The sequence below is a fragment of the Canis lupus genome, chromosome 35 (genome assembly GCF_011100685.1).
Source record: "Canis lupus familiaris isolate Mischka breed German Shepherd chromosome 35, alternate assembly UU_Cfam_GSD_1.0, whole genome shotgun sequence".
In the NCBI taxonomy this organism is placed as follows: Eukaryota; Metazoa; Chordata; class Mammalia; order Carnivora; family Canidae; genus Canis; species Canis lupus.
The window spans coordinates 25,623,902-25,745,863 of record NC_049256.1 but is presented as its reverse complement, the minus strand read 5'-3'; the positions used below and the strand labels follow the sequence as shown (position 1 = coordinate 25,745,863).

The 121,962-nt window shown below is 44.2% G+C and overlaps 10 protein-coding genes, 2 long non-coding RNA genes and 9 other non-coding genes across 23 annotated transcripts; 11 read left to right on the top strand and 10 right to left on the bottom strand.

The window, feature by feature from the left end:
* Window positions 1-1,275: 1,275 nt before the first annotated feature.
* Window positions 1,276-13,371, bottom strand: LOC100855640 (butyrophilin subfamily 2 member A2). Of its 3 annotated transcripts, XM_038584382.1 has the most exons (7): window positions 12,863-13,367; window positions 11,763-12,110; window positions 6,549-6,830; window positions 5,013-5,213; window positions 4,586-4,606; window positions 4,464-4,490; window positions 1,276-2,938 (listed from the first exon to the last, which is right to left on the bottom strand). In XM_038584382.1, exons 1-7 carry the CDS (start codon window positions 12,945-12,947, stop codon window positions 2,319-2,321), a joined length of 1,584 nt encoding a protein of 527 aa, XP_038440310.1. In that variant the 5' UTR covers window positions 12,948-13,367; the 3' UTR covers window positions 1,276-2,318. The 3 variants fall into 3 exon arrangements, with proteins under 3 accessions (XP_038440310.1, XP_038440311.1, XP_038440312.1); XM_038584383.1 differs by lacking the exon at window positions 4,586-4,606 and having other exon boundaries at window positions 12,863-13,371; XM_038584384.1 differs by lacking the exon at window positions 6,549-6,830 and having other exon boundaries at window positions 12,863-13,366.
* Window positions 13,372-15,556: 2,185 nt separating this feature from the next.
* On the bottom strand, window positions 15,557-22,954 carry LOC119867714. Its single transcript, XR_005384439.1, has 4 exons — window positions 22,888-22,954; window positions 21,654-21,875; window positions 19,449-19,552; window positions 15,557-18,088 (listed from the first exon to the last, which is right to left on the bottom strand). It is a non-coding gene; the product is annotated as an uncharacterized LOC119867714 (long non-coding RNA).
* Window positions 22,955-39,913: 16,959 nt separating this feature from the next.
* Window positions 39,914-39,985, top strand: TRNAW-CCA. The gene has a single exon. It is a non-coding gene; the product is annotated as a tRNA-Trp (tRNA).
* Window positions 39,986-46,791: 6,806 nt separating this feature from the next.
* Window positions 46,792-46,864, bottom strand: TRNAR-UCG. The gene has a single exon. It is a non-coding gene; the product is annotated as a tRNA-Arg (tRNA).
* Window positions 46,865-53,005: 6,141 nt separating this feature from the next.
* TRNAM-CAU lies at window positions 53,006-53,077 on the top strand. Its single transcript has one exon. It is a non-coding gene; the product is annotated as a tRNA-Met (tRNA).
* A 396-nt stretch (window positions 53,078-53,473) lies between these two features.
* TRNAS-UGA lies at window positions 53,474-53,555 on the top strand. The gene has a single exon. It is a non-coding gene; the product is annotated as a tRNA-Ser (tRNA).
* A 1,050-nt stretch (window positions 53,556-54,605) lies between these two features.
* TRNAQ-UUG lies at window positions 54,606-54,677 on the top strand. The gene has a single exon. It is a non-coding gene; the product is annotated as a tRNA-Gln (tRNA).
* A 459-nt stretch (window positions 54,678-55,136) lies between these two features.
* TRNAQ-UUG lies at window positions 55,137-55,208 on the top strand. Its single transcript has one exon. It is a non-coding gene; the product is annotated as a tRNA-Gln (tRNA).
* Window positions 55,209-61,558: 6,350 nt separating this feature from the next.
* TRNAS-GCU lies at window positions 61,559-61,640 on the top strand. Its single transcript has one exon. It is a non-coding gene; the product is annotated as a tRNA-Ser (tRNA).
* Window positions 61,571-62,758, top strand: LOC119867713. The gene is made up of 2 exons (XR_005384438.1): window positions 61,571-61,775; window positions 62,419-62,758. It is a non-coding gene; the product is annotated as an uncharacterized LOC119867713 (long non-coding RNA).
* A 3,204-nt stretch (window positions 62,759-65,962) lies between these two features.
* On the bottom strand, window positions 65,963-66,035 carry TRNAR-UCG. Its single transcript has one exon. It is a non-coding gene; the product is annotated as a tRNA-Arg (tRNA).
* Window positions 66,036-69,341: 3,306 nt separating this feature from the next.
* Window positions 69,342-69,413, bottom strand: TRNAM-CAU. The gene has a single exon. It is a non-coding gene; the product is annotated as a tRNA-Met (tRNA).
* A 560-nt stretch (window positions 69,414-69,973) lies between these two features.
* Window positions 69,974-70,504, top strand: H4C8 (H4 clustered histone 8). The gene is given in 1 exon segment (NM_001374580.1): window positions 69,974-70,504. A coding segment is annotated over 1 exon segment (312 nt). The 5' UTR covers window positions 69,974-70,173; the 3' UTR covers window positions 70,486-70,504.
* Window positions 70,505-72,461: 1,957 nt separating this feature from the next.
* On the bottom strand, window positions 72,462-75,855 carry H2BC10 (H2B clustered histone 10). The gene is made up of 2 exons (XM_038584488.1): window positions 75,673-75,855; window positions 72,462-75,472 (listed from the first exon to the last, which is right to left on the bottom strand). The coding sequence occupies exons 1-2, from the start codon at window positions 75,853-75,855 to the stop codon at window positions 75,011-75,013; spliced, it is 645 nt and encodes a 214-aa protein (XP_038440416.1). The 3' UTR covers window positions 72,462-75,010.
* A 1,360-nt stretch (window positions 75,856-77,215) lies between these two features.
* H3C8 (H3 clustered histone 8) lies at window positions 77,216-77,647 on the top strand. Its single transcript, NM_001374585.1, has one exon. It carries the CDS (start codon window positions 77,216-77,218, stop codon window positions 77,624-77,626), a length of 411 nt encoding a protein of 136 aa, NP_001361514.1. The 3' UTR covers window positions 77,627-77,647.
* Window positions 77,648-83,758: 6,111 nt separating this feature from the next.
* Window positions 83,759-84,211, bottom strand: LOC119877880 (histone H2B type 1-C/E/F/G/I). Its single transcript, XM_038584425.1, has one exon. It carries the CDS (start codon window positions 84,185-84,187, stop codon window positions 83,807-83,809), a length of 381 nt encoding a protein of 126 aa, XP_038440353.1. The 5' UTR covers window positions 84,188-84,211; the 3' UTR covers window positions 83,759-83,806.
* A 954-nt stretch (window positions 84,212-85,165) lies between these two features.
* LOC119877878 (histone H3.1) lies at window positions 85,166-88,310 on the top strand. Its single transcript, XM_038584409.1, has one exon. It carries the CDS (start codon window positions 85,189-85,191, stop codon window positions 85,597-85,599), a length of 411 nt encoding a protein of 136 aa, XP_038440337.1. The 5' UTR covers window positions 85,166-85,188; the 3' UTR covers window positions 85,600-88,310.
* A 12,593-nt stretch (window positions 88,311-100,903) lies between these two features.
* Window positions 100,904-108,142, bottom strand: H4C6 (H4 clustered histone 6). Its single transcript, XM_038583974.1, has 3 exons — window positions 108,071-108,142; window positions 104,037-104,257; window positions 100,904-103,553 (listed from the first exon to the last, which is right to left on the bottom strand). Exons 1-3 carry the CDS (start codon window positions 108,140-108,142, stop codon window positions 103,529-103,531), a joined length of 318 nt encoding a protein of 105 aa, XP_038439902.1. The 3' UTR covers window positions 100,904-103,528.
* Window positions 108,143-109,309: 1,167 nt separating this feature from the next.
* Window positions 109,310-113,525, top strand: H1-3 (H1.3 linker histone, cluster member). The gene has a single exon (XM_038584338.1). The coding sequence runs from the start codon at window positions 109,380-109,382 to the stop codon at window positions 110,034-110,036; it is 657 nt and encodes a 218-aa protein (XP_038440266.1). The 5' UTR covers window positions 109,310-109,379; the 3' UTR covers window positions 110,037-113,525.
* H2AC9 (H2A clustered histone 9) lies at window positions 110,326-110,718 on the bottom strand. Its single transcript, NM_001374525.1, is given in 1 exon segment — window positions 110,326-110,718. A coding segment is annotated over 1 exon segment (393 nt).
* A 4,963-nt stretch (window positions 113,526-118,488) lies between the features above and the next one.
* Window positions 118,489-118,989, bottom strand: LOC115945163 (Histone H3.1). Its single transcript, NM_001374527.1, has one exon. It carries the CDS (start codon window positions 118,954-118,956, stop codon window positions 118,546-118,548), a length of 411 nt encoding a protein of 136 aa, NP_001361456.1. The 5' UTR covers window positions 118,957-118,989; the 3' UTR covers window positions 118,489-118,545.
* Window positions 118,990-121,962: the final 2,973 nt, after the last annotated feature.

Sequence of the window (121,962 nt, the reverse complement as noted above, 5' to 3'; positions counted from 1 at the left end):
AGAGTCAAAACCTTTCTGAGAAGGTCAGGGTTGAGTTCGGCACAAGTGACAGCGTTTAAAAGAAATACAAACCTGCTCAAAGCTTTATTGTCCGGAATGCTGAAACACTGGAAAGCTGTAATTTGTTTAAAATCAGCATAGCCAGTTAGTGACGCAGGGAAGGGGAGGGACTCCATTGTTAGGGAGGCTCCATTTCCCTTCTCTCTGCAAGGCCCAATTTACTCATGTTCTGTATTTCCCCTGCACCTGAGTAAACCGAAGAAGCTCTGTTCCCACTCCGAGAGGGAGACATGAAAGTTCATCATTCTGAGTTTCCTCCTAGGCCCCCATACACCTGGTAACATGTAAGAGGAACCAGATCCTGAGCATGTTCCAGAACATTAGCTTCCAACAAACCTCGGTTTTCACTGGTGCCAACCCCCTACCTCCATGATTTATGGAATTACGCTTGACACCTTTGATTGAACCCTACCTTGCATTCCTTAAGGAACATATGCCCCTTTCCAGTATAAACCCCTAACTCCAAGTGAGGAGGAAACTCACTTCTCTGAGTCTCCAAGACACTCCCATCTGCTATACTCTATCACTAATCCTAGTCAATAAACTCCGCTCTTGCTTTTTCCTGGCTCACATTTGATTTCTATCCCACTCAAAGCCCAGGACCCTCTTGGTGGGTCCTGCAGAAACCCCGCTGGGTCTTTGGGCCTGCCCTACCCACTGCTTCTCTGACTCTACTTTTTTTTTTAAGATTTTATTTATTTGAGAGAGAGAGAGAGAGAGTGAGCACAAGCAGGGGAAGGGAGGAAGCAGACTCCCCACTGAGCATGGGGCCCCACATGGAGCTTGATCCCAGGACCCTGAGATCATGACCTGAGCTGAAGGTAGAAGCTTAACCAACTAAGCCACCTGGGAACCCCTAGCCTACTTTTTACAACTGGATTACTACTATTTAAGCCCTCACTTTAGATACCTGACTTGGTTCCAGGATCCTCTATCCTGGTTCTCAACATATGATTTGAAGATTTCTGGCAAGGTGGGGGGATCCCCTGTTATACTTTCAAGGAGTCTGTAAGGTTGATACTCACTAGTGTACAGTGAAGCATACTAGAGATGACATGGCCTGTGATACCTCAACACTAAGGACAGACGTACCTGTGAGGGTCTAGCCCATCTTTTAGTGAAAGCCAGATATTAGATTTGTGAAAACCTTAAAGAATGCTACATTTCTCAATAAAATCTATTTTACTTTAGAAACAAGTTATTTTTCATAACACATTTTTATATTAACTTATAATGGGTTTATTATTGCTATTTTAATATAAATTGCAAATACATTTTTTATATGTCTCAGTTTCCATCTTCAATGCCATAAATATTGGCAGATATAACCCAGCTGAGCAAAAGCTCTTTGAGGCCCCTCAATAATTTTTTTAATTTTTGTTTATTTTTAAGGTTTTATTTATTTAGTGAGAGAGTGGGGGAAGGGCAGAAGGAGAGGGAGAGAGGGAATCTCAAGCAGACTTCTCACTAAGCACAGAGACAAGGGGCTGGATCTCAGGGCCCTGAGATCATAACCTGGGTTGAAATCAAGTGTCGCACGTTCAACTGACTGCACCACTCAAGAGACCCTCTCCATAATTGTTAATGTTTAAAGGCAGCCTGAGGTCAGCTGCTTTTCCCACTGAACCTGAACCTGGGGACCTGCCAAGTTGGGGGTACTCACCTGCTCAGGTGGGACCATAAACCTTAGGCCATACTCAGGAACTGAGTATTGACTTCTAGGCTATTGAGGGGAGACCTGAGCCAGGCTGAGATGTGTCTTTATCCTCATCCTCCTTTAGCTTGGAGGCCAGGAGAGTTGTGCTGTGTGGTCTGGAGATGCCAAGGGAGGGGTGGGAACAGACCACCAGCTCCAGAGCTCCCTCAGCTACCACAGCAAGGCTCAGAGCACCCACACCCTAGGTCCCCATGCACCCCCTGGCTGGCTTCCTTTATGCCTGACCTCCACATGTGGCTTTCCTCCCCTGGCAGCCTGGTGTGTTCAGCTGCCTTCACCCTGAGTCACTCTGATCTGAAAACCTGTCACTTTCTCACACGTTCCTCTTGGGTGTGAGCCATGTGGTGGCCCTTCTTGGAACTGGCCCCTACCCCACGATACCAGCAAATGAGTTCCTAAAGCAGCAGCCTAATGAGGGGCTGGGCCTGAAAAGAGTGTGAAAGGAGCCTCCGGAGGAGGTTCTCTCAGGTGCCCAGAGGGAAGAAGGGCCCATTTCCTTCCAGGGGTGCTGTGCGTTGGTGGCAGGAGGGCCAGGGCTTCTCTACTTGGGTCTGAGGCCAGGGAACTGATGGTGGCTGCGATGGGGCCCCGTCCTGTGGAGGATCAGGCCGCCCTCAGGCACCGTGACCCCCCGGGCCCCAGTGAAGGCTGGACAGATGAGGAGCAGGCTATCATCAGACCCCAGCCTGAAGAAAGGCTTCAGGGGCCCAGAAAAGGGTGACCGGGGACATGTGTAGATATGTGATCTGTCCCTCATGTTGTAGAAGGAGATATCTCCAGCTTCATAGTCCAGAAAGATGCCCACTCGGCGAAGACGCTCTTTCACGGGGAGAATCTTCTCGGGGGAAGACAGGGCCCGGTACTGGTTTCCAAACATCTCCAGGGTCCAGAAGCCATTCTGAGGAACCAACAGGGCCTCCCCTTTCCGCTCAACGCTGTCTCTACAAACCCCCACGGCCCACACCATCACATTTTCCACCTCCACCTCCCAGTAATGCCTCCCCGAGGAGAAGCTGTCCAGGCCTAGGACACAAGGCCGGCAGTCAAATCTCTCCAGGTTGTCAGGGACACTCTGCCTGGAGGGGCCTCGTCTCACTCCTCTTCTGTCCTCTGTCAGGAAGAGCTCAGGATGAGCAGTGTCGGGGTCAAGCACCACATCAGCTGCAGAGGAAGTGTCAGCGTGAGGCCTGGGGTCTCAAGAGATGGGCTATCCCTGTGCTCCAGAGAGGTCCCAGGAATGTGGTGGGAGATCCCTGTGTGGCCGCCTTTTCCATGGAGGCCCCTAGGTCCCAATTCCGAGGCAGCTAGCTCACAGAATCCGGGAGGTGACACTTCTCCCTCCTGTGTGACAGGGGCCTGGCCCCAGGGAGAGGACAATCAGGGCTCTAAAAAAATATGGGAAGGGAACACCTGGTGGTTCAGTAGTTAAGCATCTGCCTTTGGCTTAGGTTGTGATCCTGGGGTCCCAGGTCGTCAGATTGGATTGAGCTCTGAATGTGGCTCCCCACAGGGAGCCTGCTTCTCCCTCTGCCTGTATCTCTGCTTCTCTGTGTCTTTCATGAATAGATAAAATCTTTAAAAAAAAATGCAGGAAGTTTAACGAATGGAAATTAATGGCTCCCAGTTTTGCTCCACATTCTTAGGTCAGCCCCCTTTTCTATTCAAGACATGGGCGGGGCAGGGACTCTCTTGAGTGAAGGAATTTTACAACCTGGCTTAAACCAGAAAAGAGGCCCATCCTGCCCCCTCTCCCAGTGAAGCAGTGAATGCCATTTTCTCTCTGCAGATTCCCAGGTAGTGAAAAGTCCTTTCGTTGATTCTCTGTACGGCACCAGTTTAACCAGGTAACAACAGATTTCAGTGACTCACAAGAGCACCCCACACAGGGGACAAAGGGAGGGTGATGTCTCCACAAGCCAACCTGCTTCTGCTTTAGCAACATGGGTCTGCAGCCTCTGTCTCTGACTTCTCTGGATGTGGGAAATGCTGCATATCCCTGACATTCTGCAGATTCCGCCCCTATAGGTATTTCTCAGCTGATCTACATTCTTACTGTGTTAACGTGATTTGTTGATATGTCTGACTCTGGCAGTTTTGAAATTCACCTACAAAGGAAAGGTGCAAGTACGATGGTATCTGGTAGAACCAGGATTCCTCAGTGCTTTTGAGCAGAAGGGGAGAAATCATAAGATGCAAAGCACTCTCTAGGATGGGGCCTTTGGATCCTATGCTCTCCACTGTGCTCAACCCTTGCTCCCATCAGAGGCCATACACAGAGCATCAGTGTTCCCATGGAGCAGGAAGGCATTCTGGTTCCCCAAGCAGCCACCCTTACAGGGGGCGTGAGGAAGCTTATTGCTTTTCCAACACATGGTTCTCCAACCCTGCGGAATCTATACCATCTTCCAAAGTAATCCAGGATTCAAAGAGTAACAACTAGTAAAATGTAACCTATGGGGTGGTCCATTATGTATGGTAAATGTCTGGTAAGCATAGATCAAATTATTCTAAACAAGAGGACAGTGGGAAGTAAGCCACAGCATCCTTCAGGAGCTGTGGGAATTCCCTAATGGCAGAGCGGACCAGGGTGAAGGGACCCCAGCCCCCTGTTTGTGACCTCTAATGTGCCCTGTTGGCTGGCCTGGGGGCAGGGCTTGAAGCCTGAGGGCATGTCCAGGGTGCTCACCAGCATGTAGCAGGGATCGTCTCCAGTCTGCAAGGGGAACAGAGATGTGAGCTGCAGGAGCCAGTGAGTAGCCCAGCAGAGTACAGAATAGCATGGGCTACCCCCGGGCATGGCACACTTACGCAATTCTTCTTGAAGTTGCTCTGAAAAAAGAAACAGAAGCCAACTAATGTCCTCGACAGAAGAAATAAGAGAATTGGGGTTTGCAGTAAACAATGGGCCCTTTGTGAGCACCCCTCTTCCCCTGCCTTTCCCTACGGAGCTGTCAAGATTCCAGAAACCATCTGTGAGCCAGTGGCAGTATTATCAGTACTTACTAGGTTTGCTTTTGTTAGATGCTCTGGGGCTGCACACAGGTGAGGGCCCAGTGTCTGCAGGAGGCAGCAGGCAAGCCAGTAGGGTCAGTCCCCAGATGCCACTGTCCCCAGTCCCTGGCTGTGGCCTCTATTCATTCCCAACTCTGCACCCCCACCCCCACCCCCACCCCCAGGCTTCCAGCTGTCAGAGCTGTGTCCCTGTGTGGCCGTAACCTGTCCTCCCATCTTTTACCTCGGATTTGACGTTCTTTCTCTTTTTCCACTTGTTCTTTCTCCGGTTCCTCACATGCAACTTCTTTCGCTTCATTTTCGACCTCTTTTCCCCTGTGGAGTTTCCTGACGAGACAGATGCTTCCAGCGGAGAAGAGGAGCAGAGAAGGCAAGACAGCAGCTAGGCTCACCATCCAGGGGAATGTGCTGGGAACAAAGGACTCTGAACAGGGAGCCAGAAAGGTCCCACTTAGAAGAAGGACAAGATGGACAAGATGCACATGGAAAGAGCTTCCTGGGGTCTCTACTCTGCCAGAAACCCCACAGAGGAGGTGCCTGGGGGGCTCAGTTGGTTAAGTGTCTGTCTTTGGTTCAAGTCATGATCCCATGGTCCCATTGAACTACCACAGCCGCCACCTGGCACAAGCTGCCATCCCTCCTTGCCTGAAATATTGCAGGCAATATCATCCCTACCCCTGCTTCTGTCCTCAGCTATCAGCCTAAGTGCCATCATGTTACTTCTCTGCTCCAAGCCTTGTAGTGTTTCCTATCACGCTCAGACTAACTCACTGCCTGTCCACCAGCCACACCTGCCTCTTGGGGTTCCTTGAAGCTGCCAGAGGAGCTACCTACCCATCCCTCCTCCAGGCTCTGAGCTCCAGGCTCTAAGCTCCATACTCCTGCCTCAGGCCCTTTCCATGTGCTGTTTCTGCTAATGGCGTTGCTTGGTTCAAATATCTGCACAGCTCATGCTTTACTTGCCCAAATGGCATCTTTTCAGTGAAGACTTCACTGACCATCCTATTTATAATGACAACTCCCTCATCCCCCAGCATGCCCTGTCCCCTCCCCCAATTAATTTCTTCTATAGTACTTATCACCATCTGATACAATCTGCAGTTTCATTATTTCACCTATTGCTCTCTGCCACTCTAGAATGTTAGCTCCATGACAGTAGGGATCTTTATGTATTTTGTTCATTGATTTATCTTTGGTCTTTAGAACAGTGCCTTGAACATAGGTAATACTTGTTATGTATTTGTTGAATGTATTCGTGCATGTCTGTAGTTAGAGAATCCCACCCACCGACCCCTACCTTAAGAAATTCCATGGGCGGGAAGGGAGAGACTCAGCAGGCAGCACCTCTGGGTGTAGCCACTTGCTCAGGCCACTCCACATTTATGATTGTCCTAAATATTTAAAAATTGCTGCAACGGGGCACCTGGCTGGCTCAGGAAGAAGAGTGTGTGACTCTTGATCTGGGGGTGTTATAAGTTCGAGCCCCACGCTGGGTGTAGAACTTAAATAAATAAATAAAATTAAAAAAAAATTCCTACAGGATAAGAACCGTGACAGAGAAAAGACAATCAGAGAAGACTTTGATTTTGCCCTTGAGAAAAGAGAAGGGGAGAGGTCTCGCCTCAGCTGCAGCTGCCAGCTATTCAGAGCTTAGGACCCTTCCACCCTACGCCTCTACCTACCCATCCCTCCTCCAGGCTCTAATATGTCTGAAGATCCTGCCTCCATGTGATGAGCCTCCAGAGGGCAGGGAACTAACCTGGGATGAAAATCACAGTTTCCCTCTCCTGGCCAAGCAGGGTGTTGTTGACAGAGCAGGATGCGTTCCTCACAGAGAAGTCCATGATGATCACAGCCATGCTGACCATGAAGAGGCCATTCGCATCCACAGTGTGAGCCTCCTCCAGGGCTGGCATGATCTCCCCATAAGGGTCCCTCCACGTGGCATGGGGCTCTGGGTACCACCCTATGGATGTGCACTCCAGCCGGATGCCTCCATCCTCGTGGCCCTTCATTTCAATGAGGGGCTTAGAGCCCAGGCCTGGGGACAGAGACCAGGGAACAGCTAAAAAGGCAATGGTGTCTTAGCCTGAGTGTCTTAGATCAGCTCTCAACAGGGAATGCTAAGGGGGAAGAGGAAGACAGCAAGTCACCAGTGGCCACCAAAGCTGGTTATGGGTATTCTACACATTCCCACAGTAGCCCTTCTGTGAGGCGGGGAGAGATAGAGGAGAGGAAGGAAGGAAAAAGACCCTGATCGGGGATAACATCAGGAGACCAGTGTGCCAATAAATCACAAGATCTCTGAGGACAGGATGACATGGCACTTCGCTTTGGGCTCTGACCCCATCACAGTGGCACACCTCCATCTGTCTCATACTAATTGTTTGTCGATTGCTTCATTCAGTCAGGGAATTTAGTTTTCTCCCTTCTGGGTGAGTGTGTCCACTCTGACCTGAAACAGGCCAGTTGAGGATTTCTCTTTCTGTCCTGGGAGGACTGCTCAGTCTTGGTGGTCTCCTGAGGCTCTGGAGTCACAGGAGAAGGATAGAAGCCTGTCAGGCCAGCAGAATCTTAGGAAACTTTCTGACCTCAAGAGATTGTCCCTTCTCTCCTGGCTCAGGGCTTCCCAGGACCACAGGTCATCAGGAGTGGCAGGTTTTTAGGAGAATGGACAGAACTAGAATGCTGAACCAACCCTTACCCCAATTCAGAGATGATTACCTCTCGGGGGGACCCTGTCAGCCAGGGGATTTCCTCTACAACATCTACCTATTAGAAAGATCTGGGTGCTCCTGGGATCCTCAAGCTAACAGTATCATCTCCTCGACGTCAGCAGAACATCACAAAAAATTCTGACTCTGAGCTCTTCCCAACTTATTGTCTTTAAAAGAATCTCTAAAAAGGGGCACTGGGGCGGCTTAGTTGGTTTAGCATCTGCCTTTGGCTTGAGTCATGACATAATCTCAGGCTTCTGGGATTAAGCCCCATGTCAGGCTCTCTGCTCACCAGAGTCTGGCTTTGCCTGTTTGTGCTCTCTGTCAATAAATAAGTAAGATCTTAAAAATAATAAAAGCAAAATGTTTAAAAAAATAAGAGTCTCTAATAAAAGAGAATACTGGTACAAGACCTGCAAGTGCACAGTCCTAAGAAACTTCTGCTCCTTTAGCCAGGGGTCTTGCAGTCACCAAAGTCTTAAATTAAATTAAATTAATTAAATTAAATTAAATTAAATTAAATTTTAGAACAGCTCAGCAAAATAAAATTCCTGTTTATTGTTGGACAATATTGTTTCATCCACACTTTTTTTTTAAGATTTTATTTATTGGGGCTCCTGTGTGGTACAGTCAGTAAAGTGACCGACTCTTGGTTTTGGCTCAGATCATGATCTCAGGGTGCTGAGATCGAACCCTTGTCTGCCTCTACTTCGGGCTCAGCTCTACACTTAGCATGGAATCTTCTTGTCTCTCTCCCTCTATACTCTATACTCTCTCTCCCTCTATACTCTCTCACTCTTTCTTGCTCTCTCTTGAATAAATACATAATCTTTTAAAAAATAAGGATTTTCTTTATTTATTTGAGAGAGACAGGCAGAGCAAGCACAAGTGGGAGGGAGGGTGAGAGGGTGAGGGAAAAGCTGACTTCCTGCTGAGCAGAGATCCCTGCGCTGCCCCCCACCCCATTAGATGCTCAATCCCAGGACCCTGAGATGACCTGAGCCGAAGGCAGATGCTTGACAGACTGACCATAGGCACCTCATATTCAAATATCTTTTTTTTTTTTCCAAATGTCTTTTAAGTAATTTCTTTGTTGGAGAAGAAATGGGTAGGAAATATCAGAAAGGGAGACAGAACATAAAGACTCCTAACTCTGGGAAACAAACTAGGGGTGGTGGAAGGGGAGGAGGGCGGGGAGGTGGGGGTGAATGGGTGACGGGCACTGAGTGGGACACTTGATGGGATGAGCACTGGCTGTTATTCTGTATGTTGGCAAATTGAACACCAATAAAAAAAGTAATTCCTTTGTTAAGGCAATTCAAAATATTAAAAGACAAAATTAAAGCAATCATGTAAGTCTCAGCTACCTGCTCCATCTTATTTTTGCCAAGAAGAAATAAACCAAAAATAAAAAAACCTGAAAGACTGGCACAGAAACTCTAAAGTGTGAGAAGATTTAAAAGAATTTGGCAAGCTGGAAATAAATTCTACATAATGAGGTTCCATGGGGTTCAGCCAGGGCAAGATTGAGACAGTAGACATAAGGACAAAATCAGCCAGCCAGTCAACCGACCAAACAAAAAACCGATAAACAATTCTACAACTCAGCTCAGAGTGGGGCAGGCCAGACCTGAGTCGTGCTCACAGGAAAGAATAGAGGTTTCCTGTTACATACAAATCATCCTACTCAGCTGTGCAGTGTTGCTGTGAAGAATCAGGCCACCAGGGTTGAGAAATCCTCCTGCCACAACATTTTCTATTCATCCCATAGAAGGTTGCACTTCTAAGTGACAAAGATGGGGTCTCCTGGGGAGGCCACACTGTCCCCTAAGCCTTCCTTCCATTGGTCTAATTGACTGAAATGCCATTGATTTATGTGTATCTTAAAGGCTCTTCCAGCCTTCAAATGTTCCTTTTAAAGTATAATACACTGGCCCTGAGAGAGAGGTCATGCCTTAAAACCATTATTAATAAACTCTGGGACATGCCACTTCTCCCCTACAGCCTTGCCAAACTCCTACTGATTACATTGTCACTAGTTCTCCTAGGGGGCCAGCAGGCTTGGCACTGGAACATGCTTTAATAAAATCATCTGGACGCGTCAGTCATTCTCATATGATTAGGATTTGGGGAAAGGGGAGAAAAAACAAAATTAATATCTATTGAGACAAGGGATGTCCATATGCCCTCCCCCATGTGGTTACTGACAGGGGCTCTTCTCACTCTCAATGTCAGAGGGTTCAAATGACGAAGTATATGGTCCACTATCTGGCCCCCAGACTCCTAGCACTGGGCCAGATGGGACTTCCCATTGGTTCCTCTGGGGGAGCCCCCAGAGAGGTACAAATCTCTCCCTGACTTTGCTCCAATTGTGGTCATTTGCCATCCTTTCAGTGAAGATATTCCCCTCACTACCCCTTGAACTCTCAACCCCTTCTCTGCTTTTTTCCACACTACTCACCACCATCTAAGATACAGTTTAATTCAGTAGTTTATTGATGGGCTCTCTGTACTCTCTAGAACTCAGGCTCCATGAAGTCAGGAACCTTCCTGTATTTTGTTCACTACTTTGTCTTCAGTTACTTGGAACAGTAACTTGAATATAGGGGCTTGTTAATAACGGATTTGTTCAATGAACTTATGAATGTCTGTCATGTGAGGGAGCCCAAAGATAAATTTCCCCACTCTGCCTTTTTTTGTTTTGCCCTTTTTAAATGTGTTTATTGAAAATTTAAAAAATATATATGTGGCTCACATTTGTGGCATATATTTTATTGCTAGTGAATTGTTTTGCTTTAGATGAACCACCATGCATCATTCTGATTGCCTCCAAAGTCTTGATGGTTTAAACTGACTCTGAAAGTTTGATATCAGCAATGTATTTGTTTTTCACTCATTCATTTTACAACTATTTATTAAGTATCTACTAGGTGTCAAGCAACTTGCTAGGTGCTAGAGATAAAGTGGTGAATAACTGCTATTGTTAGATCCTGATTGGTTCTGGTTATGATTAGGACAATAAAGCTTAAGAAAAAAAAAAAAAAGTCCAAAGGGGCACCTGGGTGGCTCAGTTGGTTGAGTGAGTATCTGTCCTGGGCTCAGGCCCTGATCCAGGGGTGCTGGGATGGAGCTCCACATTGGGCTCCCTGCTCACTGGGGAGTCTGCTTCTCTCTCTGCCTCTCCCCCACCCATCACTCATGTTCTGCTACTCTCTCAAATAAATAAAAACTTTAGGAAAAATTTTTTAAAAAGAAGAAATCGATTGAAAATCAATGAGAAACACTAGTCTTTGAACTTAATGAAAAACATATGGATCATATACTATTGGTAAGAGTGTATATTAGCATGAACATTTTGGAAAATAAATTTGTAGTATCTATTACAGAGGAAGAAGAGAAATACTTCTCATCATACAACACTTCTAGGAACATGCTTCAGTTGGGGATTTTGAGAGGGATTTTGTTATGAATTATACCCCCCCACCCGCATTCACATGTTGGAGTTCTAACCTCCAATACCTTTGGATGTGAAGAAGAGATCAGTAGGTACAGAGAAAGATACCAGGCTTGTGTCCACACAGAGGAAAGGCCATGTGAGGACACAGCCAGAAGGTGACCATCTGCAAGCCACGGAGAGAGGCCTCAGAAGCCAAACCTGTGGGCAGCCTATCATGGTCACATGGGTTATTGTTCATAGTTCCGGAATCTGTATATTAACTTTTTTAATAAGGATTTTATTTATTTATTCATGAGAGACACAGAAAGAGAGACAGAAACACAGGCAGAGGGAGAAGCAGGCTCCATGCAAGGAGCCCAATGTGGGACTTGATCCCAGGCCCTGAGCCAAAGGCAGACGCTCAACCGCTGAGCCACCCAGGTATCCCTATATTAATGTTTTATAAGTTTTTCTGGATGTGTATTATATATCACAATAAAAATATCCAATTAATTATAAAACGAGTTGCTGGGAAAAACCCTTAGAGATCTCTTAGTAGGCATAAGAATTATCTGTGGGAGTTAAACCTTCACTCTGGCTCAAGGCTACAGTGGAGTTCTGCATATGCTTCTCAGGAACTGACGCCCACACTGAAGCAAGGCAAACCCACTCATTTGGTCCTTGGGCCAGAAGAAGCTACCTTCCTGTTTAAAGGGGATGCTAGGCAAAAATCTGCTGGGCTGCAATGGTCCTGAGGTTGGGAGAGAAACTCTTCCTAAGGGTCACACTGAAAAAAACTGAGCAAAACGAAATGACGCACTTGCCACCATCAGGTGCATAACAGCCTCGTCATAGGATCTGCCTTCTTGGAAGTAACAGTGGTAGATGCCGTTGTCATGGGCTGTGACATTGTGTATGATGAGTGCCACGCTCCCCTTGTTGATATGTTCGCTCACAAAGGTGGTTCTTCCTTGATACTCCTCCATCTGCTCCTCTGTTCTCTCCCGCCCAGCCTTATACACGAGCACCGCCAGGGAGAACTGAGATCGGAACCAGCGCACCTCCATGTGCTCTGCATCCTTCTCGGGTGACAGGTGGCAGTGAAACTTGGTGTTTTCTCCCGCCATGGCCAGGACTGCATCTGTCGGCCCCACAACAGTAAACTGGGCTGTTCAACAAAGGAGCAGAACAAGGCATGGCCATCAGATATCAAAGGCAGGAAAGGCAGTGGTTATTCCAGGGGACAGATGTATTCTTTCTAGAGCCACAGGGGCTTCCTGAGCTGAGCCAGTCAGTGTGGTTGGTTGGCAGTGACAGATGCCTGGTGGGGGATCCACCGAGGTTGTGAATACTTATTAAGAAGCACACACTGAGCACTGTGCCAGCAGACCCTGTGCTTACAGAGATTTTTCCCCTATTCCCAATGTAACACAATGCCTGGAGTCTAGGATAAACTTGATCTGTCCATTGTGGTAGCCACTAAGTCCCCACTGGAACGTACTTTAAATGAAAAGTACACACACACACATTTTAAAATGTTAGAATAAAAAATGTGAAATATCTCACTGTTAATAATATCTTACATGAATTAAAAGTTTACATACCAATATTCTGGTTATTTGGGATTAAAAAACATGCATTATTAAAACTTATTTCATCTATTTCATCTGTCCCTTTTTACTATTTTAAATGTAGCTACCCAAGCACTTAAAATTGTACGGGCAGCTGGCCTTTGGGCCCTGCCTGTATTTCTATCCGATGGCGATGATGTACATTCGGTGCACACGAGGGGAGTGAAAGTTGCTTGAACCCCAACCGCAGTACTGATGCATTTTACCTCTCGGCAGACTGAAGTGTTGACCCCCCACCTCCCACTCCCGCCCGGGAAAGCCGACGGGAGCCAGAGGCAGGCGCCCTTACCTGAGAGCGGTGCAGAGCCGCCGAGCATCACGACGAGCAGAAGGGAGCCGGGCGCGGAGAAGCGCAGAGCAGCCGCCCGCTCCATCGGCGAACCCGGAGGGTCACCCGGGGGCGTCTGCGACCCGAGGCCGGGGCGAGGGGACGGTGCGGGGTGCAGACGCAGAGGGATCAGCCACCGAGCCTGGGCACCGCCTCTGATGGATAGCAGACCTTCCTGGGACCCGCCCCGCGATGCTCAGCGCCCCTCCTCTCCCGGCTCGGTAGTCTCCTGATGGACCCGTCAGACATCCCAAGGAATAAGCCAACCACGCGACCATCCGGGAGGCCGTTTTCCGCCCTCCCCGGCTCACTCCTCTGGCCAGAGTTGAGTTTCTTCAGGTGTCACTTGATACTTTTCCATCGCCTCCCCCCACCTTCCACCCCTCCCGGGGATCGCTCAGAGTGATGGCAGGGAAAGCCAGACCCCTCTCCCGGGGACTGCCTTCCCCCAAATCACCTCCCACCCACCGCCCCAGCCCTGCCCCCGAGGGGCGAGCGCGACCCTCCCTTTCCGACCATCTCGAAATAACTTCTGCGTTATTTCTCCTCTGACGCTCAAATGATTTTCCTGTCGTCCTTCTCCCTAATCTCATAGTCATAATCAGAGAACGATACATCCTGAAAGCGGAGGAAAAAAAACCTTTATTCGCCTCCCACGAGGCGCGGCGTGGGCAGCGGCGGGACCTGGCACAAGCTCCAACTCTATTCTGGCCGCAGGAGGCCCAAGAGGTCAATGAAGGGTCTAGAGCCCCGGATTGGCCGGCTGCGGGCCAACCAGCCAATGGTATCCCTAAAGGCATCTTCTCACCAGTCACCAGGCGGAATACACAACAGTGGAAACTCGTACAGCTGCGCGTAGCTTTTGAGATTATCTGGAGTTTTAAAATGTCCTTTTTCTTCTCTCCAGAAGGAAGGGCTAAGCACCAGGAAAGGCGTCAGTGCGTAGACACTGGGGGTGCGGAGGGGGTGAAGGAAACAGAGGCTTTCTTCCTTCCAAAGCCAGAGGACTGTTCCAGGTGCTGGACTTGTGGGGGCCTAGGCTAGTGAAGGAGAGAGAGAGAGAGAGAGAGGAGGGGTAGAGAGAGACACAGAGACAGAGAGGGAGAGAGAAAGAGACAGACAGAGAGAGAGGAGGGGGAGAGGGCGGGAGGGGGAAGAGGAGAGGAGAGAGAGAGATACACAGAGACAAAGAGAGAAAGAGAGAGAGAAGAGGGAAGAGAGGGAATGCAGGGAAGAGTAGGGAAATTGATGAAGAAGGAAGCCAGACAGCAGCTGCAGTACGTAACACCTTATCATTCATTCAAAAACGACTGAGTTTTTGAGATACCAAGGAGAGGATGTGAGATGTGAACATCCCTTTCCTGGAGGAGTTGGCATCTAGTGGAAGATGGCATCCAACAAAGACTTTCTAGTTGGGATTCATGGTCTGCCAGTAGAGGGTCTACACCCACACAGTATTCCCGTCCCATGCCCCACAGACCCCAATCAGGTCACTAGATAGCTTTCTTCTAGAACAATCTTCTCAAGGCACATTTCTTAATATTTCCCCAAGTGCTTAAATGCTTCCTGGAAAGGCCTCCAAATCCCTTCTGGTCCACTTCAGGCCTACACTGGCCTGGTACAGCAGAGCTCACAGTCCTGAGGCCCACACTCCTCACCCACGTGGCTCTCTATTTCTGCCTCTAGAGTCTCGTTCTCCCTGAACGATTCTACATGTTCCCCATTTGCCGTGTTCTCAGACTTTCTGGACCCCCAAGGCTCTGGCCATTACTCTGTTCTGTCCTGTGTTATTGCTGTGTAGGTGCCATTATTGTACAACTTCGCAGAGACTGGAGTTTGCACCCCTGGAAGCAGATATTCACACTCTGTGATTCCTCTCTTCCTTAGGGTCAGCTATTGCTCTACACCCAGCAGTTGTTGGACAACCGAGTGAGAAAGCTTAGTGGGAGGCCACTCTCCAACTCTGTATATCTGTACATCTGCTTTGGGCCAGTCTCCCTGCAGATCACCTACCTTTGCTTCTCTGGGTCACAGTGTGAAAAATGCTACCCCCACCCAAGCCTCCCATGCATACCTGCTATAAGTGTGACCCGTTATATAGCACTGAGTCATTCAGGCAAAACATGCAAGGCATATCCTCTGGCCTGGCCTGGGTCATGGTGTCCATACCAGATCTAGTCCATGTGCGTAGGGGGGTGGGCAATGGGGCCAAGTTAGGGGGACTCGTACTGGAAGACTGGAAGTCACCCCTGCTAACTGGATGGGGTGGCGGGGGGGCCAACAGATCTTACCAGAGGCAGAGCCTTGTTGGTGTCAGTGCTGTTGATGTGCAATCCCATGTCCCCTTGGTCCTAGCAGGTAGACAACTTCCTACAAGGTAACAAGTCTCCAGGTGCCTAACTTTATTCTTCTCCATCTCAGAGCTTTCTCTAACACTGATGATGAACAGTAGAAGCGCAGGGGAGTTGACACCCCTAGGGGCAACTTTTACCCAAAGGGGGATGGGAGGGGTGGGTAAGTAGCCCAGGCCACCCACCTCTGCCAGGAGGATTCTGAGAGTAGGGGTGGGATTGGGCCTGGTGGCCAGTACAATAACCAACCAGTTAACATACACCCTTTCTGCCACATTTCATTTAGTTGACTTTTTTCCCTTTATTTACTTCTGAACTGGGGTTTCCTGGGGTCACTTCCCAAGTAGACTACCTGAACCCAAGTCCTTGACTCAAAAGCCAACTTTTGGGGAACCTGGGCCAAGAGATGGAATTAGGTAGCAATCTTATTGCACATCATATCTACCAGGGTGAACAATCTTTTCTGGAGAACTGCACTCGGTCATATACACCTGTTTCTCTACTGAGAAACTTTTGTGTTATTTTCTTTTCCGTGAACTAATAATTCATGTCCTTGGCTCATGTTCTTCATAGGTTGTTTTCTATTTTAGGGAGATTGGCTCTTTCTCTAAGATAGGAGTTGTATATATATATATTTTTCCCATTTTATCATTTAGTCTTTGCCAAAGGGTCTGTTTGTACCAACTCACATTGCCTGTCATAGATTCTGGTTCCACAGTAAATATTTGTGGAGGAAACAGCTCTGTGTGGGAAAGAAATGTCTCTGGAGCAAGTAGGCTAGGGGGTGCTGCTCTGTGCCTTACAGTCACTGCAGAAACCCAAGTCAGCAGCAGAGAATCAGCACCCTCCTCCCAGTAGCCCAGCTCAGTGCACTGTCCTCGCATAGAGGCAGATACAGGCTGTCTTTTATTGGCCCAGGAGGGACTTTCTTATGACACAGGATCTATCTGCTCCAGAGTTCTTTTCAGGTTCTCAACTGCTGCGGCAGGGGCACAGATCTCCATTTGCAACCAAAGAGGCTGCCTTGCTTGGCTGGCAGGCTCTCTCATTGGAGGTGGCTTCCCCGGGCTTGGGGCTGGGGACACAAGTGGGGAACATGCCCTCCAGGCGGATCCTGCCATCTTCATAACGCTTCATTTCAATATGAAGTTCTATCAGAGCCCAGCGCTGCAGAAGGTCTATGAGCCTGCCATCTGGGGAGCCTCTTGCATTGGGGAGGTTCCCAGCAGGCATCAGTCAGCACACTCACATTGGATAATTCAAGAAGGGTCTCCCTAAGGAGCTGTTTACAAAAAGGTAGGATGGAGCTATACCCCAGGCCCAGGAATGCTGGAGCTGTTACCACCAGCCCTAACCCCAAATAGATAAGGAGAAGAGACTATTGTGAAGATCTAAAAGAACAGAGTCATGTAGAGAGTGCTCCTTTCAGAGGAGCTGTGACCTTTGAAGGGGAATGTGTAGCCAGCTACAGGAGCCCTGCAAGGGGAGAGCCCGGGAGAATAAGTTCCCAGACTTCTCTCTCCTCTCTCCCCCTTCCATCATTTGCTATGGCTGCCCATTGACCAAATCCAGCTAGAAGCTCAGGGAGCCCTGAGAAGGGGACATGTCTAACAGCTGGATATGGGCCTGGTCTCAGTGTTCTGTTGAACATAGCAATTTCACACAGCAGCATCAGACAAGAGCATTTTGTCTTACGATGGATTGAGATGAAAACAAGACCCTCAACAGCAGTGTATGAACGTGGAGGAAAACATGAGTGTGTCCACTCCACAGCTGGGACCAAATATCCCCCTCTGAGAGAGAGGCTTTGAGAGACTGCTGTGCTTTCTTCATCAGTTACTGCTGTAGCCTCCCTAGATCTAGTCTTCCTCCTACATAAGACCTATTAAGATACCTGTCTACAGAATTACACGTGCCCCACCTCCCCGGCAGCATCCAACCCAGAGCAAAGCCCCCCTTCCATAAGCCCTCCCTCAAATTCCCTACACAAGCCCAAATTCTATGCCAAGTCCTCTCTGACACCTCTCAGACACTCTGACTTCCTGAGATACCGCAGTCCCACTTGACGCACATTCCCCCTCGCTGCCACGGGGAATAAACACCACTTGCCCAGGTGCAGCTGTGTTCCTGGGGGCCTTTGGCTGGTTTTCTTATCCTTCCTATCCCTGCCCTTCAACTCCCCTGCTCAGACCCAGGAGGAAGTGCTTTACTGATATGTTTGCGATTGCGATGGCGTCCGAGGGAGTTCTCAAAGTCATCGCAGAAACAGTTGGAAGGAGATGGAGGCAGTTCCTAGTGAGCAGCCAGGAGTGCTCCAAGGTGGATTTGGAGCATGAACTCAGCATTTGCCCCCAGGTCCCTCGGAGAAATGAGCAGAAGCCCCGGAGACCACAGGCTGAGATGGCAGAGAATATAGTCAGAAGGAGGCAGGGGCATAGATGTCTCTCGGAACTGCCAGACTGGCTCTTTGTTATAATCCATCCTTCCATTCGTCCCCTTATTCACTCTTCCGTATGTATTTCAATCTTTATTCATTTTTTTGTTTCATGCCTTTTAAAGTAAGCGGCAGAGATATCAGTGCACTTTCCCCTGGATACTGGAGCACACCTGTCAAGTAGAATACAGTGGTGAAATGTTCAAGGCACCAATACAGTATTTGAAATATGTGTAGGAGTAACGTTCAGTTGTATGCTCTAAAATGATTAGTGTAGGGGTGCCTGGGTGGCTCAGGTGATTAAGTGTCTGCCTTCAGCTCATGATCCCGAGGTCCTGGGATTGAGCCCGGAGTCAGACTCCCAGTTCTTCCTGCTTATGTTCACGTGCTCTCTTTCTCTCTCTGTCAAATAAATAAATAAATAAATAAATAAATAAAATGTTTAAAAAATAATCAGTGGTTTATTTTTATCTGGGTATCCATAGCTCCTAAATTCTTGGCCATTCCTAACACTATTGACAGTCTGGCTCTGGGTACCTGACCACTCCAATAGGGCTCATGGAAGCAGGAGGTCTCTGGAACTGCCTTGCAGGACAGCCTGAGGCTGGACAAGCCCTGCTTGTGCTACATTCTGTTCATTCTCTGGCACCTGCTGGGAGAAGTGTTCCACAGGAAGGGACTGGATGTTCTTGAGGACCTACCTGTAGGATGGGGGAGCCCACAAGCCACTGGAAGAGGGATTGGCATAAAATCATAAGATTGCAAAAGACTGAAGACAGGCATGGGGTTGAGTCCAGAGACACAATAAAATAGAAGAATGGGCATTGCATTACGGAGGACTGAGGAAGTACAGGCTAGCTCAGAATGTAAACATCTGCCCTGCCTGTCAGCAGGATGGGATAGCAGAGGTGTTTGCTAAAGCCAACTACATGGTGACTGGGAAATATTATTTCTCCCAATATCATGCTGCAGTCACAAAGACACCAACAAGCCCCTTCTCTGAGTGCTTCGTGCTTTCTTACTCACTGGGAAACTTGGTCTGTAATATTAACAGTCTACCAAAAAGCTTCGTGCCTGAAATCATATCAATAAAAATGAAACACGGGCAGCCCGGGTGGCTCAGCGGTTTAGCGCCGCCTTCAGCCCAGGGCCTGATCCTGGAGACCCAGGATAGAGTCCCACATCAGGCTCACTGCGTGGAGCCTGCTTCTCCCTCTGCCTGTGTCTCTGCCTCTCTATCTCTCTCTGTGTCTTTCATGAGTAAATAAATAATAAAATCTTTAAAAATAAATAAATAAATAAGTAAAAATGAAACATTCCATCCTTGCCTGGAGGATCCACATTAGTTTGACAGGAGGTAGCAGCCTGATTTCCAAACTCCATGCTAAAGTTCAGGCAAGGGCTCCAGGAGGCATGTCCACCGCTCCCCCACCACCCCATGCTGCATCATATACACACCAGAGCCCCAGGCTTGTTGATAAGCTCAAGGTGTTCTTGGCCCTGGGGAACCTTGATGACAAGGTGAACGTCACCAAATTCCTCTGCTGTCATTTGCATTCGGGGTATTTAAGGATGGGCTCCAAGGCTGGAGAAAGTGAGGAAACTTTTGCAAACACTGCCTCCCTGAAGGACTGTTGCTGTTTCTATATATTCTAGGACACGGAAGGCATATACTTGCTTAGACTCTTGTGAGTGGCTGTAACAAGTATATTCCAACATGCCAGGGGCTCAATTCAACAGTAATTAATAATGTTGTGCTCACATAATTGTCAATGCAGTTGCTCCTAGTTGGCAAGTAGGTTTTATCGGTGTGACCCCTTTCATCTGTGAGTTCCCATCCCTGACAGCAGAGTCCTCCACCTGTGGCTAGAAAGAAGAAAGAGAAAGTGGTCATCTCCTAAAGGCTTTGGCTCAGAAGTGACACGCTTTATTGCTACCATGCTCTATTGCTGAGAATCAGTCCATCCCCCTCCCGCCCATGCAAGAGATGCTGGGAAATGTATTCCCCCACTGGACCGCTCATTACTAGTGATAATGCTACACTCTGGAAGGTGGACAGGTGGATGGGTTCCTTGGCCTCAGTGAGGAAAGCTGTTGTTATTCAAAGCACACCTAAGAAACAAGCCCCACTTTCTAGATTAACTACAATGGGGAACACAAATGAACCTTGCAGACAATCTCTTCTTTGTCTCTCTTTTTAAAAAGATTTTACTTATTTCTTCATGAGAGACACACAGAGAGAAAGGCAGACATAGGCAGAGGGAGAAGCAGGCTCCCTGCAGAAAGTCCAATGTGGACTCAACCCCGGGCCCCCAGGATCACTCCCTGAGTCAAAGACAGACGGAAAAAAAAAAAAAAAAAAGGCAAATGCTCAACCACTGAGCCACCCAGGTGCCCCCAGTCTCTTCTGCCTTGTTTTTGTGTTTGTCTGTTTGTTTGTGGGCTATTGTCAGCTAAGAGAGAGGTACTGTTCAGAAACATTGGTCTCCGCTCCAGGGATGGCAATTTCTAACTGACATCAAGAGTCAGAGAACTTGCACAGACTCATCCCTGCACTGAACGAAGCACATACCTTTAGACCCTATTTCTGTTTGTTTTAAAAATAGACTGTATGTGAGGCCAATTTGTGGAATCCGAGAAGTTTGACTTCAGGATATCCAGTCTCCTCGGTGTACTCAGTTTCAGATGCCCAGGGCCTGCTGACTTTTTAACCCTATGCTTATCTGTAAGATGAAGCCTCTAGTATTTCGCATTTCCATACTTGAGGGGAACTGGAGTCAGTGCCTGAAAGACAGTGGTAGATGCCCAAGCCACTGATTGAAAAAAAAGAGAAAGAAAAGAAAAGAAAAGAAAAGAAAAGAAAGAAAGAAAGAAAGAAAGAAAGAAAGAAAGAAAGAAAGAAAGAAAGAAAAGGAGAGAGAGAAGGGGAGATCATCATTACTTTCCTTAAAAACTCATTTGCTTTACTTTTTTTTTTAAGATTTTATTTATTTATCCATAAGAGACACAGAGAGAAGAGAGAGAGAGAGAGAGAGAGAGGCAGAGACATAGGCAGAGGGAGAAGCAGGTTCCCTGTAAGGAGCCCGATGTGGGACTCGATTCCAGATCCTGGATCCCAGGATCAGGCCCCGAGCTGAAGGCAGACATTCAATGGCTGAGCCACCCAGGTGTCCCTGCTCTACTTTTTTTATATTGCCTTTGAAATCTGTGATTTCTAATCATTGAATAAAAGGCTATGTCTCTTATTAAAAAGACTTCAGGAGGGGCACCTGGGTGGCTCAGTCAGTTAAGTGTCCAACCCTTGATTTCAGCTCGGGTCATGGCTCGGGTCATGACAGGGTCGTGGGATCAAGTCTCACATTGGGAATCCCTGCTCAGTGGGGAGTCTGCTTCTCACTCCCTCTTCATCTCCCCCATGCCCATTCCCTAGCTAGTGTGCTTACTCTCTCTCTCTAAAATAAATGAATCTTTAAAAAAAAATAAAAAAAAATAAATAGACTTCAGGAAATAGTGGGCAGGTTAGGAACAGATTTCCAGGTGCAAGGGAGTCTTCTCACCCCTGGGGTTATCCTTCATAACCAGATCCTGCCCTGGAGTTAAGCCTGTTTTCCCTGTGTGGGGAGGGCCAGGGCCCTGGGTCTTTGGGTTCCACCCCATCATCATGCTCAGCAAGATGATTAAGCTGCTCTGATTCACAAAATAGGAACCTCAGACATAGCCAAAATAGATCCCCAACGGATCAGTGGCAAGGATTTACCATTTTTTAAAAATTTACCATTCTTATATCTAAAAAAATAATAATGGTAATAACACCAACTCCACACTGGATGTATGCGTATTAGACTGTTTTCTATTGTAATCATGCCTCCAAACAAAAACCAAACATCTTAGGAGATTATATCAATATTTATTTTCTCCTTCATGGTGAGCAGGTGACTGCGGTAAAGCTGGTCCGGGGTGCACTTACTTGAGATTCACTGACTAGGTTGGACTCCACGCTGGAGGGAGAGTTCCAGTCAGCTGAGAAGTCTCTTTTGTTTGAGACCAGACCCACAAGGCATGTGCAACTCCCACTCCTGGCAGGTGGCAGAGGCTAAGGGGCCAAGTCAAACTATGAAAGCACATTTAGAGTCCTGGTCCATTTCACTGATATTCCACTGGCCAAGCCCCAAGTTAGGGAGGTGGGGCACTGCAAAGACACATGGTTGACAACAGGAGAATTAGGAGCAGTGATCCTATCCACCACAGGAGAGAGCCCTGACCACAGAAGTAGCATGTACCAAACACAGAACGGGCACATGGAATCCCAATCCCACCAAAAGAAACTCAGTTGAATTATTCTTCTCCTAGTGGCTGCCGTCTACACATCTGCTCAAGCCCAAACTGGAAAGTCATCCCTGCTTCTCTCCTCCCCTCACTACCAGCGTCTAACTCCCCAGCATCTAACCCACCAGCAAGTCCTATCAGCTCTGCTTCCAAAGAAAACCTATATTTACATTCTGGGACTCCATGGTTCCCACTATGGCCCAAGCCTGCACCATCATCTCTGGCATAGCCAGCTGCAACCGTCTCCTGAATAGTCTCTCTCCTCCACAGTTAACCCTGCCCCGTGGCTCTGCTCCTCACAGGGAGGAAGGTCACCGTGGCAGGCTCCCCCTGTACCTGCCAGTGGTCCTCCTGTCGGAGCAGGCAGAGAAGCTCTAACAGGATGCCTGGAGGCCAGCAAGGAGGAGGTGGTGGCCAGCTGCGGGGAAGGTCCAGGCCTGTCCTGGCAGCACTCCACCACCAGAGGAGCCGGATCACACCAGACTGGCCCCAGGTGGCAGAGCCACCACAGGAAATCCCTGAGCAGGTTAGGAAGAAAAAGCCAGAAACCCTGCTTCCAGCCTCAAGTAATAAATATTCTGCCCCCTAGTTAACAACTGTCAGTAATAGAAACCACAAACCCGGGGGCAGCAGCTTGCTCTCTCTCTCTCTCTCTGCCTGCTCCCACGTCTGGAGATTGTACTTTACTTTTTGCTTTAAAAAACTTTCCCACTTGTTCTCTGTGCTGCGCATCTGCCCTGGAGTTCCTTCTCATGACAAGAACAAGAACCTGTGGTGATTCCTTTAGGTCTGGCTGGGTCTAGGCACCAGGGCCCTGGGGTCTCCTCAGCTCGCCAGGCAACACTTGCAGCTTAAATCAGATCCAAATTCCTTACCATTTTTCAGAGCGTGCTTCCCCCACTGAAGTGTGGATCTCAATGCCCCTGGGGCGTGGCATCTTACTAAACTTTACCCGGGCTGGGTAAATCTTGAGACTTGGCAATTTTAATGAGCTTGGCGCTTTGTTCCCAGTGGAACACCCTCTGTGATCCTGCACCGCCCCCCCCCCACTTCCTCTACAGCCACATCCCTCCAAAGGCCTTCTGTCAATTCGTTCCCCTCGCCAAATCCCTCCTGCTCCAAGGACTCCCCCCTCTGCCTGCAGGCTCTCCTCTCAGCTCTGCACCTGGCTCACCCCTTCTCATCACTCCAGTCTCAGCTCAGATCAGCCATCACTTCCTCAAACAGGCTCCTCACCTCCTCATCTGGCTTGAGAGTTTCTTGCTTGAGAGTTTCTTGCTTGAGAGTAAGAATCAATAAGGTCTCCATAGGTTGCCAAATGTTCCCTGAGGGATGCAAATCATCCTCAATCCCCAGTTGAGAGCCCCTGCTCTGTCTTACCACGATTTTATTCCCTCCAGACATCTTGTTTATTTGTTTATTTTCTCTGTAGAGTGTGAGCTCTGCATGTGTCTCTATCACCTCTTTCCCTGGTGCTTTGAACAGATACCTGATTACAGGTGTCTTGTAAATATTTGTGGAATGGACCAAGGAATGAATGGATTTTTTCTTCCCCTCAAATAAATTCTCAAAGTTTTGTGCCATTGAATTATAAACAGTGTACTAGGAAGATTCTCATGCCATTTTTCAGCACATTTAAAACATTTTTATTAAGGAAAATTTCAAGCATACATAGAAACAGAGAAAAATTGTATAATGAATTCCTCAAGTGTCCATCCTCCGCTTCAGCAACTCCAATGTTTTGCTGGATAGAAAATAGTACATCCCTCTTCTCTTACTTTTCTCTCCACACACTATTCAATTTTATCTATAAGGTTAAATCTTTAATACTTAAGGACTCTTAAGGACTTTTTTTTTTTAAACATAACCACAATGCCTTTTTCATGCCTAAGAAAAGTTAAGACTACTGTAATTTCTTTGAGTCGTCTGAATCCAGTCATATGTAACTTTCTGCAAACGTCTCAAAAATATATTTTTACAGTTGGCTTCTTCAGATTGGGGTCCAAACAAGGTCAGATCATTGCCATTAAATGTGCATCACATCCAATGGTGTGTGGGACTGGGGATGAACTTGGCTTTACTCCTAACTACTGCCTTGCTCTTGCTCTTTTACAGGCACTCTGCTAATGTCTTCTAAATGCACTATTTCACGTAATCCTCAGATCACCACTTTTAAATAGTAAAAGGTGAGCTCATTCTACTCCAAAGAGACATCTGAGGCTCAGAGACAAGTAAGCTGCCCCAGGTCACTGACAGATGGAGACACTGCTTAGATATAAAGCCAAATGTCTTATCCCAGAGTTTCTACTTATAACTGGTGATGTGGGAATGTTGGGATTTGAAGCAAATGGTCCAGAAAGAATTCTTGAGACGTCTTCAGTGTAAAAATAAAAAGGTGGTTTTATTAAAGCATGGGGACAGGACCTGTGGGCAGGAAGAGGTGCCTTGGGATTGTGACAGTTGACTGATTACTTTCAAATTGGGAAGGGGTTAGAGACAGTGTAAGTCATTAAGGGGCTGGCTATTGTTAGGAAAAAGTCATTTATTACCCTTTAGTAAAAACTCAGCCATGAGACCCTTGAAATGTGGATCAATGAGTCATGCTTGGAGGATGATTGCCAACATATATCTTGGGGGCAGGGGTTAGCAATAAAGGAAATATAGAGGAATTTTTATATATTAAAGAAGACTTACAGGATCCTGGAGGTTGGGATAATGTTAAGCTATCATTGCCTTTGTCCCTCAGGAAAGTATTAGCACCAAGGCAGTTGAGTCCCTAGGGGAAGGTCACTCAGCTTATTTTAAGGACTTGTCATTGGGTTGTAAGTAGTAAGGAAATACAATTTTTTCTTTTGCCTTTGTTTCCCACATCAACTCTCATGCTGTTTTGAATCTACATAATAGAGAAAATAGTAGACAATCACTTAGGTTGTAGATATAATAACACAAATAGAGGAAAACATTTTGAAGGAAACATTTTGACTTTATGAAAGTAACGCAGAAATGCATTATGCCACCTGTTATTTGTTGATCATTATGTACATGATGTAAGTGTATTTCCACTATCCTATAAACTCTGTGCTTGGGCACCTGGGTGGTTCTATTGGTTAAGCATCTGCCCTCAGCTCAGGTCATGATCCCCGGGTCCTTGGATTGAGCACCAGGGCCCTCTGCTCAGCTGGGGTGGGTGGGTGGCTGCTTCTCCATCTCTCTCTGTCCCTCCCCCTGCTTGTGCACACACACACACTCTCTAATAAATAAACAAAATCTTAAAAATAAAAATAAATTCTATGTTTAATCTCCAAAAATGACCAGCAGAAGAATTCAAAAACCATATGTCCAGTGAATGTGTATCATTCAGTACAGGTCAGATTAATTTATGGGGGGCAGCCTGGGTAGCTCAGGGGTTTAGCGCCACCTTCAGCCCAGGGCCTGATCCTGGAGACCGGGGATTGAGTCCCACGTCGGGCTCCCTGCATGAAGCCTGCTTCTCCCTCTGCCTGTGTCTCTGCCTCTCTTTCTCTCTCTCTCTGTATCTCATAAATAAATAAATAAAAATCTTAAAAAAAAAAAAAAGATTAATTTATAGGTAAATTCTCACTGAATCCTAAAGTTTGATATTTGAAAAGAATGATAAAACTTGGCTGTGTTAGTTGCCCACACAGTGCAGAAAGCCTTTCAACTTCATCCTTCAGTGGCAGCCATCAGATCTCTGGTTAAACATTCCCCAAATGAGCAGCTCACTACCTTACAAAATGAACAGGGCTAATTGTGAGAAAGCTTTTCTCACACAGTACAAAATCTGCCTCCTCGTACCTTTTTTTTTTCCTTTAAAGATTCCATCAATTCTAAACTAAAAAAAAAAAAAAAAAGATTCCATCAATTTATTCATGACAGACACAGAAAAGTAGAGACACAGGCAGACAGAGAAGCAGGCTCTCGAAGGAGCTCAATGCAGGGCTCAATCCTGGACCCCCAGGATCATGCCCTGAGCCAAAGGCAGATACTCAACCACTGAGCCACCAAATGTTCCCTCCTCACACCTTTCTTTCACCTTTTAGTTATAGCTCTGTTCTGTGGAGCTAAACAAAATTAATCCGATCCCTCAAACAGTACAGCTCCCAATGTTGATTACAGTAATAAACTCTCTCATTTTCTCCTGTTACTCACATTTATGGAGCACTCGCTTAAGGCTTATACTAACTTACTTGTTCCTCCTCATCAGAATCTTATGAGTTCTGGGCTACTGTCCCAGGCTTGCAGATGGGGAGACAACTCAAAACCTCCCCAACCACTCCCTCCTCCTCTGCCCTTTATCTTTCCTTCATGCTTAATTTTTCTCCATAACTTATAGGTCACCTTCGGATATGCTATGATGTTTACTACTTGTTTATTTTTTCTCTCCCTGTCACTAGAATGCCAACTCCATGAGGGCAGATGTCTGTCCAGTTTGGAGTACTGCTCTGTCCTTTTGTCTCTGTGTCTGAGCTCTGACAGGATTGCACTCTTGGCCTGTTACTCAGAATAACTACAGGAAGGATTTAATGAAACTAAAATAGAGTAAAGCTCCAGCAGTCTTGACATCCCCAGCCCAAATGTTTCTCTTCATTTTGTTACGTACAACATATGTTCCGTTTTAATCCATAGTATTTCAGGTTGAAATAAAAGTAGGAATTATTATCCAGCCGGGTTGTTGTTAGGAGAAAATGAGACAGCATTGATAAACATTGTAAAACGTATCAACAAGAAAACCACGGGCCCCAAATGAACACATTTAGGCCAAGTCATCAAACCAGGGCTTTTTACCTCACCCAACTTCTCTGTCAATCTCCCAGAAATGCAGTCTTTACAGGTCAGTTAGGAGCTTTCTGGTCCGCACCAGGGAGGTGCTCTGCCACCTGGGCCCCCTCCCACCCCCCCCACCCCACTCCTAGAGAAAGGTGACTTTGCCAGAAAAGAGCTTTCCTTTTCTTTTGCTAATAACCTCTTTGCCCCACCCTCCTTCCTACACTGCCCTTCCGAGCTGGATGGGATGCTGCCCCGTTCACAAGTCTCTTAAAAGAACCAATTAGATCTTCAAATGTACTTAGTTGAATTTGTATTGTTCAACTGATGTGAAGTATCCTAACTACCATCCAGAAAGTTATGTTTTCCCTCCAATAACTTGCTTTCTCTCCTCCCCTTCTTCCACCTCTTGTTGCTTCTTCCGACGACCTCCCCGCTCTCTTTCCCCCCTGCCCCTTCCTCCTCGCCCGCCCTGCAAGGCCCTAGTCCCTCCCCTCCTCCCCTCCTCCCCGCTCCCTTCCCCTTCCATAACCCCACTAGTCCATCCACTCCGCCCTCCCCTCTCCACTCTGCCCTTCCTCCCCTCCCCTCCTCTCCCCTCTCATGCCCCGATATCCTCCCCCCCGTCAAACCATCCACTCAGGACCTCCGTCCTCCTCCCTCCCCCGCCTCCACAATCCTCGTCCCTCATCCCTCCCTCCTCCCTCCGTCCCTCCCCTTTCCTCCCCTCCCCCTCCCCCCGTCCCTTCCTCCCCTCCTCCGCCCCTCCCCTTCCCTCCTCCCAGCGCCTCTTCTCGGTTCGCGTCCCAGATGCTCGTCTTCAGCCTTCTCTGCCCCCTAGTGGCCGCCGCGTGGCCGCCCGCGCCCAGGGCCGGGGAACGAGCCACCTGCCCCCCCTGATGGAGGAGTGTCGGGTAAACGGACCAGCCGAGGGCTGCGCACAGTGGGATCCTAAGAGCTGAGAGATGTGGGGTTTTCCGGCAAGAACGCTGTGATAGAATCAGAAGATCCCGTGAATAGGTTTGAATGTTGTGGGCCGCAAACTCAGGATTTAATGTGGGGGCTCCCTGCCTCCCACAGTGGGGATGAAGAGATCTGACTTGTCGGGGGAGGTGAAGAGGCGCTGGCTCGGGACTGCCATCTGCGCGTCCTCCTGCACATCCCTGTGGCCCGGTTTCTCAGCGGGCAACGGCGAAAATTCGCTCTTCTCTTCTCTGGCATCCGGGCGAGGTGGGCCTCTGGGCCTGTCGGACACCTGCACATCTGGAGGAGCGGCTTTCTTTCCCTCCTCTGGTTCCAAGTCCTGTGGTTCCTATGTCTTTGTTCTAACACAACCTCACACTGGTTTGTTTTTTCACTGTGGGCCGCAGTAAGAAATTCATTTCATGTCGTGACTCACGGCCCACATTCTAATCCGTATGAACTGTATACCCTTGATGTGATGTGGGACAGGACCTGTGAGCAGACAGAGCTGCACTGTGCTTGTGATGAGTCACTGATCACATACCTTCTGGTTTGTGGGGGTGGGGTGGGGAGGGGTATGGGGGTGGGGGGTGTTTCTAGGGTGGCCTAAGCCTTTAAAGAATTTGGAAGTAAAACTTTTGGGACCTTGAGGAGGCTAGATTGCTGCTCAGTTCAAGTTTTTTCCTACTGATGTGGGAAACAAAGGCAGAAGGAAATGTAGATAAAATCGAACCTCCTTATAACCTGTCACCCATTGACAAATATTAGAAATAGAGTATAACATTCCTCCAGGATCCTGAGTCTTCTTTAACATATGAAAGTCCATTTGGAACTGCCCTATCTTTACTTCTCCCAACTCCAACATATTTAATCATTTGCTCCTCATAATCTGGGGACAGCAGCTCTTCCTGCCTACGGGTTCTGTCCTCGTACTTTAATAGAACCATTTTGCACCAAAGCCAAAGATGTCTCAAGAATTCTTTCTTGGCCACCAGCTCTGGTCTGCACCAAACCTCACCTATATTGCAAAAACAACATCACTACTGCCTATTAGAACATCAGTCTTGAGACTCTTCAGATGTCTAGCAGTGAGCCATGTGCTCAGGAGGCTATTGTAAATATGTCTTGGGGAGTGTTTACAGCCATCAGAGAAAGTGACAGTAATGAGAGCAAAGCTATGGTGGTAAAGCACTAAAGGAAGTCCACGAGGGTGCTGTCCAGGGTTACCATCTGCCAGCCTCAGGAATTCTACCTGGAGACTTCAAGCCGAGGCAAAGTCTGGCCTTGGTTTCTTTGTCTCCCATAACTCTTAAAATTCCACTCTGTTCATTTGCTTAAAAAAAATCTTGGTCACTTGATATGCTCAATATATTGATTTCACAACCTGGGAATAGCCCAGGACATGCAGGCTGAAAGCCTTGTTCTGTGATCATTATCTTAGGGCATAAACATTATGGCCCAGGTCCTGCAGGTTTCTGTTTTTCGAAGACAGAATTTTGAGACTCAAGAATTTTTCCTTCAAATTCTCATTTCTGATACAGATTTTTATTTATTTTTTTAAGATTTTATTTATTTATTCATGAGAGAGAGGGAGAGGCAGAGACACAGGCAGAGCTGGAGAAGCAGGCTCCATGCAGGGAGCCCAACATGGGACTCCATCTGGGGGCTCGATCTGGGGGCACGATCTAAGGGCTCGATCTAGGGGCTCCAGGATCAGGCCCTGAGCTGAAAGCAGTGCTAAACTGCTGAGCCATCCGGGCTGCCCGGATATGGGTTTTTAAACAAAATTTTGAAAGCTAAAAATGCACTTATTTTTCCTTAAGGCTTTTATTTATTCATGAGAGACACAGAGTCAGAGACATAGGCAGAGGTAGAACAGGCTCCCTGTGGGGACGCTGATGTGGAACTTGGTCCCAGGACCCCAGGATCATGACCTGAGCCAAAGGCAGACGCTGAATCACTGAGCCACCCAGGCATCCTTATTTTTCTTCATATCAATGTCATAAGAAGCTTTTCGTTCAGGGATGAGGCCAAGTGGAGAGTTTCCTGGTGCAAAAGGATATAAAACATGGGTTAGCATTTCTTAATATTGTCTTGCCTACCTCCCATTTACATCTATCAATCAATCGATACATCTACAAACCACACATCTATGAAAGTCATTATAGGCGTAAAGAAGGAACTGGGTTAGTCTTGTATTTCTTGCTAAGCGAAATAGATTTCCAAAATTCCATTTCAGTTGTCTCTTAGAAGGGCCTCTCTTGATTTAACTTGGCTGACACCATCTCCTCTGGAAAGTCACCTCTCTGAGCTCTATTATTTACTTTTGTAAGCCCACATGTGTGAAGAAAAAGATATTAATACCAAAGTTATTGAAGGGGCGTAGGTGTGGGAGAATAAGGTTGTGGTCCAGAAGACCTAAGCCCTTGTACTCTAGCTGCCAGTAACTGATTTTATACTCTGGGGTGTCAGATTGCTTTATTGGCCTAAATAATATTTTTCCTCATTTAACAAGAAGTTCTGAGTTAGGACATAGGGAGGGATCAATCCCTCCACAGCCAAGCCTCTCCTCCCTGCCCCTGCGGTCTTCAACACTAGAGAGGCAAGAAGACGAAAAACTGCATTTCTCAAGTTCTCATGCAGCTATGATTTGGGAGAGATTTAATTTTGGCAAAACAGGTGCACTCATGTGGGATTTAGAGGATAGAAATGAGGCAGGAGCTGCTATTTCTTGTTTCTAACGTTTCATTTTCCTGCGTCGTGTGAGCCTGAGTCCCCAGTGACACATCATTGATTTCCTGGGAACTGAGAGGCAGGCCAGAAGTACCTGTTTTGCTGGCACAGGCTTAGCAGGAGCCCCATGGTCCTGGAGCTGGCAGTGAGCAGGGCTTTCTGATGTTCACATTTCTTTGGCTGTGGCAATGGCACTGTAGTCCCAGTTCTAAAAGGGCCAGTAGCTCCCTTGGGGGCTCAGTTCTGCAGTATAGCATTGGGGAGTCAATTCTGATTTTCAGTGTAGACAAAACTTTGTAATAAATCCCTTCCTCTTTAGACAAGCTAAAGTACATTCTACTCTCTACAACTGAACCCTGACCAACTCATGGGACAATTTCTGGGTGTTTCACCAGGGACCAGATTCTTTCCAACTTTCTACTTTGCAGGCTTAGAAAGTTGGCTTAGCTCCCCCTCATGGTCACCAGATACCTGCAGTTGCCCTGAGATCACATCCAAGCATAGCAACGTCCAACAGAGAAATTGTTTTTATTTATTTATGATTAAAAACATTTTTTTAAGTCACCTTTACACCTAACATGGGGCTTGAGTTCACCACTCAGAGATCAAGAGTGGCACAATTGACCTAGGAAGCCAGCCAGACACCCTCAGAGGAATTCCTTTGTTTGTTTTGTTTTGTTACTTGAAGTATCCCTGAAGTCTAGAAAAGTGCCTGTCACTAGTAGATCAATAACTATTTTTAGAATTAACAAATGAATGAATGCATGAATGAATGAATGGGTCACTAGAACCACAAAAGGGCCTTTCTACTTTTCTGGGAAGAAGGATGTAGTAGCCTACCTTCCCTTTAAAAGAGAAATAATATTCTTCTAAAGCAAAACACCAGTTTGAATTTTTTTTTAATATTTTATTTATTTATTCATGAGAGACACACAGAGAGGCAGAGACACAGACAGAGGGAGAAGCAGACTCCATGCAGGGAGCCCGATGTGGGACTCGATTCTGAGTCTCCAGGATCATACCCTGAGCCGAAGGCGGAGCTAAACCACTGAGCCACGGGGGCTGCCCACCAGTTTGAATTTTTATATCCAAATACTTTTGTTTTGAATAAAGCAACTCAAACTCAATTAAGAAGGGAAGAGGGATCCCTGGGTGGCGCAGTGGTTTGGCGCCTGCCTTTGGCCCAGGGCGCGATCCTGGAGACCCGGGATCGAATCCCCTTCTCCTCTGCCTATGTCTCTGCCTCTCTCTCTTTCTCTCTCTGTGACTATCATAAATAAATAAAAAAAATTAAAAAAAAAAAAAAAAGAAGGGAAGAAAAAGGAATGTAGTATAGCATTATAAGGACATCGTAATAATATACTGGTGACTTGGGGACTCATGAACAGAGCTCCAACAAGACCCCCAGAGGGACTGGGAACCCATACAGAGGCAGGGGGTGGGCAGGCCTGGTGGCCTGGAAGTTAGAGGGAGCCCCTAGACACTTGTAGCTCTGGTAGGTTGCACATGTCCGTCTGCCTGCCCAAACCTGCGCTGCCCCAACAACATTCTGCAGATAGTTCCAATGCCAAGAGAGGAGCAATCACTTCTGTCCTCCCCAAAATGCCCTCCTCTAGCCCAGGGACCTGGCACTTTTTTTCTGTACGGTCAGTTTTGGGAGCCACGCAGTCTTCTGCTCTCACTGCTCCTGTGATGCAGCAGTAGATGAATGCGCATGGCCGTCCTGAAAAAACTTTATTTGAATTTCATATAATTTTGACATATCACAGAATATTATTCTTCCTTTCACTTACATTCAACTGTCTAAAAATATAAAATATAAAAAAGAAAATATATAAAAAAAGAAAAATATAAAAAAGAAAAAAGTTAAGGGCAGTACAAAACAGGATGGGCAATATATTGCCTGCCAATGATATTTGCTGACCTTTGCTTTAATCTAATGACTTAGGTGGTTGAGATCTTTTCTTAGGTCTGGTTTTCAAGTTTTGCAACACTATTGGGAAGTGAGTTGCTCAAATAAAGGGAAAGTTAGTGAAAGGACTGACCTTTAATCATAGCCCGACTCTTCGTTAAAGTGCTTTATTTTTAAACAAAGCATTGAAAATCCTACTAACGAACCAGCCAAAATATCACTCTTATATAAGTGAATCATTAGTCTCTCTCTACTTGGGATATGGTGTGAGTTTTATATGCTGTATGCTTACATCTTAAAAAGGAAAGCTTTTTAATTGAATGGAATATTTGTAATTTTTCCCTGTGACGTGTATGTTGTAATCCTTAGGCACTTCTATAAATACATCTAAAATGCAAACGTGTTACACTAGAATTTTTATAATTGGGACTGCATACTTGAAAGACTTGGTCCAAAGGGTACATTCTAATGAGAAGGCTCATTTACATATTGATTAAAACAGTTTTGGGGAGTAGATTTGAATACTGTGATCATAGCTGGAGGGATGTTAGATTCATCCCTTCCCTTCTCTTGCGCTTCTTGTGTTACAGGAACATCTCCCAGGCTCCCTTGCTCTCTGGTTTCTGCGTAGGTTTAGCCAATGAGAGAACTGAGGAAAGATTGGCCAGCCCGAGGAAGGCAGAAACCAAGAAATTTCTCCTCCTTATCTGCTTCCTGCAGCATTTCTGCCCTTGCTACTGCCAGATCCTATCCTCTGGCTTCCTGGCTGCTCTGCTCCTTTTCCTAGGCATCCTCTGTCCTCATCTTAGCTCCCCCCTGGGCTCTAACACCACCTCTCCCAACCGTCCCTCCATCTTTAGCAACAACACCAGCATCTTTCTGTTGCTGATTGGAGCTACTGTGCTCATCCTGGCAGCCTGTTCATTCACCCTCCCTCTGGCAATGTCTTTCAACGGCAGCTCAGGTCATCTGTTCCTTGTTGGCAGCAACCTCTTGTATGAAATCCTACACCCCCCCCCCCCCCAAAAAAAAAGAAGAAAAAGAAATTCTACTCCAGAGGACAGACTCCCTACAGACTCCTACATTTAAACTTTAATTTTCTCCCCTGTCAAATGAAGCCACTAGTGTGGTTAAAATCCATTGACCAGAGACCTCCAGAGTTAGGATTATCTAACTTGCTGTTGGGCATGGGACAGTGTTTGCCCTAGGGACCATGGGCCATCTAGCTCAGAGGGGATTGGGAGAAGCTTATGCTTCCAAGGCTAGAGGAAGGAAGTCTGACATGAGTCCTGGATTGGGTGTTGTCAGGTCGCAGGAAGTTCAGGGCTTGGGTGCCTTGGTAATTTTCACCAAGGAAAGTCCTTGATCAGAGGGCATGGTCACTCTGCTAAGCTGGGAAACAGGGGTGATTGCCGAGTATCTTTACCTCTTTCTTGTTTCAGACACAGTTAGGGAGTGATCATCTCCACCTTGTTCTATTGTGAGGAACAGAGTGGCCTCTTCTGATTACTGTCAATATTTGATGTTCTATCTTCCCAGGATTTAGCTCCTAGCTGCTAGGGCAATTCTTTCCCGACTTGTGGGGATTGACTATAATTCTATAACAGCATAGGAAAACTCAGAGAAATGTTGCTGGCCCACAGTGAGTGCTCAAGAAATATTAGCATCTTCTTATTGTCATTACTGAGAAATGCTGAGAAAATGTTCTGTGAGACCTTGGTGGTCTGGAACCAGCTTGTACATGAGGGATGTACAGTCCCTCCCTTCCCAATTCAACATTCAATGACTTCAGTGCTTTCAGATCTCCAGCGTCAATCAGCTGTGGCAGGAGAATTTACACCACGGAAGCTGCCAAACACTGCAGATCCAGGATAGAGTTTTTCCCTGGAGAGCCAACAATTAAATATTTACCAGCATACCACAGCCTGAGAAGGACCAAGAACCCAAGTAGCCCACTGAATAATGAAGGGGCACTTAAAAATATTTGCCTTTATTAGAGAGAGGAAATTGGAAAATGAGTTTAAAATAAGATCATCCCCAAAAGAAGTCCACATTAATATGAGATTTTTAGGATAGCATCGCATTTGCAGAAGAGTCCTATCCATTTATATATTTTTGCTCGCCTTGGATTTTTAAGGTGAGGAAGTGGCATGCAGGAGGAATCCTAAATTAGCTTATGAAATAATTAACATTTTTAAAAGATTTTATTTATTTATTAATGAGAGACAGAGAGAGGCAGAGACATAGGCAGAGGGAGAAGCAGGCTCCCTGTGGGGAACCCGATGTGGGACTCAATCCGGGACCCCAGGATCACTCCCCGAGCCAAAGGCAGCTGCCCAACCACTGAGCCACCCATGTGCCCCGAAATAATTATACATTATTAATGAGTTGATAATGTTGAAGAAATCTGTATTTTCTGCCATATACATAGCATGTGTGTGCAACTGATCCCTGTTAACCTTATCACTTGGTAGATTATGAAGATGCTGTAATTATGAGAGCTGGAGTTTGGGCATTGAAATCAATAAGATTACTAAGAAAGGAACAAGAAAACATTGTTCTGCTAGTGATATGTTTGGTTGCTGTTAACACAGAAACTCACAAATCTGTTTTTCAACTCCATAAATATTTATTTTTCTCTCAGGCAAGATCTAATGCAGCTTTCCTTTTTTTTTCTTCCTTTTTTAAAGATTTTTTTTTTTTTTTAATTTACTCATGAGAGACAGAGAAAAAGGCAGAGGGAGAAGTAGGCTCCATACAGGGAGCCCAACGTGGGACTCAAGGATCATGTCCTGGGCCAAAGATGGTGCTAAACCACTGAGCTACCCAGGGTGCCCTAGTGAAGGTTTTCTGATTGGTCTTTGCATGGCTGCCAAGGGACCATCGTGTGGCTCCGGAGTCTGGGGTCATGGAGTCCTCTGCTGGTCCTCGGCATTTGAGAGAAAAAAAGAGAGAAACTTTCATGGGAGGTTTTCCTGGGTCAAGCCTCAAGGTTGTAAACTGCTGTGTTACAATTCTTCCACTGTCCATTGTTTAGATCTTAGCCATGTGGCCATCCCTAGTTTGCAAGGGAGCCTAGCAAATGTCATTTAGATTGAATTTTTGTGTTCCCCTCAATTCCTAATGCTCAGTGTGATCGTATCTGGAGGTGAGGACTTTGGAGGTGAACAGTTTGAGACCTCATGAACGGAATTAATGTCTTTATAAGAGACCCTAGAGAGCTCCCTGGCCCCCTCTGCTATGTGAGGACACAGCCAGACCAAACCTGCCAGCGCCTCAGTCTTGGACTCACCAGCCTCCAGAAACTGTAAGAAATAAATGTTTATTGTTTAAACCCCCCAGTCCATAGCATCTTTGCTACAGGTGCCCAAGTGCAAAGGCCCTGAGGTGGGACCAGCCTGTGGTTTAAGGATCAGGTAACTCCTGGGGAGATGAACTGATTCTGCCAACAAAAGATACCTCTTCTAACTAATAGAAGAGGGAACACAATTGATGACTTGTTTAAACATTATCATTATCACCTTTACACGAGTATAAGGTAGCACACAAGTGACTACCAAGTCTGGAAAGAATTCTCACAAATTTAGACAATTAAAGGTAATTTATCCAGTAAAATGTATCCACTGGAAGTTCTATTTCCCTGAGAGACAAAGCATGCACCTTGTATCTTTTGTATACCTGGTGAGAGACTCCTGAGTTGATTTCAGTGGTATGTGTCTGCAGTCAAGGGCCAGACCTTGCATTGTAAAGTCAAGAAGTATGACGTCATAGCGAACATACTGTGTTTTTAAGGAGGGAGGGTGAAGAGGACACTGCTTCCCTCCTCAAAGCAACTTTCATGATTTTTCCCTTATGGAGGCCAATGTGGCTGGGACAGAGCACAGAGGAGAACGGGGGTAGGGTCGGCAGGGCACCAATCTTACCCACAACACACCCACCAGTGGTCATTTTTCTGCACCCAAAGGGGGACAGTGACAAGTCATGTTGCACCTCTGCGGCTGTCTTTACTAACCTCCAGTTTCTCCTTATGTCTGCCCCTGTGGCTTTCTCTTTTAATTACTTTTGTAGTTACTTTTTTGTTGTGGTGAAATAGATATAACCTAAGTTGCCATTTTAACAATTTTTTTTCATTTTAACAATTTTTAAGAGTCAATTGAGTGGTATGAGGTGCAGTGGCATTGTTGTGAAAGCATCACCACCATCCATCTCCAGAACTTTTTCATCACCTTAAACTGAAACTCTGTCCCCTTTAAACAAGAACTCCCCATACCCCCTCCTCCCAGAGCCTGGCAACCACCAATCTACCTTCTGTTTCTGAATTGGACTATTTTAGGCTCCCCCAGGTAAGTGGAATCCTATGATATGATATATCACAAGTACTTTCTGTCCGAGTCCCTGCTTTCAACCCTTTTGACTATATACCTACAAGTGAAATTGTTGGATCATATGGAAATTCTACACTTAATTTTTTGAGGAAACATCATACTGTTTTCCACAGTGGTTGCATCATTGTACATTCCTACCAGCAATGCATTAGAGTTCCAATTTGTCCATAATTTGCCAACACCTGTTATTTGTTTTTTCTTTTTTGGTGATAACCACCATAACAGTGTAAATCTTTTCATTAGGTTTTAGACACGCATAATTACATTTGACCTCTGTTTTCTACCCCAAACACAAATTTATGTCAGCACTGCAGGAGCAGTCTGAACCTTGGCCTACCTAGCAGAGTGGAAGAGGCTTGAGGGTGGCCCATTGTGGGAATCAAGAGAGAACCTGGCCAAGATGGAAGACCTCTTGGAGGAGGCGGTGGTAGACCAGGGTCTGTGTTCAGGTGAGCAGTCAGAAAGGGGTTCCACAAAAATTTCAGCAACGTATCTGTCAAAGAGGGTGTGAGGATCTCAGTAGTGAGATGTGGGACAGGATCAAAGACATTTGGAGACCAGAGGAGCTACTGATACGGTAGGAATCTGTCAGCAGGTGGGTGATAGTGGGCAGGGGATGGTCTGACTCAAACCTAAGGGCTTATTCCTGGAGTCCCTTTCTTTAGCTCTCCAGGACCAGAGCCAAGTTTCTGGAACAGGTACTAGGAAGGAACAGAAGATGGACACAAAGACAAAGCCAGCTATCAGAAACATGGTTCAAGATCAAGATAAACAGGGTGATTTGGTGCTAAGATGTGGGCTCTGAGGGATCCTGAAAACTCACTTGCTGGAGCTTCAGATTGGAATAGGGTAACTAGTAAAACCAAGTCTGCAAGGCCTGGGATCATGGGCTCTGGCTCTGGGAGAGAAAAGATTCCCCAGGCAGCAATGCCAGGCAAGGAGGGAGAGAGGTAACCTGGTGCTCTGGGAACTTGTGAGAATGAATGACCATTGAATTTTAAAGTATTATTCCAAACTGCTCTGATATTAGCAACAGTTGATTTTAAATGTGCTGTGAATTTTCATTAGACATCAACTGAAACAAATGAAGAAAAGAAAGTTCTATGAACTGAAGTGTTTCACTGAACTTTAATTTAAATTTCAGTTGCTGGTTTGAGGTGACGTTGGTCTGGGTGTCCCTCTGTAGCCCTGCTTTGTCAATGCCTGTCTGATTTTAGCTCTAACCTGGGATGATAGCCGTTTTTACTATTTTTTTTTAAATTTTAGTTATTAAGAAAAAAAACAATAGTTCTAACATTTGAGATAAGGCAGTTCATTTCATTCTGTTTGATAACAACAAACTCAAAATCTGTGGAGGAAACTAACGATTGACAAATGTAAATTTTGTCACAGTCTGCCAAACCAGGCTGGCATTATGTGCACATGCTTTTAAGAATTTCAGCAAACCTTAGGGGCATTTGGCTGGTTTGGTTGGTGGAGCGTTTGGCTCTTAGTTTTGGGTTGGTGAGTCTGAGCCCCATATTGGACGTAGAAATTACTCAAAAGAATTTCAGCAAGTTTTATAGTGACAGCAATTATACTAGCTTGTTTACCTACTTGTTTAATAACCTCTGCACCAAAATAATAATAATAATAATAATAATAATAATAATAATAATAACCTCTGCACCTACCATGGGGTTTAAACCCAACAACCCACAGATCATGAATCACATACTCTCTCTGCTGAGCCATACAGGTCACCCCACTTACTCACCTTTATTGAGAGCTTATTGTGTGCCAGGCAAACATTATTCTAAACATATATAAACTCATTATGAACACATTATATTAATGAGTATAATATAAACTCATTAGAACACATTATATTTATCAATGCCATGCTGGGAGGCAGGCACTCCTATCATTATCCTCATTTTATAGGAAGGTGAGGAAAGTATAGATTACAACTTTCTGCCAACAAGATCACACTGAATTCTCTGGCAGCAGCACACCTGGGATCCCATTCCTTTTTATAAGTGGCCTCAGATTCTACCAAGCTTTTGGTGGTTTACTTTCTGAAAGCTGGGTTCATCTCACCTCTCAGCGCTGCTGGTTCCGGCACATCTCTCACACAGGTCCCTAACCTCGTCCTACCCCGACAAAGTGACTACAAGGCACAGAACCTACTAAGGATAGTCCAGTACTAGCGAGGTCAAACACACACTCCTTCAATCCACTATCTACAGTCCTGTAGCAATTCCCAAGCCAAACCTGGGGCTCTGGACCGATTTTTTTCAAGATGAAGAAAGGGAAACTGATTTCCAGAGAAAGATGTGTCTGTTTTACAACAGTGGATCACTTTTCAGAATCTCCTTCTCTAGTAGGAATTCAAGGAGACTTTTCACCACTTGAACAGATGGTCTGCATGATTTCAGGTCTCCAGAAAAATTTCCCTGTGATTCAAAAGCCAGTCTTCAAGTCTCCAGGTCTCCAGGTCTCCAAATTGGCCAATTTTGGCCAAATTGGCCAAATTTCACCAGCCAAGCCACTGTGCCAGAATTATGTACCTGCTCACACAGAAAAAGATCCCTTGCTCTTTTCAGGGGCAGTTCGTAGTTGGGCGACCAGATCCTGGAGGACTCTAGCAGGCTGAAACCAACCGTGGGACCCCACATCTGAGCAGAGGCCCCGGGAGCCACAGGTCATTCCAGGCCGGTGTGACACAGCCTGCTTGCCTGACTCACTAGTTAGAATCTATGCTCGGGAAATAAATCCAAAACCTGGTTACCCTGACTGCGGGGAGAGAGGACATGCAATTTTTCTTTGCTGTCTCCCCTACCTCCACTTCTCTCCAGAGTGACTGCCCTTCACTATATTTTTAAAAAGACGAAAACAACAAAACTCCCCCAAACTTTTTTTTTAAATGTATATGGAGAAAACCAGGAATGAAATAGAATAGGAAGGACTGTAAATAGAAACTATTGGGTGGCAGAATCAGGGAGTGATCGGATGGACAGCATTTTGATGTAGAAGGTGGCAGCCAGACGATATGTCATATTCACCTTCATGGTCTTCACCACGTGCAGAAAATTAATTTCATGGATCATGTTGACAGGTAAAGAAATGAGGTAAGCCTGCAGAGACCTCGTGGCGCAATGGTAGTGCGTCTGACTCCAGATCAGAAGGTTGCGTGTTCAAATCACGTCGGGGTCAGTAGTTTTAGTGTTGGTGGAAGGTTCTGGTCTGGGAAGTGAAATGGAGGAGGAAGAGGAAGGTGCCTGTCACACTTTCTCCCGCTTTGGCCTCCCTCATGAAAATGCCTTTAAAAAGTAAGTAATAGGCAGGCATACACAGGAATGTGTGATGTCAGTATTCTGTTTTTGGCTTTTTTGGGGGGCCCATTTTTACTCTTTTATTGCAACTGTTCTGAATTCCACTTTTCTCCAACTTGGCCATTATTATTCCAAACACTCCTGGCTTCCTTTCCACGCTCACTCAGTGCTGGCAGACCCATCTCTTCATCCAGATGTCTCTCTTTAACCTTTGGGACCTTAGCGGATCCTCTCAGGCAACTAGTCTGCTTCTCCTAGTTGACCTTGTCTCCCCTGCTCCACATCTGGCTCAGCTTTTCCATTCTAGAGAGTTCACATAGCAAGCCCACCCTAGGCTCTCTGGGATTCTCCACCACATCAAATCAAAGAAGAGTTCCATTCCTTTCCAAACACAGAAAACCTGAGCACAGTTTTATTTGCCAAATTGAGACTACAGGGAATGAGCCACGACATCAGAGAAAGTTAGCTTACCAGGCTAGAAGTTCTGTGAACCCTCTAAAACTCTATGTCAAGAATATGTGCAGGAATATGTGTCTTACTCTCACCTGGGGCTCTAGACTTTCGTCCTCCATCAACAGATTATGAACGATCCCATTACAGCATAGAAGAAAGGGAAAGCACATTTACTTCATCTATTCTATCATTTTGTAAAACATAGAATAAGTTTAAGACATGACCTTTGGGATGTCAGCAGACATTGTGCTATAGATATAAGGTACACATTCACATAGCACACAGTAACAGATGTTACTGTTATTGAATGCCTGTTATTGAATACTGTTATTGAATATTGTTATTGTTATTGAATGCCTTTGTGCACTGTAGAAGCGTAGCCACAGTAAGCTTTTTTCATTTCTTCTTAATCCTTCTCCTAGGAATTAAGTCAGGCTCAGTGCTATTGCATTAAAAAGATAAATTGCATTCCTGAAGGGAAAAAAGAGAACTCATTTTTTATTTCTACAGATTGAAAGGAAAAGGGGAAAAAAAGAAAAAAAGGACAAACCAGAGGGGAATCAAATATGACCTATGGGAGTGCTACTTTCCATAGCAGAGTGGTGTAGCAGGAGCGTGCTGGGCTCATAACCCATCCTCTGCTGTGTTTAGTCCCTTTCCCCCCAAAGCAAGCTGCATTTTAGCAGAGGGAGCAAGAAAGAAAAGATTAATTTGTCTTACAAATCTTGTGAAAGGCTTGATTCTTTAAATTATGTAAAAAGTTTAGAAATAAAAACCTAACAAAATTTGCAAACCTGCCATCTATATCTCTTTGATGGTGTCTGATAAGCTCTTTGGTCCATTTTTTTAAACATATTAAAAGGTGCTCCAAATCATAGGTCAGGAAAGAAATGAAAATTTAAACAATGAGCTACCACTACGTACCTCTTAGAATGTCCAAAATCCAGAACACTGATATCAAATGCTGGCAAGGACGTGGAGTCACAGGAACTCTCATCATTGCTGGTGGGAATGCGAAATGTTACAGCCACCATGGAAGGCAAAATTAAACATAGTCTTACCATATAACACAGCAGTTACACTATTTGTTATTTGCCCAAAGGAGTTGAAATATATGTCCACACAAAAACCTGAGCACTGATGTTTATAGCAGCGTATTCGTAATTGCCAAAACTTGGAAGCCACCAGGATGCCCTTCAGATGGTGAGTGGATTAATAAATTGTGGTCCATCCAGATAATGAAAAATTATTCAGCATTAAAAAAAAAAGAGCTACTAAGCCATTAGAGGACTTGGAGAAAACTTAAATGCATATTGCTAAGTAGAAGAAGTCAAGCTGAAAGTCTACATGATTCCAAATACGTGACATTCTGAAAAACCAAAACTATGGAGGCAGTATATGACCAGTGATTGCCAGAGACTGGAGGGAGGAGGGAGGATGAACACACAGAGCATAGAGAGCACAGAGGATGGGGGGTGGGAAGGTTAGTGAAAATACACTGTGTGAAATTATAAGGATGAATACATGTCATTATACTTTTGTCCAAACCCACAGAACTGCAACACCACGGGTGAACTGGAAGGTACACTCTAAACTGGGTGATGTGATTACGATGTGTCAAAGTAGGTTCATCAGTTTTAACAAATGTACCACTCTGGTGGAGGATGTTGATAATGGGGGAAGCTGTGCATGTGGTACCTTCCTCTCAATTTTGCTGTGAAACCTAAAACTGCTCTGAAAAATTAAATCTTGAAAAAATGACAGAAGAAAAGATTTAGTACTTAGAAATACTCTTTGTGAAACTCCCAATCTTTACTTTCAAGGGATGATGCATTTAAAAGGTTTTCCTTCTATTAAGTTTTTATCATCTAATGTGAAGACTAGTCAATTTTGAAAACAATCAATTCAATGATGTGATTTAAAGAAAATTTACATGTGTAAGAAAAGAGTAGTGAACTATATAGCTGGCCTCTGTATTATTAATATTTTTGGTCATTTTGTGTAAAATGATTTTACAAAAGAAATTTAAACATAAAAAAAATTATATATATATAATCACAGTGGTCTAAGAAAGATGGAAATTGTGGACCTCAAAGAGGGTAACCAAAATAATGAGCCAGCCAGGAGTCAAACCTAGAATCTTCTGAATCGTAGTCAGATGTATTATCCATTGCGCCTCTGGCCCACACAGATATTATAATTTACACTTATAGGAAAAGGAAGTGGTGAAATTGCTATGTTGCTCTAAATATGAATGTGTGAAGTCTTTTCTTTCAACTTCCTTTGTCCCTCTTACCAGGATCTCCAACACCAAAACAGAAGAGTTCTATTGGTTCCTTAGCTTTAGTTCACTCATACAGTATGATTCCTTCGTGGTCAATAAGAACTCCATTTTGATGAAACTTCAAAAAATCTGAGGAATGGTTAATGTTTTTAAAAGTACGCTTAATTGAAGATGAATTACACTAAAGAGAGAAAATGCAAATATGTAAAACCCTACCCACCCCATAGTCAGCAAGATTTGAACCTGCACAGGAGGACCCCAGCAGATTTCTAGCCCATCGCCTTAACCACTCGGTCACAACTACAGCTGCTGAAGTGTTTTCTATCTCCTTAATGTTACCATATATTATGTATTCTAGGCTACTTCAGGATTAATAATACAAGAGAGCAAAACAAAGGATCCCCATGAATGAAACTGGAGAGGAATCAACCAACTTCTCTTCTTGCAGATGATAAACTCAGAATGCTCTTTGGGTCTTTTCTAGATAGCAAATCAGCTATATATTGCAATAATTCTCTTTAATTCCCTTTAAATAATCTTTTAAAAACCCTCATATTCTTGCTGAAGTAGGAAATTTATCCTCAATAAATAATCTGACAAAGATGTCCTCATGGATACCCTATGTCTTCAGGCACAGAATCCAGTGCCTGAACAAGGGCTCAATGCAGTCAGCTGCTATTGTAAGCATCATTTTTAAATTCGAGAAAGTAGACTCATCAAAATATTCCAGAGGGAATCCTATCTCCTGTTTCTTGGTAAAGCTCAAAATATTTTAAATCAGCTGATAGAATATTTTTAAATGAAACAGGGAAGTAGAAAATATTTCTGAAAGTCAAAGCCACTTTATTGCACGGAGCCTTCTCTCACAAGGGCAAGAACAGCTGTATCTGATACTCTGGGAACAATAGTTTAAAGGTGACTTCAAAGCAAGAAGAGATCCCCAGGATCTCCACATTTCTGAAACTATACCACCATTGTCACAATCTTATCTGTATGTTTATGAGTGCGTGTGTGTTAGTGTGTGAGTAGATGATTCTATATTTCATTGATCGCTCTATAGAATTGAAGAGGGATAAGACTTGACTGATAAACTACTGCTCATGTACTGAAGGATTGAAAATTATCTGCAGCCCAGAACTCTCCTCTGGGCTTCATGATATAGAGCTGTCCTAGTAATTTCTTTTTGCATGTTCATGGACATCTCAAAAGTAAGACATCCCAAATGAATGCTCTACCCTTTCCCTGCAAATCTGAATCTCCTTCAACAACCCAAATTTCATCAGGAGCCAAAAACAAAGACTTATAAGTCCCCTTAACTTTCTTCCTTTCTCTGACTCTCAACCCATCAATCAGGCTTTCAATTCAACCTCCCCATTAGTTCTCAAATCTGGCTCTTCCTCCCAAGCCATGGGCCCATTTTCTTCCATCAGCTTCTTACAGTTTGTCTCAGGGGTTATTACCACAACTTGTTAGAAGTAATTTGGCTCCCAGGCTCTTGTTTTTGAACTGATTCGTTCATTTCTTCATTCTTTCAAAAATATTATTTGAGCCCAATCATGTGCCAAGCACTTTGCTAAGTGCTACTCATTCAATGGAGAGCAAGAAAAATAAAGCCACTCCTTTGAGGGATTTCCAGAATAAACAATTATAGAAGTGGACATTTACAGTTAAGTATGACAAGTGAGAGGTCCAGTGTGCCAAGTAGCCTGTAGGAATAGTGCTAGGTCCCAGACATGAGCATCTTGGATGGTTGCCTGGAGAGTCATTCATTTGACTCCAAGTTTCATGAAGAAAGTGTACAGTTCTACCTTTATTACCTTGGAATGGATAAATGGGTACTTGATGACTAGATGTAGAATGAATCATATAGCTAAGCTCAGATGTGAAGGATGAGTAGGAGTTTGCCAGGTTGGAAAGGGGTGTGGTGGTCTAGACCTAAACCTCACAGGATATGAGAGAAACTGAAGAAAGTTCTGTCTTGCTGGAACATTGTTTTTTGGAGAGGTCCAGGGAGGGGCAGCAATGAGAGGGAATAGCAGAGATGTATTTTAGAGGAGATTTTGTAGGTAGGGCTATGTCGGCACCAACTGATGTGTTCATCTGAGAATGCAGATCTGGCTGCGTCCTTTCCCTCCTTTTTAAAGTCTTCGAAGATATTTTGTGGCCTAGAAGGAAGATCACAAATGGCATAGGAGGCCCCCATCATGGGCTTCTATGTGATCTTCTCGGCTTCCTTTCTGGGCCCTCAGACAAGGGAGCCTGGGATTCCTGAAACAAGGAAGGACCTGCTCTTTTTATATGGTGCAGGCTTTTTCATGCTGACCCTCTGCCTTATTTCCTTGGAGCTCTGTGCCCCTTCTTTAGGGCTTCTGTTTAAATAAAAAAGTTGAAAGAGTAAGGGATTATCTGTATACCCATCGACTAGATTCAACAACTGTTAATATTTTGCCATATTAGTCTTATTTGCCTTCTTCTTCTGGAACATATAAAATTCCTTTGTAGACATCATGATGCATCGTACCTACACACATATACATGTATCACGTTTCGTAAAACCATGCCACCATTATCATAACTAAAGAACCCAGTGATTCTTTATAAAAACATCTAAGATCCCAGCCTTATTTAAATTTCTCTAAGTAGGGCAGCCCTGGTGGCGCAGCGGTTTAGCGCCACCTGTAGCACAGGGTGTGATCCTGGAGACCAGGGATCGACTCCTAAGAGTGGAGCTTGCCTCTTTTCTCTCTCGGTGTGTGTGTCTCTCATGAATAAATAGAATCTTAAAAAAAAAAAAAAAAAATTTCTCCAAGCATATTTTTTGGAGCTGGTGTTTCTAACCAGGATCCAATCAAAGTTCATTCATTCATTGCATTTGGTTTGTAATGTATCCTTAGTCCCTTACAGTTTAGAACAGCATCCCAGCTTCTTGCTGTTCCTGTTTGGACATAGACTTTTTAAAAAATCCAAGCCAATTTGTCTTGTAGAATGTCCCACATTCTGGATCTGTCTCACTGTTTCCTCAAGGCAACTTTAAATATCATCCTTGACCCTCTTTAAAACGAGAAGTTGAGTCGAAGTTACTGATTAGATCCATTCTGATTAGATTAGATTCAGGTTAAAAATTGGGGCTTGGCACTACCGGGTACTTGACACAGTACTTCACATCGGGAGGCATTTGTCAGGAAATCCACAGATGGTGAAGGTAGAGTGGTCCCCTCAGGGCTTTCTTTTTCCCTTTGCAATTAGCAACTAATCTTGGGGAGGTCCTTTAACACCGTGCACACACTGTCTCCCAGATACCCTGTCCTGAGGGTTTGAAAATAAGGGGTGCTCTGTGCTGAGTGTGTGATTCCTCTGAGGATTGCGGACGGCGAGTCTTCCAATTCCACCACTTCCCTACATTTGTTAGAGGGTACAGTGAAGCTTGACCTTTCTCCTGCCTTTCCCCGTCCCCAATCCTTCCTGGGGCCGTCCCCCCACCCCCAGCAGGTGGGTTGGCGCTCTGTTGGGGGTGTTTGCACCCAGGGACTGGAGAACCTGGAAGGGTCTGGCAACCTGCAGGGGCTTAGCCGCGGGCATCAGGGCTCCCCTGGCAGGCCGACTGAAACTCAGGGTGCTGGACCGCGCCCCAAAGATCCTGACCTGTAGGCCGAGGGTAGGGCTGAGCGGAAAGGGGGATTAGCTGGGGACTTCCCCAGCTACCGCTGGTCTGCGGCCCGGGAGGAGGGACTGTGCTAATGGCGTGGGACAGACACTGGGGAACAAAGGGACACGAAGGAAGGGGTGTGGAAGAGACATACCCCAGGGCGTAAGGCTATTGGGGTGACGTGAATAGGAGGAGAAGATGCTGCTTACCGACTTTCACCGAGAAAACAGAAGCAGTAAAAAATTGGACCACCAGGAACCGATCCTGGTGTCTTAAGCGGACAATAAATAAAGGAGCCACACAACAACCACGAAGGGATTCGAACCCTCAATCTTCTGATCCGAAGTCAGACGCCTTATCCATTAGGCCACGTGGTCCTCCTGAGATGCAGGGGCATGTATGTTCAAAATTTGTTACAAGAAAATTATCATGAGGTTGTAACTGCAACCTAGTGAAATTATTATTGTCAACCAAAGCATTTTCAAAAGTCTTACAGTCTAGACTCTTAGCCACAGAGAATGCATTGAAGGTTCCAGGAGGTCGGTGGTGGGGTGGTGGAGGAGGCAGGTGATGGGCAGTAAGGAGGACACCTGTTGTGATGAGCACTGAGTGTTGTATGGAAGGTGAAGGATCACTGAAGTCTACGACTGAAACTAATATTACACTACATGGTAACTGGAATTTAAGTACGATCTTGAAGAAAAATAGAAAATCCTCAAGTCTGGTTGGAGAGACAAGTTGAATCTAATGGTGAAAACCACAGTAAAGTTACAACCAAGGTAACCACCAAGGAGAGGGATATGGCGCAGTTTGGACAGGGATCTGGAAGAGAAGGCAACAGTGAGGAGGGGGTGCTTGAGCCCAGGGCTGGGGTGGGGCATGGGAGGGAGGCAAAGACGACACCGGATTGCTACCTGTACCCAGAAACGCCTTGGCAGGTAGAGGTTGTTGGTAAACACAAGAATTCACTTCTGTGCACTCCAGAAATCCTGCGGAATACAACTCTGAGATAGAAATTCACATAGGACAAAAACCATGGGAGAGAGATCACAGCAGCAATGTTTTGTGATCTGGAAAGCCAGTGGAGGTGTGATAGTTGACTTGTCAGACTCCAAAAAGCTGAATCCTAAGCAAGTCATATGGGAAAGCCAAAGCAGTCAGATTTATCCATAAGCCCTCCAATCCTCATACCCCAGGGCCAGGCTCAGGGACTGTCAGGGGGGGCTTCATCTGGATACTGCCTGTGAGCCGGGGAATTGTGTGTCCCACCGCCCCGCCCCCAGTACCCTAGAATGTGGAGCTGGATCTGGAGCTAGGGCTTCCAAAGACATAGACAAAGTGAGGCGAGGTCATATGGGTGGGTCTGGTCCATCACAACTGGTGTCCTAATAATAAGACATTGGGACACAGACACACAGGAGGAAGATACCCCACGTGAAGACACTGGGAGAAGAGAGCCCTCTGCAAACCTGCTGACAGGGTTGACCTCCCTCCAGAACTGTGAGAAAGGAAATCTGTGGCCTAAACCAACCACCCAGGCTGGGGCACCGTGTTGTGGTGGTCCTAGCAGACTAATCCATTGTCCACCCTTCATCCTGGAGGAAGACTGAAAGTTTATTTTCTTGAGAGAGAGAAATATGTGATCTCCAGCCTGGAGCAATTGATTCTCAAACTTTCCTCTGTATCACAATCACCTGGAGAACTTGCTAAAACACAGACTGCTCTGTTTTTGATTCAGTGGTTCTGGGGTGTGGACAAGGATGTGCATTTCTAGCTAGTTCCCAGCTGATACTCACTATCTGATTCCAGGGGACACTTTTGAGACTCACTAGACTGGAGGAGGATAACACACAGGGCTAGCAGAAAATAGCAAGAGCTCAATAAATATTACCCACTTGCTCTGAGTTGTTGCAGTGTACTTTTATACACACCAGAAGGCCCACACATTCTGATTGAAAGGAGCAGTGAGAATTCTGGGAAGACAGGTCATTTCTTTTCTTTTTTATTTTTTTAAAAATTTAAATTCAGTTAATCAACTTATAGGGTTTTATAGTTTCAGAGGGACAGTTTAGTGATTCATCAGTTGCAAAGAGATATCATTTAAACCAGGCTTTTGAGATTAAGCTTTTCAGCAAGTTGAGGATGGGATTGTCGGGCGCTGGGAAAGGAGGGAGATGGGGCGAGGGCAGGCACTGCAGGGTGATGCACGGCTGGGCCTCTTTCAGAAGAGGGAGAAGTCTCATAAGTTGTAGGAAAAGTCGTCGTTCAAAATTTATAACCATTATTACTTCTGTTTCACTGTGGGTCTAAACCCAGTAGGTAGAGGAGTTTTCTCCAAACAACTTCCACAACTAGAAAAACTGAGCATGAGAAAGCACAGAGTTTTCCCCATAGGGAGCATTTGGGTTTTTGCATTAATATTTAATTTGATCAGCTCCTTTCTTTGCTAAACAAAGCATTAGTGAAGCTATGGCTAGTGGGGAGAAAAATGATCAAATCCACTTAGTAAAAAGAAATAAGCCCTTAGAACCTGAAAAGATTAATTGGGATTTAAATTCTAATTTAGAAGATAAGCAAATCTTTCTCGTGGCCTGCTGGCACAAAGGTAGCGTATCTGACTCCAGATCAGAAGGTTGTGCGCTCAAATCATGTCGAGGTCAGTTGAGGGTATCTTTTTAGGGTGAAGACGAAGTGGAAAACAACACCCTTTCCCTCTGAGATATATATAGTAGTTGGTTTGGAGAGGTTTCCAAGCAGTTGTGATTGTGAAAAAACAAGATTTACTGAGTGAATCTTAAAGATCTTATTGACTTTATGGAATGATTCATGAATTGGGCAATATCCCATCTAGTAGATAGAAAGGAGCTCCAGGGAGTTGTAGGAAATGAGACTTTTATAGGCAGAAGGGACTGGGAAGAAGGAAGTTATACTAGCAAAACGCGGAGAGGTTCAGGCAAAGTCACTTGCCTTTAGGGGGCGACAGGCACCCTCTTTAAAAAGATGTTATTTAAATTCAATTAATTAGCATACAATGTCTTATTGGCTTCAGAGGTAGAGTTGAATGATTCCTCAGTCTAACACCCAGTGCTCATCCCATCACCCAGTTACCGGGTTCCCTACCCAGCTGACAGGCATCTATCTGGCAGATTACCTAATGGTGCTGAGTAGCCGATTACTGATTGAATGACTGGTTGAAGATTCCATTTCTGGGCGATGCTGAAACTGTAACTGTTAAGTCTCAGTCTCCCTCCTGTGATTGGGCTTAGTACACCTAACTCCATTTGGGGCTTGTGGTCCTGGTTTTAGCTTGACAGAAAGGACGGAACATCTGCTCTTAGCAGAGTGTGGGATGCATTGTGAGTCCTCTTTTGCCCTTAGCTCGCCATCGGAATTCTAAATGGGGGAAGAATCCCCTACATGGACAGTACATTCTTTGTGACCTTCTTTAAAGATTTAATGTCAACACTCTCTTCTTGGGCATCAGGGGATGCACAGTCTTCTGGTTTCCCCCATTCTTCTCTGATTGCATTCCTCACTGTTCCTTTGTTTGTATCCGCCTGTAACAATGCATGTGTTCTTCTCAGCTTCATCCTTCTCCCCCTTCCCCCACTGAGCCAGGAATCTAGAGCCCTCCTAGACGTGTCCTCTTCTTCACTTCCTGGTCTGAGCAGCGAATTCTGCTTTTTATTTCCTAAAATGTCATAGCCCATCTATCCTCCTCTCTTCAGGACCACAAGGACCTCTTTCCTTCCATCAGTATCTCTTGCCCTGGATGTTGACATGAACCTCCTAACTCCTCTTCCCAGATCTCCTGTTAGAGGTTCAGTGAAACTGGAGTCCTTGTTACACATATTTTGAAACCCACATCTTGTCCTGATATCCTCCTGTTTAAAACAGCCAACTGTGTGTCACACAGGCCTTCTTTCAGCTCCTGGAATACATGTTACTCCTTCCCAGGATGGGGCCTTGGTCCCTGATCTTTCCTCCGAAAGGAATGTCCCCCTTGGTTTGCTGCATGATTCTGCTGCAGGTGAGCTGGGGAGACCCCAGGCCCTGGGGCCTTGCTCCAGCCAGATCCAAGGGCTTTGCCAAAGGTTCTTGGTCTTGTCATGAGGATGAATTCGAGGACAGGCAGGTAGCATGGTGATGAGTAACACAAGGGGGAACGTTTTTTAAAGCAAAAACTCACTGTGGAGATGTGAGAGCATGAGAGGCAGGGGGAGAGAGGGGAGGAGAGAAAAAGATGGAAGAGCTTGAGAGAGACACAGAGAGAGCTCACACAAGCTAGAGATTACCCTGGAGCTGCATGCCCTGGGGTGTTGTGTTTCTATCTTTTATGGATAGTTGTGAACTAGGGGACGGAAGGTTTATTACTTGAGGCTGGAAGCAGGGTTTCCTGCTTTTTCTTCCTAACCTGCTCAGGGGTTTCCTGTGGTGGCTCCGCCACCCGGCTCCTCTCATGGTGGAGTGCAGCCAGGACAGGCCTGGACCTTCCCCACAGCTGGCCACCGCCTCTTCCTTGCTGGCATCCAGGCATCCCGTTAGAGCCTCACCAACTGCCTGCTCTAAAAGTCCCACCAACATGAACACCAACTATGCATGTTACCCTGAAGAAATAAGGTAAACTTTCTAATTTTTCAGTAGTTCACTTTAAAAGTTGCATGAAGTAAAAATCAGTAGCTAATACTTAACTGGTGGTTTTATAGAATTTTTCAAGTGTTTTTAATAGACATCATTTTTATTTACCTTTAAAGTCCCTGGAAGAATGTAGGGCAACCACTCTAGGATCCATTTATCTATGAATAAACGAGAATTAACGCATCACATAACTTGATCAAATTGATTTATTTGTCTCATACTGTCCTGTTCTGTTTTCTTCTGTTGCTAGAATTTGGAGAAACCCATTTTATAGCTCCAAATCTTCCTTTAAGATCAACATTGATAGCCTTTTGATTTGCTACAGTAGCTTCCTGCCATCCCTCCCCTTCAAAGCATCCTAATCACAGCTGCCAAGTAAATACCATAACTCTATTCTGAATAAGAGGTGTAAAGATAGAGACTAGAGCAAGATAGATACATGTGAAAAACCTCCTGGCTTTCTTTATATAATCCAGACTATCAGAGTCTATCACCTCCCTGAAACCCAAACTTAAGACTCACCTCAGTAAAGATAATTTTCATCAATTGTTAATTTTTTTTTCTCTGTATTGTTTTTATTTTTTCCAAACTACTGAAAAGTCCTCAAAAACAGAGGCCACACTCCTATTTGTTTCCAGGCCCCCTTTTGCTTTTGGTTCCAAAGCACACATGACCCTCAGCAGCTGGTGGTCATCCTCCCCAGCGGCAAGGGATGAATGTAAGGAGTAGGATTCAGGGGGATTCCTATTTTCAGCATATTCTTCACTATTCTCACTTCTGATGATGATACCATCCTTGTACAAACTTGAATCTTCACAGAGGAATGACAATAGGTCTTTTTTTCTAAAAGGAGATAACTTGTTTCAAACTTGAATTGAGTGCTGTGACCTAGTAATTAATCAAATTGGCTTGCATAGTAAAACGAGAGATTTTTCAGAATTTGTTTTTATTAATGATTAAAGGGGGATTTTATTAATGATTTTTTTATATGTTGGGTATTTATGTTTGCTTTTCACCTTCAAAAGTCTCCAAGGGCCTACATAACCATTTCACCTTTCTTCTAGGCCATTGGTTTTTGTGTTTAGGTGAAGCTTTTTTTTTTTTTCATTGGATTTAAGGAAATCCTATGGGGAAAAAAGTCGATTTTACTAAGGCAATGAAACTTTAGTTACGAGGAGAAATAGATACCATAGTCTGTTGGTCATTGGTGGTTTGATGGTAGAATTCCTGCCTGCCACGTGGCGGGCCGGGTTTGGTTCCCCGCCAATACATCCTAGGCATCTTGCCCACGTTGGGGTTAAAGTATTTTCACTGAAAAACTACAAACTAAAATTACTTTGAAGTAGCTGTGTTCCTCCTACCGGAGTATGGCTGGGAAAGATCAAAGCTAGCCCTCCTGTCGGGATCCCTGGGTGGCTCAGCGGTTTGGTTCCTGCCTTCAGCTCAGGGTGTGATCCTAGAGTTGCAGGATCAAGTCTCGTGTCGAGCTTCCTGCGTTACACGGAGCCTGCTTGTGTCTCTGCCTCTTTCTCACTCTGTGTCTCATGAATACATAAAAAAACTTATATAATAATAAAGAAGCTAACTCTGCTTTTGCATGCCATTTCACCTTCATAAATTATGCCAGTTGGCATGCATTTGGTTTTCCAATGCCCTGAAACGTCATCCTGTCCGAGCTGGAGGGCACTCCGACTTCAAGGGAGGGGTCTTTCAGAGCCCCTAGTAGTCGAGGGCGGAGTGTAGCCACGGACGGAAATCAAGGTATTTTTATTCTGTCTTGGCAGCGGTGATTAAAAAGTAATGAGAAAATTCAGATACAGGAAGGTGCTAAAGTGTATTATCTTGACATTTAAAGGCGAAAAGCGAGCCTCCATGGCAGGAGCAGAGTGGCGCAGCGGAAGCGTGCTGGGCCCATAACCCAGAGGTCGATGGATCGAAACCATCCTCTGCTATGTGTTAGGGCTTTTTTTGTTTGTTTCAAACTCAAGAGTTTAGAAAAAGGGAGTGAATGAAGTTGATGACCAGATGTGTGAGTCCCCAAAGTAGTTTGTTACAAGTACGGCCGCCTGTCTGTAACAGAGGCACGCCTGGCCATTGCATCTGGTTGGTCTGTTTTCATTCGGTCCCCGGTTTAGGGACCATCCAATACGACCCTCGAAGGTCAGGGAAGTGTCACAATTTGTAGTAACTTCTGTCACCACATCTCTATATACAAAATTTTGTTCCTTCAAGTATGAGAACAGGTGCGCTGGAGCGGTTGTCATAGAAACCAACCGAAAGGTCAGTTTATGCAGGGAAAAGATATTATTCCTCATGGGAATATATCCAGACAGCTACAGAGCTGTCATGTAGTCGTGGCCGAGTGGTTAAGGCGATGGACTTGAAATCCATTGGGGTCTCCCCGCGCAGGTTCGAATCCTGCCGACTACGGAGTAGTGTTTTTCTTTCTAGGTGGACCAGCTTTGCTTTGGAAACTAAAACGCAAAATAGCACGAGATGCATCGTTTTCCTGGGTCTTCTTATATTTCTCCATGGGATTGTAAGTAGGTAGTCCTGTCCTGTAAGTGTAATACTGGGTGGAAAAAACTTTTGAAAATGATTTTGGGAAAATACTAGGGATTTCTGAGACCTCCAGAAAGATGCTGAAAAAAATGCCTGGGCTTTCATTCTTTCTTTAATTGCTATTTCCTTAGTGGACGTCCAGCTGGAGCCTGACTTCCGAAACCTCGCTTGCTTCAGCTTGTCGTTCTTGCAGGAATTAAGGCACACCCAGGGCATCCCTTTCCTATTCACGAGCACATTTAGTGTTTTGTAAACAACATCTCAAGCAGAAATTTCCAATCTTTCCTCCTTCTGTTATCATTACACTTAGGAAGAAGGATAGTATAGAGAATTTTCAAAACTATTTTCAGACTTTGGCTAAATCTTATTAAAAAAGAAGAAAAACAAAACTGTTTTGCTCCATAAAACTAACACATACACAATAACTGTATATGCAACACAAATAAGAATAACTGTAACAAAACTTTACCTTTCTTTACACTTGCAGTCAATCCATAACAATGCAGATAAGCAAAAAGAAAGATGTAAAAATACTTAGAAATGTAAAATTCTTAATCCTTGAAAGTACTAGTAAATTCCCATGTTATATTTAACTTTTTTTTACTTCTTGCGTTTTCTATATTCGTACACGTCCTAAGAGATTTTTAAGTGTTGACACCCATCGGTAGACAAGCTTTCATTGTCCAGGCTAAGAATATAGTAAATGCAGTTTTGATTTTTCTAGGGACACTGGTACTCAAGCCCTCCGTGGACCCTGGGGAAAAATCCAAGCAAAGATGAGCTCTGTTGGGCTGTTCCTTCAGCGGAGCAAGTTTGTTGCCTCCTGGGATTCCGAGAACGAGAACCTTCAACCTGTGCAGAGCATGCGACTCACTGCAAAGAACTTCCAAAAGCTTGTCTGAGACCTCACTCACCTGTGGCCCCATGGTGTAATGGTTAGCACTCTGGACTTTGAATCCAGCGATCCGAGTTCAAATCTCGGTGGGACCTGTCTGTCTTTTGGTATCTTCCCTCTTCTCTTAAAGCACCCCGCACCCACACTTGGCTAGACTCCTGAGCACCTGCGAGCCTCAACACCGCATCCCACCATCCGGCAGAACAGCGTCGCCTGCGCTTTCCTCTAGAATTCTACGTACGTCCTCCTCGGCCCCTCCTCCTTCGTGAGTAAATCAGGTTTTCATCCGAACCGCCCTAAGTACTCCTGTTTCACACCCCAGACCTCAGTTCTGGGTTCCGGGTGCATCAGTTTCTAACACGAACTTGGCCTTGAGAAGTTGGCAATGCGTGTGAGTTCCAGTTGTGTTCATTTTGGAGCATTTGTTGTCTGGGATGCAGTGGATTTTCTATTAATATTTAGGAAATGAAAATTGCAGTTTACACAAGATTGAGCACAAAGACAAACTCTGCATTGCATATTCATAAGTATTCCAACAAAGGTATTTATGAGGTGGCCCCATGGTGTAATGGTTAGCACTCTGGACTTTGAATCCAGCGATCCGAGTTCAAATCTCGGTGGGACCTGCTTTAGTTTTAGTGACCACTCTCCATATTTCAAATTGCTGGAGGGTTCTGGCTGTGAGCATGAACTTTCCACTCTCGCTTTCCTCATCCGAAGAGCATCAGGTAATTCCTCACACGCTTCTCACACACTGGAAAAATGGCCAATTTACATCACTTTACATCACTTGTGAAACACTCTTAACTCCCTGGGGTCCGGGAGTCCATCTGATCTTTAGTCTTTAGGCCCTAACAGTTCACTTGTCAGAAGACCCTCCCTCTTTTCTTCTCTGAAGCGCCTCATGATGTCATGCCCCATGCAAGAAAATGCATAACAATTGCAATAGAAAGAGTCCTCAGCGAAGGACTCTTTGGTTAGCACTGTGGGCTCTAAATCCAGCAATGTGAGTCCATGTCTCTTCCAGACCTCAGCAACATTTTGGTGATTTTTCCCTCTATGGTTCTCCTAACTTATTTGATCCCCTTCCAGGTGTACACATCTGGCTGCAGGTGCTGCCAGTGGCTTCCAAATCAATATAGAAGAGTCCCTGGCCAGTTGCTTCCAAATCAACATAGAAGAGTCCCAAAATTGTCTCTGACTACTCATCTCTGGAATCCTAGCCCTACTCCCCCTCACACTCCATGTCCCTTTTTTCCTTTTTGCCCAGAACTTCTTGGCTCCTGGTGAGTTGGACTGCCGGCCCTGGTGCCTAAGAATTTATGTTTTACAGTTCCAAACCTAAGTCCTTCCTTTCATGGAGCCACTTAAACAGTTCCATTAGCTTCTAAACGCTGTCCTGAAAAAGTTCTCTTGTGCACTGGTACAGCTGCAGACTACATCTTAGAGCCTCTACTGTCTGCATTCATTGGAGGCTCCATGCCCACCTCAAGCTACTGTGTCACCTCCATTATTTTGCAGATACACTGATCTCTTAGGGATACTCATTCGTCTTTCAGGGGGGCCCCAATTTCAAGGGCCTCCTGATGTAACACATAGCACTTGGACTTCAAATCTCAGTGGACCTGTCTCAGTTTTGGTCACCTTGCCCTTGCGTTTCCCAAACCAGGAGTACACTTTGGTATGTATGATACTCCCTTACCCTTGCACTTCCTCTTCCACATCAATAACCAGCTCCTTGCTCTTTCCTCCGGCTACTGAAAATTGCAGTCTGTTCATCATCCTCACATCCTCCTAGAATCTCTCCTCTTGGAGCTTCGTTTTGCTTTGTCTGGTGCCTGAAGTCAGTCAGATCCCCCGAAGTTAATTATGTGCTCCGGTGATTAAGAGTTCATGTGTCAGAGGCCCCACCTGTGACTCTTTCCCCAACATGATCTTCATGCACATCTTCTATAGACCTGCAAACGTCCAAACCATGGAGTGAGACCAAAGCCATCATAGTCATTTGAGAGTTTCCACTGTTTTCATACAAGAGGCTCCCTCTTAATGTTTCTTAGATTGAATTTCTGCCCACACACTTTGAAGATCAGCTGACCAGATGCAGGAATGTTCATGTCTTCCCTTGAAGGTTTGTTATACAGAAGCCCCATGGTGTGACAGTTAACCTCTAGGCATTGGACCATAAATTCCCTCTGTTGATTCTCTTTAGTTCAAGCATATCCTCTAGGGCGCTCGATGACAGCAAAAGAAGAGCTTCTATAAACTCATCTGGCCTCTAAACATGGTTCCAGAAAAAGCCCTGCAAACTTCCTCATATCTACTAAGCCCTAGTCCTGGTAATGTTTTAGAACTTCTGTATCAGTTTCCTACTGCTGCTGTAGCAAATTACCACACATTTAGTGGCTCTAAATACCTTACCAGCATGGCAGCTTGTTTTGTCAAAGCACATAAGATGAGAAAGCAGTAGTTCAAATGTTTTGGTAAATTGGAAATCACAATCTGTTGTAATCTAATCATGCAAGTGAGATCCAATCACATTTACTGTGTTCTGAAGGTCAGGAGCATGTCAGTAGGTCCAGCCCACACTCAAGCGAAGGAATTTCACAAAAAGTACGTCTACCACACTGGGCTTCAAAGACCCTAGAGAATCCAATGCAGAATGAGCCCTGTCTGGCTCTGGCCTTCTGCTATGACTGACTGACACTTTGCAGGCAGCGTTTTCTTTTCTTTCTTTTCTTTTCTTTTCTTTTCTTTTTTTTTTGCTTTGTCAGCAAATGCTATATTGAAAGGCTATATAATTCCTGGTACCTCCCAACTGGGAAAATAACTTCCAGGTTTTAGCTTTTATCTATCTTTTTTCTACGTTTTCCTTTATCTATCTTTCTTTATAATGAAGCCAGCCAGCATTGAAGAGCTAGACAAGTAAATCAGAATCTCATGGTATCATGCCCTGACTTGGGTAGTTTCCTAAAGTGCCCCATGGATTCAAATGTGCAGCAAGGAATGAGACCCACTGAGCTAATTTTCCCCTGACCATCCTATTCAACTGGCTGCCACTCCAAGGCATTTACTACTTTCTGACATACAGTATGTTTTGATTTTTAAATTGGTTATTGCCTATTTCTGCATAAGTAAGTTTCGCCAGGGCAGGGAATTTTATGTATGGTGTATGTTCCAGTACTTAGAACAGTGCCTGGCACATATGAGATGCTTGATAAATATTCCTGGGAAGACTGATTAAATGATTCTTTTTGTTGAAATAAATGAACTCTTTCGTTGAATAAATGAATAAATGAGAGAATCAATGAACTCTTCAGTTTGGCCTTGGTCATCGTGTTTGACAATTCCCAGACCTAACACTTCCAAACCCAAATACATTTTTTTTCTTTCCAGAAACATTTTAGAATTTGTCATGCACTTAAGCTTAACAACAATTACAACTTTGTATTCTTTACCTGTTTTATAGGTATTTATTATACTGATTTGATAATTAATGTTTGCTCTTTATTAAATAATTCCTTGACACCTCCTTAGAGCCTGCAGTTTGAATCCTGATCATGTTGTAGAGCATGTGTATGCCCGTGTGCACACACACAGACACACACATACCCAGAGTTATTTTTCTGGTAGTGACATTGGATATAGATGAGAAAGAGAAAAATCAGCTCCTGGCATTAAGGAACTGGCTTGACTATCCACTAGGCCTGGGTGTCCTCAGGAACTGGTCTTGCACTTACTTCTAGGCCATGGGATTTTTTTTGTGGAACATAAACAATTTCACAAAACAGGAGTATCAGACAAGGGCTTTCCCTGGTCATGATGATGTGATACAGAAACAAATGAAAGCAACAGAACATTCCATAATCTAGTCTAAAAATAGACACCAAAAGAAGGTCACTGTGTGTACCACAAAAATACCAAACATCTCCTTCCAGCCAACATAAGGACCACTAGTTTTCCAAATTTAGCTTCATTCTATTCGTACCTTTTTCTAGATAGAATTTATGAAGATACCAAATCACAGACCCTCTCTTCTTGACAGCAATCAATCCAGAACAAAGCCCAGCTTCTTTGTCACTTCCCTCAAGTCACCCAACAGAAGACAAATGTTACAATAAGCCCCTCCTCTCCTTTTTCCAAATTTGGATATAATTGACATATAACATTGCAGAAGTTTAAGATGTGTAACATGTTGATGCGTTTATATGTTGCAAAATTGTTACCATATAGCATTACAGAACACCTTCATCATGTCACATAATTAACATTTCTTTTTTGTGTGATGCGAATATTTAAGATATGGTCTCTTAGCAACTTTAAGGTATATAACAGTATTCTTGACTATAATCATGAGCTTATACATTAGATCTTGAGAAATCACTCATCTTCTAACAGCAAGTTTTGTTTCCTTTGATCTCCAACTCCCCAGTTCCACCCCCCTGCCCAGCCCTTGGCAACCACCGTTCTACTCTGTATTTCTGAAAGTTCAGCATTCAGCTTCTTAAGAGTCCATGTAGAAGTGAGATCACACAGTATTTGTCTTTCTCTGTTTGATTTGTCCCACTTAATATAATGGCCTCATGGTCTACCCATGTTGTCACAAACGGCAGTTACCTTCTTTCTCATGGTGGAGTAAGATTCCATTCTGTGTGTATCTTTGTATATACATAATGTTTACATACACAACTTGTTCCTTATCCATGCATTCACTGACATGTCGGTTGTTTCCGTATTTTGGCTATTGTAAAGAATGCTGCCATGAGAATGGGAGTGTGGATATCTCTTTGATAACATGTTTTCATTTCCTCTGGATAAAAACCCAGAAGTGGGATTTCTGTGTCACATGGTAGTTCTATTTTTAATTTTTTTGAGGAGCTTTCACACTGTTTTCCAGAGTGGCTGAACCAGTTTATATTCCCACTAACAGTGAACCAGGGGTCCCCTTTCTCCACAGAGTTGCTAATGCTTCTTATCTGTTAACGTTTTGGTGACAGCCATTCTAACAATGTGAGGTGATAGCTTATTGTGGTTTTGACTTGTACTTCCCTGATTATTAATGATGTCAAGCATGCTGGCCATTTAAATGTTTCCTTTGGAGGAACGTTGTTCAATAAAGGGAAGTCAGCACAAAATGATCTCCAAAGGCCGAAGGAGCCAGAAGACTGAGAGCATAGGCCAACAAGTCCAGTTTGAGGAGAAATGATTTGCTAAGGGGATTTAGGGACGGAAGCATTTCTTGGGAGACTTCAGCCTCCTGTATGACCTGCTTTTATAGGCTTAGAGACTGGGAGCACCTGCAGGGGGGCTCATCGGGGAGGTGTTGGAGACTCACGATTTTATCTCCAGAGCAGATTGAGGACATTGCGCCCTGTGGGTGTGCTTATAAGGGTGGGTTAGACAGAGAGAATGCCTGCATGTATGTGTGTGTGTGTGAGGGGGTTTGGAGTGTGTTTGGGGCTGTGCTCAGGAAGGCTTCAGGCCACAGTGGTTTTCATAGCAGTTTTATCTAAGATGGTGTTAGTCTAGTTCATACAAATGCCTATATGGTTCTCTGACCATTTTTAAATTGGACTTTTTTTGTTGTTATTGAGTTGTACGAGTTCTTTCTATCTATATTTTGGATATTAACTCCTTATCCAATATATGGTTTGCAAATATTTTCTCCCACCCCATAATTTGCTTTTTCATTTTGTTGATTTCTTTCGCTGCACTGAAGCTTTCTAGTTTGATGGAGTCCTACTTGTTAATTTTTTTCTTTTGTTGTTTGTGCTTTTGGTGTCCTATCCAAAAAAATCATTGCCAAAATAAATGTCAGTGAGCTTTCTCCCTCAATGTTTTCTTCTAGCTTTATGGTTTCTTGTCTTATATTTATGTTTTTAATCCATTTCGAGTTGATTTTTGAGGGTGTGAGATAGAGGTCCAATTTCTGTTTTCTGCATGTGGTTATCCAGTTTCGATAAAAATCCAGTATTTGGGTTTTATCCAGCATAAAGGTTGTGTATGACTTTCATTATGTTGAGGTACATTCTTTCTAGACCCAACTTGTTGAGAGTTTTTCTTTTAATCATGAAAGAATGTTGTGTTTTGTCAACAATATGGCAAGACATGTGACATATGAAAGGATGTTTGTATTTAATAAGGTCTTTTCAACTACCCCTTTCACTGTGATCCTCCAAGGTTCTAGTGGTGGCAGCAACCAATGCAACTTATCCAACTGCAGGTGTTTTCTTGGTGATCTTTGTTTGGTCAGAGGGCATTGAAATAGGCAATTAAAAAAATAAAAAATAAATGACAGTAGTAAATTGTTAAATTTACCTGCTCAAAACAAACAAAAATCGAAACAAAACCAAACTCCCTCAGATGGTCCTAAAATTCTTTAATCAAGTTCAAAATCTTTAGTCTGACATTGGGTACCAGTTGATCTGACCTTCACCCCTCACTCCAGCTTTTTACCAACCACCTGCTCGCACTTCCTGGAGGTGATGACGATTTCTAAGAAGACCTAATGTTCCATATGGCAGCCATCCTTCTGAGAATCCTGCAATAATATATGTCATGTAGCTAGTTTAATGATGGTTTCAGTATACATGGCCTATAGGAATGATGAAAACCAATTTGATTGTTAAAATAATAGCAGTCCTGAACTTCATTCTTCTGTCAGGGGCTCCCAGGTATCCTCAGGAAGTGTATTTGGTTTTTATTCAGGTCCACTCCTCCCCCTGAACCCCTCTTTCCCCGGGCTGTCCTTCCTCCCTCCCTCCTTCCTTCCCCCCTCCCTCCCTCCCCTTTTATTTTCTTTCCCTTTTTCCTTTATCACGGCAAGAGGGCCATTTGCAGAGAGTAAAGAGGTCTTCATTAAGAAAAACATATAATCAAATAATGGAGATTGCAAGAGAAAACTGGCCGTGCTCAGTATTGCAAGAACTGCTTGCTCAATATAGCAACATAACACTTCTGTGATGCCCTCCTCCTAGGTGACGAGGTGGCCGAGTGGTTAAGGCGATGGACTGCTAATCCATTGTGCTCTGCACGCGTGGGTTCGAATCCCATCCTCGTCGTCAGTTCTCCCACTACGTCGGCGGGCTGAGGTTTTAGCTACTTAACGAGCGATTCTGAGGTTTTAGCTCCTTCACGAGAGATTCGTCAGCAGTTGGAAGTGTCGGTGTAAGAAAAACAAAAACTGGCGTAATGAGGTATATTCACTATTAATACCGCTTTAGCCGTTTTACGGAGGTTTCTGGGGTTAGGGAAATGTCCCTCTATCCCGTACGGTGCGAGTGTCGCGCCGAATCTGCGCCCCCAGGGTGTCCACCGAGGTCAGAAACTCTGGTTCCGGACCGTAGGACTTCTAACGCCGGACGACGGTCGCAGGTGCGGCGATTACCGGACGTCTTTCCCTCTGCCCCCTTCACGGGGTGACCTACGCACCCCCAGGTGAGGCCCGGCCGTCGCACAGGTGATGCTAGCGCCTCCTTCTGGCAAAAAATCCCTCTGCAAGGCCCGATCATCGAAAGTCCTCCTCCATTTTTGTATTTTAGTTAAATGAACTTAAATCCAAGCACTTTTGCAAGCGCTCCAGCCTCTAATGGTTTCTCCCTTCTTGATCGTCTTCTGCCACTTGCAACTTGATGTTAGCATATAATCCCCAAAACTCTCTCCTGCCATCTGTTTTCACTTTACTGTGAATTATAGCAAAGGTCGGGTTGGTTACCCAGCATAGAACAACAGCATCACAGCAAAGGGTCAGGTGCACAGGGTGGAATAACGAAATTCGAAGGGACCAAAGAGATGATGGCTCTGGAAACGCTCCCCCTGTCACTTGTCTCTGTTTTACAGATGAGGAACCTGACGTAGAGACCAAACTGATTGTTCTTTAAAAAATCACATAATGAGCCTTTCATGGAAACCAAGTTCTTTCAGATCATGTGGTTCTGGTGATGGGATCTTTCCAACATGTTCAATCCTGTGACCGACTCTGTGACTTTTGATAGCTAGAAAATCCTTCTGAAGTATATTGTTTATGAGCCAGCGGATCTGCCGGAGCCTCATGAGGATTGAGGCCTACAAAGCATGATTTTGAATTTCATTGAACAATATCTGGTTTATACAGTATATGTATTTTGGAGATGGTTTACCAACTTCTAAATAAAAAAGACCACGAGACCATTAAAAATTATTACCACGTTAAGAAAATCACAATGGAAAACATTGATAGGATTCCTAAATAAAAATTAAAAACTATCACATGGCCCAAGGCACCCCATATCTCAACAAGAACATAGCATGTTAAAATATAGCAAACTGGAAAATGTCACTCTTACGACATGCAGAGGTCGTCTTCAACTTTTAAACCCATGTCCCCTTAACCTGGCTGAGTGATGGATGGAGGGAAAATGTCACATAACAGTTAATTGCCTTTATGTCTGTGATAGCATTGCTTCAAAATTCAAGATAATTGATTTCCTCCCAAATACTATGAGGGACACACTGTAGTTGAACAAAGTTGGATTTATTGTGTTGTTGCAATGAGGAAGGCAAAATATCATGCTAAGTGACTCAGTAACTCTCTGAGTGGTTATTTTAATAATTTTTGTCTTGGATAGTGAGAGGATCAAAGTAGGACTATATTGGTTTAAAGAATTGGTCAAAGGCTAAAATTGGTTTAAAGAAATGCAGCAGTCCCTCATATTAGCAGGAAGGAGGGGATGTTTGGTTATTTTTGTTACATGGGCACTGTTACTACTTTTCATCTGTGCTCAGACATGATTACATACAGTTTATTTTTATTTTTTATCTTGCTTCCTGATGGTCACAGAGTGGCCTTGACTGGTTTCCTTTGAAATTATTTATGTTCAACAGGAATTGACCAGGGCTTAGCTGGGTGTGCCAGGCCAACTCCTAGCAATGCTCACGCTGAGCTGTGAATGTCAGAGCAACTCCTGGCTGTCAGGGACTGCTCTTCTTTTCTCAAAATGCATCTAATTCATACACTCAATAACTCATTTTAAAGATGAAATGCAGTAAGGTCTAAGATAATAGGAAAGGATTAATGATTTCTGAAATTCGTAAATCTGCATTGATTTCTCAGATGATTCAAGTACTGGCCTCAGTTTCATATTCCTTACAGTATCCAAGCCCTTTGTCTAAGTGACTTCTTAGTTCCTCTTCAAGAGATGCAGTGTCGCCCCTTGTCTATGGGCTGGGGCAGGAGGATGACTTGGGTCAATGGGATATGAGTAGATGTGAGTGGACCAGGGCCTTTAGATATGTTTGCATGGTTGAGCTTGCCTCCTGCCCCTCTGCCTCTTCATGAGAGGCATTCTTCTGCAGGGAGCACTGTGCTTTCACCCATGGTCCCAGAATGAACACGCTGCCAAATGACCAGAGCGCCTGCAGTGAGGAGCCGAGTGGAGCTGTACCCACAACTTAAAATACAGCCTTTAGTTAAGTTTGGCTGAGATCATTTGCCTTCAGATGCTTGAGTAATAAATGCTTATTGTTCTGTGCTTCGAAGTATTTGTGGTTTGTTTTGTGTGTTTGTTATGGAGCAATAAGCTAATGGAAGCACATAGTCTTTGCTCCTTCCAGGACATAATCAAAAGTCCTTCCATTTTTGAGCCTGTCTCCTCTAATATATAATTTACTTATATTATATAATCTACTTAGTCTCCTTTTGGTTTTCTGTCGCTCCCTTCCCCTCTCCCTATCCCCCACCCCAAGTCTGTTAAGGACATAGACTTTTGTATACATTGTTTACTGTGATCCTAGAATCTTAGATCCTAGATCCTGGAATCCGGCACTTGGAATAGTGGCTGGGGAGGGAAATTGGAACATGAAATGTGCTCCATGAGCATTTATTATGTTGATGAATCTGTTCTTCCCCTGTCCAGCAGGGCTCACATGTAATCCACATCCAGGAATCTTTCTTCTTTATTTCTCTTCTTCTGGTCATTTTTTCCATCAATCTCTAGAGTGTTACTTTTTTTTTCCTGAATCCCCTTCTCAAAGCAGAAAGCTTTACACACTTATTAGTGGGTGCATATATTCTTATTCTCTCGATTTGGGGGCAAGCCCTTAATCTCCAATGACAATTTAAAGCTCAGGATGCCTGTGGATTGGTCTACCATTTTCAATTTTCTTCTCTTTGGCACTTCTTGGTCGGGAAAGGTTGTCTGCTCCTTTGATATTTGCTGTGAATGCAGGAGAAAGACAAGGAAAAAGAAGAAAATAGGAAAGAGTTTGTGTCAGGAACATTTTTATCTTTTTGGGTCAGATTTTCCACTTCCATTAAAGTCCTGGGGAGAGTATGGGTAAAGAAAGTCAGTTTCTCCTCTGGTCCTCAGGTTTAATTAAATACCCATCTAGTGGGGAGGAGGAAGTTTTTGCGTGTTCTCAGGGTACGAGAAAAATGTGAGCCACTTAAATGTCTTTTAACTATAACTTTATTCAGTTCTTTTGAGATTATGTCATTTCTCTGGTTTATAAAAGGATGCTTAATGTAAATGCTACGTTTTGTGAGGAAGGAAGCAATGAGTGGCTTCACATGACATTGACTTAACATTGCTTTTTTTTAAGTTTGAGAAATCTCAACACCTGGGACTCAACGTTCAAGCCCCAACTTTATAGCTGATTAGGGAAAACCAGAGTCATAGAAGAGATCTAAAAAAAGAGGCTGGGGAGAGGAAGAGGTAATTATTACCTTGTAACATTCATTGCTTTGACCTAGCAAAAGCATTTGTATCCTCCACTTGATTTGACTGAACTGTTTCACCATGAAGCCAAGAATTGCTAATAACTTTTTCTTTATCCTGAATTATTAAGTTCAAGTATTTAGGCACAAAAATTTGTTTTTGTGCATTTCGCACAGCTGTCTTCTCCGTGTCCTGCTTGCCTACACCCTCTGTCAGCCCCTGGGCTCTTTGCGTGGCCTTACTGCACCTTGCACCTGTTCTGGAATGTAGGTCGGAATCTAGGATCTTCTCGTCCTTTTGATGGCAGCAAGAGCAAAGGCAAGAAGGAAGGGAAGGGGGAAGATGAGGGTAAGAGTGAAAGCCAGTGACCCGGACTCCGGGAGCCCGCGGCCTCCCGAGGGCACCCCGCGAGCTGCTCAGTCCCTCCTTGGGGAGGCGCCGCTTCACAGCCGCGAGCCGCCCTGGAACTGTGAGCTCAAAAATCCGGATTACTGGACGGGCTTGTTCCAGTTTGGACTCTCGACGTGTCTTCGGTCCTGACCCTGGTCCTTCTCAGGCCTTTGAGAAGGAAAGAAAAAAGAAAAAAAAAAAAAAAAAAAAAAAAAGTAGGAGAAAAGACACGGGTGTGGAAAACAGAACAGGTAAAAAAAAAAAAAAAAGGCATATCTGGGGCAACGCATAAAGACTCCTAACCACGAAGGGATTCGAACCCTCAATCTTCTGATCCGAAGTCAGACGCCTTATCCGTTAGGCCACGTGGTCCCTGAGCTCGCGGTGCAGCCGTGGCTCTTAGTACGTCTAATGAGCTTTCTGGCCGGTCAGCAGTCGTCCAACAGCGCCCCGGCCTCCTTGTCCTTGAAAATATGGGCTCGAGATGACGTTATTTGGTCTGGGGTACCCGCCTGACCACGCCCGAGCAGAAAAGCTGTTTCTGGCACCTGAGAGATGCCAAGATACTTCATTCATATGTCTGCATCCAAGGACATATATATTTTTTAATAAACTTACTCAGAGCTGCTTCCTTATACATACTCAGCCACAGTCAGTATTTTCAGACTCTGGATACTTGGAAGGTCCTTCTGGACAGTTATCATGCAAAACGCAGCGGAAGAAAGCCTTAGCATCTGTACGGTTGTCTTTCTCGCTTTCCTTCCTGGACACCTGCAGGGTCCCTGGGCATCACCATTTGCCCTTCTCGTTCTCCTCTGGGACTTTTCTCCGATTGTAATATTACACTTTCCCCAGTGTATCTATCTGTTTGGAGAAGAAGAGTCGGTCTCAGGCACTGGCCTGGTGGAGACACTATCTTCAGGAAGATTACTGGCAAGGATATCCAACCAAAAGAATTTTTGAGGATGACTGGTGTGTTAGTATCCATGACATGCATCAACATATTTTCTGATGATGTCTAAGAAAAAGCTATCCTAGAGATCTGTAGTAGAAGATAATGATGAAAGCCTCGGACAGTTAATAATTGTTGACAAGAAATGTGCTGCTGATATGGGCCTGGTTACGGAATGGTGGACAGTGAAGGTTGGGATAGGGGTCAATCCATCTATCATGTTCATCTAGATGTTTTTGGAGGGGAGAAGATGAATTGGCCTCCTTGTTTAGCATACTTTAGGGATAATTTTCTTTTCTCTTGGCAATGATCAAGTTTGCAAGTTCCAATATGTTAGACAGTACACTTATTTTTGCCTGTATATGGAGAGGTTGCAGAAATAATTTTCAAAAACCCTATACATTATAAAAGACATTGTTGTATAGTTTATGATAAAAAAAAAACCCCAAAAACACAAAGACCAGATCACAAACTTGAAAACTCCAGAGATTTTTTCTGATGAGAAAATGTTACTCATATTACTCCTTTGATCAAAATTAGTGATGGTTTCTTACTGCCCCTAGACAAATAAAATCAAAACCTGTTTGCACTGCATACTCACTTTCTTACGACTGGCACTTTCCCTATCTCATCTGCCACAACTCAGAATTATATTGTAAGATCTAAAATTTCAAGGGCTCCTTTGGCATCTCTAAGCCTTACAGGGCCCCAAAAAGTCCTGTGAATTCACCTGTTCTCACAGGATATGCCCCGTACTTGGCCAATTCCCCCATCAACCAGACGAGGTACATTCCAGCCCTTCGACCTAATGGGTTTCACCTGTCAGTCCTGGAAGCTATTAAAATAAGCCAATTCCATCTTTTTGGAGAGAACTAGGGGTCACACTTTCCTCTCTCTGCTCCAAAGTTCACCTCTCACAGTCCTTGCTGGTCACTCTATTCCGGAGTGCAACCTGAGCAAACTTGCATAGCTTGCAGTGGCCTCCTCTTCTAGGCTGTGAGTATACCTCTACCAGTCTCATCTGTCCAGTGTTGAGCGTGGTGTATCGGGCCATCTGGTATTGTTTAGGGAGGAGGATCCCTCCTTCACCTATAGTGTAAATGGGAGGTGATCAGAATACAGCTGCTTTACTTTTCTCCCCAAATCCTCCTCCTACAATCTGCCTCACCTTCATGTTCGATCACACTGAGTGTTTTGTAGTTCTCTAGAAACCCTTAACTGTTATACCTCCTTGTATTTGTTATTTTTCTATCTAGAAGCCTCTTCTTGGCTACCTGCCAAGCTCTTACTCATTCTAGATTGGACTCAAAATCTGCCACCTTTCCCAAATTGGGCCATTGTCAGGGCAGAGGTAATGCAGCAAATCTTTTTTTTTTTTTCAGCAAATCTATTTTGTTCAAGTTTTCACAGATCTCTTTATCCATGGTGATGACCCTTTGTCAAACTCGGAACTGAAATACTGGAATATTCACTTAGTTACTGGGTAATGATGTTATTTTGGGTACTGAAGCAGTGGGTCACTATGAAGTAGGTTGTCAGCATATTTAAAGTAAACTTGGAAATTCAAGTTTCCATGCGTATCTGGTGTCTGGATGGCTGATCATGTGTCAGGTATCCGATTAGCTCCTTTTCAGAACTTGGGCTCTAATACTCAGGTGGACTTTGTTTGGCAACCACAGCTTTCACTAGTCCCTGCAGTTCAGAACTGGAGAGAGAGTGAGTATCATCTCTGAAGATGGATGGAGATTGAGGACAAAAAAAGACTTCTCTTGTGTTTGGTTGTATATCTCTTTTTCCTGCTGTGTCTGCATTTTTCTCTTTGCTGTAATGAATCTTTGTATGTTCATGTTCAGTCATGCGAGTCCTTCTAGAAAATCATTCAACTACTCGATGATGGAGCCACCAGAAACAATCATTTTTCCTTATTCTCACTGCGCTTTAGTGAATAATCTTTGAAAAATATCTTATTGTACTATACATACTTGTTTAAAAGTATGACTAGGCCACAGACTACTTAAATACTTTTCTTAGTGCTTAGTGCAGTATCTGACACATAAACATCTGTATAGGGATCTTTTCTGAGGGATATGTAACACATACACTTTTAAAAATGAGCCTAGAGAACAGTCCTATCAGAGATTGTAAAGAAGGTAGGTGGTAGAGACATTACCAGCAGCGACCACATAAGTGGTTTTCTCAGGTCAGAGTTCTATCGTGGCCACCAAGACTTTGCATTCTGCCTCAAACTGTTACTTATTTACTCTGAAGATTAAGACTCTCATAGCTGCACAGGTTTGGGGCTGGGATGGCCCAGTAAATTTCGTCTATGGCTTTAGCCACAAGGCCACAACTACCTAACAAGCAGCTCTTTGAATTATGCGTGAAAGGAAATAAAACTCATTGCTACATTCAGCTTATTTTAGCGTTTACCCGCTTTCATACGTCAGTGAGACTCATGATAACTGGTTGCAATAGTAGCAGTGTCACTTTGGCAGCCACTAGAAATGAGGTTTATTGTGGAAACTCATATTAGTTATTGATAGTGTCCTTTATTGACGTTCTATTTATGTCTAGAAGTTGTAAACACTTTCACGAAACCATTGAAACTTCAGAATTTGACAAAACAGCCTTTTTTATTTTTTTTTTTTGTTTGTTTTTACAGCCTCTTTTTTTAGTTGTGAAACTAAACCACAGAATTTTAACTAAAGTGCTGAAGCAAAAATTGTTAGCAGAGGATGGTTTCGATCCATCGACCTCTGGGTTATGGGCCCAGCACGCTTCCGCTGCGCCACTCTGCTCCTCGGTAGGTTGGGCCTCCTAATAATACCTTTAACTATGTTCAGAGGTACAGGCAGAACCCTTCCCCCCACCTTACGAAAATGCCTCTGTACTTCAACCTTCGGCTACCACAAGCTGCCAGTTCTCTTCGGAATAATATCGGTCCCAGAATCAAAGAGGAAGCGAAGTAGACGCAGAACTCCCGGTTGAGGTTCCGGACGTAGAAATGAGAAGTGGCGGGATATATGAGAATTACAAGCTTTAATCAGCAGGGAGGAGAGAGGGAAACCGAGTAAGGAACCCGGGCTTCGGTGCGGCCGCCGAGGATGCCGCTGCGGAGACGCTGCCCAGGCTCGCTTCCGCCCGCGGGAGAGCACCTCCCGGGCCCGGTGATGCGGCCATTGGCTCTACGCGTGAGCCCGGGGCCGGGCGAGCGGCGGGAAGAGCTGGTCCGCGGCCGCAGAACGCCGGGGGCTCCGCGGACTAACGCGGGAAAAATGGTGCCAAACGCTCCTTTCCTTTAGCGCAGTTAAAAAGGTCTGAAATTCCCATTTGGGGACAGAGGGCGGAGGGCGCGGAGGGCACGGCGGCAGCGGGGGAGGGAGCGCGCCGGCTCAACTCCCGTGACGTCACGGGGGTCCGGGCGAGGGGCGGGTTCGGGCAACGGCCAGTCCCGCGTGAGCGCTTCCTGTTTTCAATTAGGTCCGCGATCCGCGTATATAAGGAGGTTGCCCCAACGGCTTTCACGCTGATTCTGAGAACGTTCTGAACGTTGCAGATATGTCTGGTCGCGGCAAGGGCGGGAAGGGACTAGGCAAGGGCGGCGCCAAGCGCCACCGCAAGGTGCTGCGCGACAACATCCAGGGCATCACCAAGCCCGCCATCCGGCGGCTGGCCCGGCGCGGCGGCGTCAAGCGCATCTCGGGCCTCATCTACGAGGAGACCCGCGGGGTGCTCAAGGTGTTCCTGGAGAACGTGATCCGGGACGCCGTCACCTACACGGAGCACGCCAAGCGCAAGACGGTCACGGCCATGGACGTGGTCTACGCGCTCAAGCGCCAGGGCCGCACCCTCTACGGCTTCGGCGGCTGAACTCCGCATCCGTCGCTTTTTCTAAACACACAAAGGCCCTTTTCAGGGCCGCCCACATGTGTCCCGAAAGAGCTGCAGCTTTTCTTGCTGTTTTAATAAGTCCGTGTTTGAGCTTCTAGATTTCAGGCGCGGGGCGGGGGTGGTTCGGTTTTAGTTTCGGAGCGAGTCTTCAACTGGTTAATTTCCGGATTCCGGGAGTTGCTTTGCTGGCAGTCGGCTCCGTTCAAATCTTAGCTTCCGGACAGTTTTAAGGGGGGAGAGCAGGTCACGTGGCGCCGCCTGCTCTCCAGGGAGCTTCCCCGTTTTCCGAGGGCCGAGGTAGGAGTCGTGCGTGCCTGGCTCCGCTAGAAAGCGGGGATCCCCGGCCCGTAGGCAGCGGGTGGGCCTTCCCCGCCGAGCCCCGCGCCCAACATGGCGGGGCGGCTGGGAGACAAAGGGAGCGCGCCCGGCCCCTGCTGGGCGGCGGGGGAACAAAGGAGTTCCGGCGGGGTGGCCGGCCACGACCTCGCTCCGACTCCGCCCCGCCGCGTCGCGCCCTCACCCGGGGCCCCCTGTTCCCGGTCGTCCACGTTCCGAAGGCACTGGGGGAAACCCCCTCGCGGGGGGAGCTGGCCAGTGTTTAGCATCGCCCCCGAAATTTCCTGATAGTTTGAAAACCTTAAAAAGATAAGGATGTTGCTTAATGAACGAAATGTCACCAAAACCTAAGCAGACACGATAGCATTTTTAAAACGTGTACAAATAGGCCTCGGGATATTTCACCCAATGTTACTAGGTGTAGGGAAGGATATATTCTTCCTTCAAGGTCTTCCAGCTGCACTAAAATTTACAGGAGACGTATGGACAGGAGAAAAAATACCTAAAGTTTTATTACCTTTGGGCAGAGGCCCAGTAATGAAACGGAGACAAACATGACAGGCAGTTTTTATACCTTTTAGACTGAAGACAATAAATTTGTGGGGAGTTGACAGGATTAAAAAGATGTGTTAACTTTTAATATTAAGGAGAATTTATTGCACTGACCTTATTTTTCTCATTTTTACACAGTAGGAAAAATAATAGAGAAAATTGGCACGGACTAATTAATACTAGCCATAGATGAGCATTTGGACACCAGTGATGTGTTCAAGTTCCTTTTGTTTCAAAATTGAAAAAAAAAAAAAATCTCCGAATCAGCTCAGCTAATCAGAGTGGGGCAAGGAAGTTAAAGCAGATTTCTTGACTATTTCCCCTAAAGTTATATACTTCTAACTACCTGTTTTAAACCTTATATTCTATTATCATAAGTAATCCACACATGCATTAATGTTATTACTAGAATATTATGAAGTAATCCACACAATGAAATTTCTACTTAATATTTTATATTCCAGCAAAGCATCCTATAAAATTTTTTAAGGTAGCCAACAAAGCAAATGTCAACCAATAGATGTAACATAATTAGGCATACAATCTAACATTGCTACTAAAACAAACTAGATTTAGCTACATGTGTCGACATGGCAACTCATTGTTCCCTGAATAAAACCACTCCCAGAAACTAGCTGCAATATGATACTGTTTTGATTCATTTTGGCTAATTATGCTGATAGTCCTCACAGCATAATTATAGTAAGTCCCGTTGACTTACTATGATAAAGGTTTATGTTTTGCTCATAATGTTTACTGACTGTGGGTCATTTATTGAGTATGAAGATTTCTTATTTTGAAGTTATCTGAATTTCCTTTGAGCATATAAAAGGAGAGTTCTTTTAGGAAGGGAGGTTGATATCAGTCTTCTAAGTTGTTGGCAACATCACAGCAATCTTTAGGGTGGCCCTAACTTTCCCTAGTCTGGGAATGATTGTGGACAGCAATTCATGTTTCTCTTCTAGCTTTAAAAGTGCAGCTGCTTTTCTGAAGACGATTCTTCATTCTGGCCAGGTACTGCTGTAAGGTTAGGCAAAAAGAACTGGAGGCATGGGAACAAAATAGGAATAAAAAATTATTAAAGCAGCTTTTGTGAGTTTCCAGGGTCCTTTCCTCATAACCCAACACATCTGTTAAATGAGGTACTCCTAATGCTAGTGAGACATGAAGTCTCTGGAAAATAAGTCACATGTTGCTTGAATTGGCGGGCAGGGGCAGAGAAGTCTCACAGTCAACGGCCCTAGGTTGTCTTCAAAAGAGTTCAGGGTAGGAACACCTGGGTGGCTTCAATGGTTGGGCGTCTGCCTTCAGCTCAGGTCCTTCCTGATCCCTGGCTCCTGGGATGGAGTCCCACATCAGGCTCCCTGCTTCTCTCACTGGCTGTGTCTTGGCCTCTCTCTGTGTGTCTCTCACAAATAAATAAATAAAATCTTAAAAAAAAAAAAAAAGTTCAGGGTGAAGAGATGGTCCTAAAGAGGGGTGTAGACTGTTAGAATGGATTAGATTGTCATTCACCTTGCCAGTTGAGGAACTCTTAACTAGAATAACGTGCTGCTAGGCTTTGGAGTCTACTGACTTGTTCAAAGCTTCAGGACTCAGATTCCAATATGGGCAGGACCAACTCACCTTCCCTATCATTTCAACCAGAGGCTTTAGCTGTCATTAACGTTTTGGAAGACTTTCCTCTGCATAAGAACTGTCCTAAACGCTTTATAGTGTTCTTTTACTGATCATCCAGCAATGCCATGTGTTAGTTATCATTCCCATTTTAGAGGTAAGGAAATGTTCACAGACAGTTTAAGAAATTGGCCTAAATTTAGCATTGAAACAGTCTTTCACAACTATATCTTGTTTTAAGGGATTCCTCCTTAAGCCATGGTAGTATATTTGTTTTCAAATGTGCTTAAAATTAGCTTTGGAGAGCAAGAAATGAATGCCTTAATCACATGTGGGGCTTAGAGTATCTTCTTCACAAGTCCTATTACAAAATTGAGTCACTTATATAGGAAATAGTTGGGGTTTGGAGCCAATAGCCAAGAAAGAATTCTTAAGACATCTTTGGTGCAAAAAGGTGGTTTTATTAAGGAATAGGGACAGGACCCATGGGCAGGAAGAGCTGCCCTGGGGTCATGAGGAGTGGCCCAGTAAATACTTTCCAGTTGGGAAGGGCTTAGGGACAGCACAAGCCTCCAAGGTATTTCGGAAACAAGGTTTCCAGGATCCGAAGAGGGCTAGCTATTGTTAGGAAAGGTCATTATTATTACTTAGTAAAAACTCAGTCACGAGACTCTTCAGATGTATATCAGTGGATCATATGTTTGGAGGATGATTGCTAATAGATACCTTGATGGGTAGTGATAAAGGAAGTTTCCAAGGGAATTTTTACATGTTAAAGCAGACTTACAGGATCCTGAGGGGTTGGGCTAGTAAGTAGAAAATGAGGTTTTTGAGCTTAGTTTTATACTGCTAATGCTCATGGCTTCCCCTCTATGGCACAGCACTCAGAAAAGTTAAATTTGCCATAAGGAGATCCTTAGCTTCCATAGCTCATTATATACTTTGGGTGGTTTAAGGCCTGTGTTGTGCATCAAAGAACAAGTGTATCTTCTGACCAGTTTTAATTTAGTTTTATTCTAATACTTAATTTTCCTTCTGAGCCGGTTTCCCTATTCCTAAGATTGCAACTGGCCTCTATTGCTTGAAAGTCTGTGTGCAAACAGTCCTTAGGGATTCAGATCCCACGTTTCAGTAAGGAGTTACTTAACCTTAATTTCTCATTCATTTGTAATATGGGAGATTCCATTTCATAGGTGATTGTAGGCTGAAATCACGCGGACAGGCACAAGAATATTAATGCCTTGTGACTTTTCTCCCTTAAAATAAAATCCCAGGGCATGAATAAGTCACTGGACTTGGAGAGGTTTAGGGAGATCTTGGGACTGGAAAGTGAAGAGGCTGAGGCAGATCCTTATGCCCTGCCCACCCCCGCCCCCATCACAGATGGACTTTCACTTGCTTCCTCTTCCTTCACATATTCCAGTTGTAGTGTCTCTTACATTCTTGTATATTTAAGCCAGGTAGAAAACTCTAATGGATGAATTCCTGACCTTTGCAAGAGGCAGTATTTAGACTACGTTAACGTTTTTGGCGAAGAAACTGGTGGAATTGGAAGGACATGGGTTTGAGACTGGCAAGAAATCCGCTGGGATTTAGAAATGCAAGTCGCAGATAGTACATGGCTCCATTAGATGCCACTGTAGCCACTCGGATGCTCACAGCAAGTGGATTTTCTAAAAGAATGTTCCTCTTTTAATTTAGGGCCACCCGACACTTTGCCCAACTTTGCCCCTAATTACTCCCTGATCTAGGGTAGTGGAAATAACAAAGCGAAACAAAATGGGGAAACGAAGCCTCTCCAAGTGTGGTGGGCCTCCAGGAACATTACACTCAGTAAGGAGCTACCAGAGCAGCTAAGAGAACACAATAGTCCAGTTGCATAGATTTACCCTTTGGTGATTCTCACAGGCTGGAATTACGTTTTGCTTCTAGATTAATACTGCTTGACAAAGTATTACAATGGCTGTACTGGTCATTTTCAAGCTTAAGTTACAGCTCTTTAAATGAGCATATGGGTGGCTCTTAAAAGGGCCTGAAGTCGTTGTCGTAGTTGCACAGGAGTTTGCTTGAAGCTGGTGTACTTGGTGACGGCCTTGGTGCCCTCGGACACGGCGTGCTTGGCCAGCTCCCCGGGCAGCAGCAGGCGCACGGCCGTCTGGATCTCCCTGGACGTGATGGTCGAGCGCTTGTTGTAATGCGCCAGGCGCGACGCCTCGCCCGCGATGCGCTCGAAGATGTCGTTGACGAACGAGTTCATGATGCCCATGGCCTTGGACGAGATGCCCGTGTCGGGGTGCACCTGCTTCAGCACCTTGTACACGTAGATGGAATAGCTCTCCTTGCGGCTGCGCTTGCGCTTCTTGCTGTCCTTTTTCTGCGCCTTAGTGATAGCTTTCTTGGAGCCCTTCTTCGGGGCCGGCGCGGACTTGGCGGGCTCGGGTTTCACAATCAGAAACCAGTACTAAAGCGCAACGACAAAAGTACGCCCGCGACCAAGCGCCCTCCTATTTATTTGACACGTATGCAAATTAGGGATTGCAGACTTACATTTCTGATTGGCTTCTACAGTATCCTAACCGCCGATAGGCTCCTTCTTTATCCTAAGCTCTCATTGGTCTTTCCCCGTAGTTCAACCTTAAATAATTTGATCTTGTAACTCACAAACGTTCTATGCAAATTAGGGGCATTGTTGCACTCTGGCTGTGTCTTTTGATTGGCTGGAATTTCTTCTGTGCCAACGGCATAAGCTGCTTTACGAAACCGCCTCAGGGTATAATAGTTCAGCTCTTTGCGTTTTGCCGGTCTCGACTCCTGTTCTTTAGTGCGTTGTTGCTGTGCTATCATGTCGGGTCGCGGGAAGCAGGGCGGCAAGGCTCGCGCCAAGGCCAAGACGCGCTCGTCGCGGGCCGGGCTCCAGTTCCCGGTGGGCCGCGTCCACCGCCTGCTCCGCAAGGGCAACTACGCGGAGCGGGTCGGGGCGGGCGCGCCGGTGTACCTGGCGGCCGTGCTGGAGTACCTGACGGCCGAGATCCTGGAGCTGGCGGGCAACGCGGCCCGCGACAACAAGAAGACGCGCATCATCCCGCGCCACCTGCAGCTGGCCATCCGCAACGACGAGGAGCTCAACAAGCTGCTGGGCCGCGTGACCATCGCGCAGGGCGGCGTCCTGCCCAACATCCAGGCCGTGCTGCTGCCCAAGAAGACCGAGAGTCACCACAAGGCCAAGGGGAAGTAAACCTACCTAAATACCTCTTTGTGCATCTAAAGCTTATTTTCCCATCCAAAGGCTCTTTTCAGAGCCGTCCACATTTTCAAATTAGGAAGCTTGTAACAAAGTGTTGCTTTTCTATTACGTAAGCCTTACACGGGCACGGGCTCTGGATAGTAAAATCAGTGTATCCATTGCAATAAATTGTGGCTGCTTAACTTGGACAGAAACCGGAGTATGGTAGGCAAGGTTCTAATACGTGAGGGGAAGCTAGTTAGTGATGGCAATGTTTGCAAAACCCTAGCTTTATGTAGATGGCCAGGGGCCTCCATGTTCAATCATGTTTAGCGAGTAATACACCTACAGTGAGGAAACCAGAAGTAAGGGATAATTCAATGAACCTCCATGGGAGGGGTGGTAGCCTGGGATGCCGTAAGGCAAAAAAAGTATGGGACCGGAAATCGGCGCAGGCTGTTTCTATGCTGAAGTGAATGAAAGGAAATCCCAACATTTGTCACACGGTGGTGACCGCTTCGTCCCCGGGCCAGTCGTCTTACCTGTGGTTTCCCAGAGTGGATATAGAAAGGGGCTGTCCCCGCTATTCAATTCAGTTAAAGTAACCATCAGAAAACAAATTTGTTCTTAAGACGTGACCCTCCGTCTTGCGCTCCATTACGTGAGTCTCCTGAGCCAGAGTTAGCATCTTCCCCTGCCCCCTGGTTATGCCTTATTTGGAATCTGAGAGGAGTTGAAGCAGAACACCCTAAGGTTAATTTCTGGATTGGCTGACTACAACAAAGACCGGATTGGAATGTTTAATAATTCATCCAATCGGAGCCTCCAGTGGTCCACCAATCACGTCCTCAGCTTCAGCCAATGGTTTCATCGCGCGGGAGTTTTGAAAAATGCAAGACCAATCGGAACGGTTCTGAGTATATATAAGGGCAATGTAGTCTGCGAGACTTGGTAGTGTAGTCTTCTCTCTGTTTTCTCGAGATGGCTCGTACGAAGCAGACGGCGCGCAAGTCGACGGGCGGCAAGGCCCCGCGCAAGCAGCTGGCCACCAAGGCGGCCCGCAAGAGCGCGCCGGCCACCGGCGGCGTCAAGAAGCCGCACCGCTACCGGCCCGGCACGGTGGCCCTGCGCGAGATCCGGCGCTACCAGAAGTCCACGGAGCTGCTGATCCGCAAGCTGCCGTTCCAGCGCCTGGTGCGCGAGATCGCGCAGGACTTCAAGACCGACCTGCGCTTCCAGAGCTCGGCCGTCATGGCGCTGCAGGAGGCGTGCGAGGCCTACCTGGTGGGGCTCTTCGAGGACACCAACCTCTGCGCCATCCACGCCAAGCGCGTCACCATCATGCCCAAGGACATCCAGCTGGCGCGCCGCATCCGCGGGGAGAGGGCGTAAAGCTTCCCCCGCTAATTGAATTAACTCAAAGGCTCTTCTAAGAGCCACCCACTTTTTCTCTAAAATTGCTGTAATTGTGTTCCCTCAATTTCGAGTCTTTTTTAAACCCGTTTTAAGTTGGTTCTTGGTGTTAAGGTGAGCTCTTAAAAGGTGGAGGTTTGGTACGTGATGTTTGCTCTTTTCCTGGGCTTTCAGTTGTGCCCTCCGCTCCTCCTTTCAGCCTCTCCCTATGTGCAGAATGCTTCGGTGTAAGTTTTCGCAAGTTTGGGCAATGACCGTTGCAAAACTAGTTCTGTGGACATGTTTGACTTCATGTCTGAAACTAATTTGCTCAATTCCCATGACTTGATAAAAGTGAAGTCTTGGTTCTCATGTAAAATCTTAGAAAGATGCAGGCTGGTACTTGATTTCTATGGAATTCGATTCAGGGTTTTTTTTTTTTTTTAATTAATGAAAGACCGGCAGCGGGAAAACCAGCGTCCTCTCGAGCTCAATAAGGGACACTATCCCAGGACTTGGGATCATGACCTGAGCCAAAGGCAGATGCTCAACTGCTGAGCCACCCGGATGTTACCTAGACTCAGGATTTCTAAGGAGCTTACTGGTAACAATTTAAGACCATTAATGACTTGTGTGGTCCTTGACTCTGCCTCTGTCCACCGGTGACATGGGCATCACTTGGGAGCTTGCAAAAGATGTAGATTATCCCATCCTGTCCTATGCAGGCCTAGTGAAAATTGACATTGTGTCACGTTCACCTCAGGTGGTTGACCTAACACTAGTTTAAGAAGCCTATTTTCAAAAGTATTTTTGGGCTCATCAACAGAGGAACCTGTGACCTCTCCATAGGAATACTAGGAATAAGCATTTGCAAACAGCATGCTTATGTCACAGAATTAAATGATCTGTAAATCAATTGCACAAGAAAAGAACCAGGGAAGGTAGTTTCATCTAGAGATCAGGGACCTTGATATTGAGTGCACAGTACAACTGGAGGTTTTATAAAAAATATCTGCCCGTGGGCCAGTCAGTGGCATTCTAATTGTAGCCTGGAGGGTAATCCCAGGCAATTGTAATCATTAAAACTCAGGCGTTTCCAACAGGTCGCTAGTCAAGAGCAGATGCTGCATAATACATTCCAATCTTGTGATTTGCTCCTATTGCTTTGACTGCAGGTTTAGCAATGATTTATCTGCAGAATCAGGCTTTCTGAGAGTGAGCTTGCTTTTGGAGGAAACATACTGCTCTTCTAAAGACGATTTCCTGGCTTGCTTGAGGACTATTAAATCTCTGCTATGAATCAAATAGTATCTGGTTTTTGTAGTAATTCCTGGGGACAGTGTTAATGTGAGTCTGTGATGAGAGATGGACCTGCTTTGGGCAATTGACAATACCAGGTTTTAAGGGATGCTACAAAGAGGAAGTTCCTGGCAGGCAACTTGTGGATACCTGTCTATCTTCACACTGGGCACACAGTCCTGTTTAGGTTTTCACCTATCTTTCTCCATGGTCATTATTTATTTATCAGTTTATATTTTCCTTCTTTCCTAGCTATTCTTTTCATTTTTTTTATTATGTGGCATTTCAGAATTATATGGAAGTAGAAACATTAGTTTAATAAACTCTGTGTGCCCTGCACCTGGTTTCAACATCATCAACACTAGCCAAATGTTTTATCTGTGTCTCTTCCACCCAGCTGCCTTGATCATTGGAAAGAAAATTTTATCCTTTTCGCTCTCAATATTTTAAAACATGTCCACCATTTTAAAACCTAATTAGGGTGCCATGACAATTTCCCCAACCAACCAACATTGGTTAGCATTGATGGATTTTAAAATTTTGGTTACTCTTCATGTATTTGTTGATAGTTTGCAATGTGCCAGGTCCTGTTCTGCGCATTGGGAATATACTCCAACAATCCATTCAGAATTCCTAGCCCTTGAGGAGTTTACATGTGAGTCTAGGAAGGAGAGACAATAAAATCAGATATGTGTAGTATATTAAATGCAAGAAGGAGAGAAATAAAGCTAGAATAAGGAGTGTTACGGGAAGGTGAAATTTGGATTAGGCTACCTATAAAGATGACATCAGCATAGACTTGAAATTAGTGGAGAGGGGAGGGTAAGGGGCCAGGTGGCTGCCTGGAGCGGGTGGAGCACAGCAGGAGGAGCACAGCAGGAGGAGACACAGAGAAGCAAAAAGAAGCCGGATCAAGGAGGGGCTTGTAGACTTTAGTTCTGAGATGTAAGGCCTTGAGAGGAGTTGAACATAGGAAGGAATTTCTGTGTTTGTTTCCCACTTAAGCAGGTTCTGCTCTCTATTTAGATAGTCTCAATAGTGCTCCAGTACAAAAAGGAGGGCCCTGCTTTATGCTCTTCAGACCTTGAAAATAGAAGCTGACCTTTAGCATTTTATATAGAGAAAAAAGTCTGAAAATTAAGGGTTAAATGCCATTCATATCCTGGTACTTCATACTCATTAGTGTTTTTTTTTTTTTTTTTTTTTTTTTGCCACAGGCAAAATGTTTACCCTCAGGTGACACCTTCCATTTATTTGGATTGCAAAATAAGGATTACAGATGCAAATGTCCTTAGGGTTTTAGGCAAGAAGTGCTTGTATCAGGAACAGGGGTGAGCTACCCTTCAGTACTTCACTGGCTCAGTCAGCGGCAGTGTTTCTGGAAGAATCTAAGGCCTCTGACAGCCAGCTGCAAGCTCTGGATAGCAGCTCAGTATCTGTTGTGTCATTTGCCCAATAGAGCTGTTAACAATACCTGCCTTGGGAACTGTCTAGGTAAAAGAGTCATGACTTCATTAGTTCAAAAGTGTAATTTGGGGGGCACACCAGGGTGGCTCATTCTGTTAAGTGTCTACCTTTGGTTCAGGTCATGATTCCAGGATCCTGGGATTGAGTCCCGCATCCCCTGCCTACTGCTCCCCCTTGCTTGTACTCTCAAATAAGTAAATAAAATCTTTAAAAGATAAATGAAAACAAAGTATAATTTGGTGTCTACATAGGTCATTTTATTTAATCTACACAATAACTCTGTGGCTTAGGGGCCATTAGTAGCCCAAATAAATGATGAAGAAACTGAGGTGAACTATTCACACAGTAGAATAATTCAGTCATGGACTTTATCTCTGGTACTAGAGAATGGATGACTGTTGCATGTTACCTGCATAGTTTAATTTTACTTCATCCATCCATCAAAAACTAGAGTGCTTACTATGTGCTCCGCATTGTTCTAGGTGCCAGAAACAGAGCAGTGAATAACTTGGGTAAAGTACCCTGTGTGGAGCTCACGGATACCGTCTTTGTGGGTGACAGGAAATAAACACACGATTCCCAATTGTGTTGAGCATCGTTCATCTGAAAAGGAAAATGTGCTCCTAACTAGACTTGTATCATTTTGTTTTCTCCTCAACTAAAGCAAGTATTGCCAATATTTACAATTCATTTGTATTGTACCAGGAAACTCCAGTGTCTTACTGTAGATGTAAGAACTCATCAGTTTCCCTCCTGTCTTATTGATAATATTTGTAATTATCCACTTAGGTAGGAATTACCTACTTATAGTAGCTATGGCAGCGACTACCACACAGCTGTCCCCTGAAATGGGTTTTCCTTTCTTACACACTAATTAAACTCCCTGAGCTTCTTTTGTAGCTAGTGTGGCCATCGACTATTTTTGGCTGATGGTATATTAACAAAGGCAGATTTATGGCATCCTCAGGATTTCAGTAAATGGTGGGGGGTGTTTCCTTATCCTTTTCTCCTTCATTCAGGACGGAAAGTGAACAAGATAGCTGTAGCTGGAGTGGACATCTTGGACTACAAGGTGGAAGGGGTATGATACGACTGACAGCTAGATTCACTTGTAGGAAATGACCTTAATGTCTTCAGATACCAGATTACCACCAGGCAGGCCATTTCTGATGCACAAGGCCTCCCTTATAGGCTGACAGTTACATCCCAAGCAGCCATGCCTTTTATGTCGGTGTTGTCTGCAGACGGCAAATGTGGCTAAAGCAGAAGTCACCAGTGGGTGGACAATATAAGACTACATAAATACTGAATACCTCACAAATATTTGGTGTCTCACAAATATCTGGCGCTTCTTGGTTCTTTCGTCTTGTCCTATCTCTGTGAAGTCCACAAGCTCTACTTACTTTCTCTATGTGAAACATGTCTTCCAGGCACTAATTTATGATTTTTGGTAAATATAGCTTTTCAATTATGCCTGTATCTCATAAAATTCCTTGTTTATCTATTCAACACTTCTTAGAAGTTTCTTACTTAGGAATTACCTACCTAACATTTCTTATGTTTTATTCATCTGATTAATCGGTCTCGTCTTGGTCCTCTATAGATTTTCATAGCAGAATATATTTGAGAATATTCTCAAATAATAGAGAAAACACACGTTGCACACAGAGGGAGAGGAGTTCTCTAAGGAGAGCAGGGCCCCATTCCAGGCCTGAGCATGAGAACTAGACTTTTATCGAGTTTAACCAGTGACTATTTTAGGTTGTTGGTCACTTCCAAGTGTATCTAATACTAACTCTTAGGTGTACATAAAAAATAGTCCTTAAGAGGATCAATGGACAAGATTTACTATCCTAGCATTCCTTTCTACATTTCAGTAAGATCTTACATTTTAGTAAGGTACAGCACTAGGACTTCTACAAAATCCCTGTGAACCAGATGAGACATGGCCAGATGAATATATAAATACATCGCCCTTGTTAACTATAGTCCATAAATACAAACTCTGCATCTTTGTCTGCACATGGATTTTCCTTTCCTTATTGTCTCCTTTTTCCTTATCATTGTCTCTTGCTCCACCTTCCTTCCAGAATTGCTTTTCAAGATAAATCCATTCAGCTTTGGCAATGCTAAAGTGACCCTCAGAGGCTTACCCCTTCTGTTAAGGCTGTAAGATTACTATTTAAATGTCCATTCTAGAGTAGGAACCCTGTGAGGTCAAGGATTGTTTTTATCCTGCTCACTCTTTCCCAGGATCTCACTTTCTGAAATTTAACAGGCTCTCACTACCTGAACAAATAAACTCAGAAGTTCTAGTCCTTTCACTCAACATGTCCTTTAGGCAAGAATGTGAGGCGCATTCAGATCTATGATCCTGGAATACCAACTACCAACTACCACCCTCCCTGCCCCACACTCCATGATCCAACAGCGAAATGCCTGTAAGGGTGGACTTGTCAAAAGTGAGGACAGTAACTGAAGTGCTGTGGTTGAGATTAATCTCAAGGTATTTTGTATATCTATAGCTGTATTGTATTCTGTTAATGATTCCTATCAAGCCTCCTAAGGGAAGATTACTCAAACCTGGCTTCTTTGCTGGCTGCCAGACATTTCTCCAATGAGGAATTGTTCCCAGGCTGTTTGCTCTTGCTGCTTTCCCTTCCTCCTCTTACAAATCCAAGAGGCCTGAATGCTTCTATTACTTGCAGAATAGCCACAGTTGAGTAATTCAATAGTCTTTCTTTTCAGGAAGTCTTCCTCAACCTCTTCCATTTACCATGAAATTAGTTTCTCAACCTACCAAGTATACAGTATCCAATTTTCTGCTAAACAAAGTCTCAGACTCACCAAACAGTATACACTCTGGACAGGTTCGTCTATAAAGGATGCCAATATAAATTCAACTTGTCCGCACAACTCAAAAATTTTTCAGCTGTAAGCCCTGGCAAAAGCTTTGCCCGGAGTTAATTTCATCTCCTGAAACCCTAAACCCAGAGCAGTAGCTCAAACTGCCTTAGTTTGCAAAGGAAGTTTTTCTGCTCTGCACTTGCGGAGACCATCTCTGTTCCAGCAAAATAAGCTACTGAGGGGTACCAAGGTGGCTCAAGTGGTTGAGCACTTGCCTTTGGCTCGGGTAATGATCCCGGGGTCCTGGGATTCAGTCCCACACTAGGATCCCCTCAGGTAGCCTAGTTCTTTCAGACTAGGTCTCTGCTTCCGTCTCTCATGAACAGACTTAAAAAAAAAAAGGCTACGGAGAAAACATTAACGGGAATATAAAACTGAGGGAGAAAAACATTTTAACTTTGGCAGATTTTCCTTATTACAATTCAGTATTAAAGCTCTTTACGTGAAGGAGTGAGTGGCTCTGAAAAGAGCCTTTGGGGTTGGGAAGGAGACGCTTACTTGGCACGTTTACTTGGAGCTGGTGTACTTGGTGACGGCCTTGGTGCCCTCGGACACGGCGTGCTTGGCCAGCTCCCCGGGCAGCAGCAGGCGCACGGCCGTCTGGATCTCCCTGGACGTGATGGTCGAGCGCTTGTTGTAATGCGCCAGGCGCGACGCCTCGCCCGCGATGCGCTCGAAGATGTCGTTGACGAACGAGTTCATGATGCCCATGGCCTTGGACGAGATGCCCGTGTCGGGGTGCACCTGCTTCAGCACCTTGTACACGTACACCGAGTAGCTCTCCTTGCGGCTGCGCTTGCGCTTCTTGCCGTCCTTCTTCTGCGCCTTGGTCACCGCCTTCTTGGAGCCCTTCTTCGGGGCCGGCGCGGACTTGGCGGGCTCAGGCATAATGCAAACCCTACACTGAAACCGAGGAAAGTGAAAGCAAAGGGCGGCATTGGCCTACTTTTATATGGCTTGTATGCAAATAACGGCTTAATGGGTCTTAATGCCTGATTGGAGCAAATCAAGCCAATAGAAACCTTTTATGCAAATAAGGTGAAATCCAATCTACTTTTTGATTGGCTGTTTATGTGGAAGCAACTCCAGTCTTTTCTCCATCAGAAAAAAGTTTTCGTTTTCAAAACAAAAGCTTCCTGTTTCGTCAATAATACATATTTATGGCCCTTGTGTCTCCCTAGGTCCTGACCTAAAGAGACAGAAGCCTGTTATAAATTTATGACCCCATTTTCCTGCCAAATTGCAGTTCCCCAGATACTAAATACAGCAAAAAGAATACAAGAGTTAGCTATTAAAATATTTTAAAAATTATGCCATGGCATTTCTAGTTTGGTTTGATCAAAGTCGGCAAAATTTAAGCTTTCAGAATTAGAGGATCGTTACATTTCAACAGGGGTGCGATCTCTATGTTTCCTAGGAGAGGAGTGTCTGGAAGGAGTGCCAGTGTTAGTGTGTTCGGAGTTTTGGGATAGAGTGTTTCCACTGCTAAAATAAAGCGCTGCTTCAAAGTCAAACTTTGAGAAATGATAAAGGACGAGACTGGACTGGATCAATCACCTCTAGGCGCAGAGCTTCTGAAACCGCTCAGGAACTGTAAATTGTCATTCTAGTCTCTTCCCAAATGTAATCCCAAACAAAGGGATTAAAACAAGACCAATTAAGGTACTGCAAAACATGAAATACAGGCTAAACAAAGGACAGAGAACTCAGAGGATACAAAACACATTTCAACATGAGACTTTCTGAAGTGAAACCTGGGAGCCAATCACAAAGCCCATCAAGTTAATTCACGGCGCGGAATTTGAAGATTCGGACCAATCAGGAGGATGTTGCCTTTATAAATAGGAGCCGGCAAGTTCAACTGTGAACTCTCTTTGCAATTGGTGGTCATGGCTCGCACGAAGCAGACGGCGCGCAAGTCGACGGGCGGCAAGGCCCCGCGCAAGCAGCTGGCCACCAAGGCGGCCCGCAAGAGCGCGCCGGCCACCGGCGGCGTCAAGAAGCCGCACCGCTACCGGCCCGGCACGGTGGCCCTGCGCGAGATCCGGCGCTACCAGAAGTCCACGGAGCTGCTGATCCGCAAGCTGCCGTTCCAGCGCCTGGTGCGCGAGATCGCGCAGGACTTCAAGACCGACCTGCGCTTCCAGAGCTCGGCCGTCATGGCGCTGCAGGAGGCGTGCGAGGCCTACCTGGTGGGGCTCTTCGAGGACACCAACCTCTGCGCCATCCACGCCAAGCGCGTCACCATCATGCCCAAGGACATCCAGCTGGCGCGCCGCATCCGCGGGGAGAGGGCGTAAGTGGCCACGAAGAACGCAAGTTTTGAACCCAAAGGCTCTTTTCAGAGCCACCTACAGGTTCGCTTGGATGAGCTGTACCTGGAGTGAATGGGGTGTTTGCACTCTCCCTGTCCCCTTCCGCCCTCCGGGTACTGATCAGCTAGGACAGCATTTGCTGCTGGGACTTAACAGGAGCGGTGCCAGTACGCACCTGTCGGCTGCCCTTTCTCTACCCTGGCCTCCACGCGAGCACTCCAAGCCTCGCGCTCCTTTCCTCGGCTGGGCAGTGTACTCCGGCCAATTGCAGTGCAATCTCCAGCAGAGGGTGTTTGGTAGGTCTTAACCTTTTCCTACTGTCGATATGGCTGAGCGTAGTTAAGGAGGCTCACAAGACCGTTTTGGGTCTTTAACTCTCAACTAAATGAACCGGCAAATCTTATCAATTCCTGAAAATAATTAGCTCCTTATTTTGGAAATCTATAGGGCGTGCTGCCCAAACCCTGACCTGCAGCTAGCTAGGGCGATCTACAAGGGCAGCAATTGATAGATGCGGTCATGTTAGCACTTATAAGACTGCAACTTGCCAGGAATCCAGGCGTGGATTTCCTCCATTCATTCTGACTCAGAAAGGACGGATCCTTAGGCAACCGGCGAGGCCTCCTAGGGGTTTACAATGGTGGGACCTAACACTGATCAAGAACCTATGCTGGCTGGTGCCTGAAAACAGTTTGGCAATCCCATTTTTCTTTACTGAGCAACAACACATCCTATTGTAATGGTAGCTTTTCCGTACTGGAAATAGAGACCCAATACCTCAAACATGGGATCTGTGGAGTTTCCAGTTCGATTTGTAGCAATACCAGTAGCAGTGTGGGCAGTGGCCTATCTGGTACAGCTGGGCAGACCACCACTGTGCCTAACCGGTGGGGTGGGGTGGAGTGGAGTAGCAGCTAAGTATATTCACCCCAGGAATTCAGAGCTTGTTACAGCTCGTGTCTGCACCTTCCTTGTGTGAGAAACATGATGTAGTTAGTTAGTCATTAAGGCAGAACTCGGCCCTTGCACAGGTGGTGGTGCATGATCTATTATTAATCCTCAAAGAACCAAGGAGGCTACAGATTCTAACGTTTCCTCCAAGAAATTCAGAAGCCTATGGTGAACCCCAGAGCCATGCAGGATTTGCACATCAGTCAGATTTTACAGACATTAGTCGTGGGAATGTCTAGCCTCATCACAGGGTTTCTCCCAAGCTGTGGGGATTACTAAACATTGGAGGCTTTTCAGGAACTAAGTAAACAGCTCTGCATGTCAGTGAAAACACAAGTCCTGTGGCAGGAACCACAGGATAGGGATACTAGCAGTTTATTCAACAAACATTGGAGGCTCTTGGAATAAATCCCCAGCTACAGAACCTAGATGTTGGATTTCGGAAACAGCTGAAAATATTGCTCAGTACAAAGTTTTGGAAACTTGAAGCCAACTTGTAAATAATAGCAACGCCATGTGATTTCTTTGTGACTTTTGAGAGGGTTATTGGCTCCCAGTCATCACAGCAGTACTTTTGCATCTTGAAAAATGTAATTTTGAGGTGGGATGCAGGAAACACAAAATAAAACAAAACTGGTGGGTAGGAGGGGGCCCAAAACAAAAATGTACATGAAAGTTTGTAACAGCCCTAAATTAGAAACAACTTAATATCTTTTTTCTTTTTTGCAACTTAATATCTTTCAATGGGTGAATGGTTAAATGTTTTCCTGCATCCATGAATGGAATCATGCTCAGTAATACAAAGGGAGGCTAGTGATGCAACAACTGGAATGGATCTCAAGAACATAATGATTAGTAAAACAAACAAACAAAAAACTGCTGAGGAAAAAATTTTCCTTTACCCTTGTAGGTTTTTGGCTGTAAGTTGATATAAAAACAGATTAACAGGAGAAAAATTTAATTATGTATGCATGGGAGTCCCATAAAAATATGAGACCAAAGGATAAGGCTGTCATTTGAGATTTATTATTTTTTAAAGATTTTATTTACTTATTTGAGAGACAGAAAGTGATCGCAGGAACTGGGGGGAGGAGCAGAAGCAGGGAGACTGATGTGGGACTTGATCCTAGGATCCTAGGATTAGTACCTGAGTTGAAGGCTGACTGCTTAACCCATTCCATGTCCTTCACCTCTGGCCAACTTCTGCATGAAGGGAATAATACACATGCCTCTGACACACATCCTGGGATCGAGTGTCCTGCGGCTTCGGTCCCCTCTCTACACGCAGACAGATCTTTACACTCACCTGTTTAGAGCATCTCTCTTATAATGACACAGATCACTTTTCAACACATTTTGTCACCTGTTTTATTTTTCCCCAATTTGTATTATAAAATATTCAAACGAAGAAAAAAGACAAAAGATGGGTTGGTCATTTATCTGTAAGCCCTCACCTAAATTCAGTAACTGAGCACAATTCACCACTTTTGTGGATGTGTCTAGGTGCATGCACAGCTTTTTGCTGAGCCTTTTAAAAGTAGATTGCAGGGATCCCTGGGTGGCTCAGTGGTTTAACGCCTGCCTTTGGCTCAGCGCCATTTCTCGCGTTGTCCGGTGTTTTAGTTTTCACCAAGTTCCGCACAATTGTTACAAAAGGGGGGGCTGCACAATTGTTACAAAAGCTGGGGGCTGCTTTTAAGCTCTTTGGTCTGTAACATCCAGTGACTGCTACTGCGTCTGGTCGCGGCAAGGGCGGCGCCAAGCGCCACCGCAAGGTGCTGCGCGACAACATCCAGGGCATCACCAAGCCCGCCATCCGGCGGCTGGCCCGGCGCGGCGGCGTCAAGCGCATCTCGGGCCTCATCTACGAGGAGACCCGCGGGGTGCTCAAGGTGTTCCTGGAGAACGTGATCCGGGACGCCGTCACCTACACGGAGCACGCCAAGCGCAAGACGGTCACGGCCATGGACGTGGTCTACGCGCTCAAGCGCCAGGGCCGCACCCTCTACGGCTTCGGCGGCTGAACGCAATGGACCGGTTGTCCTCCCTAAACACAAAGGTCCTTTTCAGGGCCACATGCTCTTTCTACTAAGGATCTCTTTCACCTGCTACTGCTGCTCTGTGGAGGTGGCTTGGTATAAACGTTGGAAGTTCATCAGCACGATTGTCGCCTAATGCTGTTTGGTGTTCGTTATCAGCTGCTGCGAATGTAGCATCGAACGAACACTTTCAGGATCCATGGATCAACGGGCAGGAAGTAGTTAAATTTGGAGATACAGCAGGCAATGAAATGGTGGGTTAGACAGGTTCATAGATGTGGAATCTTTTGGACTGCCTCCAGACAGCCCAGATGTCAAACTGCTACACTGCCTCTTTAAGGCAGCTATAGAAAAGTTTAGCAAAGTATACTAGGATGTTTTCTCTAGTGTTAGTTTTTATTTTTTCAACATACGCGCGTGTGTGTGTGTGTCTGGAAGTGGTGGAATCTCCCAGTCATATTACATGCTGCCGAGTCAGATCTGTTAGCTCTAGAATAAACAGAAATGAGCATAAACCTTAGCATATGCCATGTTGAATGTATTTCCTGCACACAAATTTTGTCCTATTGTCAAACCTATTTTTGACCAGATCGTCAGAGATAATCAATGCTAAAATCTTTTGGGGGAAAAAGTTGGGGAACACAAGATTTAAACAGTGTCAAAGTATCCTCAAGCACCCTTATTTGCAAAGGGAAAAATATCTTTACAGTGGACCAATGCTCCCCCACCCACCCCCGCCACGTGTTAGCTAAGTGTTCTTACTTAGTACCACTAATAGTAATCGACCACCTGTGTGCCTTCCCTTGTGTATTATAAATACAGAACATCACCTTTGACAAATGTGTTAAGAATCTAATCATGTCTCAAGCTGCCGTTTGCACACAGTACAGGGATAAAGGACCCATTTTAACACCATGACAAGGGAAAAACACCAAATCAGAATGTAGGACGTTATATAACACAATTGGTTTGGTTTCTCCCAAAAGGTGGACTGTTCAAGATTAAGAGAGACTCAAGTAATATAGCACTGAACAAGGTGTGTTGATTGGATCCTAGTTCTATAGATAAAGCTATACAGGCCATTTTGGAGACAAGTGGGGAAGATTTCAGACTGAGTATTAGGTCATTTTATGAATTAATTTTTTTTAGGTTTGATAATGTTCAGATTATGTGGAGAGGGATCCCTGGGTGGTGCAGCAGTTTGGCGCCTGCCTTTGGCCCGGGGCGCGATCCTGGAGACCCCGGATCGAATCCCATGTTGGGCTCCCGGTGCATGGAGCCTGCTTCTCCCTCTGCCTGTGTCTCTGCCTCTCTCTCTCTCTCTCTCTGTGACTATCATAAATAAATAAAAATTAAAAAAAAAAGATTATGTGGAGAATTCTCTTATTCATAGGAGTTAGATACATAAATATTTGAGGGTAGAGGCCTCATGATGTCTGCAATCTATTTTTATTTTTTTATTTTAAAGATTTCATTTATTTATGAGAGAGAGAGAGAGAGGCAGAGATAGGCAGAAACAGACAGAGGGAGAAACAGGCTCCATGCAGGGAGCCTGATGCAAGACTTGATCCTGGGACTCCAGTATCACATCCTAGGCCAAAGGCAGGCGCTAAACTACTGAGCCACCCAGGGATCCCTGCAATCTACTTTTAAAAGGCTCAGCAAAAACTGTGCATGCTCCTAGACATATCCACAAAAGTGGTGAATTGTGCTCAGTTACTGAATTTAGGTGATGGTTATAAAGATAATTGACCAACACATCTTTTATCTTTTTTTTCGTTTGAATATTTTATAATACAAATTGGGGAAAAAATAAAACAGGTGACAGAATGTGTTGAAAGTGATCTGTGTCATTATGAGAGAGATGCACTGAACAGGTTGAGTGTAAAGATCTGTCTTCGTGCAGAGAGGGGACAGAAGCCGCAGGACACTCGATCCCAGGATGTGTGTCAGAGGCATGTGTATTATTCCCTTCGTGCCAAAGTTGGCCAGAGGTGAAGGACATGGAATGGGTTGCTTCGGGCCATGCTAGCAAAGAGTAGGACAACCACCAGAGTGAAGATTCAGGGGACAGTGAGTATTAAATGCCATGGAGCTTGGGGAAGAATTTCTGAAGGAGGGCCAGCAGTTGCCTGAGTGAGGATGGCCCCTCCTGTCAACTGAAGAACTGGGAATCAGCCTGCTTGCATCATCTTTTTCGAATATTGTGATCATGCACTTTGTGCTGTGTAGTCACCAGTTTTGGTTAATGTCACTGTTCAGTTAAGGTCAAAACAGGCAACAGAGAGCCCCCTCACATTGGGCTATAGGAAGAGATTTTCCTAAAGAAGCTATTTGCAAACTGAGTGCAGGGAACAGAAACCCCAAGAAATTGTAACTCACCCCAGTCCTGGTAAGTGGGGCAGCTTATCCCCTACAAGCCTAATGGGGCGAGGGAAGCAGTTAAGAGAGCTGCACAGGGAGGGATCCCTACCAGGTGCTGAGGTGTTGAGAGAGGGGAAGTCTGTGGGGACCCCTGGAATGGGAATAAATACTCACAAAACCCATCTCTCCTTTCCTCCCAACTCCTACAGGTGGTTTCACTGGCTAAACCCAACCAGAGGTGGGGGTCTAGGTAAAATGTTGATGAGATCCACATAGGGGAGCCCTACATGGTTAAGGGTCAGGGGGAGAAGGTAGAGCTAAGTCTGGAGGCCAACTGGAAGACACCCAGTACAGTTATGTTTGAAGTAGGCCATCTCCATGTTTTATAAAGTGAAAGATCTAGAAAATTATCTGTTCTTATGACAGATGAATCTTTTGAAAGATTTAAAAGTCTTTGTCTTGTGACTGGAAGTAGCTTGCAGGGATGATGTCACAGTTCAAACCATTCATGGACCACATAGGACTTTATAAACTATTATAAAAAACTTACTCTATATACCCCATTTCATAGAATTAAGTATTTACTCTCTAAATATATGAATTTTGAGTTCAGAATGATGTATAATTGATTGGCATTTGGTTTTCCATGGGAAAAATTGAAACGTGACAAAATAATTCATGTGTTTTAAATTTAAAAACAAACAAAAAATGAAACAGAACATAACTAAAAAAAAATAGATGTTAATTCAAGGTTGCATTTAGAAATTTTAAAAGATTTTTTTAAAGTTTACCACAGATAAATGGTTATTTTTAGATTCTTCTATGTGAATTATAGAACTTGGTTTTTTGTTTCTGCCTTTACCTTCCCATTGTGAGCTATATTTTTCGTAACTTCCTCCAGTTTGTACATGTGTTTTTTAAAAGATTTTATTTATTTGTAAGACAAAGAGTGTGTGAACAAGTGGGGGGAGGAGTAGAGGGAAAGTAGAGTGCAGAGCAATGTGGAGGCCATGGCAGATGGCGTGGCAAGAGTGGAGTAGGTCTTACATGAAGCAGACTCCCAGCTGAGTGTGGAGCCCTACACTGGGCTTGATCCCAGGACCCCGGGATCATGACCCAAGCCAAAGTTAGATACTTAACCGACTGAGCTCCCCAGATGCCTCTGTGCATGTGTTTTAATATGAACATGATATTTTGGACAAGTATATACCAGATTTTTGGGTAAGGTTTTAGCAGGGCTGCTCAGCTTATAACAAGGTCACTGCTTTGCTACCTCCAAACAGATATCTATAAATCTTTGCTCCATTTCTTAGACATAAAGTCCTTTCTAGGATATATATTTTCCCATTGTTACTTTTTTTTTTTTTTTTTTCCAATCATAGCCAAGCTTTTCAATCAACTTTTCCTTAGGCACCAGAATATTTTGGGCCCTTGCATGACAGGGTTTATTTATTTATTTATTTTTTAATTTTTATTTATTTATGATAGTCACAGAGAGAGAGAGAGAGAGAGAGAGAGAGAGAGAGGCAGAGACACAGGCAGAGGGAGAAGCAGGCTCCATGCACCGGGAGTCCGACATGGGATTTGATCCTGGGTCTCCAGGATCGCGCTCTGGGCCAAAGGCAGGCGCCAAACCGCTGCGCCACCCAGGGATCCCCACATGACAGGGTTTAAACAGCAGACGAGAGGTAGAGTGACTGGCTTAGAATTGTGGTTCCAACACTTACTAGTTGTGTGAAAAGTCACAACCTTTCTGTGCCTTACTGACCTCATCTGTAAAATGGGGATGATACCTTCCCCACAGGGTTGTTGTGAGGGTCTTGGAGTCAAAGAGACATGGTTGAATCTTGGCTTCTCTCTTTTCTGGTTTGAGATCTTGGAAAGTGTTAACACTTGCAGTGTTCACACTCCAAGAAGTGGTGTGGAGTATTACAGAGTGTTTGAGAGTTGAATTTTTATCTCTAAATCTTAGTTTAACCCATGTGAGGGATAGATGATGATCATCAATAAATTGTAAATGAATTTTTCTCTTATATTTTGCTTCTAAAACCCAAAGCATCTTCAATTCTCCAAGAGAAGAGAGGAAAGGAGAATTTTGAATCACAATAGGGTTCTTTTAGCTCCCATTGTGGTTGGGAGCATGTGGCCACTCTGAAGACAAGCACAAGGTTACTTTAGCTCTCCAGGACAGGCAGCACCCATGGGACCCTCTGTTCTCTGCCTTTCCACCTATTTGCGAACTTGGCAGCACTCACATCATTCAGTGGAATGGCTACCTGGCTTTTCCAGCCCCGGGAGCCATAATCCTCTCCTCCAAGATTTCTGTAGCTCCTCACTATAGACCGAAGTGGGTGGTTGCTTGTGTTACGGGCTTCACAGAGCAGATTTTTCCCTTCTCTTAGTTTTTTGGCTGGTCAAATATTTGAACTTACATAAGACAGAATAACAGAGGAACAGCAAATATCATACATACGAGGGCCCCATAAAAAGGAGATTCCTCAACAGTCACGTAATTGAGGTTTCTATCATCCTGAGCTAAGGAGAAGGGGGCAGGGGTGTGGGGATCCAACAGGGAGGAAGATAACTTACAGGAAGATGGGAAGAGCAAGTGTTTGGTAAATAACATTTGCCATGGCATGCACATAGGTCTTTCTGACACAGAACGTACCTGTGTCATAGCCCCAAATGATTATTAGGGTTTTCAGCCTCATCATTGATTTTGTTTTAGTTTCTCAACAAGTGCTTAGGCCCTTGGGGGAATGGGCTCAATTCAAACCGCACTCCAATTAATTTGTAAAGAAGAAAGCTAATATATAAAACTAAAATGGCTGTTACATCTAGGGTTGTGGGCTTGAAGAGCGGAGGACTTCAGAATTTACAAGAGCTGTTGAGAGAGATTCAGTGACTTGTCTAAGGAAGAAAACCTCACCTTACCTCGTGAGGTTTTCTGAGAGAAGCCTGTGGGCTTTTTACTAAATGTCTGCTTAGCTGATAACTGTTTGTTTACAGATTGTGGTTGAATCAAACTAATAGTAAGGATTTAAAACGTGTGTTTCTCCAAAGCTGATGGTTTTCCTCCCCACTGCTATGTATGCGATGCTGATATTCTTGGTGAGGTACTTGATTATACGTGATCACAACATTGCAGGTAGGAGGCATTAAGAGGAAAAGGACTGAGGTTTCCCCTTGGGATATTACCTTTACTTATATTCAGCACACACCAGATGTCCTGAGCACCCACAGTGTGACAGGTACTATGCTAGGTACTTGTGAGAGGAGGCAGACAATGCCCAAGTGCATAGAGAAGGTAATTTCAGATGGTGAGCAGTGTTGTAAAAGAAAGAAACTGGGTGATTTCATAGCAAATGGCCTATCACTTTAGATGGGACAGCCAGGGAAGGCTTCTTGGAGGCATTGCATCGTACTTAAAAGATCTGGAGTTCAAGAGGGAGCTTGGCTGAGGGTGTTCCAGGCTAGGGGACCTGCAAAGAGGAAAGTCTCAATGCGAGACAAGCTTTGTGTGTTCTGGGAACGACAGGGCAGCCAGTATGATTGGGGAAAATAGCCAAAGGAGGTGACTCCAAGCCAACTGAGAACCTACTAGGAACAAAGTAGGAAAGGTGGTCAGGGATCTTGCAGATGCTGACAAGGATTCTGGTTTTATTCACACAGAGAAGGAACATCTGGTATAGGTTTCATGTGTCAAAAGATTCCCTGTGGAGAAGCCACCTCTGCAGTTTAGCAGATGTCAGAGTGGATCAGAGTGCAGAGCAATGTGGAGGCCATGGCAGATGGCGTGGCAAGAGTGGAGTAGGTGTTACATGAAGGTGGAAAGGCGGGGGGAAGTGGAGAGAGAAACTGACTTTCACTCTAGGATTACTATACTTGGAGGGCCAACTAAGCCTTATCACCCACTGCACTCTTTCCTCCTCAACAATGCTGCACACCCGTTGACAAGTTCTTTTGTCTCCTTTTAAAATAAGCTGTATCAGTCTTCCAGTAAACTTGGTCTGGTCCTCCCACTGTTGGGACAAGAATGATGCACTAATTCATTCTGTATCTTTTTCTTTTTTTTTTTTTTTAAGATTTTATTTATTTATTCATGACAGACACACAAGAGAGGCATAGACATAGGAAGAGGGAGAAGCAAGGTCCCTGCGGGGACCCTGATGCTGGACTCTATTCCAGGACCCTGGGATCACGACCTGAGCCAAAAGCAGATGCTCAACCACTGAGCCACCCAGGCACTCCATTCTGTGTATTCTTTTATGTCAGCCACAATTTAGATTAATACTTCCTCTTTAGAGTGGCATCTTGGGTCTGTTCCTGAGGTTCAGGAGCAATCTGAGCCACGGAGGACATTTAACATGAGTGAATTTTTACAAGTCAATTCATGTCTGAACCCCTGTAGAAACAGGATAAATCACCATACCTACCTCCCAAAATTGTTGTGAGGACCCAATTAAACACTCTAGGTACACATTATGAACTTTATAAGAAAAGTGTGAGTTACTATGACCAACCATTCCACCCCTATGAAAGCCTTACTATATGAAGCAATTTACCTAATAACAAGCTAAGGATTTTACAGAAATGACTATTGTTGGTTCTTAATTGTTTACATATAACTTTCTGACTGTGACATGGCATTTTGAATTTATGCAACTGGGGCCTATAAGTCCTTTGAGCAATGACCTGATTCATTTATGCTTGGAGTATAATATTTGTTCTGTCTGTCTGATTTCATTGTATCTTCAAAACAGCCTGGCCAGAGCCTATGCCCCAATCTAGAGATGGGAAAGTGGGGCTGAGAAGTTAAGCCAACTGTTTAAGATTAAATACCAAGGAAGGTAAATACAGGGAGTCAATCTAGGGCCTATAGGAACAAAAGTCCATGGTCTTTCTTCTCTAGCATTCTGCTTTATTTTCAATACTTATCCATTTATCCCTGCTTTACCTTTTTCTATTAATAGCACATGTGTCCTACCAACAGTTTGGGGATGAGCCACTCCCTGACCCCATGTGATTCTGGTTAGGCTTCCCTCATAGCAGGGTGATAGAACGGATCCCTGCATTTGGAAAATGGTGCAGTCACACAGGGCTGATCTATGTTGTGACTTTCTCTTCTGTTCTGCTTTTTTGTTTGTTTTTTTGAGAGAAATAGAGAGCTTGTGCATGGGAGCGGGGTAGGGGCAAAGGGAAAGAATCTCAAGCAGACTCCCTGAGGAGCACGGAGCGAAATGTGGGGCTCAATCTTAGGACCCTGAGATCAAGATCTGAGCTGCAATCAGATATCAGACACTTGACCACCTGAGCCACCCAGGCACCCCCGTTCTATGTATTTTTGGCATATTAGTCATTTGGCTTTTCTCATTTGTGAAGTTCCTGAGCTAGTCTTTTGTCCAATTTCTATATAATTTCCCCCTTTTTGTTATTAATTTAAATAGGTATTGATATATATTCTAGATCCTAGCATTTTGTCAGCTTTATATCTTTTTCAGTTTTGTGACATATTTTTGCTCTTTACATGGTTGCCTATACAAACTGCATTATTTGTTTTTAATACCGTCACATTTATCCATCTTTTATTTTATTTTTTCCTTTTTCCTGTCTTATTTTACAAATTTTCTTCTCTAATCCAAGATCACAATGATACTTACTTATGCTATTTTTTAGAAGTTTATGTTTTGCCTTTCTTGTTTCATTCTTTAGTCATCTTGGGGTGAAATTTTAATTTCATTCATTTTTCCATGTGGATATCCAGCTTTCCAAGCATCATTTACAAGAAGGTATCACATTTCCCCTGCAGGTCTGTTATGCCTTCTCTACCCCATACTGAGTGCTCCCAGGTGTGAGAGTTCCTGGGTTCTCTACTGTATTCCGGTGGTCTTTTTGTCTGGACTTTTATCAATATAATATATAGTTCCACCGTGATGTCTTGATGATCTTTACTATCTGGGAGCACAGTCTACCTCATTGCTTGTCACATAGGAGATTAAGTATTGGTTTTATTAAGAATCCAAACTGCACATCTTAGAAATAAAAGAATTATGCCTTTTACTCTGGGAACTAGAGTTCATTATGTCAAGTGTAGGTTAAGTTCCCAGGTAAAATCTGAAGTCAAATTTTCACAGCATGACAGAAGGTTAAGGCTACTTCAATTGGAGGGTGCCTGGGTGGTGCAGTCAGTTAAGTATCTGCCTTTGGCTCAGGTCATGATCCTGGGGTCCAGGAATCAAGCCTGGAGTCCACTACTCCTTCTCCATCTCCCCTGCTTCTGCTCTCTCTAATAAATAAAATATAAAAAATAAAGTTACTTCAATTAGGATATATTAGTTTTGTATTAATTTCCTGTGGCTGCTTTATCAAATTAACACAAACTTAGTTGTTTAAAAGAAAAAAACACTGAAATTTATTAGGGTTTTCCACTTCTGGAGGTCAGATGTTCAAAATGGGTCTAAGGTATTACAACGAAGGTCTAGAAGAGAATTTTTTTTCTTGCCTTTTTCAGCTTCTAGAGGTCACCCACATTCTTTGACTCATGGTCTTTCCTGTGTTTGCCAAGCACTTTGATGCAGTCTCCACTTCCATGGTCACTTCTCTTCTGACTCTCATGTCTCCTTTCATAAGGATTCAGGCATTGCATGGAGCTCACTGCATAATTTGGAATCATCACCTCATCTCTACACCTTCTACTTCATTGCGACTGCAAAGTCCTTTTCGGGAAAGTAATATGTTCCCAGTCTCTGAGGACTAGGAAGTGTGCATCTTTGCAGGGGGGGGCCGGGCTGGGTATTCTGTCCACTGTGGCCGCAACAAGGAATGAAGCCTTTCTGCATTTGTGAGGGTTCAGAGCATGCCACCTCAGTAAATGCTGGTTTGATATCAGAGATCAAGTCAATTGGACTTGATAATCAAAATATTGAGTATTTTGGGGCACCTGGGTGGCTCAGTTGGTCACGTGTTTACCTTTGGTTCAGGTCATGATCCCGGGGTCCTGGAGTCAAGTCCCGCATTGGGCTCCCTGTTTGGCAGGGAGCCTGCCTCTTTCTCTCCCTCTGCTACTCCTCCTGCTTGTGCTCTCTCTCTCTCAGTCAAATAAATAAATTTAAAAGAAAATTGAGTATTTTCAGCTAAAGGCATTTGAAAAACAGTAGAAGAAGGGTGCTCTGACCTTCCTTTTACTTTCTGAAAGCAGGAGCTAAAGTTCCCATGTGACAGGTTGCCCCTCCCTGTCCCAGGAGGAAAAAACATTCTTCTCACCAGAGACAGGAAATGAAATGGAGAGAAATCTGTAAAAATGGACTTTATTAAAATAACCCTTATCTTCCTTCAGCCTCCCTATATCATTCTAATTACTTTTTTCATAATTTCCTTTGTTCAACCAAGTATGTAAATACATAGGCCTAGCCACTTCTCTGGGTTTTTGTTTTCTTGTGAAGACTCCATGCACATGTAAAATAAAATTTGTATGTTTTTATCCTGTTCATTTTATCTCCCTTACACATCACCGTTGTGAAGCAACATTATTTATTTATTTATTCATTTGGGGGCAGAGGCAGAGGGAGAAGTAGATTCCCTGCTGAGCTGGAGCCCAACATAGGACTCGATCCCAGGACTCTTGAGATTATGATCTTAGCCAAAGGCAGATGCTCAATTGACAGATCCACCCAGGTGCCCTGAAGCAGCTTTAAGTATCTAAAATATACCAGAAAGCATTTAAAACCACTTTATATATATACATATGAATATAGGAGTTTATGTTTTGTTACATATTATATAGAGAGAGCATATTATATATATATATACATATATATATAGAGAGAGAGAGAGAGAGAGAGAGGGAGAGAGTTCTTAGTCGCAGACAAGAAAGGCTGACTCTGACTGATCAAACGTTAAAGGTGATGTTTAAAGGAATAGATGACCACGTTCTGGGGAGGGCTGTGGAACCAGGCTTGAAGACACTTCCAGGTACAAAACCCAAAACCTAGCTATGCGGTCAGCCTGGCGCTGCCATTACAGCTGCCATCAGTACTTGACCCGCCTGGAAGCCATGGTTGGTGCCACTACCAAAGAGTCTGGATGTTCTGATAGCTCCTGTTCCAGCAGAAGGGTAGCTCCAAATAGTCTCTGCTGTCTCGTCCATCAATTTTGAAAAGAAGTCTTTGGAAGGTGAGCCTGATCAGTGGCGCCTGGCCACAAATATCCATTTCAGCTGTGAGGGAGGCTGACGGTTGCAGGTCGGGAGCCCGGTTACAGGAGGCCAAGCTCTAGCCTGGGAACTGCACAAATGTATGAAAGAAATAAATGGGGCGCCTGGGTTGGCTCAGCGGTTGAGCCTCCGCCTTTGGCTCAGGGTGTGATCTCCCAGGATCGAATCCCAGGATGGAGTCACACATCGGGCTCCCTGCTTGGAGCCTGCTTCTCCCTCTGCCTATGTTTCTGCCTCTCTCTCATGAATAAATAAATAAAATCTTAAAAAAAAAAAAAAAAGAAAGAAATGGACCAGTAGTTTATGCAAATAAATTTTTGCAGTAGTTTGCAAACATTTTGTCTTCCAAGTTCCCCAGAAAAAAACAAAACAAAACAAAACCATATATCATTGAAACCAAAATTTAATGATGTGATATTTTCATGTATTACATGAAATCGTACTTTGATATTTTCTTTCTATTCTATTCTATTCTATTCTATTCTATTCTATTCTATTCTATTCTATTCTAATCTAATAAAATCCACATCAATGGATACAATGTAGGAAAGATGTTAGGGCTCAAAGCCGATGGCCAAGAAAGAATTCCTGAGATATCTTTGGTGCAGAAAGGTGGTTTTATTAAAGCACTGGGATAGGAAGAACTGCCCTGGAGGAAGGAGGGGCCCATTAAATACTTTCCAGTTGGAAGGAGGTTAGAGATAGAGTAAACCTTTTAGGTATTTTGGAAGCAAGGTTTCCAGGATCCTGAGTGGATTGACTATTGTTGGGAAAAGGTCATTTATTACTGTTTGGTAAAAACTCAGTCATGAGACTCTTCAGATGTATATCGGCAGGTCATATGCTTGGAGGGTGATTGCCAACAAGTATCTTGGCAGGGGCGGGGTGGGGGTGGGATGGGGCGGGTGGGGCTAGAGATAAAGGAAAGTTTCAAAAGGATTTTTTAATGTTAAAGTAGACTTACAGGATCCTGGAGGTTAGGATACTTTTAAGCTATGATTGCCTTTTGCCCTTAGCAAAGTATTAACATTGAGGCAATTTCTAGAGGAATGTCACTCTGCCTGCCTGTTTTAAGGGCTTTGTCAGTGGGTGATAAGTAGTAAGGAAATTTTATTTTTCATTTGTCTTTGGTTCCCACATCAGATATAGGTAAATCCAAATTTTAATCTTGGGTTCAGAAGTGCAGTCAAGGGATACCTGAGTGGCTCAGTGGTTGAGTGTCTGCCTTTGGCTTAGGTTGTGATCCCAGGGTCCTGGGATCAAGTCCTACATCAGGCCTTTTGCAGGAAGCCTGCTTCTCCCTCTGCCCGGGTCTCTGCCTCTCTCTGTGTGTCTCTCATGAATAAACAAATAAAATCTTAAAAAAAAAAAAAAAAAAAAGAAAATTTTAAGAAAAAAAGTGCAGTCAATAACTCTGAATAAACATACCATTTTCAGAGTAAATTAATTTGGATGATTAAATATTTTCATAAAAGATCTGTAGCAATAACTATTTTTCATACTGTATATGTGAATATGCTAAAAACATAATAACATACATTTCTAGGAAAGTTCACATTATATTTTTTCTTTTTTTTAATAATAAGCTTATTTTTTATTGGTGTTCAATTTGCCAACATACAGAATAACACCCAATGCTCATCCCGTCAAGTGCCCCCCTCAGTGCCCCTCACCCATTCACCCCCACTCCCGCCCTCCTCCCCTTCCACCACCCCTAGTTCGTTTCCCAGAGTTAGGAGTCCTCATGTTCTGTCTCCCTTTCTGATATTTCCTACCCATTTCTTCTCCCTTCCCTTCTATTCCCTTTCACTATTATTTATGGAAAGTTTACATTATAGAAAAGATCAACTCAAGTTAGAGAACTAAAGAAACAGTTTTTTGTTCTTTTCTTTTAAGTATGCTTCACACCCAACATGGAGCCTTGAAACCATGACCCTGAGATCGAGTCGGATGCCCATCCAGCTGAGCCACGCAGGCACCCCAATAAATAGGTGTTTTTGAATCACACTTAAAGCAAATATGGACCTACCAAATCCTGCTAATCCCTCTTTTATTTTCTTTCTCTTATAACTCATGCCAGCAAAATAAAGCTTAGGAATTCCATAGCAACATATGGCTATTCCATTAAATAGTGATAGAAATCTAGCTCACTTTGATTACATACGAGCCTATAAAAGTGGCATTTTTGTGAGAAAATTTTGGGTAAAATTATCCTCTTTGAAAGGTGGACGTTAAAATAAAGATCTGTAAGAACAAGAAACAGGAGTCATATTTATTTTACAAATGCAGGTTGGGAACCATTAAACAATTTATTACAAATTAAGGGTTTACAGTCTGTATCTTAAAAGTCTGCAATAGGGCTTTGTAGCTACAAGCCTGACATCTGTCTAAAGGAAAATGTTAAGAGAGGAAAAAGTTCTAGGGGAGCAGTTAATATTAAAGGGGAAGAATTCATATAAAAGTTTTCTTGTGGCCTTTGATAGTGTAATCATTGATTGAATCATTTAGGCATTGCACAAATATTTACTAAGGGAATAACATGTGCTGGTAATTACCTGGGTCCTGAGAATATCAAAATGAAGATATTGTCCAAGTCTTTAAGGCATCTAGGGAGCTGTTTAAGTGTGTAGTAGCTCGGAAGTCGTATAGGGAACTCTGAAGTTGTGTTAGGCATATGTGTGGAGTACATTTTTTGGAATGTTAGGAAGTCCTAGGCACTGATTTTTCCTGGGAGAATCAGGTGAAGTTCTCCTGAAGGAAACTCTTAATGGAATGAAGGGGATCAGGATATGCCACCCCAAAATATGCCACCCTATATAAGTACTTATACAAAGCATAAGAATTAATTTTGTGCTGAAGGCATTTGAGTTCCTGAAATCTTTCTTTGCCTAAATGCGGATCCTCAAAAATAACTCAGTGTCATACATCCCCTCCTCAGGAGAAAGACTAGTCTCCTGTTGGAAATGAGAAGCTGGTACCACTTCCAGACAGACTGTCATCAGCTATCATATCTGCCATCTATTCTTTTAGGGTCCATTTATCTTTCCAAAAAGTCATTTGCTTTTCCATGAGAGCCCTTCACTCCCTGTCCCCTAAGAAGTGAGATACATAGATCCTAAACTCTAACTTCCGCTTTGAGTTACCACTGAGTGCTTGTGTGTGTATGTGATGCACACGATAAGCTTCTGTTTGTTTTCCTCTCGTTAGGCTGTCTTTTCTCAGTGTAATTTAAAGGGCCCAGCCAGAGAACGTCAGAGCAGTGGAGGAAAAAGATTTTTGTAGAATCTCCAAAGGAGTTGCAGGTTCTTTGTGGAAGAAGAAATGGTGTATATAAAGGACACTGTTGAGGAAAACAAAGTTCCACATATGACAAGTTGTTGAGTATATTCAGCTAGAGGAGTCAGCGTTGGATGAGGACAGAGGCTGGAAGAGGAGATTGTGCAGGTGAGCAAGTGCCAGAAAAAACACAAGAATTGGATTTTATTCTGTAGATGTTAGGAGAACCAGTGAAGGCTTTTGATTTTTGTTGTTTTGCCTAAAAGATAGTGAAATGTGCACATCACTCAGTCTCTGACCGCAGTGAGGTGGAGGGATTATACGGGGAAGTGGGGTGATGAAGCATGCAGGGAAAGATCGGACATGAATCTGTGGTCACAGAAGGGCATTGAGAATCGGACTGGAAGGCTATGTACAAGAGACAGAACTTCCTTCTACCCTTCCAGGGTGTCTGGTTGAACCTGAGAATTAAATTGACATAAAACAGATTAACTAGAGAAAAGCATACACATGTTATTTAGTATTTTTATGTGTTCATAGGAGTCTTCACAGGAAAATGAAGACCCAAAAAGTGGTTAGGCCTAAGGGTTTACATAGTAGGTTGAACAAAGTGTAGTAATCCTGAAATAGCAACAAAAATAGGGGAGGAAAGGAGATGCAGGCTTATTTTAACAAGGCCTGTTTGTACAGATTTCTCTTAGTGCAACTCCCTGTTTCTGGTGATAAATTCTTCTCTTCTGGATATAGAGATGACACCTTTCACATGGGATCATTATGTGCTTTCAGAGAGAAATGGGAAAGTCAGAGCCCCATTCTCATAACTGTTTTTCAAGTGCCTTTAGCTCAGAATAATCCTTATGCCAAACTGGTGTATGTTGGGGTGATCTATTCTATCTTTCAGCTGATGCTCAGGTCTTTCCTGGGTGTGTGGATGTCTCACCATTTATGGAAGAGATGGCTCAAGGAGGATCTATAGGCTGATGTGCTGAGAATGCAAGTTTGTATATTGGTTAGAATCACAAGCAGGAACCCCAAAAGCAAACTGAGAAGAATCATACTCACATAGGATGAATCAGGAAGAAAGGTACCACAAAACCCTGTGAAGAGAAGGGAGGAGAGATGAACAGTGTCAGATTTAGCAAAGATGTTATTAGGTCACTGGTAACCACAGCAAGGGTATTTTTAGTGAGTGGTGAAGTCAGATAACCCTGAATGGTTAATGAGACATGGAGGTACTCCAGATTACTTGGGAGATTTAACATAAGAAAAAGGTAGGAACTGATAGGGCGCTGGATCAAGCGGAGACACAAGTGTATACATAGATAGTAAGGCACCAGCAGAGGAATATTAAAACTTAAGGGAAAAAGTTGGTAATATGTCATGGGCTCCATTAAAACAGACTAATGCTGTCCAAGAGAAGCAAGGGCACGTTTTCAAGTAGAGAAAGCAGCTGGGTGAGCATGGCCTGGTCTGAAGGCCACCCTAGCCGGCTGCCAACTACAAGTTTCCAGAACCTGCCAGGGGACGAAGTGCGCGCTAACTAGAGCCCACGGGAAGGAAGGACCAGGTAGCGGCGTTACCTTCGTCCTGCGAAAACAGCTCTTCTTCTGAGGAACACCTGGAGCACCCCGCGGGTCTCCTCGTAGATGAGGCCCGAGATGCGCTTGACGCCGCCGCGCCGGGCCAGCCGCCGGATGGCGGGCTTGGTGATGCCCTGGATGTTGTCGCGCAGCACCTTGCGGTGGCGCTTGGCGCCGCCCTTGCCCAGCCCCTTCCCGCCCTTGCCGCGACCAGACAAGACCTACAGTTAGTGACAGTCACACTAGTCCCGAAATCCTGGCTGCGGCCCTTTATATACCACTCCTGCGGACCTTTGCGGAAACTGAAACGGTGGAGGCGGGACCGGCACCCACTCCGCCTCTTCCCTCTCCGCGCGGGGCTCGCGGCTGAAGCCTGGAAGGGGCGGAGCCTGGGACTCTCCCACTCGGTGTCCTCGCAGAGCGGGAATCGCGGGTTTCCCTGCCCGGGTCTGCCTGTGGGTCCCTCCGATCCTTGATGTTTGTTTAAGCCCCCTAAGCTCTTTGATCATTTATAAAAAGGAGGCCGTGACTCTACGGTTGTCTATAAAAGGGAGGGATGACAATAAAATTAATTTTTAATTTTTTTTTTTATTTACGATAGTCACAGGGAGAGAGAGAGAGAGGCAGAGACACAGGCAGAGGGAGAAGCAGGCTCCATGCACCGGGAGCCCGACGTGGGATTCGATGCCGGGTCTCCAGGATCGCGCCCTGGGCCAAAGGCAGGCGCCAAACCGCTGTGCCACCCAGGGATCCCCTAAAATTAATTTTTAAATGTGAAGATTCTTTTAAAAATACAAGAACTAATGCTTACAATTTTAATAATACTTACTTAAATTTGGCAGATCAAAGGGGAACATTCCCTTTGGCCGAACTTGTAGACTTAGGTGGTTTTCAGCATTCCTGATTAAAGAGGGAGCTGTAGGACGGGGAGCAAACCTTAATTGGATTTCTACTCTTTACTCCCAAATTTATAAAGCACTATTTGCATCGTAGAGATGAAGAATCCCAGACCCGGAGACCTCACTCTGTTCCAGTAAATGATATTGTTGAGGATAGACCGGAGGCCTTCTGCTTCCGGTCTTATGAAGTTGCCATCTACCACTGATCTATGTCAGTAAAACATTGAAGATACGTGCATCATGCTGTGTAAAAGTTTGCAAATCAACAGAAGTAATAATAAAAATCAACGCTAAGAAACTAAAATATTGTCCAAGTAAAAAAGAGAATTAATGTTCTACACACAGATGATACATTGATATACCTAATAAAGAAATGCCAATATTTACTCATTCTGCACACTCGTAGTAAGTGCCTCCCTTCTGTGTCCTATAAAAGGTAATTAAGAAAAATTCCAAAACAAACAAACAAACAAAAAAAAAAAAAAGAAAAAAAGAAAAATTCCTTCTCTGCTGGTACCTATGGTATAGGCAGTCAGCAGATTATTCATTTCACTATCTGAAATTTAACTCAGTTACAGTTACCTGAAAACTTAAGACACAGTGATCTCCTATGCACCAAACAAGAATCACTACTGATTCGTTCACTCATTCAACAAGTTTGGGTCTAGTATATGCCAAGATCAGTGTACAAATACCAGGTTTACAAAGAGGATCATACATGTTATTTCTTTTTCTTTTTTTAAAGAATAAAAAGCTTAGAAGAGGGAAGAGAAAAGTAAACTCAGGGTGAGGGGTCAGACATCAGCCCAGAATGCAGTTTCTGCTGAGCAGTAAAGGGTGGAGAAGCTGTATCCCAGCAACAACAGCATCACCTGGAAGCTTATTAGACACACAGGATTTTAGATCCAACCCAAAGTCTACTGAATTGACATGGCAATTAAAAATAACAGGATCTCAAAGTGGGTGGTATGCTTTCTCAAGTTTGAGAAGAGTTGTTTTAAAGCAGTGCCGCCCTATGTTAGCCACTAGCCACGTGCTCATTTAAATTTATATTACTTAAAATTAAATCAAATTAAGAATTTCTTCAGTCACTACAGCCATATTTAACTGCTAAATAGCCACATGTAGGTGGTGGCTGTCTATTTGACAGTGCAGATAGAGAACAATTCTATCATTGCATATATGCTGTTGGGCTGTGCTGTGACAGTAAATTTCTTCTGAGGAACTTCTAGTCCAGACTGGGAAGGGACTGTGGTGGATGTTTGAAAGTGAGATTTACTGTAGGAAGTGAGGATTAGAGTATTTTTGAAATATGATGGAGAATAGTCAACTTCTGGGTATACCAGATAGTACAGACAGAGGGGGACATACAAAAGGAAATTGGAAGTTTGACATCAGTAGTGCCCTTCTTAGGAAATAAAATGAGATATAGTTATCCTTGAAGGAGTTTCAAGTGGGAGAATGTCCTCAGATGACAGCATCTGATAGGAAATTTAAAGAGATGTGCTATCTTATGGCCCTTCTGAATACATTTGACCCAAATACAATGCTCTATCTGCTATCGAGGCCTTATGTTTTCTTCACTCTTTTTGGTATTTATTTAGTATTTACTTATAGTCCTATTTCTCCTTAAACTTTGAGATTCACTGAATTTTGGAACATGAAAGTACAGCCACTGTGGACTGACCTGATGAGTGCTACCTAGATCTTTCACGGTGGTTTACTATGATGAGAGGGTTTTCTCCCAAAATTTCTCCAAAATTGGGAGAACGTGAAATAAGTGAGCGATCACTCATCCAGCTGTGTTTTTTTCTCAGTTATTATTATTATTATTGTTTTTAAAGATTTTATTCATGAGAGATACAGAGAGAGAGAGAGGCAGAGACAGGCAAAGGGAGAGGCAGGCTCCCTGTGAGGAGCCTGATGTGGGACTTGATCCAGGAACTCTAGGATTAGGACCTGAGGCAAAGGCAGACACTCAAGTGTTGAGCCACCCAGGTGCCCCTTTCTCAGTTTTTTTTTTTTTTACATTTATAAAATAAATGTAAAGTTTCAGTCTAGTGTAAAATCAATCATCTTAATATATATACACAGACTGAGGCTTGAAAGTAATGAACACAATTTTTTTGTGTGGGCTACCAAGGTAATAGTGGAAACATTTCAAGTTTACAGTCCCTTGGGATGAGCCAGTTTTCCAGAATGTTGTCCATGCTACATTTACAGAGAGGTTAAGTACTTGGGTCTTAGACAGTAGCAGTGATCATATTCAGTCAAGCCCCATCCTTCTATAAACATCTGTGGAAGAATTTTTGAGGCGGAATCAAATCTCAACTATTGCCCTCCGGGAAGGGCAGAGATTACCTACAGTTAAGGAAATAGCCCCAGTGTCTTCTCATTTATTTGGAACCTAAATAGCCCTGGGAACCAGCAAGAACTGTACAAGAATGGAATGGTGACATCTGCTGTGGGAACTTGTCACCTATCTTAATTGAGTGTATGTAATTTAGGGAATGATTCCAAAGGAGTATTCAGTAACTGATGTTTTGACTACAATGATGACCGAAATGGTAAACTTTTAAAAATCTTAATTTTAATTCTATCTTTAGGTCTAGATAATAATAAGCTCTGATCTGAAAAGAAACAGGGCTGATATAATGTTTGGGACTATTGCTATTGACAATGCTATTGAGGATGACAAATAGCCTCTTCCAGATATTCATAAAATGCCTCTTTGGGGGGAGAACTGCATGCTGCAGATCCAATCCTATAAATGTACCTCTTTATACACAGTATTTGTGGTTGATATATAACATGGACCTAATCCCAGAGGCTTGGTTTGAGTTAGTGCCGTCAATAAATGACTATTTAAAAACAAGCCAAGTGCCCTTTATGGAATTAGTTAAGTGTGGAGAGATGACATCTTCAAAACTGATTATCCTATCTTGGATTTATTTGAGAAAATTCTTAAATCATTATTGAATGTAACCTAGAATAACAAAATTTCGATAGTAAGGGTATTTGTTAGAAGAAACATAACACCAAAATACTCTTCTTGTTTATCTGTTTTAAGAAGCATGGAGTTTAATTTCAGTATCCAATTAGTTGGTAGAGAATATTAAATTTGTGCTTACTTACCCAATATTTACCTAATTTCATTAGCTTTGTTGTGTTGCCAACTAAAAGAGATAAAACAGTAAAGTGGGTCATATTGTCTGTGAAATGTTTGTTCAACTTCTTAGGTGGACATATTTAGCCAAATAATTGAGGTTGTGACAGCCTAGTTCATATTCTGTTAGTAAAAAGTCCAGGAAGCATTAGGAAAATCCAGAGTGATTTAAATGAGAACTTTTGCTTTCTAATCTTATGTCCCTACTTCCAATGTTGGAAAAGAGTCAAATGAAATTTGTACTTTAAATATCATTTTGAAATACAGGAAATATGTTCAAAATTCTATATTAAGTATTGGAGGGAAAATATCTTATGGACAGGGTGTCTGTCATTAAGTAATTTGGTTTTAAGGAGATGGGATATAAACACGTGACTTTGTGTTCTTCAACACCAGATTGGTAAAATGACATAGAACTGCCATTCTATTGCTTCTATGACAATATCACTTTTCCTCCTTAGAGTTTTGGTGGTTGATTTTTAATGCCCACTCTGGGTCTGAAGAATCTATTCTACTCCTATTTTAGGGAAGTTTCCATTTAGAACTGTTTATCTGGAAAATGAATGGAGCAACATTGCCCCCCATTCTTCCTAAAATGTTTAAATCACCAAAACACGGGGATCAAACAGTTTACATACTGGTCACTCAAATCTTAAAAATGAATCTATTAAAAAATAGTTATCTATTTTGAACGTAAAATTTTCTATCCCAGGGCCCATCCCCAGTGCTCACTGCAAACAACTGTGGGAGAGCTGTGCTATTGCTCTCGCGAAAAAAACGTTTTTCCTTGTAGGTTTGAGTAAAAATGAGCTTATTTATGTAAGCTCGCAAAGAAAAGAATGTGCAGAATAATACCCTGGAAGACAGACGTGCAAAGGAAACAGAGAGAAATGGTATTTTTAAGGAAAATCTGAAAGTTGTCTCAAGTTGACGGAAGTTTTCGAGAGAGTTTGGAGAATCAGGAAAGTTTCAGAGTACTGGTTTCGAAAGTAGGTAAAGCAAATAAAGCAGGAACGAAGCCTGAAGACTCTTGGATCCGTTTCCTCCAAATCTCTAATTATTTCATGCCTAGATTTCTGATGTTTTTCTTCTTTTTTGAGAGGAAAGAAACACAGCCACGCTGCAGAGCGGAGGAGCCCTACGGAGCAGCGCGGCGTACCGCGCAGGCAGCCAATCATCACTCAGTCGTGCTCTATATAAACCCGCGGCCGCCGGGCTGGAGCCACGTCGTCCTGACAGTCTTCGCGGACTTTTTGTGTATTTTGGCTAAGCAGGAAAATGTCGGAGACCGCGCCAGTTGCTCCTGCTGCTTCCGCACCTGCAGAGAAAACACCTGTTAAGAAGAAGGCGAAAAAGGCGGGCGTTGCTGCTGGAAAGCGCAAGGCGTCCGGGCCCCCGGTGTCCGAGCTCATCACCAAGGCGGTGGCCGCGTCCAAGGAGCGCAACGGCCTCTCCCTGGCCGCGCTCAAGAAGGCGCTGGCGGCCGCCGGCTACGACGTGGAGAAGAACAACAGCCGCATCAAGCTGGGCCTCAAGAGCCTGGTGAGCAAGGGGACCCTGGTGCAGACCAAGGGCACCGGCGCCTCGGGCTCCTTCAAGCTCAACAAGAAGGCGGCCTCCGGGGAGGCCAAGCCCAAGGCCAAGAAGGCGGGCGCGGCCAAGCCCAAGCGGGCGGCGGGGACGGCCAAGAAGCCCAAGAAGGCAGCGGGGACCGGCACCCCCAAGAAGAGCGCCAAGAAGACCCCGAAGAAGGCCAAGAAGCCCGCCGCGGCCGCCGTCACCAAGAAGGTGGCCAAGAGCCCCAAGAAGGCGAAGGCGGCCAAGCCCAAGAAGGCGACCAAAGCCAAAGCCCCGAAGCCCAAGGCGGCCAAGCCCAAAGCGGCCAAACCCAAGGCGACAACAAAGGTAAAGAAAGCTGCGCCTAAGAAGAAGTAAAAGTTGCAGCTCCTGGATGTCTTGCAAATATCAAAGGCTCTTTTCAGAGCCACCCACTAATATCCGGCAAAAGAGCTTAGTACTAGTAAGTATAGTGCATTTTGCCTTTTCCGCTCGTTGCGCGTTCCCAGCCCGCGGTGCGTTTTCAGTTTAGCGCCGCTGTCTGATTGGCTCGCTGGCACTTAAAGCACTTTGTTTTGCAACCGCCATTCCGGGTCACCGTTACCGTAGGAGAGACTTGGCTCTGAAAAGGGCCTTTGGCTTTGGGGGAAGTAATAGCTGTGAAACTCTAAACTTGCTCTTGGCCTTGTGGGCTCTCGGTCTTCTTGGGCAGCAGCACGGCCTGGATGTTGGGCAGGACGCCGCCCTGCGCGATGGTCACGCGGCCCAGCAGCTTGTTGAGCTCCTCGTCGTTGCGGATGGCCAGCTGCAGGTGGCGCGGGATGATGCGCGTCTTCTTGTTGTCGCGGGCCGCGTTGCCCGCCAGCTCCAGGATCTCGGCCGTCAGGTACTCCAGCACGGCCGCCAGGTACACCGGCGCGCCCGCCCCGACCCGCTCCGCGTAGTTGCCCTTGCGGAGCAGGCGGTGGACGCGGCCCACTGGGAACTGGAGCCCGGCCCGCGACGAGCGCGTCTTGGCCTTGGCGCGAGCCTTGCCGCCCTGCTTCCCGCGACCTGACATGTTAGAGAAGAACGTGTAACTCTTAACTAATTAGGAATTGTTACTATAGTCTCCGATTGTTAAGCGAAATTTCCTTTCCCATTGGTTTGCAGAGCTGTTGAGAGTTAGCCAATCAGAAGGTACTCTGGGTTTACGGTACCTCCGTTAAAGCAAATACTTAACCAATTAGAGATTGAGATAAAAAATTTTATATATTTCCAAACAATGGGAAATCTTGGATTTTTTCCCCCTTGATCAGATGGAGTCTTTTGAGGGACTATTCACGGTATTCTTCGCTAAAGCCGCATAATTTTTTGCCACCCTGGTGCTAAGGAATAGTAAAAAGTGTGTCACCTCTGGTGGTTTATAGTTTATCCTCCCTACCAGATTCCTTCCCCTAGTTTGTTGAGAGGTACCAGGGGAGCCATGGTTGGCTGCCGATTTTTCTGCTGAATAGGCAGCAGGAATTGGAAAGGTGAAACACAATAAAAGAAAAATCTCGGGGAAGGCTGTGTGGTTGGCTAGCAAGTTCCTGGAGTTGAGGTGACCAGTGGAAAGTAAATTGGTTCTAGATGGTTTGATCCAGGGCCACTTTTTTCCCAGGGCAGAAATGTTCCTATTTATTTCTGGGAAGCCCACTTAATTTTACTGGGAAATTTGACAAAAATCGAAGTCCTACAGATCATGATGGGGCTGTAAACCTGATGGGGAAACATTGTGTCTTTATTTCTACAAAGTGTAAAGGCAACTTCTCTTTTCCTTCCATGACGTGTGTAGGGAACTAATGACAATGGATATTGCAAGTTCCTGTGGTTTTTTCAGAAATTGGAAGCACAGATGTTAATTCTTATCACTTGAAGTACTGCAGATATCTTTTTTTAAATTTTTTTTTAAATTAAAAAAAAAATTATTCATGAGAGACCAGCAGATACATAGGAGAGAGAAGGCTCCTCGGAGGGAGGCTCATGTGGGACTTGATCCCCAGACCTGGGATCAGGCCCTGAGCCAAAGGCAGACGTTCAACTGCGAGCCACCCAAGCATCCCAGTACTGCAGATATCTTGAAATAACCTTTATACTCATAGTGAGCTCATGACCCCTTCATTATTCTACATGCTACTCCTAGTTATTTGATGAGTTCCTAATGAAAGATATTATTACATGCACATACTTAAAAGAAATACACTTTGATAATTTTAAAATATTTTGTTTATTTGAGAGAGGGAGACCACAGAGAGAGAAGCAAGCTCCCCACTGAACAGGGAAGCCTGGCTTGGCGCTCCATCCCAGGACCCGAAATCATGACCTGAGCTGAATGAAGGGAGATGCTTAAGTCACTGGGCCACCCAGGCACCCCGATAACTATTTTAATTTTGCTTTCTTATTCTGTATGCCTTAAGTATTGAGAAGATGTTGTCTATATAGGTTCCCCCAGACTATCCATAGCGTCCATAGTAGGATAGAAGTCCTAAACTTCTGAGCCTATCTATCTCCAGTGGGCACAATACCTCATACTTGAAATACTTTTCACTTTCTTTCTTAGAGCCTCCCTTTCCTATGCTTATTGTTCAATAGCTTATTGAAATTGACTATTAAAATTTTCTCACAACTAGGTGGCGTGATGTAGCCTGTAAGTATCTTTCTAGTTCTTCTAAGCAGGAGTTCGGTTTTTCCCAATTACAGCTACTCCCCATATTTTCTTCTTTCCAGAAAGTCTAAAAAACCTTGATGACATTGGTTTGTATGAGAATGAGATCTGGAGAAATGAGGAGAATGAAATATTTACTGAAAAGAACCTTTTTGAAGACAAAAGTTGTGTGGAGGGGAGTAAGGTTCAAGAGACCCATGAGCTCTTTAATACTCAGAATGAGATTGCTGGACTTCTGATGAAGAGGAATGGGGAATATGAGAATTATGCTAGAATGTGACATTCAATGAGTGGTCAAATGACTACAGAATATCTCTGTAGTTCCTTACAATTTACAGAACAATCTGATTGCATTCCTAGGAAGCATTTGCATTAGGTATAGTTAAAATACTTGTTTCACAGTGAAGAAAATTGTAGCTTAGAAAGATGAAATGGGCAGAATTGCCTTGTCAGTAAAGGGTGAATCTGGGTCTCACAAGTTTCTGTGTTCCTGGGGCCTGTTTCTTTACACTGCACCCCATCTATTCTATAAACTACAAAAGGAGTGGAGTTCTTGGTTTCATTTTTAGGCTCAGCCAGCATGATAGTAGAATTTATATGATTCCCTTGTAGGCCCTTTGTGAGTTATCTATTTCACAAGCCCTTTGTAATGCTTCAGACACAATTAAACATGATTTAATCAATGACCTAGGAATTAGTTTTCAAATTCCTTTCCCTAGGACAGGCCTTGATTTTTCTTTTCAAGGGCATCAGAACTTATTACAATCTTTTTCCATCTCCCCCAATTTTTGATACAGTCAAATCATAAGTAAAGAAGACTAAAGACATTTTAGTGTACTCTCTGCACCAGGAAGTGATAGTGCAGGAAGCTCATTCCCAGTCACTATATTTTACTACTAACCACATGCCTAGGATGGTCTCCCTGTGAGGATCTCTTGGAATGCTCATGTTTGGGTTTCTGATGCTCTTTTGCTGCACAAAGATGGTCTGTCAATTATAGTGGCCAAACCCAGGTTTAGAAAAAATCCCAACAGAGCAGAATGACACTTCAGGATGGTAAAATATCAGACAGGATCCTGTGTTTATAGTTCTCTCTCAACCATACAGCCCAATTGACCAACCAATCAATATCAATCAGTCGTCTTTTTTTTTTTTTTTTAAGATTTTATTTATTTATTCATGAGAGACACAGAGAAAGAGAGGCCACACAGGCAGAGGGAGGAGAAGGCTCTATGCAGGGAGCGGGACATGAGACTTGATCCTAGGACCCCAGGATCACATCCTGGGCTGAAGGTGGCATTAAACCGCTGAGCCACCCAGGCTTCCCTCAATCAGCAGTCTTAACATGGAAATCATGAAGAACAAGTTCAAATTTTCTTAATGGCAGGAAGGTTTTTATGCACACTGCACAGATCTGAGCCAAAAGTAATTTTTAAGACCAGGCTGAAGTAACTACATTTTGCTTTCTGCTTAGTAATCATCTGACTACTTACAACTGGAGGAGGCACATTGTATTCACCGCATAGTGTTGAGGTGTTGATTATTCCGGTCAGTCACTAAATCAGGGTGATGTTTAAAGAGTCTAGCTACTGACAGTTTCTTTCTTACATGTTCTCCTTCTCCATTTATACTTGGGGATGATCTCATTGTTTCCTAACCAGCATCTTTATTCCAGTGTCTCCAGCCCCTAATTCCTCAATTCTGGTCATTCTTTTAAGTGTCCTATGAATAGGGTCACTGGCTCCCCATGGCCTGAGGCTCAAGTGAGAAATTTGTAGTCTTTTTTTCATAATACTTTCTGCTTGCAGTAATTAGCACTAATAACAACTCACATTTCCTTTTCAACGCCTTCTTGTTTTTTAAACAACTTGGTTCACCTGCCATTCCTTCCCTGGGAGAGTCTTTCCAGTTCCATCTCAACTTCCAGCCCCATGAATAAATTACCCTGATTTAAAAATCTTCTCATAATGTGCTTTGATGATATTTATTAACTGGGTGCAATTAGTATCACTGGCAAATGTATAATGCTCCTATTCTTTTTTCTCACTAACTATACTTTGGGGTGTTATTCATCTCTCTTGTTTTCTCTGACTTTAAGTATGTGTTTTTAATTGACTGAGAGTACCCCCACTCCTCTCCCATCACAATATGTACTTTTTAATCCTCATCCCCTGTTTCTCTCCTTGCCCCACCCACCTCCCGTCTGGTAACCATCAGTTCTCTAGAGAAAGAATCTGTTTCTTGGATTGTCTCTCTCTTTCTCTCTTTCTCTCCCTTTGTCTCTCTTTTTCCCCCTTTTGCTCATTTGTTTTGTTTCTTATATTCCACATATGAGTGAAATCATATGGTATTTCTTTTTCTTTGTCTGACTTATTTCGCTGGGCATTATACTCTCTAGCTCCATGGCAAGATTTCATTCTTTTTTTATGACTGAATAATATTCCATTGTGTATATATACCACCTCTTCTTTATGCATTCATCAGTTGATGATGGACACTTGTGCTGCTTCCATAATTTGACTGTTGTCAATAATGCTGCAAAGGTGCCTGGATGGTCCAGTCGGTTAAGAGACAGCCTTCTGCTCAGGTCATGATCCCAAAATCCTGGGATTGAGTTCTGAATCTGGCTACCTGCTCAGTGGTGGAATCTGCTTCTCCCTGTTGCTCTGCCTGCCTCTCTGCCTACTTGTGCTCTATCTCTCTCTCTCTGTGAAATAAATAAAATCTTAAAAAAAGAAAAAAAAAAATCATGCTGAAATACACATAGGGGTGCATGCATCCCTTTGAGTTACTGTTTTTGCATTCTATGGATAAATACTGGGTAATGTGATTTTTTTGGGTCTTTGGGTGGTTCTATTTTTAATTTTTTAGGAAACCTCTGTAGTGTTTTCCACAGTGGCTGCACCAGTTTGTATTCCCTGCAACAGTACACAAGGGTTCCTTTTTCTGCACATCCTTGCCAATGCCTGTTGTTTCCTGTGATTTTGTTTTTAGCTGTTTTGACAGGTGTGAGGTGATATTAGAATGGACTGAGTTTTTAATCCTGTCCAATGGATGATGATATTACCCCTAGATATTATCATATTTAGTAATTTTATTTTGTTTTTCTATGTGTTAAGCCAAGAGTAATAAATCTCTCTGCCCCTTATATGACCCTCTTCCCCTTGGCTTGACTTATCCATTATCTCCGATACTTTTTGAAGTATGCTGCCTAACTTGTTAGGGCTACTGCAAAAAGAAAACAAAATATTTATAACACTTTTATGGTAAAAAAAAGTCTGATATAAAATATTGGTATTTATCTGTGGGCAGATGGGGTAGGAAGGCTATGAAGAATGAAATGGAATTTCTTAATTGTGTTGATTTTTAGCTGTCATTGCCATAAGAGAAAGTTCCTGGTCATTCAGAGATTATACATTTAAACAAAATGATACATAGTTGAAATCATGTAAGCCAGAAATGGATATACAACCTATCATACCAGTAGGTGCACATAAAATGTGACCTGAGTCATATTTGTGATCCTTCTCCAACAAAATAAAAAATAATTTAAAACATTTGATAACAAATACTACCATTTTAATGTATACCTTTTAAAATTAAAATAAAATATTTTTTGTGTGTATGTGTTTAAATATGAAGAGTGCTGTTTGTATAGTGGGCAGAAAGGCTAACAATTGTCCATAGTCCTGTTATGTTTTTATTCTTGTGAACTGGTTATATCTATGTGCAACTGGCTGTAAGCATAATAGTATAATAGAACGTCACAATCATATAAGACCCTGTAAATTTTCAAAACCATTCCATTTTCTCAACAGATTTGAAAGAATTAAACATGCCAGTCTTTCTCTGACAGCTTTTCCTAGGAATAAAGCCCTCAGGGATAAGTGATGAGTATTATGTTAATGCTGTTGTTTAACGTAGTAATGCATAGTGGGAAAGTTGTGGCTCAACTCATCATTGTCTGAAACTTTCCTACTTTTAGTTTCCTTATCTGTAAAAGCACTAATAGAATAATAATTGTATATAATGGATAATACTAGTAGATCATGATTGAACTTTCCTTATATTTTGGAGTCTTATACCTGACTTCTGGCCCATTGTGACCCACTCAATAAATTTATTTCTCCTTTGGAAAAAGATCTATTAAAATTACACAAACTCTATCAATCTTTTATTTCTGTAATCAGGAGTGCACCAATCAGTAATATGTTTGTCCAATAATTTTTTTATTTTAGATTCTAATTTAACTAAAAAATTTTCTGAGCCTTTGTTTTAGGCAAAGGACCATTCTAGATATTCTGATGGATTTAATAAGACAAAATGTTTTCTGTGCTCAATATATCATGTCTTGATAACCAACATCTGGTGAGATAGAAATACATATTAAAAAACTTACTGTGCTAGAAACTCAAAGAAAGTACAGGATATAGAAAAATCACAGTCTAATAGGAATGCCTTTATCCAGCATGGCAAATATCCAACACTCAAGTGATTTTAGTTATGGATTGCTAAGCTTCTCTCCATATGGACCCAGGGTTCCCTATTCCCAACTCCCCAAGTCTCCAATGCCTGATAGAGTTGCAAAAACAAAAATGTTTTCTATAAAATCTCCAGGACTTCTAACTATGACTTGTGTACTTTATTTACAGCTTTGTCCCTCTTAAATGTACCACCTGACTAATCATTTTCCTTAATCTTTTAAGGGGAAACAGCCCATTAAAATTTTTTTTTGATAGAAGCCTCTTAATTCCGTAGTTAAGTATACCTTCTCCCATCTCCAAACTCAGATCTGCAGAAGCATTCAAACAGATGAAATCCTTCCAAATAGTATACAGTATCCTAATTAGGAAACATCCTCCTACATTTCCAAATAACTGCCTGAATGGTTTCAGAACAGAATTCCTGGCTTCTCTTCCATTGGGCTACCAGTTTAGGAACTAAGGAACCTGTTATTTCCACCAGAAGGGAATATGTTTCATAAGTAATAATATAAAGTCGTTTTTTCTTTTTTTAAAAAATATTTTACTTATTTATTCATGAGAGACAGAGAGGCAGAAGATACAGGCAGAAGGAGAAGCAGGCTCCATGCAGGGAGCCTGTTTTGGGACTAGATTCTGGGACTCCAGGATCACACCCTGGGCTGAAGGCAGGCACTCAACCGCTGAGCCACCCAGGCGTCCCCAAACCGTTTTCTTATAGGGATAGTAGAGAACAAAATATTTTCTGCTAGAAAACTATCCAGCTTCCAAAGGATTGTCATGTTTTATTGACAAATAGTAGGTACTCTCATGAAATTTAATTTAGATTAAGATAGAGAATGTAGGAAACCTGAAATAGACTTTTTAAGAGTGTTAATTAAGGGGCAGCTGGCTGGCTCAGTTGGTAGAGGATGGGACTCTTGATGTCAGGTAGTAAATTCCAGCCCCACTTTGGGTGTACAGATTACTACAAGTAACATTTTAAAAAAGGATCCTAATTCCTGCATTCCGCATTCCCAGAGATAACTTTCTCATGTTGGTTGCTTAGTCTGTTGTAGAGACGCCAAGGAGTCCGCAGGAAGAGCTGTTGTCTTAGAAACTTTCAGTGTTTCAGCTCATAACCGAAGACGTGGCTCCCTGTTAAGAGGTTTAGGAGCATACCCTTGATCACCCTCAAGGTTCTGCTGGTTCCTCGGATTGTTGAAAAAGTGCAGACCAAGCGATGGCCCCTTGGGGTAGTGGCAAGCTGAAAAAGTCTAACTCTGGGAAAGAATTCAGCCTTGAAGGCTCAATCGAAGGCTATCTAGCCTCCAGAAGCCACAATGGGCCAATCCGTGGAGCAGTGTTAAGTGGAATTCGAAGAGCCCGTAGGCTGCACGACCCAAGAAAGTAGCCCCAATTCAAAAGGTGCATCCAGCCATTCCAAAAGAATAAAGAAAATAAAGCAGAAATCCAAAACCTAAATGCCTCACCTGCGTTGAAAAAATAGGTTTAGGAATAAAATTGCAGGTAATACGGTCTCAAAAACCCAGGTTAGATCTTAAGAGCTTAATTCTCCGAGTCAAGGATGTTTCAGGCCTACGCCAAAAGAACTACGACTTTATCATCATAAACTAGAACAGGACTAAGGGGAGTGTCACGGCATCTATCAAAGATAAGGTGGTTGGCTCTGAAAAGAGCCTTTGGGTTCAAAACTGGAATCGAATTAGGAAATTAGGCTTTAAGCTCTCTCCCCGCGGATGCGGCGCGCCAGCTGGATGTCCTTGGGCATGATGGTGACGCGCTTGGCGTGGATGGCGCAGAGGTTGGTGTCCTCGAAGAGCCCCACCAGGTAGGCCTCGCACGCCTCCTGCAGCGCCATGACGGCCGAGCTCTGGAAGCGCAGGTCGGTCTTGAAGTCCTGCGCGATCTCGCGCACCAGGCGCTGGAACGGCAGCTTGCGGATCAGCAGCTCCGTGGACTTCTGGTAGCGCCGGATCTCGCGCAGGGCCACCGTGCCGGGCCGGTAGCGGTGCGGCTTCTTGACGCCGCCGGTGGCCGGCGCGCTCTTGCGGGCCGCCTTGGTGGCCAGCTGCTTGCGCGGGGCCTTGCCGCCCGTCGACTTGCGCGCCGTCTGCTTCGTGCGAGCCATGGCTTAGCTGCAACGCAAAGAAACCGCAGAATGGGCTCATCCCTGTCTTTATACAGGAAAAGAACCACTCTGATTGGATAATGGGCAATTCCAATTAGCAAACCGTTGCTCGACTCCGAGCCTGTGGAGGGATGCTGCAGGGGTGCGGCTCTTCCGTGCACGTTTCTGATTGGTTGATTTCAATTAGCAGATATCTTCCCACCCCACCCCCCCTTGAAAAAAAACCTTGTTATCCGTTTCATTTGTGATGCTTCACAACTCGTTAATTATAGCTAATAATAATTTTGGAGTTTTCTCCTGTGTGGATAGATGAGACAGTCTATTCGGAAGAGAAAGTGGTTTAGGATTTCTCTTCTTTAACACATGTACGCCGTTTCCTGAAGTTACCTCCTTTTCATCTGCGTGGTATTTCCGGTCCTTACCTATTTGCAAATTCCACTATCTAAGCATCTCAAGAGTTCTATTTCGTTATGTTTAGAGCAAGTATCTAGTGCACTGTAGCATGGTCTCCTAGGACATAATGTTAAAACGCAAAGGATTTATTTTAGGCTTCACGTTTTAAAGTTGCAATATCCTGGAGCCCCCGGCTCTTCAGTATCGGTTTTAACTCAAGTTGGTTTTCGGACTACGCGGTTTGGTTTTGATGAATTAAAAAAGTCAGCCGGGGTGTAATGGCGAGAGTTCTGGGGAAAAGGTTTGCGAGGCGGAATCTTGGAAAAGATGGCGACGATCGCGTGTCTTGATTTTTTTTAATAGCAATGGTCCAGCCTCTCGGGATTCTTGCCGGAAGAGACCCGAGGATTCCTGGGCAATTTGTCATAAGCCCGAAAAAGCTAAAATCACCACTGGACTGGGCTAGATAATAGGACTTCCTTCCTTGGTTTTCGCGTTCAAATCTGAAGGTTTCTACTTCTCAAAGTTAAAAATACGGTCTTATTAGACGGTTTTATTGGGAGTTGCGTGCGTTGTTCTTTTTTCTTAAGTGAATGTACTTATAGTAATGTAGCCGTATTGCAAATCAACCTATTGCAGTCCTGAAAGCATTCGTTGATTTGTCCAATAAAAACGCAGATTTGGAACTCGCGATTTACATACTATTAATCTATTGGTCAGTTTTTGTCCAATGAGAATTCAGATTTTTGGAGCCTTCTTTAGCATGTATTTGCTATAAATCTCTGGATTTTTTTTTTTTCCTTCTCCCGTTCTTCCTGTGGGTCCTAGTTTTTGTAGTCTTGTCATTATCATCCCCGACCCAGCCAAGTACGCGCCGGTCCCCAAAAAGGGCTCCAGGAAGTTGGTGACTAAGGCGCAGAAGAAAGATGGCAAGAGGCGCAAACGAGGTCTTAAAAACCGATTCCATCTACGTGTACAAGGTGCTGAAGCAGGTGCACCCCGACACGGGCATCTCGTCCAAGGCCATGGGCATCATGAACTCGTTCGTCAACGACATCTTCGAGCGCATCGCGGGCGAGGCGTCGCGCCTGGCGCATTACAACAAGCGCTCGACCATCACGTCCAGGGAGATCCAGACGGCCGTGCGCCTGCTGCTGCCCGGGGAGCTGGCCAAGCACGCCGTGTCCGAGGGCACCAAGGCCGTCACCAAGTACACCAGCGTCAAGTATATGTTTTCCTACGTTTTGCTTTACTTAAAGGCTCTTTTAAGAGCTACTCACATTTTGCAAATTGAGAGTTTTAGTAACAGGTGTTTACAGCACACTTTAGTATTATGCATAAGTTTGGTGAAATGATTACAGTAGAAGCAACGCTAAAAGTGTAAAAGTCTGGTTTTGGTGTCTGTTCATTAAATCTTTAATTTGTACTCTTTCATCTAATCGAGATTTTACATTGTTTTGTAGAGTGCTGCCTGGATTTTAAAGTTGCCTATGCTTAAGCTACATGTTGGATTATTGCTTTAAATACAATTCCTACTTGATAACAATATGTGTTTCATAAAGGTTAAGTCGTCCGATGACTTTTTTTGTTACAATGGACACCAAGTTTCAATTTTAGTCTTAATGTAGAAACTGAACTAAGCCTGGGGAATTACTGGACCCCAGAATTTAATGTTAACTACTGATGTAGACTGCTTCAAAGATAATTCTGCAAGTTTGCAATAAAATGTTTTTATCCTTATTTTGCTTTTATGTTACTGATGTAATCAAACGTATAGCATGTTTGCTAAACATGTAAACTAAACTCTGATTTGAGTTATTTTTATATTTTTTTCTTGCCTTCAGTATTTACTTCTGTATTCGCTTAGAAAAAAAGAAAAGTAGGGATCCCTGGGTGGCGCAGCGGTTTAGCGCCTGCCTTTGGCCCAGGGTGCGATCCTGGAGACCCGGGATTGAATCCCACATCGGGCTCCCGGTTCATGGAGCCTGCTTCTCCCTCTGCCTGTGTCTCTGCCTCTCTCTCTCTGTGACTATCATAAATAAATAAATAATACCTAAAAAAAAAAAAAAAGAAAAGTAAAACAAAACCAAAAATATAAGAGTGTGAAAAGATCTTGATACGCACCAATCCCACAACATAAGGACATCAAGAGGTTTCGTGTGTTAATTATTTAAAAGTAGACCGTTTGTTTTCGTGCTGCTGAAAGTCCAGGTAAGGATTTATAGGCTTGGTAACAGGGAGGACTGTAACACATGAATTTTGTAGCTCAGTGTTCGGGGTATGCATGAAGGGTTACATACTGGTGAAAGGGAATGTTGCCACTATAGGGTTTCTCCCTCACCCCTTTTTTCCTTTTTTCAAATATGTGTCTTTCATTAGAAAGAGATGGCAGTTTCAGTTCATTTCATCTGTTCATTTAGATGGGACACATTTTGCTGAAAATGCTGAGTTGAGTGTGTTGGCTAAGTGTATTAGTTATGTATTGCTGCTAATACATTACCTTGAATTTACTAGCCTCAAACAACACAAGTGTTATGTGACAGTTTCTGTGGATCTGGGCATGGTTTTGCTGAATCCTATATAAGGATGTTATTGAGATGTTAGCTAGGATAG

Bases quoted from the DNA above. Each gene is read 5' to 3' on its own strand.
- LOC100855640 (XM_038584382.1), bottom strand. From the start codon at position 12,947: ATGGAGCGGGCGGCTGCTCTGCGCTTCTCCGCGCCCGGCTCCCTTCTG. The intron at 4,607-5,012 runs GTAAAAGATGGG...TTCTTTTTTCAG, and splicing joins GAAAGAACGTCAAATCCGAG to AGCAACTTCAAGAAGAATTG. The intron at 2,939-4,463 runs GTGAGCACCCTG...CTTCCTCTGCAG, and splicing joins ACGATCCCTGCTACATGCTG to CTGATGTGGTGCTTGACCCC.
- H2BC10 (XM_038584488.1), bottom strand. From the start codon at position 75,855: ATGATAGCACAGCAACAACGCACTAAAGAACAGGAGTCGAGACCGGCA. The intron at 75,473-75,672 runs GTGAGTTACAAG...GTTGCGCTTTAG, and splicing joins CTAATTTGCATAGAACGTTT to TACTGGTTTCTGATTGTGAA.
- H3C8 (NM_001374585.1), top strand. From the start codon at position 77,216: ATGGCTCGTACGAAGCAGACGGCGCGCAAGTCGACGGGCGGCAAGGCC.
- LOC119877880 (XM_038584425.1), bottom strand. From the start codon at position 84,187: ATGCCTGAGCCCGCCAAGTCCGCGCCGGCCCCGAAGAAGGGCTCCAAG.
- LOC119877878 (XM_038584409.1), top strand. From the start codon at position 85,189: ATGGCTCGCACGAAGCAGACGGCGCGCAAGTCGACGGGCGGCAAGGCC.
- H4C6 (XM_038583974.1), bottom strand. From the start codon at position 108,142: ATGACCCACTTTACTGTTTTATCTCTTTTAGTTGGCAACACAACAAAG. The intron at 104,258-108,070 runs GTAAGTAAGCAC...CACTAACTGTAG, and splicing joins TGAAATTAGGTAAATATTGG to GTCTTGTCTGGTCGCGGCAA. The intron at 103,554-104,036 runs GTAACGCCGCTA...TTCTCTTCACAG, and splicing joins GCTGTTTTCGCAGGACGAAG to GGTTTTGTGGTACCTTTCTT.
- H1-3 (XM_038584338.1), top strand. From the start codon at position 109,380: ATGTCGGAGACCGCGCCAGTTGCTCCTGCTGCTTCCGCACCTGCAGAG.
- LOC115945163 (NM_001374527.1), bottom strand. From the start codon at position 118,956: ATGGCTCGCACGAAGCAGACGGCGCGCAAGTCGACGGGCGGCAAGGCC.